Source organism: Monodelphis domestica, chromosome 4 (genome assembly GCF_027887165.1).
Source record: "Monodelphis domestica isolate mMonDom1 chromosome 4, mMonDom1.pri, whole genome shotgun sequence".
Taxonomy (NCBI): Eukaryota; Metazoa; Chordata; class Mammalia; order Didelphimorphia; family Didelphidae; genus Monodelphis; species Monodelphis domestica.
In genome coordinates, this window is record NC_077230.1 from 204608375 (window position 1) to 204752553 (window position 144179).

The following is a 144179-nucleotide window of genomic DNA, read 5'->3' on the forward strand; positions in this document are numbered from 1 at the left end:
TGTAAAATTCCATAAACTGTTTGGACAGAAAAGTTGTATTGATAATTTGGAAAACTCATATTGTGAATTTTGAAAATGTTATGCTTTCTTTGAATGTATCTTACCCATTGCCTATTATATAAACCTATTACTTTACTTTGAGAAAATCATTTACACTGTGGATCATGGCAAAGGTAAGAAGTAGTAGATCTCAACTTATGGGTATATATATACATACATACATACATACATACATACATATTTCTTTTGATTATTACTGTTGAAAGATATATAATTTTGATTTTTAGAACTTAAAAAAAAACTCTTACTTTCCTTCTTGGAAACCATCAATACTGTGTATTGATTCCAAAGCAAAAGAGTCTAGGCAATGGAGGTCAAGTGATTTGCTGAGGGTCATTCAGCTAGGAAGTATATGAGGCCAGATTTGAACCAAGAACCTCTCATCTCTAGGCCTGGCTATCAATCAACTGGGCTACCCAGCTGCCCCTGATTTTTAGAACATTTTTTATAATTGCATGTGCAATTTGAGTTTTCTGAAGCACATGTCATCAATATTACAATTGAATTTTTTATAATTTTACACTAGTGTAGGATTAGAATATCCATTTGGACTGAATGTTATTGCCTGCCCAACAGCCTTAGACTATTGAAGCTGCCATTGATATTTAACTATTATGGAACTTTGCTTCATAACTATGTCTGATTCAAGGAAATGGGATCAAAAAGGAACATGGACTTCACCTACATAGTGCCAAAGAAGCAAGAACTTAACCTGAATAGTTCCAAAAGAGCACACAGGTCAAAAAAGAAACCAATCCAAGTAGGATTGATGAAATTCTATGCCAATACAAAAGGATTTGAACTGCCTGTGAGATGCGAAGTTGTGGCACTTGACATATGTTAAAAGCAGTACTACTTGTACCACACTCCTTGTGAAATGCTTGCTATCAAGTACCTAACAATTGGCTATTCTGGCTCCTCTATCCCTAAGAAATGATGAAATATCAGACCATGGAATAAAAATCTAGTCCCTTTTCTCATCTTTCATGCTGTGGTGGTTGACTATGGTCCTGGCTACTAAGTGGGTAAGTATGTGATTCCTGCTTTGGACTTATAGGACATAAATTATTTTAATCAGGCCATCATTCAAGAATCTGTTGTGATTTTATTTTTCCTTATATAGGATTTTTTTCATATAATATTTGAATTCCTTTTATGTTTTTTGATGATTTTTTTGGCAATGATTCATATATCTCATACTTCATTTATGTATCCCTCTGTGATTTCAGTGTTTCTTTATATCCTCCTCAGGGGGTATGGGTTTTTAATTTATATGAAAAGTTTAAGTAATTATAAGGGCAAGAAATGTGCCACCTCCTAGAATCCAGAGACTGAACTCCTTATGGAAGATGCCATGTAGATGCCCATGGAGAATGCACACTATTCTGGGAGATCCTGAGCAAACTGGATATGCACAATTGAACATTTGGGGTGGGGGGTAAATTCATTTGTTTTGTTTAATTCACTTGTTTTGTTAAAAGTCATTTGTTTTACATGTACTTTGTTGTGCAAAATGGGACTGTCCCTGGTAAAAATTAAAAATTAATGTCCAATAATAAAAATATTATATTTTAAGATATTTATTAATGGTCATTAGAAGTGAAGGAATAAAAAGTAACAAAATAAAAACCATGTGCCCATGGCTTATCAGCCTATTCAAAACCCTGCTTACCACCACCATGGTGGCCGACAGGAAACAAAGAGGCCAGGACCAACAACTCTGTCTACATGACATACATAATGACAGGAAGTCAGTGGGCTCCCAGGAAATATAGTTTTTAGGATAACAGATTTCTAATTATACGTTTCCCCCCTGAGATCTAGGTGGAAGACTGGTTTCTCCAATGGATCTTGTAAACATATCCAACTTTTAAATTACAATAATTTGGGGATAATAGGGAAAAGAACAAAACCAATGATTGCTAGCCACATTGACAAAACACCAAATGGGGGCAGTCCCCTTTGGCATAAGAATATACATATAAAACAAATGCATTCAAGCCCACATAGTTCCAATCACCACATCCCAAAATTCACTCTGAATTGCCTGGTGCAGTGTGTGTTCTGTGGAGGCATCTTCATGGTGCCTTCTCCAAACAGTTCACTTTCTGAATTCAGAAACGTAACATGTTTCTTTTTTTTTTTTAAACATTATTTTATTTGGTCGTTTTCATACATTATTCACTGGAAACAAAGATCTTTTTCTTTTCCTCCCCTCCCCTCCCCCGCCCCTTTCCCTCTCCCATAGCCGACGCATGATTCCACTGGTTATCACATGTGTTCTTGACACAAACCCATTTCCCTGTTGTTGGAATTTGCATTATAGTGTTCATTTAGAGTCTCTCCTCAGTCTTATCTCCTCCAACCCTGTAGTCAAGCAGTTGCTTTTCATCCGTGTTTTTACTCCCACAGTTTATCCTCTGCTTGTGGGTAGTATTTTTTTTTTAGATCCCTGCAGATTGTTCAGGGATTGCATTGATACTAATGGAGAAGTCCATCACCTTCGATTGTACCACAATGTATCAGTCTCTGTGTATAATGTTTTCCTGGTTCTGCTCCTTTCACTCTGCATCACTTCCTGGAGGTTGTTCCAGTCTCCATGGAATTCCTCCACTTTATTATTCCTTTTTGCACAATAGTATTCCATCACCAACATATACCACAATTTGTTCAGCCATTCCCCAATTGAAGGGCATCCCCTCGTTTTCCAATTTTTGGCCACCACAAAGAGCGCAGCTATGAATATTCTTGTACAAGTCTTTTTGTCCATTATCTCTTTGGGGTACAAGCCCAGCAGTGCTATGGCTGGATCAAAGGGCAGACAGTCTTTTATCGCCCTTTGGACATAGTTCCAAATTGCCCTCCAGAATGGTTGGATCAATTCACAACTCCACCAGCAATGAATTAATGTCCCCACTTTGCCACATCCCCTCCAGCATTCATTACTTTGCATAGCTGTCATGGTAGCCAATCTGCTAGGTGTGAGGTGATACCTCAGAGTTGTTTTGATTTGCATCTCTCTGATTATAAGAGATGTAGAGCACTTTTTCATGTGCTTATTAATAGTTTTGATTTCTTTGGCTGAGAACTACCTGTTCACGTCCTTTGCCCATTTGTCAATTGGAGAATGGCTTGATTTTTTGTACAATTGATTTAGTTCTTTGTAAATTTGAGTAATTAAAGCTTTGTCAGAGGTTTTTATGAAGATTGTTTCCCAATTTGTTGCTACCCTTCTCATTTTGGTTACATTGGTTTTGTTTGTATAAAAACTTTTTAATTTGATGTAATCCAGATTATTTATTTTGCATTTTGTAACTCTTTCTAATTCTAGCTTGGTTTTGAAGTATTTCCCTTCCCAAAGGTCTGACATGTATACTATTCTGTGTTCGCCTAATTTTCTTATAGTTTCCTTCTTTATGTTCAAGTCATTCATCCATTTTGAATTTATCTTGGTGTAGGGTGTGAGGTGTTGATCTAAGCCTAATCTTTCCCACACTGTCCTCCAATTTTCCCAGCAGTTTTTATGAAATAGTGGATTTCTGTCCCAAAAGCTGGGATCTTTGGGTTTGTCATATACTGTCTTGGTGACGTTGCTTGCCCCCAGTCTATTCCACTGATCCTCCTTTCTGTCTCTTAGCCAGTACCAAATTGTTTTGATGACCGCTGCTTTGTAATATAGTCTGAGATCTGGGACTGCAAGACCCCCTTCCTTTGTATTTTTTTTTCATTATTTCCCTGGATATCCTTGATCTTTTGTTCTTCCAAATGAACTTTGTTATGTTTTTTTCTAAAAAAGTAAAAAAAAAATTTTGGAAGTTCCATGGGTATGGCACTAAATAAATAAATAAGTTTGGGTAGGATGGTCATTTTTATTATATTGGCTCGTCCTACCCATGAGCAGTTAATGTTCTTCCAATTGTTCAAGTCTAGTTTTAGTTGTGTGGAAAGTGTTTTGTAGTTGTGTTCATATAGATCCTGTGTTTGTCTCGGGAGATAGATTCCTAAGTATTTTATTTTGTCTTGGGTAATTTTGAATGGGATTTCTCTTTCTAGTTCTTGCTGCTGAGCTGTGTTGGAATTATATAGAAATGCTGATGACTTATGTGGGTTTATTTTGTATCCTGCAACTTTGCTAAAGTTGTTGATTATTTTGATTAGCTTTTTGGTTGAATCTCTAGGATTCTTTAAATAGACCATCATGTCATCTGCAAAGAGCGATAATTTGGTTTCCTCCTTGCCTATTTTGATGCCTTCAATTTCTTTTTCTTCTCTAATTGCTACTGCTAGTGTTTCTAATACAATGTCAAATAATAGAGGTGATAATGGGCATCCTTGTTTCACTCCTGATCTTAATGGGAATGGATTTAGTTTATCCCCATTGCAGATGATATTAGCTGATGGTTTTAGATATATACTGTTTATTATTTTTAGGAATGACCCTTCTATTCCTATGCTTTCTAGTGTTTTTAGTAGGAATGGGTGTTGTATTTTATCAAATGCTTTTTCTGCATCTATTGAGATAATCATGTGGTTCTTGTTGGTTTGCTTGTTGATGTGGTCAATTATGTGGATAGTTTTCCTAATGTTGAGCCAGCCCTGCATCCCTGGTATAAATCCTACTTGATCATGGTGGATGACCCTTCTAATCACTTGCTGGAGTCTTTTTGCTAGTATCCTATTTAAGATTTTTGCATCTATATTCATTAGGGAGATTGGTCTATAATTTTCTTTCTCTGTTTTTGGCCTGCCTGGTTTTGGAATCAGTACCATGCTTGTGTCATAAAAGGAGTTTGGTAGAACTCCCTCTTTGCTTATTATGTCAAATAGTTTGTATAGTATTGGGATTAACTGTTCTCTGAATGTTTGATAGAATTCGCTGGTGAATCCATCAGGCCCTGGGGATTTTTTCTTAGGAAGTTCTGTGATGGCCTGTTGGATTTCTTTTTCTGATATGAGATTATTTAAGAAAACTATTTCTTCTTCTGTTAGTCTAGGCAATTTATATTTTTGTAAATATTCTTCCATATAACCTAGGTTGGTATATTTATTGCCATATAGTTGGGCAAAGTAGTTTTTAATGATTGCCTTAATTTCCTCTTCATTGGAGGTGAGATCCCCCTTTTCATCCTTCATGCTATTAATTTGCCTTTCTTCTTTCTTTTTTTTTAATTAAATTAACCAGTACTTTGTCTATTTTGTCTGTTTATTCAAAGTACCAGCTTCTAGTCTTGTTTATTAGCTTAATAGTTCTGTCACTTTCTATTTTATTAATTTCTCCCGTAATTTTTAGGATCTCTAGTATGGTTTACTTCTGGGGGTTTTTAATTTGTTCATTCTCAAGTTTTTTGATTTGCATTTCCAATTCCTTGGTCTCTGTCCTCCCTAATTTGTTAATATATGCACTCAGGGATATGAATTTTCCTCTAAGTACTGCCTTGGCTACATCCCATAAGGTTTGAAAGGATGTCTCGCCATTGTCATTTTCTTCAACGAAATTATTAATTGTTTCTATGATTTCTTCACTAACTATCCAATTTTGGAGTATCATATTATTTAATTTCCAATTAATTTTTGATTTGGCTCTCCATGTACCCTTATCGATCAATATTTTTATTGCCTTGTGATCTGAAAAAGGCTGCATTTATTATTTCTGCTTTTCTGCATTTGAGTGCCATGTTTCTGTGACCAAGTGTATGATCTATTTTTGTGAATGTGCCATGTGGTGCTGAAAAGAAGGTGTATTCTTTTTTGCCCCTATTTATTTTTCTCCATATGTCTATTAACTCTAATTTTTCTAAGATTTCATTCACCTCTTTTACCTCTTTCTTGTTTATTTTTTGGTTTGATTTATCTAAATTTGATAGTGGTTGGTTCAAGTCTCCCACTAATATGGTTTTACTGTCTATTTCCTCCTTCAATTCTCCTAGTTTCTCTATTAAGAATTTGGATGCTATACCATTTGGTGCATACATGTTGATTATTGATATTTCCTCATTGTCTATACTTCCTTTTAGCAGAATATATTTACCTTCCCTATCCCTTTTGATCAGGTCTATTTGTACTTTGGCTTTGTCAGATATCATGATTGCAACTCCTGCCTTCTTTCTATCGGTTGAGGCCCAAAAGGTCTTACTCCAACCTTTAATTCTAAACTTGTGAGTGTCAACCTGTCTCATATGTGTTTCTTGAAGACAACATATGGTAGGGTTTTGGGTTCTAGTCCAATCTGCTATTTGTCTACGTTTTATGGGTGAGTTCATCCCATTCACGTTCAAAGTTATGATTGTTATTTGTGGATTTGCTGGCCTTTTGATATCTTCCCCTAGTTCTGACCTTTCTTCTTTAGCTTTCTTCTTTTGAACCAGTGATTTACTTTAGGTCAGTCCCCCTATTCCCCTCCCTTGAGATGCTTCCCTTTCTAGCCCCTCCCTTTTTATGCTCCCTTCCCCTCCCCCCTCTCCTTTCCTCCCTTTTTGTACTCCCTTCCCCCTCCCCCTCCTTGAGTTTCCTTTCTTTCTTGCCCTAATGGATAAGATAGAATTCAGGATCCCACTGGATCTAGATGTTCTTCCCTCTCAGATTTGATTTCACTGAGAGTAAGGTTTAAGTAATTCCACTTCACGCTCTCTTCCTCTCCTTCTCATATGAGAGTTCTTCCCCTCCCCTTCCCATGTGTATCTTTATATGGGAAAGATTATTCTATTGATTCCCCCCCTATTTCTTGAAGTTAATCTTAGTATTATCGCGGTTCCCCCCTCCCTTTTCCTTTCTTTGCCCCAACTTTCCCCAAATCTTCTTAATGCCCCAATCTTTCCCTATGCATGTTTCTTCTAACTACTCTTATGATGATACAATTTATGAGAGTTACACAAAACATTTTCCCCACATATTAATATATATAATTTGATGTAAATGTAGTCCTTATAGAAGAGAGTTTGACTTAAAGAAAAAGATAAGATTTATCTCCTTTTCACTTTCTTTAATATTTACCTTTTCATGTTTCTCTTGCTTTCTGTGCTTGGATATCGAACTTTCCACAGAGCTCTGGTCTTTTCTTAGCAAATGCTTGGAAATCTTCTATTTTGTTGAATGCCCATACTTTCCCCTGGAAGTATATAGTCAGTTTTGCTGGGTAGTTGATTCTTGGTTGGAGACCCAGCTCTCTTGCCTTTCTAAATATCGTGTTCCATGCTTTGTGGTCTCTTAGTGTGTTAGCCGCTAAGTCATGTGTGATCCTTATGGGAGCCCCCTTATATCTGAAGCTCTTCTTCTTGGCTTCTTGTAGGATTTTCTCCTTTACTTGGAAGCTCTTGAATTTGGCAATTACATTCCTAGGCGTTGTCTTTTGGGGATTTAGTATAGAGGGTGTTCTATGAACCCTTTCTATTTCTATTTTTGCCCCCTTGCTCCAGAACGTGGGGGCAATTTTCTTTTATAATCTCCTTAGAATAATATCGAGTTTGTTGTTTACTTCTGGTTTTTCTGGGAGACCGATAATTCGGAGATTTTCTCATCTCCCTCTGTTCTCCAGGTCTGTGACCTTCTCAGTGAGATATTTTATGTTTTCTTCTAATTCATTAATTATTTGGGTTTGCTTTATTGATTCTTGCTGTTTTATCATCTCACTTTCTTCGAGGTGCTTAATTCTGGTCGTTAGGGACTGGTTTTGCTTTTCAGCTTTGTCTGCCCTTCTATTGGATGCTTCGAGTTCTTTTTCCAATTGAGCAGTCTTATCTGTCAGACAGGTGATCTCTTTCTCCCATTTTTCTTTCCAGGTTTCCATCTTTTGGATAAGTTCCAGTTTGAGATCTTCCAGAGCTTGTTGATAGTTTCCATTTTGGGAGGCATGTTCTGATTTTTTTTGGATTTCCTCCTCATTCTCCTCTTTTCCTTGGGTACTTCCACCATAAAAGTTTTCATTAGTCACTTTTTTTCCCTTTCTTCCTGGAGGCTTGATTTTGGGCCATGTGAGCCATCCCTTTGGTGGTTTTATTCCCCTTTCCTTTTTGGTATGGGATCTGGGTTATATGGGTGGTTTTTCTGTGAATTTAGGTTGCTTCAGACTAGTTCTTCCCAGCCTCCGAGGTTTCTTAGAGTGCTGGGTTCCTGATCTCAGCCACACTGCCCAGGTGTTCAGCTCCGCCCAGATAATCAGTGAGTGATCTGCGCCTGGTGCTCAGCCCCACCAGGATGTTCAGCGCAGCCCGCCCCCAAGTACAGCTCCGTGCTGGATTCTCCAGGGAAACCTCCCTGAGACGCCTTATCCTGGCAGTCCCCAGATCCCAAGGACCCTGGAGTGCCCCCCCAGACAGAGACGCTCCCCACTCACTCGCTGTCCCGGTGAGCACTCAGGTAGCTCACTCTGGTTTAGTGGGGGAGGTGGGGTGGGGGAAGGGCGGCTCAGTTCACTTTTCTGTGCAAGCTTTTCCTTCTTATTTTAGTGTGGAAATGTTCAAGCCCCACATACCTTTGCCTCTGTGGGGTACTGGGGAGTCCTTCTGTTCCTCCAAAGGTGATTTTATGCTCCTTTGATGTAGTCTATTTCGTTTGGTGCCGGGGAGAGGAAGCGTGTGGCGTCTAGATTGCAGCCATGATTCAAGGTAACATGTTTCTTATCTTAAAATTACTCTCAAAAGGAATTTAAATTTTGCATTTTAGAATAATACATTCCCCCCTATGGAAGATGTTGAGAAATATAGGGATCACTTAGCGATGTATGACTGAGTTATGAGGTATTTGAATCAATTGTCAAGAGAAATAAAAAATATCAAAAGAAATCCAAATAAAAGAGAAAAAAAATTTCTGGATTAAATATAAAATATTGAAGTCTTATGTGTAAAAATTCTAAGTAAAGGAAAAATAAACCTATAACAGGTCCTAGAATCAGGGCCCAATTAAAGTGATTTATGCAGCTTATGCACTTACCCAATTAGTAGGAAAGTTTGCCACACTATGAAAGACAGAAAAGGGACTAGATTTTTGTGTGATAACAGTTCTTTGGTCTGATTTTTATATTCACTCTCAGAGATAGGGGGAGCCAGGATGATCACCAAACATTGGTACTTCTCTGGGTATGTATCAGACACAAGGAGTATGATACAAGGATGTCCTGCATTTAACACCTGCTAAACTGCTACAACCTCAAATCTCACACATGATCAAGACCTTGAGCTCTTTGCACAGAATGTCATCAATCCATGTAGGATTGGTTTGGTCTCTATGACTTTGTGCTCGATTAACACTATGCACGTAGTTTTGTGCTTCTTTGTCACTGTGCAACAGTTCTTTTTGTATTCCCTTCTCCTGGAATCAGACACAATCATTAAGCAAAGCTCCATAATTTTTAAACAACCAATGACATCATTTGTATAGTCTAAAGCTTCTTGGGTATGCATTGAAATTAGGGCAAATGTATTTTAAACTTATATTACTGCAAAATCAAAAAAGTTAAAGAAAAATCTTCTCACTACTGGTGATATGTGCTTCAAATACAAAAGGAGATGAAAAATAAAACTCAAATACTATATTACACTTGCAAGGAAAAAATAATCATAAAAAAGTTTTAAAATAAGAAATATATAGCTTACAATCAGTGACACACTATGTCAACCAAGGAAAGATAGAATACAAAGGTTTCTAAAGCAAAGAATGAGATCCATTTCTTTGTTAACTTGATCATGATCCATGGTGTGAGTGCAAATGATTTTTACAAAGTAATTTTTTTTTATAAAGAACAGTAGTACAGTAGGTAATGCACATTCAAGAAGTATCAAAATCCCCAAAGTTATAATAGCCCATTTAATGACAATAGCAAACAAACCCACTATCATATTTTTCATGAGTTACTGTATATTTTTAAAAACCTATGAAGTAATGGATTCTTGTCTATTTTTTCAGGTGTAGCAATCTTTAAACCTTGGCTCTGAGTTATTTTTAAAAAGTCTTATTAATGCTATCACTACAAAAATGGGGCAGATGAGTCTAGAAAAAAATAACAAACCTCTGTACTGTTGATTTTGGGTCTAAAAAGTCACCAAGAATCGAAATAATCCTGGTGGAAGGATAGAGTAAGCAGAAGAGTTACATATAAGAAATGCTACCTCTTGGGAGCCATCTAGGGGTACCAAGTCCTAGTAACAACTTCCCAACTCTCTGGTATGGGACTGTGATATGTCCCATCCATTTACATTTTTACAAATGCTGAGGTTGGGATATAATTGCACTTCATTTCAGTTGCTAAAATGGATACTTTTCTTCTTGTTACAAATAACTCAGAGGCAGGAAAGATGATCAGTAAGAGCTATTGAAAAAAAAATCTAAATATCAAATCTGAAGACCCCTTAAAATCAATTTGATATATTTAGCTCATTAAATTTTCCAAAGGTTGTTAAACATGTTGATGGAGTCCATTATAAAAATTAAATCTCTAATAAAAATATTATATTTTAAAAGATTTATTAATGATCACTAGAAATAAAGAAATAAATTCAAAATAAAAACCATGTGCCCATGGCTGATCAGCCAATCAAACACCTGCCTTACCACCACCAAGCTTAGGGACAGGAAGTACAAGACAGGAAGTAAAGAAGTGGGACCTTCTATGTCCCTGCCTAGTATACCCTATCTACAGGAAGTATGTAATGACAGGAATTCAGTGGGCTCCTGGGAAATGTAGTTCTTTTTTAGGGTAACAGATTTTCAATTATTCACCATCCATCATCTATGTGGCAATTAACAAAGGCAAAATGGAAGAAAAAGAAAAATGGAAGAAAAAGCTGTTTATGGGCTTTTACAGTGATACTTGTTCAGTAGTCATAGGGGAAAGGTAACAGAATATTTTTAATAGCTAAAACACAGTAGATTAAAATGATTCAGTGTAACAATCATATTGATCAGATTAATAGTAGTAGTCTCTTGGGTAGCTGAGAATGATGATCAAAGATACTTGTGTGTGAAATAGATTTAAGTGGAAAAGTCGGTGCACAGAGACAGTCCCACTCTCTTGGAGTTGGAAGGCTGGGTCCAGTGGCACAAAAAGTCATTATACCTGGAGACTTCCTCAGCTGCATTGGGTGGCCATGTTGTCCTTTGTGCTCCAACATGCCCTAAGCATTCCACAGTTCCTTGCTGTATCACCATCTCAGCCATTGAAACTTCTTGTTGTTTTCTTCCACCTGTTCCCCCGAAGCAGTCTTCACATGCTGGGTGAACAAAGCCCTGGTTCACCAGGGGTCGACGATGACCCGATGGCTATCCTCACAAGGTTTAGCCAGCCTGTTGAAGCCCTTGCCCGGGGTGTGGCCACTGCCGCATGTTAGCAGCTACTGGGAGTCACAAGTGAGAGCTGGGTGTCAGGTGGGGTCAGAGGCTGGAGAGCTGCCCTAGAAGGGCATGACAAGCCCTCCATACCAAGGTGCTACCCCTCCTGAACACCCCATACACCCCGATCAGATAAATATATGAACTTAAAACAACAAAATTAAATCTTAAAGCAGATAATCAGCAAAATATAATAAGATACAGAGACTTTTATAAAAAAAAATGGAGTCTGAAAAAGCTTAACAATTTCACCATCAGACTCTTTAAAGTTCCTTTCTCTATCCATTCAGATTCCTTTTGTCACATTTCTGGGATCTCCCATAGTGAGGAAGAATTCATCTCTGTGCATAGTGTGGAGGAATCCCAAATTGGATGAATCTTAGAGACTGGGTAGGCCCAAATGGCAAGGAGTTGTAGGGAAATGAATTTCTCCCCTGAATTTCTAGCAAAATAATTGAAAGTACCAGTGCACTCAGGAATGATAGGAAGAAAAAGCACCCTAAACCTGGAAGCTGTTTGAAATAGGTAATACACTGCTCTTTCATAGAGTGAGACATGCTTGCCATTTTACTTTCTGTTTGGAAGAGTAACTTTCTTTCCCCTTCCCTATGGCATAAAACACTAGGGACCAGCTTGCTTCCTCTGACACAAGGATTGGGAGTTAAGAGGCTAAGTGTTGCCTAAGGAAAACACACCCCAGTTTTTACTAGCTGCCCAGAGAGCTGCTCCAAGAACTCCCAGTTTGTGAGTTCTGAATAAATGGCAGGAGGTACCAGCAGTACCAAAAGGAACAGCAACATCAGCCAGTGCTGGGGCCCTGGGCTGGGGTCAGGGCTGTGGTTGCAGGAGCAGGAGACTGTCCCCTATAAAAATTAAAATTAATCTCAAATAATAAAAAAATTATATTTAAAGAGATTTATTAATGATCATTAGAAATAAAGGAATAAAAAGGTAACAAATATAACAAACAAACAAACATGTGCCCATGGCCAATCAGCCTGTTCAATAACCACCTACCACCACCATGGTTGCCAACAGGAAGCAAAGAGGCCAGGACCAGCAACTCCACTACATAATACGCTCTGTGTACAGGAAGTACATAATGACAGGATGTCAGTGGGTTCCCAGGAAATGTAGTTTTTAGGAGAACAGATTTCGAATTATACACCCCTAATTGGTTTTGTTCTTTTCCCTTTTATTTCATTATTCCTGGATTGTTGTATTTTCCCCTTATAAGAATATAGGTATCTTTAATCTGTTATGTTTGTCATGATGCATTGGGGAGACTGGTATCCCAAAGGATTACAGGGGGAATGTAGGTTTTAATGTGTTGTGGTGGGGAACTGCATCCACCAAAGTACCTCAGGGGCCCCTCCCTACTACTTCCTGGTGTGGGATTGGTCTTGAATTGAACCAACCCCATGCTAGGGAGGGGCCACACACCCCTACTTTGAGGCACAGGATTGGTCTCTATAAGGATTAATCCCATGCCTAGGTGGCAACTTTGAATCTAACTAAATTCAAGGTTAAGGGAGTTAGTTAATTTCAGCTGGGGGAAATTCTAGTTTTTCTTACTTTATTAAAGTCAATAATATAAAGAGTTTTTTATTTTAAATCATTTCAGATATTTATTATAATTTATTACATATTTATAAAAAATCATACAAACCATGCATATTATGTTATACATATGTTACATATCATTTTATACATAAAAATAAGAATAAATTGTAACTCAAAAATATTTTTTAAAAATTTACAAACATTTCAGAAATTAGGAAATTGTTATAAACAGGTTAAATCACACTATTTCATTCAACACATTTTAAACACCCTTTTTTTATAATGAGAGTTTGTTTTACATTCTTGAACTCAGGGAATTACCAGAAGGATGTTATATTTCCTTTCTACAAAGGAATTGCTGACAAAAATACAAAAAAAATGACTCAGATTTCTATGACATTTTCTAATTTTCAAACTTGTAATTCATAGCATGTCTAAAATGGATTTGACCTATAATCATTCTCTACCATTTCCTCCTTGCTTTCACCTTTATTCAGTTACATTTCTTTTTTTTAATAATATTTTATTTGATCATTTCCAAGCATTATTCATTAAAGACAAAGATCATTTTCTTCCCCCCACCCCCCATAGTCGACGTGTGATTCCACTGGGTATCACATGTTTTCTTGATTCCAACCCATTGCCATGTTGTTAGTATTTGCATTAGAGTGTTCGTTTAGAGTCTCTCCTCTGTCATGTCCCCTCAACCACTGTAGTCAGGCAGTTGCTTTTCCTTGGTGTTTCTACTCCCACAGTTTGTCCTCTGCTTATGGATAGTGTTTTTTCTCCTAGATCCCTGCAGATTTTTCAGGGACAGTACACCACCACTAATGGAGAAGTCCATTACGTTCAATTATACCACAGTTCATTAGTCTCTGTATACAGTGTTCTCCTGGTTCTGTTCCTCTCGCTCTGCATCACTTCCTGGAGGTCGTTCCAGTCTCCATGGAATTCCTCCACTTTATTATTCCTCTTTGCACAATAGTATTCCATCACCAACATATACCACAATTTGTTCAGCCATTCCCCAATTGATGGGCATCCTATCGTTTTCCAGTTTTTGGCCACCACAAAGAGCGTAGCTATGAATATTCTTGAACAAATCTTTTTCCCCATTATCTCTTCGGGGTACAAAGGGTAGACATTCTTTTATCACCCTTTGGGCATAGTTCCAAATTGCCCTCCAGAATGGTTGGATCAGTTCACAACTCCACCAGCAATGAATTAATACCCCTACTTTGCCCCATCCCCTCCAGCATTCATTACTTCCTTTGCTATCATGTTAGCCAGTCTACTAGGTGTTAGGTGATACCTCAGAGTTGTTTTGATTTGAATCTCTCTGATTATAAGAGATTTAGAACACTTCTTCATGTGCTTATTAATAGTTTTGATTTCTTTATCTGAAAACTGCCTATCCATGTCCCTTGCCCATTTATAAATTAGAGAATGGCTTGATATTTTGTACAATTGATTTATCTCTTTATAAATTTGAGTAATTAAACCTTTGTCAGAGGTTTCTATGAAGATTTTTTCCCAGTTTGTTGTTTCCCTTCTGATTTTAGTTACATTGGTTTTGTTTGTATAAAAGCTTTTTAATTTAATGTAGTCAAAATTATTTATTTTACATTTTGTGATTCTTTCTATGTCTTGCTTGGTTTTAAAGTCTTTCCCCTCCCAAAGGTCTGACATGAATACTATTTTGTGTTTACCCAATTTACTTATGGTTTCTTTCTTTATGTTTAAGTCATTCACCCATTTTGAATTTATCTTGGTGTAGGGTGTGAGGTATTGATCTAATCCTAATCTCTCCCACACTATCCTCCAATTTTCCCAGCAGTTTTTATGAAATAGTGGATTTTTGTCCCAAAAGCTGGGATCTTTGGGTTTATCGTATACTGTCTTGCTGAGGTCGCTTGCCCCCAGTCTATTCCACTGATCCTCCTTTCTGTCTCTTATCCAGTACATAATTGTTTTGATGACTGCTGCTTTGTAATATAGTTTGAGGTCTGGGACTGCAAGGCCCCCATTATTTGTGTTTTTTTTTTTCATTATTTCCCTGGATATCCTAGGTCATTTGTTCTTCCAAATGAACTTTGTTATGGTTTTTTCTAAATCAGTAAAGAAATTTTTTGGGAGTTCAATGGGTATGGCACTAAATAAATAAATAAGTTTGGGTAGGATGTTCATTTTTATTATATTGGGTTGTCCTATCCATGAGTAGTTAAATGTTTTTCCAATTGCTCAAGTCTAGTTTTAGTTGTGTGGAGAGTGTTTTGTAGTTGTGTTCATATAGTTCCTGTGTTTGTCTCGGGAGATAGATTGCTAAGTATTTTATTTTGTCTGAGGTGATTTTGAATGGGATTTCTCTTTCTAGTTTTTGCTGCTGAGCTGTGTTGGAGATATATAGAAATGCTGATGACTTATGTGGGTTTATTTTGTATCCTGCAACTTTGCTAAAGTTGTTGATTATTTCAATTAGCTTTTTGGTTGAATCTCTAGGATTCTTTAAGTAGACCATCATGTCATCTGCAAAGAGCAATAGCTTAGTCTCCTCCTTGCCTATTTTGATGCCTTCAATTTCTCTTTTTTCTCTAATTTCTACTGCTAGTGTTTCTAGTACAATGTCAAATAGTAGAGGTGATAATGGGCATCCTTGTTTCACTCCTGGTCTTATTGGGAATGCATCTAGTTTATCCCCATTGCAGATGATATTAGCTGATGGTTTTAGATATATACTGTTTATTATTTTTAGGAACGATCCTCCTATTCCTATGCTTTCTACTGTTTTTAATAGGAATGGATATTGTATTTTATCAAAGGCTTTTTCTGCATCTATTGAGATAATCATGTGGTTCTTGTTGGTTTGCTTGTTGATGTGGTCAATTATGTGGATGGTTTTCCTAATATTGAGCCAGCCCTGCATCCCTGGTATAAATCCTACTTGATTATGTTGGATGACCCTTCTGATCACTTGTTGGAATCTTTTTGCTAGTATCCTATTTAAGATTTTTGCATCTATATTCATTAGGGAGATTGGTCTATAATTTTCTTTCTCTGTTTTTGACCTGCCTGGTTTTGGAATCAGTACCATGTTTGTGTCATAAAAGGAGTTTGGTAGAACTCCCTCTTTGCTTATTATGTCAAATAGTTTGTATAGTATTGGGATTAACTGTTCTCTAAATGTTTGATAGAATTCACTTGTGAATCCGTTGGGCCCTGGGGATTTTTTCTTAGGGAGTTCTTTGATGGCCTGTTGGATTTCATTTTCTGATATGGGATTATTTAAGAATTCTATTTCTTCTTCTGTTAGTCTAGGAAGTTTGAATTTTTGTATATAGTCATCCATATCACCTAAATTGGTGTATTTATTGCCATATAATTGGGCAATGTAATTTTTAATGATTGCCTTAATTTCCTCTTCATCGGAGGTGATGTCCCACTTTTCATCTTTCATGCTGTTAATTTGCTTTTCTTCTTTCCTATTTTTATTTAGATTGACCAGTACTTTGTCTATTTTGTTTGTTTTTTCAAATTATCAGCTTCTTGTCTTATTTATTAAATTGGTAGTTCTATCACTTTCGATTTTATTAATTTCTCCCTTAATTTTTAGGATTTCTAGTTTGGTTTTCTGCTGGGGTTTTTTAATTTGATTGCTTTCGAGTTTTTTTATTTGCAATTCCAATTGATTGATCCCTGCTCTCCCTAGTTTGTTAATTTATGCACTCAGGGATATGAATTTACCTCTGATTACTGCTTTAGCTGCATCCCAAAAGGTTTGAAAGGATGTCTCACCATTGTCATTTTCCTCGAAATTTTTAATTGTTTCTATGATTTCTTCTCTAACTAAACGATTTTGTATTGTTTTAGTTTCCAATTAGTTTTTGATTTGTTTTTCCACGTACCATTACTGATTGTTATTTTTATTTCCTTGTGATCTGAAAAGGCTGCATTTATTGCTTCTGCTTTTCTCCATTTGTATGCCATGTTTCTGTGACCCAGTGTATGGTCAATCTTTGTGAATGTGCCATGTGGTGCTGAGAAGAAGGTGTATTCCTTTTTGTCCCTATTTATTTTTCTCCATATGTTTATTAATTCTAATTTTCTAAGATTTCATTCACTTCTTTTACCTCTTTCTTATTATTTTTTGATTTGATTTATCTAAATTTGATAATGGTTGGTTCAAGTCTCCCACTAACATGGTCAGTTACTTTTCTAACTGTATTATAACTAAGCTAGTTAAAAAAAAAAAACAATACAGGGCCCCTAGAAAAGTAAAAATTCTCTTTGAAAATATAGACCAGATTCTTAATGTAAAGGACAGTATCATTTATTATCTTAGTATTCTTAATGCCTAGCAGAAAACCTGACACACATACTTAACAAGCATTTAAATAATTATTGGTCTGTGTATACCTTTACATGTTCTTCAAGGCTATGTTGTTTTGTTTTGTTTTCAAAAATCATATTCACAGCTTCCAGAGCTCAACTACAAAAATAAAAGGTCAAACTTCAGCAGAGAATTCCTGTTCCCATGGAAACTGACAATGACTTAGCAAAATAAAGCAGATACTTGTAAATAATCACGTTTCCCAAAAGTCATTGGCTTCTCTTGATAAATGTAATGTTCTTACATTCTTCCCAGAGGGTGAATGCATTGATTCTCCTGGAACTAAAAATTTTCCAAGATGCTAATCATAAATCTGACTTCACGTGGTTAGGAAATATCTGTTTCTTTCTATACATATCTGCAAAATTTCTCCAAGGTAACCCATGTTAAAACAAAAACATTTTCAACAAATGGTTTCAACAAACTGGTTGATTGATAAGAGGGGAGAAAAAAGGTGTTAGTGAATAAAATTAATGAATGTTGTCTTGATTATTTCTCTTCAAGAATGAACTGAGATTGTCTCTGGAAACTAACGAGACATTATTTTCCTAAGTGATGAGTATTTTTATTTCTTTGTCAAGTGAGGAGTAATTGGCTTCGGGTTTTTTGTTTTTTTTCTGCAGTCTTCAGCCTTTTTCATTGAAGCACATAAGGGATTCTTAATAAAGTTGTATGAGTCTTAAAAAGACTTTGAAGACAAATGCATTAGCTCAATCATTCTTATTTCAATATTTCAAGGAAGCAAAATTTCTTTGATGCCAAGTGCTCCCTATATAAGAGCTGATTACAAGTAAATCCATCAATCACAGTCCTTTTGAATGAATGTAGCTAACATATCCTTCATCTAGGAGTCAAGCTTCTGGTGGTAATCTTCTTCAAACTTATTCATTAAGTATTTATAAGCACCTAATGTATAACAAACATTGTGTGAAACCCTGAGGATACAAAGAAGGGCAAAAGGCAGTCCTTTCCCTAAGGAGCTCACAAGATGTTATACTTATCTTGGATAAAAAGCATCTATTTTATACTAGTTGTGTATTCAGAGTCTTCCCAATTAGACCTACATTGCATAGAAATAATATTTAAGTTCAAACATATTATTCTTCTCCAGGCCACATACTGAGCTTTTTTCTGCCATTGTCCCACCAGATATTATCATAATTTCAGTTTTTCTTTTATTTATTATTTCTCTTTTGGAATATAAGCTCCTTGGAAGCAGAGATTATCCTTATTTGTAGTTATAATTGTATCACAGATGCTTAGTAAGTGCTTAGCACATAGTAGACATGATAAATGTCTCACCACTGACTGACAAAAACACCTTTTTTAATTTTGTCAATAAAGATCATAGGTAACAGTAGGTTTTATATTGTAAGAAAACATGGAAAATAATCCATTTTTATGTAGCAGTGGATATAAAAGATAATATTCTATTTTAAATATATTTTATACCAATAGTTCTAAGCCTTAATTTATCATTCACAGTCTGAAGAAAAGAACCATATGAAACATATATTATGAGTAGTGATTTGAAGTTCATCATAATGAGATATAACCTTCTTATAATAATATTGTAAAGTAAAGGAAAAATTTTGGTTATATGTCTGGGATATTTGGGGATACCTTAAAAAAACTTTTCTCATGTCAACTACAATAACATTTAGAAAACAAAATTGAAATCTCCCTTGCATAGGCTATAGGAGCCTAAAAATACCTCTTGACCAATCTGAAACATCTGAGTATGATATCGAATCTTCCTCATTCTTTTTCTCCTCTCCAGCTTACATCTTAAACTTATTCTTTCTTTCACATTATTTTATACACTGCCTCATCTATCAAGCCCTAGTTTTAAAAATCAGAAATAAAGTTAATAAAGAGATTGCCAGGGCATCAATATGGGAAGACAAAAAAAAGTTATTCAGACTATTCCATGAAAACTAGAGAATTCTTTCAGATGGAAAGACATAAGCATGAAAGACCAAAACCATTTTTCATATTCTCAATTGCTAAACAAAAATTTTAAGTGAAAACAGTTTTTTACTCATTTTGGAAAAGCTGGTTGATATCCTTCTCCAATTTTTCAGCCCTTCTTAAACTTTAGTGCCCAGAGATGAACACAATACTTCAGATAAGATCTGAGTGGGACAGAGTGGAACTAGAACATTTCTATTACTGGAATCTATGCTCCTTTATAATGTAGTTCAAGATTGCATCAACTGTTTTGGCTGCCACATCATACTACTGACTCATATTCAGATTGCAATTCACTAAGTCCAGAATCTTTTTTCAAAACAATTGCTATCTAAATGAATATTGCAGAGTAATCTACTTTTGAAACTATTTTTATGGACCCAAGTATAAAATCTTATATTTCTCTCTGTTGGATTTCACTTTTCTAGATTCAGCTTAATGATATAACCTCTATAATCCTTTTTAATCCTTACACTATCATGTAGTATCATGACATGAATGCTGGAGGGGACTGCTCTCTTTCCCCTCTCCACTGAACTTGGGGATATTTGTCTCACTACTTGCCCCTCTGCCCAGTAGTCCAATGGGGGTGCTTTCTCCCTACCCTGTCTGGAGTAAGGAAGCAGTTCACATGCAACATGAAGGTACAGTTTAGGCATGTAGTCTCTAAAAGTTTCACCATCACTGATGTAGTATATTAACTAACTCTCTCAGCTTTATTTTTTGTCTTATTACATTATCGAGCATGTCAATTACAATAATGAATAATAATGATGATAATGGACACCCTTACTTCACATCTGATCTTATTTGGAAGACTTCTATTTTATCTCCTTTTTAGATGCTTACTCTTCTTTTTGGATAGATAACACTTATTTATACCTATGCTTTCTAGATCTTATTTTTATTTAGTGCTATTTTTTCAAAAGTTGTTTTTCTGCATCTATTGATAAACTCAATAAGTTTTGTTGTCATTTATATAGTAAATTATGCTTAAATTTCTGGAATGAAACCTACATGGTCATTGTTTAGGGTCTTTGTGATATATTTGTTGTAACTTCTTTCCTTGTGTTTCATTTAAAATGTTGACATCATTTTTCTTGAGAGATATTGGTAAATCATTTCCTTTCTTTGTTTTTGCTTTCCTTGATTTATGTAGCAAACCAACAATTGTTTCATTAAAAGAATGTAGAAAGATTTTTTAATAATTTGAATGGTATTGGATATAGTTGTTTTTCAAAAGTTTAGAAAAATTTGCTAGTAAATCCTTTTGTTCCTAGGCTGAAAAAATATCTCACCTAAATTTTTGTTTGCTATACTATTCTAGAATTTGGATTGATTTATTGTTTTAAAGTTCTTTGGAAAAGAATTTTGGGAGAGTTTGACTAGAATTCTTCCCCTTTGTCCTTCTCCATCTTTTCTTCACCATCTTGGTCTGACCTTGCCACAGATTTATTTTAATGCTATAATCATGCAGCTACCCTTTTTCTACTGCTATTGTTCATGGTGATTAGAGGCCTATAGCATTCATTCCTGGGAAATTATAAGTGACTGGAAGTTCTACAAAATATTTAAAATATGTAGTTGTCTATCTTTCAAGACAGTGATAGTAATTATATTTATTCAAATTCATAATAATTTTGAATGAAATAAATATGCATCTAAATGATTGCAGAAATGGTAATTATGCTAATATAATAAAAATGATAATTCTACCTAAATTTATTTATATACTCAGTATAATTTATATCATATAAATGTTGTCTGCCATTATAAATGACTTTATATAAAATTAGAGAAAATAATAATGTAATTCAACTAGTGGAACAAAACTTCAAGAATCTTAATGGATATGATGAAAAAAAGAATAAGAAAGGAGATTTGGCATTATTAGCACTCACAATATGACAAGACCTGCTCAACAAATTACTCCTAGGTTGATAAACCAGGATGAGAGAAATAATTCTGGGATTATAGAAGGATCAAACTGACAGACTGATAGACAGAGTAGAGTCTTCTTGCTGATCAGTAACAAAATTTAATGATTTGGGGTACATACATACTTTATAGGGTAAATGATGTAGGCTAAGGGATTTTGTAGGGCAATGGTTAGTAATGATTTACAAGATAGAGATATAGATTACCTTAGTGGTTCTAAACAGAGTTTTCTATAGGTGATAATTCAATATGTCAATGTGTAATCATCTGAGTTCCTCATAGAATTCCTGCATCAGTAATTTTTTGGCAGGACATTTAGTATTTGAGGAGGAGTTTGATTGAGTTTTCATGCGGGGGGGGGGGGCAAACTATATGTCTGACTACTTTTAAACAATTGCTGTGATTTTACTGGGACCTACTCTCACTACTGGGGGCTAGAATAATATATTAAGAAATAATAGTCATCAAAACTCTTTTGTGCAGTTTAAAAAATTAAAAAGGTGATCTGTAAAAAAGGATAGGCATATCAGATCCATAAACAGATTTAAATAGCATAGTGCCAGTAAACTCAAGGACTGTGACTACTGAGTTAATGACTAACTATTCTAGAACAACTGGAAAGTAGTATTGAAGAAATTAGGTTAAGGTTAAGAATAGATATTGCAGAAATTGGGTAATTAGGTTAAGAATAACAACTTGTACCATATACCACAATAAGTTCTAAAATAATACACATAATAATAATATAATAATTAAGCATTTTGAGAAAGTAGTGGAGGAGAAGCAAACCATTCTTTCCAACAGTCCTCTCAAAACAACTGTGAAATAATGCCTAGGCTGAATTCTAGAGCTATCAAGTCAAAAAGAAGTAAGGGGAAATCAGTACAAGTCTGGGATATTAAGGTTAGGGGTGATACAGATTATGGAAATACTATCTATTAATCTTGGATATGGCAATAGCAAGAGCAGAGGCTGTTGGTACTTTCAAGTTACCTGGTAAGATAATATAGCAACTTTTCAGAAAGAGACTACAAGGTACCCTGGTGCTTAGGTCCAGAATGTTATATTTATTGGGAAAGGAAATGGGGAGGATATGAAACAAATGGAGGATAAAGGGAGGTTTATATGGGGGTAAGGAGTAGTTGAGGGGAGAGAGGGAATATTGCTCGGTGAAGCAAAGGAGAAAGATGCCCCCTGCTGAGAGGAAGCAACAGGGGTCCGATTAAGGACTGTTTGTCCTGGAATGACTGAACTGAAGTTCAGTTCCCTCTATGACCAGAAAAGATAGTCCACTTATCTGACTACAAATTCAAATTATATAAAGTTTAATAACCAGTTGGGATTGGAGTTTTTCCCTCGACTTCAGAGTTGAGGCCAGGCCCCTGAAGCTGGCGGAGGTTTTCTTCCATTTCTGTCTACTCTATATCAGTCCTACTTTGTCTAATTCAGAATCTTAGCAGTTGACAGAAAGCAAATAAGAACAGTTCTGACTTTCAGAAGAGATTGGGCCTGAATCTTCAGGCTGAACCAAGACTCTTCTTGCCACTCCAGACTGGTTGAACAAGCTCCACCTTCCTCCAACACCAGGAAGCAAGTCAAAAACCCCAGCAGGAAGGAAGTGCTAGTCACAAGACCCAACTGCCAATCCCAGTTGCCCATTCCCCCATCAACTGTCAGTCTTGTTTCCTTTCCACAAGAATCAGGAGATGTTTTGAAACTCCATCAGTTCTATCCTCTTCTGGGTCCCAGTTGCAAGACAGAGGGAAGTTCTTATAGTCACAAGGAAGCAAGAAATAATATGTCTTGCAGCTAGGGGCAGGAAACTCTCCAAAGATCAAAGAGTTGACCAAGACAGCAATGAATATGTCACTTCCCAGATTATACAACCTTGGAAATGCCAAAATTAGTTCTAAAAATCAGAAATGACTCCAAAAAAAGTGCAAAGACCCCCAAATGTTCAGAGTGTGCTCCCCAGCAAAAAAAAGAAAGGGAAAAAAAGCTAAATGAAATTAAACAAACAAACAAACAAAAAACAATATCCAGAGAATAAAATTAAATTTTAATATAAAGTTCAAAGTTTTAAAATGAGTTGAATTAAAAAAACCTAACCATAAAAAGATATTAGACTTATTTTTTTTTCAAAGTAAAATAAGAGTGGCACAAGAAAAATTGGAAAAAGATATGAGAATGATGCAAAAAAAAGGGGGCAGCTGGGTAGCTCAGTGGTTGAGAGACAGGCCTAGAGATGAAGAGGTCCTGGTTTCAAATTTGGCTTCAGAAACTTCCTAGATGTGTGACCCTGGGCCAGTTACTTAACCCCCATTGCTTAGCCCTTACCACTCTTCTGCCTTAGAACCAATACTTAGTATTGATTCTAAGGTGGAAGGTAAAAGTTAAAAAAACAAACAAACAAACAAAAAGAAATAAATTATCAGGTTGGTAAAAGAGGACCAAAAATGCTAAAAAAAAATTAAAAACCAAATTGTTCAAATGGAAAAGGAGTTACAGAACTCACCAAAGAAAATAATTCCTATTATACTAGAATTAAGCAAGACATCTATTTAAGATACTCTCGATAATATGTTTTTTTTTTCTGTTTCAGTTTTTTGCTTCCCTTTTAATCTTGGCAACATTTGTTTTATTTGTAAAAAAATTCAATTTGATGAATGTTACATTTATATTTACATTCATGATGAATGGAGTATCACTTTACATCTCTTTTTTCTGGACTTTGCATGTAATATATAAAAATGCTGATGATTTATGTGGGTTTATTTTATATCCCTCTACTTTGCTAAAATATTTGGTCGTTAGGATTTTCTATGTAGATCAGCATGTCATCTACCAAGAGAGATAGTTATATTACTCCTTTGCCCATTCTGATTCCTTCCATTTTTTTTCATTTCTTAATATTTCAATAATTTCCAATATTATGACAAATAATATTGCTGATAATGAGTATCCTTGATTCACTTCTGATTTTTTGGAAAACTTTCCTTATTTTTCCTATTTGCTAATTGTTTGAGATTGTTACTTTTTTTTATTATTTTAAGAAAACAATCCATTTATACCTATGTTTTCCATTGTTTTAAATAGGAATGAGTTTTGTATTTTGTCAAAGGTTTTTGCTTCACCTATTGCTATAATCATATAGTTTTATTACTTTTGTTATTAGTATAATCAATTATCTTGATAGTTTTCCTTTAGTAAACCATCCCTGAATTGCTGATATAAATCCTATTTACTCAAAATGTATAATATTTGTGACATATTGTTGTCTAAAAGGTAATATTTTATTTAGCGTTTTTGATTCCATAAGCATGAATGAAATTGGAGTATAATTTCTGTCTTTGTTTTAACTCTTCCTAGTTTAATTATCAGCATCATATTTGCTTCATAAAAGAAATTTGGTAAAATTTTTTCTTTTCTTGTTATTTCAAATAATTTATTTAATACTGGTAATTGTTAAAATGTTCAAGATAATTCCTTTTTTATTACATCTACTTTTTTCTTAGGAAGTTTAGTTATGTAATGTTAAATTTCTTTCTCTTAAATAGATATATTAAGATCTTCTATTTCCTCCTCTGATAGTCTAGTCCATTTATATTTATAAGTATTCTTTAATTTCTCTTACATTGTTAAATTTGCTTACATATAATTAAGGAAAATCATTCCTAGTGATTGCGTTAATTTCATCTTCATTGGCAATATATTGGTTCTTTTCATTTTCAGTGCTAGTGATTTAGTTTTTTCTTTCTTTTTTTATTATCTTAAATAATGGTTTATCCATTTTGTATATTTCTTCTTAAAACCAATTCTTAGAATTATTTATTAATTCAATGGGTTTCTAAATTCCATTTTATTGATCTCACCTTTAATTTTTTGAATCTCTAATTTGGTATTTAGTTGAGATTTGTTCTCATGCTATTCATTTTTGCTCTATTAGTATCTCTCATTTTAAGTGTATTCCTTGTAAACAACATATTGTTAGGTTTTGTTTTTTGATCTATTCTGTTTCTATTTCTGTTTTATGGGTAAATCCAATCCATTCACATTCAAAGTTATGATTATTGCATTTGTTCTGTGTTTCCTCTATTCCATTTTCCTTCTCTTTGCCCTTCTTATCCTCTCCTTTTGTTATATCCCTCCTTAGAAATTCAATTTCTTTTTTTCACTATTCCAATTCACACCCAATCTTAGAACTCCTCCCTTGTAATCTCCCCTTGCCCTCCAACTTCTATATCAACCCACCCTTTTAAGGTTTCCTCCTTCTTCCCTTCTCCCTTACCTTCTAGTTCTTATTCTTTCTGCCTTTCCAAAAGCTTCTTCCTTACTCCCCAACCATACCTTTCTATTTCTTTATATGAGTTTGATTCTAAAAATCCCTCCCTTTTCTTGTCCTAAGAGTTGCTCACTCATACCCTCTGTCTTACCCTCCTATTTCTTAATATGTACTCTTTTCTAAATAGTCCTCTATTTTCTTAACCCCCAGTTCACTTTTTTCTTAATCTGTCTTTTTTTTCTCTTTAGTTCATTAAGGGGAGTCTTAGTTCCTGACTTAGCCTATCCCTTTTCTGTCCTGTTTCTTTGTACATTAAGAAGACTTAAGATATTCTTCTATTGTTTATATTCTCTCTTTAATCCAGATCTGATGAAAGTATGTCTCTTCTACTGCCATCCCTCCATTTCTCCTCCTCCCCTTCTCTGTGACAGTTCTTCCACTCATTCCTTCTTTATATGAGATAATTGCTCCCTTTCACCTTTCTGCTTAATTTTGGTAGTTATTCTTCTCATTTACCTAGTTCAATTATTGTCTAATTTTTGGGTTCTTTTTATTTTACTTTGCATTAGATTGTATGTCTTTCCAAACTCAAAACATGAAGCATTCAGGCTTACCATAAAAAAAAAAAGACCTTCTAGCATTGATGGAAATGACACATTGTTATAAAAGAATATATCTAAGTTGTATATAACATTAGAAATTTTTTATTAGATTGCCTTTTATGTTGTTCAATTTATGTGTACTATTTCTCCTTGTCACTCCTTTTGTGATATTTCGATTGTGAAATGTTTTCTCACTTTTTGGCCTAAAGATTTACCTTGGAAACAAATGTTCAGATTATTAATTCATGATACTATTTCAAGATTTTTCTGTACTATGCCTGAGATAATGGACAATATTTATTTAATACAGTTTTCCTAGAGTGATTATTATTCAAAAACTTATTGGGTTTATTCTAAATTCACTGTGATATGCTCATATGTATGTCAGCAACTGTGTTTTTAAAGTGTTTATAGGAGAAGAGCACAGTACTTCAAAAGAGTAATAGTCAAGAAAACAGCATCATATGGATAGCATCTATCCCAAAGCTGTACATTTAAAGAGATGTTCAAAGATTTGCAGGTACAAAATCTGACCAAAATGCCACTTTACTTTGCATTTGAACAGCATAGTGCTTCAATGATTCTTTTAGGTATATAAAACAGTTGCAAAGATATCAATACTAACCATAAGACTGTAAAAAAAACATAACAGAACAATAAATCATTGTGTACATGCTTGAAGTTAGAGGTATAAAAAGTAGGAAAAAACATTTCCATTTCACCAAGTCAATATAAGGAATAATGAAACTAATTCATTTTAAAACTGCAAAGAACAAATAAAAAGATCCCTTATCCCAACTTGAATATAAAATTGAATGTAATTTATCTTTACACAATAATGTGCATTCTGAATGAAAAACTGCCCTAACAGCTTATGATTCATATATATATGCATATATATTTTTTATAACATGCAAATATATATGATCCAAGTATGATAGTTTTAGATATTAGTCTTAGTTTTTTACTTTAAAAAAAAACCAAGGCTTTGACAATGCCAAGTAATACTTTCATTTTGAAAACAAAATTTGCTCAAGGAAAAAAAAACAAATAATAATTATTCTAAGGTTGTTGGAGTAGGAGATACTTTCCATCAAATCTTAATTTGTGTAAATAGCCATTATATCATCTAAAGGAGAGAGCTCATAATCCATTTAGAAGAGGCTATCAATCTTTTATCTCTGCACTCTAGTCTTGATGATTGCATGAGAGCATCAGCATGCTAATCCTTTTGGACTCTTTTTTTTATGATTCTGTTCCCGATGTCAGGATATAGTATGCAAGATGAAAAAAGAAAATGCTGAAGTAAATAGAAACTCAATACCAATCTGTGTGAGACACGTCATAGCTGCTAAACACAAACTAAATAGTTTAAAGGGGAAAAGGAGCAGGAAATAGGGTCATGGACAGAGGTTGGAACTATGAGAAGATAGTAGAAATTAAGAGGAAAAGGAAGTCAAATGAGCCAGATGTTGAAAAATAGAAATGTTTTCTTTGAACAAAGGAAAAAAATACCCTTTGGAAATCTAAGTTTCATTTGAAATAAACAGAATCCATTTTTCCTCTAGAACATAGCCGTGAACTTATGGACCAGGAACTTTTACTCACAAATCTATTGCACACTATATATTTCTTTGCTCTTTGCTGTACAAGTTTATTTATTGGGGTAAAGTGTCATTGAATTCAAAAGTAGGAAGTAAATCTATTTTGTATTTCAAGAGACAAAGAAGAAATTAAAAAAAAAAAAAGATCTCCTAAGGAATTTAGATATGAGTTTAACAATTTGGCAAAATGAAGGATTCATGAGTATAAAACATTACATTAACTAGTCCATTTTGTTCTCTATTTCCAATTTTCAGTCCTTACCACCTTGTTACTTTCACACTGAACTTCACTTAGCAGATGCTGTACCACCTCCCTCTGGGGCAATTCTAAATCTAAATTAATTATGCTAATTAGCCCATGAAGTCTGACCTAATTAAATTTAACTACTTAATGCCTTTAATTCTCTACACTAACCTCAGGGAGGGCTTACCTTTTGGGTAAACTAGTAAGGAAAGATAAATACTCATCCTCAGTTTCCAGGCAATTTTTGTAGCTTCTAAGGGAACAAACAAACAAAACAGAAAAACAAAAGATATGTTCACCTATCTAGCAATTTTGCTTCTTGCAGCCATTGTTTTCCCAGACATTCCATGAAAATAGAATGAAAGAAAAAATGAAATCTCTGTCACCATCAATTATGTTCTCTCATGTTTTCTTCAGTCTTAACAAAATTTTAAAAAAATTTGCTAATCATGATGTATTATGGTTCCCCTATGTTAAATATGCTATCAGAATTTGTTCCAATTTTAATGTCTTCTGCAATCTCATTAAAAAACATATGCACAAATATTGTGTGAATTTTGAATGGAACTTTCTTAAAGAACTATTTTCGAGGGAATGAGAATGGGGAGAACATAAATATCAATCAAATTGATCAAATCAAATGAGTTTCACATTTTGTGGCACTTTGTTAGGTAAGTTATAACTGCTTCCAACAAAGTTCAGGAGGATTGGTTTAAAGAATCTAATTCAAGGTCACATTAAAAAGACTTCATTGAGAATAAAATCTTCAGCCAAAACTTTTGTAGAATCTTCTTTTAGAAATTCTATACTCTTACAAAGCTCAAGAAAAATAAAATACTTTATAACTAATTAAAAAACAAGCATTCCCTAACAGAGTCTCAAAACTGACAGTGGGACAAAGGGGCATATTGTAGAATAAAGCATGGTAGACCACCCTGCTATCAATATAGATATTGTTGATATAGACCAGAAATTTGAGTTTCTTTTCATCCATAACAGATCCTGTAGTGAATGTTTTCAAATCCCTTCTGAAGCTATTTAAATTCTCAACTTATAAACTTCTTGGGAGAGTAAATAGCTCTTTAAATGTGGACAAGAATTTTACTTCTCTTAAGATAATATAAGTTACTGCTCAGTCTGGATTCATTGCCTGTTTGGGTGATTAACCTATTAAAAGGGTTTGAAAAAGAGCAGTGAGAAAAGATAATAAAAAGTTAGAGAAGAGAATACATCTAGGAGGAGAGCAGTCAATTTTAAATGCTGCGGAGAGTTCAAGATGGATGGAAATGAAGAAATGGCTTTCAGATTTGACAATTAAAAGATTTTACATTACCAGGGTTGAAGTGCTACTCCAATTGATTATTCTAAGCATATATTTTTTTCACTTCAACAACAACAAACAACACTTTGATTCAGGGGAAAGTCCATTTTCATGCTATTTATTTCTGTATCTTCATTCTATTTTGTCTTTTCATGCTAAAAAGAAAGAATTTTTTTTTTTGCTTTATTTACTCTCCCACAGCATGGTAATTACCTATGTTAAATCCTTGATTGTTTTTGTTGACCCATTCTTGACCTTCTGTTATATCTCAAAAATAAAAAGACTAGAATTAAATAGATAATATTAAAGGTATAAGGGCCCCATTTTTTTAACAGAGAGAATACTGTTTTGTTTCCATTAGCTTTCCTATGGATACCTGTCATTCTGATGCATTTTATTACTTGCAATAGTATGCTTGTCTAATGTCTTCACCTTTCCTTGGTTGAGATTGATAACTCAGAGACATATATCATGGATTTTCTTCATTAGTTGAGGAATATGATTTCATTGGTGTGAGTGCTGTGGAAAGGAAACAAGATGGACAGTTTGTGGGGGAAGGGCCCAACTGGGAGAGGCATTTGGGTCTTGGGACTAGCACTCCCTTCCTGCCCTGTGCGTCTTGCGTCCTGGTGTTGGAGGAGAGAGGAGCTTGTTCAGCCCAGTCTGGAGTGGCATACTCTTCTTGGTTCAGCCCAAAGACACAGGCTTCTAAAGGTTAGAATTGTTCTTGTTTGCTTTCTGTGTACTGCTAAGATTCTGAATTAGAACGACGAGAGTAAACGGGAGTGGGACAAACTCTCCGCCAGCCTCTGGGGCCTGGCCTCAGGTCTGAAGCTGAGAAAAAACTCCTATCCCAACTGAGTTATTAAACTTTATGTTATTTGAATTCGCAGTCAGATAAGTGGACTATCTTTCTGGTCATAGAGGGAGCTGAAAATCAGTTCAGTCATTCATCAGACAAAACAGAGCTATTGGACCCCTGCTGTTTCCTCTCAGCAGGGGGCATCTCCCTCCCTTGCCTCACCAAGCTATATACCCTCTCTCCCCTCTCTCCTCCATACCCTAATACAAACCTCTCATTATCCCCCTTGTTTTCCAATTCCTATTCCTTTCCTAATAAATATTACAGTTTTTGGCAAGCCAGCTAGGTTTTCCAACCTATTTTGTCAAGAATTTGGAAAAAAAAAAGTCAGTTGGAGGTTTCAGAGAAGTCAGGCCTGCATACATTTCAAAAGCCTGTGTGACTGTGAAAAGTAACCATTTTGAGAGCAGTGTTGAGTGCAGCTAATCTGCCTAGTGATACCACGCCCAAAAGAAATCACTCTTCCTGAAGGGAGGAGGGGACTCTTAAAGGGCCAGACTTAAAAATTTTTTTCTGTTGCAAAAGGCTTTTCAAGATACAAGATGGCAAAGAAACTATTACTTGCCATGGATAATCTAGCTTGGATTGCATATTTCTTGTATATGTTTTACGACTTATTTTTTGTCACGATTCCGGATTATATTATTTTCTGCTTAACATCTATGAAACTTTGAAATGGCTGAATATAAGTATTTTCACTTGATTTCATTCATTCCCACATATGCTGGAGTATTATTCTTAATAACCAAATTATACTATGCCCTAAAAATAGGTGTGCATCTCATTTTTGGGAAAAAAGCAAAATATAATGAAATGGCTGTGACAATTTTAGCCATAAAATAGGAGATGATGCAACTAAAGGAAATGATGAAGCAACTGACTGAAGAGAAACAATGTGGCAAAGGTATTAACACACAACAAGACATACCTAAAATAACAATGTAGTTCAGCAAGAAAATACAGATGGGGCTGAAGGGGAAATACCAATATTGCCACTAAGAGATCAAACAAGCCTACAACCAGATAGTGGCATAATTCATATTAAAACACATAAACCATTTACAACAGCTGACCTTGAAAGTCTGAAAAGACGGATGCCTTCCTGGTTTTCAGAACCAATGAGATGTTGAAAAGAATTTAAAAGAGCAATTAGGCTTTATGATCCAGATTTCCAGGACACTGAAATTCTTCTCTCAGAATTATTTTCAAAAAGGAAAAATGACAATTCATTGATGAAACAAGAAAAAATCCAAATTTAACATCATGGCCAGAGGAGGGAGCAGACTTAGAGTTATCTAATAATGAAAATCTATGTTACCTAAGAAAGGCCAGAGAAGACTTATTAGAGGCAATGAAAAGTTTTTAAAAAAGACCAGATACTTGGGGAAAATTTGAGAAACTGAGACAGAAAAGTGGGGAACATCCATCAAAGTTCCTCGATAGAGTTATTGAAGTAGCAGAGGATGTGCTTGGTTTTGAAAATTTAACTGAACAAAATCTCCAACACATAAGGAGACAATTTGTGAAAGGCAGTAACACACCTATTAGATCATATTTTAAACTCCAGTGCCCAGATTGGGAAACACTAAGTCTGGAAGATTTAAGAAAAACTGCAACTTACATATTTTCAGGTCATAAAGAAATGCTAGAGGAAAAGGATGAAATGTAAAGATTAAAATTTAGGGGAGATGGGGAGACTGAGGCAGGTAGAAATTAGTTTCTCTCTGCAAGGAGTATTATATTTTTTAGAGGTTTATTAAAGGTTAAAGATTAAAGAATATACAAGTAAGAAACATGTGCCTAGGTCAGAGACCTAGACAAAATAACCTCACATCACGCAAGAGACTGCCTGCTCCAAAATGGAAGTCCAAAAAGAGCCAAGAGAGAGAGCCCCAAAAGCCTTTGAATCAGCTTAAATACCTTCTCGATCTCGGCCCAGGTGAGATTACAAGGCATTCTAGGGAAGTGGAGCAAAGGCTCGTGGGGATTGTAGTCCTGTATTCGAGTCTATTTTTTTACAGAAATAATAAAACAGCTTAAAGCCAAGCTCAAGGAGGCAAATAGCTCAAGTAAATATAAAGAAATTGAAGAAATAAAAAATCTAGCCACTCTGCAATCATACAAACAAACCCACAAGAAATTACACACAAAGTAATCAAAGGAGAAATTTACCCAGATGTTTCCTCTGTGGAAAAATGGGTCACATGGTTAGAGACTGTTATTTAAAGGCACAATTATTCCAAGCTAATAACAAACAGAGGTCTTAGAAAAGCAACGTAAAGTATAGCAGCAATAATACACAATCAAATGCAAAATGTTGTGATTGTAATTGCAAGAAATCATTGCAAGCACCAAATTTAGAAACCATGGAGAGATATATCCAACAAGGAGCAAAACCACGTTATTCGCAAGTAGTCTCAGGTGCTGCAAAACAAAGTCAATTATGAAGCCAGGTGTATGGGGTAACATTAAAAAGGAAAAATGGGAAAGGAAAAAGGGAAAATGAAAAAAGAGACTGCATGCAAATAGAACTTGGTGTTCCAAAAGCACAAAATAAAACTAAAGAACAGATAGAAGGAGAAATCCAATTAGATAATGATGTAACAGAGATTAAAGATGGGTATTATTGGTGTATTATATTCTGAAATTGTTGGTATTAGATTTTCTGATCCAACAAGCTTTGGATAATTGGGTTGATTCCATGTATGGCTTCTTTACTTAATTTGTATTGTGGTATCCTTGGTGGTGCCCCTTCTTTAACTTCTACTTTTACTGGTGTTGCTGACTTTAGAATCCCTACATCTGAAGAATGTGTAGCCCAAAGTCCTTCGGGTATATCACTTGGTATATCAAATACCGTACCTTCATTCTGAACTTGTTCATCATCCACTTGCCCCATGAACAGCAATGGATAATGCTTTAAAGAGTCTTTGGGTAGATGTAGAAAAAATTTCTTGGGTAGATGTAGAAAAAATTTCCCTGATTTATCACATTGAATAGTTGCTCCAATTTTACACAAAAAGTCTCTCCCAAGAAGGTTAATTAATGCAGGTTCCAATGAATGTGAGTTACAAAAGTGAGTTGGGGCTAGATTCTGGAGGATCTTAAATTCCCAATTGAGAATATATATTTTAGCCTGTAGGTAAAAGGGAACTACTAATATTTTTGATAAAGGGCTAATTAAATGATCAGAAAGATACTTTAGAAAGATGAATCTGAAAGAGAGGTGAGCTGAGCTTTGGAAAGGAAAAGACAAGGATGAAAGTCTGGTTGGAAAAGCATTGCCCTTTTCTGCTTCACATTGGAAATGATGAAAAACTTTACCAAGGATGAAAGGGTGGACGTGAGACATTTCTGAAGCTGTGTTCACTGAATTTGGAAACTAATTGATTAGATATTGCAGGTCAAGGAAGGAGGGGGTTGAAGGGTAAGAGAGGAGGATTCAAAGACGAATTACATTTAGTGCCACTGTATCAAGGAAGGTAATACCATTAACAGAAATATGGGGAAAGGCAAAAGAGCATGTTTTGAAGGAAAGATAATGAGTTGATCTGAGCTAATAAATGTTAAAATGCTGGCAAGACAACTAGTTGAAGATGTTAAGAATATGGTCATAATCTCAGACCTCAGAAAAAAGGATATAATTGGAAGAAGTATAATTTGGGGAATCATCCACAGAGGGATGATGCTGGAAGCTGTGTGAGTAAATGAAATCCCCATATCTAGATTTCCAATTTAGAAAAGCATTTAGAAGTAGTTGATCTGCTAACTATTCTTCTTGCTAGATGTAATGATAGCCAGTTAGGGTAGTTAAGTCATAATCATTTAGATGGGAAAAACTTACAACCACTTACAAGTTATGAATCCATTAAGCACAAGGAAAAATGATAAGCAAAGGAATTAGTTGCTCCATTGCTCTCAGAAATGATAATTAACTAAACTCTTCTTAAATATTTATTTTAATAGAATAGACATTTAGAGGAATTATATTTTTTAAACTCTTAAAATTATTCTTTACATTTTCATCCATCATTTCCATTCATCAGTGATTTGGTGTGTTCCTTCCTCCCTCTGAACATAATAGGATAGGGATTAATTAAATTATACATGAAATGTGATCAGTCTTCCAATGCATTTGGAAATTGTCCCATTTAAGGAATTTCTTACAAACAAGTTTTAAATGTCAGCTTCACACTGATATCAAAGAATTCCCAAAGATATTTGAATACAGTGTGACAATTTAGTATTTTGAAGCTCTAGGATTTTATTAGGTGGATGTTATTTATCTGAAGAGAAACATCAGATTTTTAGAGTACTTATAATTAATAATGTTATTTTTGTAATACTTGTAGGCATATGTAAAACTGCTCCCTATTCAAAATTATTTGTTGAAATACTGTAGACATTAAATAGAAATGAGACTTACCTACCTCCTCCCCAAACTCAAGTCCACAACAAACTAATAAAACAAAAAGGATAGAAACTATCACTCAGTCTTACAGATAAGTGAACTGAAGCTGGTATTCATTCTACTATACCACAAAGTCTCTCAGACACTATGCATTTCACAGAGTCACAGAATTTTTCATTCAAAATGAGTTTTGCCACAAATTATGTATTCACTTACACAGAATTAATTTTGTTTCAAATAATATCTTCAATTTGTAATAAAATCATTCAGTTTGTTTCAAAATTCAGTTCAGTCAAGCATACTTTTATTTAATTACCTACTCTGGGATCTGGTAAGAGGCTCAGTGAGTAGAATATAATACTTACAGTCAGGAAAAGACTGAGTTCAAATTCTGCATCAGGTAATTAGCAAATGAATGAACTCCTGAAAGCCTCAGTTCCCTCATCTATAAAATGAAAAATAAGAGCACTTATATGCATGGATTATGAAAATCAAATGAGATAATAAATATAGAGCATTTTATGAATGTTAATTTGATATGTAAAAACTTTTATTATGTGGTAGTCACTGTGCTAGGTGCGAGGACTATAAGATATGAAAAGTTGGAATGGGTGAACTAGAGAAATGTTTAATTGTATGATTTGATTTGGATACTTTATCTACTCTCAATATTTGTAATTTTGTGAAGCCCTAGGAATAAAATTTATTTTTAAATGTGAATTTAATGGTAGGAAATACTATCTCAGTGTCAGAATATTTGTTCAAAGCAGTACACAGTAACTGTATTTTTTCCCTTTCTGTACTTATTCTCAACCATAGTTAAAGTCGGTTTATTTTTAGACCACAAAGTAACCCACTGGCAAGTATTCAATGATGCTTAATGAGCAAACCTGAGATATCATGATAATGATGATGACAATGATAAATACAACAGCAGCAATAAAAACAATGGACATACATTTGAATTCTCCTTCACAAAAACCTTATGAGGAAGGTGATATGAATATTATTAACCTCTTTTTATAGATGAGGAAACTGAGGCTTGGAGAGTTTAAGAGCTTGTCCTTGGTTATTTAAATTTAAATGTTAAAATGTGGATGCTGATCTTTTGACTCGGATTCTATATTGTTCCCCCTCCCCCGATAACGTGAACTTCAGTATTTTTAAGTTTAATTAAAACCAAATTATTATAAATGAAATTAAGGTAACCAATCCTATGAAGAGCTAAGATTAGAATTAGTGTCAAGGGTAAGTTTAATTCATTTTTAAAAGCAACTAAAATTAATATTCTTCTATTCATGTCCTACTTAAGTTTTTTTCTCAATATAGTTTATAAGTATATAATTTTCTTCTGGTTAAATAATACTTTTACATTTTCAAACATTTAGCTTTTGATCACATACTTTCTCCCACTAGTCAAAAAAACCTTTCATACTCATCTTCATATTCAAATGAAACAAATTTCTATATTGTCTATATATCTCAAGCTATCTATTTCATTAGGCTATTCATAAATTCATATCAGTCAGTTTCCTCTTGGGAAGTGAGTAGTATTCTTCACTGGTTCTCTGGAAACATGAATAATTATCACATTGATAATTCTTTCAAAATTAATTATTTTTACAATATTATTATTATAGAATAAGTTGTTCTCTTAGTTCTGATGCTTTCTTACATGGGAAGGTAGGCACTGTATTGATAAAAAAAATCAAAAGTATGCATAAGAAAATATTTGAGAAGGAAGGTATTAGAGTGAGTATATAAGGGTCCAGGAAAAGGTGGGGAGACCCACTATATGCATTCAAACAGAGCAATTAGAGGAGGAGAAAGAAGAGACAAATGGAAGATAGATTTCTTTACTCTAATTTGCATCATATCTCAGAGATTCACCTCTGTGCCTTATCATTGTCTTTTACGACACAAGACAGTCCAATTCGATGAAATTAAGTGAACATTTGTTAAATGCTTGTGTTCAAGGCACAGATCTAGATTCACAAAAGTGAAGTAAGATTTTTTTTATAGCAAGGAATGTATATAATAACTGGGAAAATAAAAGAAAGGACTCTAGAAAAGTGTTATAAGTCTAAAGAAAAGGTTCAAAATATTGTGACAATTTGGGAAAGAAAAAAGGAATGTGAAATGAAGTAGATCTATCAAGTTTAATACAAAATTATATCATTCCTTTCTGGAGGGTGAGAGGTATGGGCTAAGCTGTCATCCATTTTTCAAGGCTATGGTTTCATGAGTGTCACTTCCCCAGTTTGGAATTTCTTCTAACAAAAGAGATATTAAAGTCATTTATAACTTAAACCTGGAAGGTTGCCCAGGTTGCTGAAAGGCTAATTTACTTGCTCATATTCATACAACTGATATGAGTAAGAGGTGGAACTTGAATTTGGATCTATATGACATTAAGGTCAACAGTCTATACGCTAATCAACTGATTAAGCACTTATTCAACATATGCTATCTGCCAAGTCACTTATTATAGGTGCTGGAGATAAATAACAAAGGCAAAAATGAAAGCCGTCTCTGCCTTCTGTGACTGGATACTGGTTATTCTGTAATGTCAGAAATATTCTACATCCTCACCTCCATCTGCAGACTTCTTTCGATTTAACACAAAATAGACTTTTCACTGGAGGCCTTTACCCTTCCTTCTGCTCCTATTATCTTCCTTCTGAGATAAGTACTAACAATAACACTGCTAATAATAATTTAATAAACATTAATTGAATACTTAATGTGTTGTATCAGGCACTGGGCTAAGCTTTAAGGATAAGAATAATAGGAAATAGAATAAGAAGAAATAAGAAAAATAGAGTTTCTGCTCTCAAAGAGCTTAAAATCTAATGGGGTAAAACCACATAAAAGAAAGCTAGAATGGGGAATGAGGGGGAGCAGATACCACAGCTTGTTTACCTGTAAGGGACATTATTGTCCATTGAGTTCAAACTCTGCAGCGCTGTAGATAAAATGTGAAAAGTTGCTGGAAAGATATTATTATTATTTATTATTAATATTAAAACCATGATTAGTATTTATGTAGTACCTATTTGTTTGGCAGTGATCTAACTATTTTACAAGTATAATGTGTATAGATGCAGAGATATTAAATTGAATGCTATGTGTGAGAAGCATTAAGAAAACTGGTTTGGCTGAACTATAATGTATGTATATGAAGGAGAGTAATGGGCAATAAGTCAGAAAAGGTAGATTAGTATAACAATTCTAAAATGCTAGTGGATTATATTGGTTCATAGAAGCACTAAGGAGTCATAGGATTTCATCAGTCAAGAAGAGGAGTAATATAGACTTAGGGAAATCATCCTGGCAACTGAACAGAGGCAAGTTTGGAAAGGGAAAGGAATTAAAGAAGGGAAATCTATTATGAGTCTAGGTGAGAAGTGATAAGGGATTTGAGGATGTAAATGTAAATGGAGCAAAGGGATGGGTGTAAGATATTATGGAGTAGGTCTTGCTATGAATATCCACTAACAATAAACAAATTATTCCTCTATGTCTGACCGAATCACTTATCTAACAGGGGATGGTTGACATCAATCTTGTGGTTACAGAGATATGTTTATTATTAACATTTTTTAATATATTGAGAACCACTGAGGACAATTAAATAAAATTGGCATAAAGTGGGGATGGTGGTTGAAGTCCTAGCAGTGTCACAATGGATGAAATCACATGTAATATAGGCCAGTAAGGGAGGTTACCCCCACCTACACTGGTGAATTGGGGAGAGGGAAAGGGATGAGGGGAGAAGAGATTGATCTTCCTCTCTCTTCCCCTTGATGAAGAGAATCTGAGTTTGTTTCCCTGAGGGACAGAGTATGTCTTCTCAGAGATTTGGTTTGGGAGGTAGAGGTTAAGGATTGGAAAAGAGGGCTTTGGAGAAATGGCCCACTCCCTCCCTTCTTGATCTCAGCTGTTGTTGTGAGGCAGGGTAGATTTTCCTGCCTCTGGATCCTCCCAAATACCCCAACTACCACTTTCCCTTTGAGATCTGGGTTTACTCCCCAACCCTAGTCTTGAGCTAATCCTCCTCCTTAGGGAGAGGTATGATTCTCTCCAAATCTTCAGTCCCCTTCTTTGGTGTCAGAAAGCAGGCAGACCTGGTCTATATAATAACACTTTAATAGAAAATCACCCAGAGAAAGGGAAATAGGAGGTTTGAGAAAGGAAAATGGGTAAAAGGAGTCCCTAAAGACTGACAGACTGACCCCCTTCAATTTCAGGGAATCCAGGCTCTAAGCCTTGACTCTCTTGTAGTCTGCTGCTGGTTGTCCCTATTCCTGAGCTAATTTGGTTATTGCTGGAGTTCAGGACAGATTGGGGGGGATAGAGAGGCAGAGAAAATCCTTGGGGAGGATTTCCTCAGTAGAAGGCTTCTTCTAAAGTCCAATCTATTGTGTTGAGGTGAGCAAAATATTTCCAGGGATTGCTAGGAAGCCATTGGTGACCAAAGGGAAACCTCCAACCTTTGAGATCCTCTTGTCAGGCTCTCAGCTGAAGGAGTCCGAGTTGAAGAAGCAATTTTTGAGTTCTCCTCAGCCTCTGTTCTCTTTGGCATCCTGGGTCAGTTTCTTTCTGCCCCTCCCCCACTTGGGCTACTTCTTGCTTCATGGATCTAATTTCTCTCTTTTGCCATTTCTTCTTTTTGCATATTCCTCTCTCTTACACACAGAAGACTCTAACTTCAAAACTTAGGCAAAAGTGTCAAAATAAAGCTATGTAAGGGTCAGAGTTTGAATGGAGAATCTTTAAAGGGATCTCATAGTCTGGAGATGGGATCATTGGATTATGAATTTAAAGGCAAACCTAAAACAAGGAGCTGGAGATATAAATACTATTGGTCAGAGTCAAAATGTAGTCTAAAATTGAGAGAGGCAATCCAAAAAGAAAAAGTGAAGAGTTGATTCCTGTGAATCTTAAAAACTGCTCAAACTCTACCTTAAAACATTTGGTTAAGGCTATTTCCCATTTTAAACAATGAAGGTACTTAGTAAGGAATGTATCAGGAACTTTAAAATTACTCCATGCATACTTAGGCATACTTTAGGGGAAGATAAAGTTGTAAAACTCCTTAGTGAACAATGAAGGTACTTAACTCATACTTATAGTGAGGCCAAAAGCCCTTAAGCTAGGTCTATTTTTAGATCTAATACAAAAGGGTGCTAAGTACCTGTGAAGGGCAAATTAATCACTAAAAGGTCAGGCAACTTGCAAGGGACAATCTTAGCAAAGAGGTGTGACATACTCAGATGCTTTAGTCTACCCAGAGTAGGTGGTAACAAGATGTGAATTAAGAATGGTCAGTCCTTTGGAAAACATCTACTGTGGTTGGTAGATGTGAAAATTTAGGGGAGGTGACATAGGAGAAAATTTTCTTTAAAAGGAGGTCAGGGGCCTCTGGACTTAGTTCATCTTAGGAAGCTGAATTGGAGTCTTTCGGTGGCTGAACTCAGTTGAGCTCAGGAGCTGAACTGGAGGGTCTCTCTGAACACTAGAGTTTTGCTTGGGACAATCTTGTGGTGAGTGATTAAGGACTGACTAGTCTCTCTTAAAGCTTATTATTTCTTCTTACTCTGTCTCTCTCCCTTTATTTAATTCTCCATAAAACCCAGCTAACTTGGGTATTTCATTTTGGGGAATTTTTCCCACGGTGACCACTTATTTTTTATATAAAATCAAGACACTAAAAATTATCTTTACAGTTTGGGCAATTCAAAGTCTTGAAATCATATTTTCTTGGTCACAGTTTATGGCAACCACTCTTTTGTCTGTAACAATCCCTAGAGGTTCAAGAGGGTAGATGATACTGAGAAAATATTTTTTCATTTTCTTTTTCATTATATTTCCTCCACTTACATGTGTTTACACATGTAGGTTACAGTTGTTTTCTGACATTTTTCAATTCAGGGTGTCTCTCTCCCTCCTGTTCTTTCCTCACCACAGGTTGACAGGAAACATGACAAAAGTTATACAAGTACTATCATGCAATACATGTTAATCATGTGAAAGAAGATATCATTTATACATGGAAAAATTTCATCAAGGAAATATGTTAAAAATTTTATGTTTCAATCTGCATTCAGACTGTCAGTTCCTTCTATGGATGTGGCTAGCCTTTTCAGTTATGGGTCCTTTAGAATTGTCTTGAATCTGTGCACAAGAAAGTATTTCACCATTTCTCAGCTACCTAGTCAAGAGGACTCTTGGGTTTAAGACAGTGGATCTAGCCACTTGTAAAACTGAAATACAGGGAAAGAGAACTACAAGGCACTAACCTAGACACTGATAAATAGGGTTACCAGAGTCAGAATAGAACAAGTAGTGATAATGTTAAATAAGACAATGAAGAACTGCTTTAATCACTGTACCCCAGGGAGGAATGTTCCCAAAGTCTAGATTCAGAGGCAACTTGAAGTCTGAATTAAGTCAGCTCAATTTCAGGGAATCAAGAGAGAGAGTTTATTTAGGGAGATGTGAAAGCCGGTATCAAATAGGATTTCATACACCTATTAGTTTTGTAGTGTAAGTCATAATATCAAATACAGGGTAGCTGGTGGATGGATACACACAAGTATGACACTGAATACAGACAAACTGATACAACTTAACATTGTAGATAATGCTATTTGTTATAAATCTAAATTCAAAATAGTACAGATTCACCAAAAATGCCATTTAAAAGAGCTTAGGTAATTCAGGAACTTATAATAAGAAGGTTCATGAGGTTCTAGTGTATATGTTCATTGTCTGTCATTCCAATGAAGTGCTTGAAACTAAAAATCATTATAATGGGTCATGAAAAGATAAATTAATTGAAATGAGTCTGTCAGATGTTTCCTCAATTCATATCATCATTGGTTCAATGGTATTTGTATACTTTAGATTTGTAAGAATAAGTCAAATCTGTTCTACTCTCTAAAAATTTTCCATTTCTATTTCATTTTAATAAGTACTGATTAACTACATCAACCTAAAATGAAATTAATACATGGATTATGATCCAAAAGATCATTTGTAAGTAAGTTGTTTTAGTTGATGTTTTTCCCTAAAGAAATATCTTTCTAAAACATGGTTAAAAATATATGAATTATCTCCTTGGTTAATTTTTGAAAGATTCCAGAAAATCACCATCACATTTGACAAATAAGAAAAATATATTCTGAGTTCAACCAAGTGATTATGCTTGTAACAGATCACTGCCGCTGACAATGCACTACTACTGAGCAGTGGTGGTGTTTTGAAGTTCTGAAGAAACACTCCAGGGTATTGAAGCATGTAGAGCTACAAACTCTGTTTAAAAAAAAAGAAAAAAGAAAAAAGAAAAACCTAGGGAAGCTTCACAGTTTCCCTGCCATCATCCTTCTTTCCTTTGGCCACAAGGTTTGATCTACCACCTTTGTTTTTGACTGTGACCATTGATTGTGTCTCTCCTAACTGGCCCAGCACAGAAAACAGCATATTTTCACAGCTTCTCCTCTAAACTCTCTGTCCTAAAACAAACACACAGGTTCTAATCCAAGTGTCAATAAATCCTGATAAATATTAACATTTGCAAGGTAACAATATCAATGAGAGTAACATGATGTCACTCAATAATACCAATATTTAATCAATTACCAAGCAATAGTACACAAAATTATCTAGTAGAAATAGTAACAAACATCAACCATAGTAGTGAGCAAATAACATACTAATAGTATTCACAATAATAATGGTTATGAGACAGGTGAATTCTTATTGGTGTTGCCAAATAACAACCATTAATATTGATTATCACTTGAGTACTACATAAAGGCCAAGATAAACAAGATTTGAAAAACAATCAATTAAAAAACAAGATATGGGGGAAAAAGCCAAATTAGGAGTGGAAACACACACACACACAAAACCATAGTATTCATGCCATTCATTTTTTTCTTAAAATAAATACTATTAGAATTAATTAAAATTTCAATTCTAGTTTAAAATAAATAATGACAGTAGAATATAATAACAAAATTCATTTAAAAATTCAAGATCAGAAATAAACTCTAATATTGTTATCAGAAATTCCTGAGCAATTTTTTTTAAAAATTCAAGCAAACATAAAAAGAAACAAACAAACAAAAAAACATCTGGTCCCAGGATACAGTTTCCATTTATACATATTGATTAATATTAGGCTCCTATCTATGGGACAGACTTATAAAAATATGACATTCTCAGCAATGATTCTTATGCATTATGTTAGAAGGCAAAACCTTTAAAAAATGGGATGGAAAGAGGAAGAAGGGAGTTGAAATTCAAGCCATGCATTGTCTTTTATGAGAAGCTGACTTGCACACTCAAGCCATGGGAAAAGAAACAACAGACAATGTAAGGAGAGTCCACCATGGATATTTATGTGATATGTTAAGTCCTTCAAGTATATTGTTTATTATTTAAATATATTTTATTTACTTTGTCGAGCATTTCCTAATTATATTTAACGAAATATTTAACATTTTTTTTTAATTGTGAGTTCCAAATTCTCATCTCCCTTCCTCTTGCACATCCTAGCACCTTCAGAAGGAAACAATTTTATATTATATTAGAGATGTGAAATCATACAAAAAAATTCCATATTAATGAAAAGAGACAGCAGACCAAAAAAATACAAAAAATAGAAAAAGAAAAAAATGTAAAAATATACTTTAGTCTACATTTACAGTTCATCAGTGCTCTCTCTAGACGTGGATAGCACTTTTCATAATGGATATTTTGGATTTGTTTTGGATCATTATCTTGATAAAAGAAGTTAAAGCTTTCATAGGTAATCATCCTTATAATACTGCTGCTACTATGTACAATGTTCTGCAGCTTCTGTTCACTTCAATTTGCATGACTTGGTAAATGTCTTTCCAAATTTTTCTGAAACCATCCCACTCATAATTTCATATAGCAAAATAGCATTATATCACAACCATATATCATAACTTGTTAGGCGCTTCCCCAATTGTTGAATATCCCCTCAATTTTTAATTTTGTCACCACAAAAAGAATTTTTCCAAATATTTTTGTACAATAAGTTTTTTTCTTTCGTGTGTGTGTGTGTGTGTGTGTGTGTGTGTGTGTGTGTGTGTGTGCTAGAGTCCCAGTATGGATATTTCTAGTTCAAATGGTATACATGGTTTATAGCCTTCTCAGTATATGTCCAAATTATTCTGAAGAATGATTCTGTTCACAACTCCACCAACAATGCATTATTGTCTCTATTTTTTCAAATCCTCTTTAGCATTGTCATTTTTCTTTATCAGTAGTGTTAGTCAACCTTATAAGTGTGATGTGGTATCTCGGGGGTTATTTCAATTTGACTCTCTAATTGGTGTTAATTTAGCGCATTTTTATGTGACTATTGCCAGCTTTAATATTATCTTCTGAAAACTGGCTGATCATAAATTGTGAGTATTTAACAAATTGGTAATGGCTTTTATTTTTATAAATTTTGCTCAGTCCACTGTGTTTGAGAACTGAGGCATTTATAAAAGAAAATTACTGTATAATTTTCACATTTTTTTTGTTTTACTTCTAATTAGTTTTGTTTGGGCAATATATTTTTAATGTAATGAAACCATAATGATTTCTTTTACTTTCCTTCATGACGATGGTTTCTATCTCTTGTTTGGTCATATCGTCCTCACAGTTATACATCTATAAGGTACATTTCTCATGCTATCTTATGTTATGATGTCATCCATTATTTCTAAATCATTTATCATTTTGACCCTATCTTGATATAGAGTGTAATGATTACTTTCTACCAAATTGTTTTCCAACTTTTCTACCAATTCGTTATAAAATTGTGAGTTCTTACTGTAACATTATAGGGAAAGATGGGTGGATATGAAGAACAGGGGATACAGAAGGTTTGTAGCAGGGAATGGAGGAGTTGAAGGGAGAAAAGGAGTATGGCTGCTGGTGAGGCAAAGGATAGAGATGCCTTCTGCTGAGAGGCTATTTTTGAACCAAATGGGGTGTCCAAGAAATGAGCCACTTATAATAGCCTGCAGGGATGTCTTCTGACTGGATTGTTGCCAAAGTTGCCCCAGAGCAGATACACATGGACTCTCCTGAGGGACAAGCCTTTTCCCAGAATTTGGTTTCCCATCAGGGGTCTGATAAGGGATGTTTGTAATTGGATGACTGAACTGAGGTTCAGCTCCCTCTATGCACCAGGAAAGATAGTTGACTTACCTGACTGCTATATTCAAATAAGATAAATTTTAATAACCAGTTTGGATTGGAGCAGTATCAGGGAAGAGGGAAGAGTGATGTCCCCAAATATGGTTGGAGTCCTTCTCAGCTTTGGAGCTGAGGCCAGGCCTCCCAGGCTGGTGGAGGGTTTCTTTTATTCATGTCTATGCTATATCCGAGCTAGTTTTCTTAATTTCAAAATCTTAGCAGTAGACAGCAAGCAACAAGAAAAGTTCTGACATTCAGAACTGGATGGGCCTGTATTTTTGGGCTGAAGAAAATAGAGGCACTTCTATCCAGACTGGGAAGGACCAGCTCCTCTCCCCACCCATGCCAGGAAGGAAGTCCTAGTCACAAGACCCACTGCCACTCCCAGTTGCTCCTTCCCCCACCAACTGTCAGTCTTGACAATTTCTTCTCTCTCTAATATTTCCATTGTTGCCTGTTTCAACACAGTGGCAGAAAGTCCAGAACATGTTCTAGTTTCCTTTCCACATTATACCCCAAACTAAGATTCTGGGGTTTATCAAATACTAGATTACAATGGTCCTTGAAAAATGTGTATTGTTTACCTAATCCATTCTACTGATTATCCACTCTATTTCCCAGCCAGAACCAGATTTTTCTGATAAAGACCATTTTTTATTTTAAAATCGGTGTGAAGAGACAATCAGACTCTCTTAGTTTATTTTTAAATGTAATCATTAGCAATCTTTAATTTAATCAAACCAAGAATTTGAAGTACCCCTATTTAGCACTTGGTAAGTCACTAGGTAAGAGAGCTCCCAGGTCACTTACTAGTTCACATCACCAAAGGCCACAAGCACTGCCTTGGGCACTGCTAGGCAAATTGCAAGACTGCAATTGGTTCCTGTAAAGAGGGGAAGAGACAGGAAGTGACATAGAAAAAGAGGGATAATAGGCCAAGCTCAAGGACTGATTATTTCATTCTGTGTTGGTGAGATGGGCTGAAGGGAGACTCTTGGAGACAGTCACTTTTTCCTGAACTCATCCTGGGCTGGAGCATTTTGTGCTGGCGAGGCTTGCTGGGTGAGTGACTCAGGCTGAAGAAAGAGTCTTGTGTTGGAGGATTTCTTGCTGAAGACACCACTGGAACTTCCACATGGAAATTTGGACTTGAGGGAGTCCTTGCAGGGTCTGAGTTGGACTTCACCAGATCAGCACTTGGACCTGTAGGCTAGACAAGGCTCTGTCTCCTTCATACATTTCCCACTTTCAGTCTCTCTACCTTGTTGTAAATAAAAGCTCCTAACAGTTTTTTCTGACTTAAGGGTTAATATTTTTTAAACAGTGACCACAATCTTACTTTTATAACTATCATGTTTAATCAAACCTAATTTTAAATCTTACATCTGGAAAAGCAAGGCTGACTTCCTTATTGACTGACAGATGAGCAATTAATATTTTTGCATCTGTTGGATGTCTTAATTTGTGTGAAATGTTTTGTAGTTGTTTTTATATAATCTCTAGATTTTTCTTGGCAAGTAGGCTCCCAAGTATTTTATACTTTAATTGATATTTCTTTTATCTTTTTCTGCTGATTTTTATTGCTAGAATATAGAAATTCCACTAATTTTTGTGGATATATTTTAAATTCTAAAACTTTACAGAAGTTAATTATTTCATCTATTTTTTACTTGCTTCTCTATGGTTTACTAAGTATGCCATTATATCATGGGCAAAAGTGAGAGTTTTATTTCTCTTTTAAATTAAAAACATTTTTATTACATATAATTTTTGGCAATAATTTTTTGACATTTTAGAATTCAAGTTTCTCCTTCCCTCCCCTCCTCATGCTGCTCAACATGATGAATAGACTAGCATAATTATATACATACTTTTGTGTAATATATATTTCTGAGTTGTTCATGTCATGATATAAGTCACATATAACACATATAATAGAAATCTCATAAAGGAAATAGAATGGGAAATACCATACTTTGATTTGTACTCAAATTCCACCAGTTCCATATTTGTCTGTGGATAGCATTTTCAGCATGAGTCTCTAGTTCTTGTCTTAGAGATTTGCTTTGCTGATAATTGTTTAGTCCTTCACACTTGATCATCATAAACTTTTTCTAGTACTGTCTTCATTGTTCTCCTTGTTCAGCTCACTTCACTTTGCATAAGTTCATATCTTTTCATCTTTTTCTGAAATCATCCTGTTCATCATATTCCATTAACAGCATATACCAAAATTTGTTCAACTGTTCTCCAATTGATGGATATGCACTCAATTTCCAATTCTTTGCCATCACAAAATGAACTGCTCAAAATATTTTTGTACAAACAGGTCCTTTCCATTTTTAAATTATCTCTTTGGTATACAGATATAGAATAGTATTATGGGATTAATGGGTAGGCCTAGTTTTATAGCCCCTTGGGCATACTTCCAAATTGCCCTCCAGAACCTTTGGATCAATTCACAGATGCAACAGTAATGTATTAGTGTCCCAATTTTGCCACATGTATGTCCTCAAACATTTACTAATTTATTTTGCTATCATTCTGGACATTCTGATAGGTGTGAGACTGTACCTCAGAGTTGTTTTAATTTTCATTTCTCTAATCAAGGGTAATTTAGAACATTTTTCATATGTTAGCAATAGCTTCAATTTATTCATCTGAAAACTGTTCACAACCTTCTACCATTTTCCTCTTGAGGAATTATTTATTTATATTCTCATAAATTTGACTTAGTTTTCTATAAATTTGACAAAATAGGCCTATGTCAAAGAAATTATCTATACATGTTTTTAACTTTTTTGTTTCCCTTCTAATCTTCGTTACATTGCTTTTGTTTAAATAAATCTTTAAATTTAATATAATTAAAATTATTCATTTTACATCTTGTAATGTGCTCTATTTCTTATTTGTTAATAAATTCTTCCCCTCTTCATAGAGATGACAGGTAAACTATTGTACGTTTCCCTAATTTACTTATTCTATCACCCTTTACACCTAAATCATATACTCATTTTAACCTTTTCTTGGTAAAGGATATAAGATATTCATCTATACCTAGTTCCTGCCATACAGTTATATAGTTTACCCATGAGTTTTTGTCAAAAAGTTAATTCTTTATCCAAAAGATAGGGTCTTTGGGTTTATCAGGCTCTAGTTTCCCAAGGTCATTTACCCCAATATATTGTTTATCTAATCAATTACACTGATCTACCATTCTATTTCTTAGCCAGTATCAGACTATTTTTATGATTACTGCTTTATAGTACAGTTTAAGATCTGGTAATATTAGGACTCTTTCCTTTCCATTTTATTTTCACTAATTCCCATTATATTATTTGTCATTTGTTATTCTTGATAAATAATGTTATGATTTTTTCTACTTCTATAAAAGAATTTTTGGTAATTTGGTATGGTACTGAATAAGTAAATTTAGATTGTATTGTCATTTTTATTATATTAGCTCAAACTATAAATGAGCAATTAATATTTTTTATAATTGTTTAGATGAGACTTTGTATGAAAAGTGGTTTGTAAATATGCTCATATGATTTCTGTGTTTGTATTGGCAAGTATATTCTGCATTTTTGTAATGTTTCTATGACCTAATACACTGTCAATTTTAGTGTAAGTGCCCTATACTACTGAAAGTAATATAGATTCCTTTCTAGTCCCATTCAATTTTCCCCAGAGATCTATTAAATATATTTTTCTAAAATTTCTTCATTTCTTTCTTGTTTATTTTTTGCTTTGATTTATCTAGATATATGAGAAGGAAAAGTTGAGCATAGTTTTTAGTATACTAAATCATTAGTATAATTTTACTATTTCCTCCTGAAGCTCATTCAATTTCTCTTTTAAAATGTAGAGGCTATAAAATTTGGTGCATATATGTTTAGTATTGGCAATACTTCATTGTCTATGGTACCTTTTACCAAGATGTAACTTTCTTTCTTATTTCTTTTAATTAGATCTATTTTGCTTTGACTTTGTTTGAGATCGTGATTACTACTCTTGCTGTTTTCATATCACCAGAAGTACAATACATTCTTCACTAGCTCTTTCTTTACCTTTCTCTGTGTCTCTGCCTCAAATGTGTTTCTTTAAAAACAAAAAAAGAAACCTATTTTAGAATATTGGTTCTCAATCTATTCTGCTATCTATTTCTGGGTTTTGGTAAATTAATCTTGTTTATATTCACAATTATGATAACCAACTGTGTATTCCACTCCATCTTATTTTCTCATTATGATCTCCTCTTTCCCTCTTTTAAATTTGATCCTCCTCACAAGTTTTTTTTTTCTTTTCATTATCCTTCTACTTCACCCTGTCTTCTGTTGGTCTCCCCTCCCTTTTCTTATTTCCCTCCTACTTCCTTTTAGGGTAAGATAGAATTCTATACTCAAACAAATGTAGTTGTTGTTCCCTCCTTGAGCCAGTTCTGATGAGAGTATGGTTTAAACATTGTCCATCATCTCCCTCATCCTTCCCTCCACTTTTTTCCCTCTTTAGGTGAGATAATTTACCACATTCTACCTTTTCCTTCCCTTTTCTCTTAGTGCAATACTCTTTTTTTACCACTTGATTTTTTTTACATATCACATGACCCTTATAAGCTTACTTCCACTTTCTCCGTTTATGAATACTGCTTCTAACTGTTATAATACTAAAAAATTTTTTTTTTCCTTTTAGGATATAACTAGTTGATTCTTATTGATCCCCTAAATTTTCTCTTTTTTATTTACCTTTTTAAGCTTCTATTGATTCTTGTATTAAGCTTCAAATTTTCTGTTTAAGTCTGATCTTTTCATGAGGTATTATATATATATAGTATATATTTTCATTAATTTAATTTAATTGTTCCTTGATTTCTCATGGAGACTCCCCTCATTATTCTCATTAGACTCCCCTCGCCATATTCTAATTTTTAATATATTTTTCTTCAGCGGTCTTTTGTACTTCTTTTTCCATTTGACAAAGTCTCCTTTTATAGGGAGTTATTTTCACTAAGGAATTTCTGTATCTCTTTTTTCTAATGGTTAATTCTATGTTTATGATGTCAATTTCTTTAGTATATTTTGTACCTCTTTTACCAGGTGGTAAATTATCTTTTTATAATTTTTTCCTTCATTTATTCAATTTTTAAAATTAATTTAGCCCTTCCAAGATCTTGTTTTGCTTCTGCCCAACAAAAAATTATTTGAAGCTTTGCTTCTGGTTATTTTGACTTCAATTTTCTTCATTTGAATTTATGACTTAATCTTTCCTGTAGTAATGATAGATTTTTATGGTCAGCTTCTTTTTTATGTTTTTTTCCCATCCCATTTCTTAATTTTGAATTTTATGTTAAAGTTAATCTCCATTCCCAGTTTGCAGATAGAGGTATACAATCTCAAGTTTGGGGCTATTCCCTTAGTCTATTTTTGGAAGTGTTTCTGGAAAATTGTAAGTTTTTAATGCTTCCAACATAATATAATCTGAGAAGAGGTATGTTCACTGCTCTCCTAATCTACATTTTTCTGATCCCTTGGAATTGAAATTAATATTGTTCCTTAGGTGCCTTCCTCCACTGGGATGAGAAATGATACAGTTGCTTAGTTTCCCTAATGCATTGTAACCAAAAATGATACTACCCCTAAAGGTTCCAGTTCCCTTTTGATGGAAAATTTTCTATGCCCTTAAATCAAGACTCAGAAATGGATATAGGAAATTGATTAGCCAAAAAGCAACTCATCCTATGTCTAGTTCTAACACATGGGTCTCTTACAGTCTCTTTCTGACCAGTTGCTAAATCCCCTTACTGTCTCTGTCTTGAGAGTTTCTAAAGCAGTTGCTGCTTTTGTTGCCACCACCTAGTCTCATCACAGGTGTTTTAACTTTGTGTAGTCTGGGCCAGCCTCCTTTCTTCTTTCACAGATCTCTTTCCAATCTTGGGCTAGAACAATGCCACATTCTGACCTTTTGTAAACTCTACCAATTCAGAATTTGATTTGAGTCATTATTTTAAAGTTGTTTGGAGGAGAATGTTGGCAGAACCCAACTGAGTACACTAATTACTTCAACATCTCCACTTTGCCTTCTTTCCTCCTGTGTTTTTGTTCTCAGTACACTCGTTACTAAAGGGAGCAGTCCCAATTACAAAACAAAATAACACAAACATAGTCACAGTCATTTGTCATTGTTTGTTCATTATGGTTTTGCAGCAAAGCAATATGAACAGAACGTTAAATAGCAACCACAGTTGAAGTACTGTCCTATTACTGCTGAAGTATATTTCTTTCCTCTTGTTCTTTCTCAATATTCTTCTTAATTCCACTGAATGAAACACTATAACAACGAAACAAAAATAATAACAAAACTCCACCAACAAGTCCTCATCTTCTGTTAGCTTTCTCTTTTGCCACACTGGAAAGAAATATAACTCCAAGGGTTTCTGTAGCAGGCAAAGCCTTGCCACAAGTTTCTAGTTATTTAGTTTAATTTAGTTTAGTTTAGTTTAATTTTCACCAGTTCTTCCGATTCCAATAATTACACTCCTTTCTCTGCCCTTCTCTGACCATCTTTCTTCTTTTTGAGGTCTTCCCATCAATGAATAGCCATTGTTTTTGTGATGAGGCAGTACATATATATATATGACTAATTTTTCAAAGGGTCCCAAGACATTAGACATAGAATTTCTGGATCGTTGATGGTGTGGCAAGGATAATGCTAAATAGCTCAATACAAATGTGTTTCAATGCAACTTTGTGCCCTCACAAAAGTGTAGTAATGAAATGTTAACATCAATTCCATTCCTGTGACGATAATCTAGAGAGAAAAAACTGAGAGATATTATGACTATAATTCAAGTTACACCAAACTGGCAAAAGTTTTCCTTCCCACACTGAACAATGAAACAAGGGATCTAACTGTATTGACATTTTATTATATGATGAAATCTTTTTAATGATATTTAAATTTAATTTAATAAAGATCATTTTATCTTTATCTGATGTCATCATATTTTGTCACTTACTCCACTAAGCTATGTAGTTGTTAATAATTTCTACAACATGTAATGTGTTTCAGGCAGGTAGGCAATAAGTACTTATCAAACATTGCTGTGCTTCAAATAGTGTGCCAGTCTTTTGGGAAATAAATGTAAGCAGAAAACATTAAATATAGACTCTGCCTTTAAGGAATTTATACACTAATAGTAGATAGAATCTATAAAAATGAGCTGAAAGTGGAGAAAAGCAAGATAAGGTACCCATGCAAGTAGCATGAACGTGAAGTCTGGAGAATCACAAGCACAGCTGGAAGGGAAATGAAACTTAGTCAACTTGTGCCATCTCCAAATCTGATGCTCACCACTGGGAGAAGGGTATCGGCATTACAGAGGGTTATTCGGAAATACAAAGGTAATTGGGTCATGGCAGCAAGTTCTATTAAGTCAGAAACAAAGACAAGAAAGGAAAAGATAAAATATTTATCTTTTTAAAAAATGTTAATGTATTCTTGGTTTGGTTTGATTTGTCTACATTTGTTTTTTTAATTCCCCAGGAAATATACATAAAAAAATTCTGAAATGTATCAACTTTTTTTTCTCATTAAGGGAAAACTGGAAGTGAATTAAATTATTTCATGGTCTACAAGGTAAACCTGTGTTTTGTTCTTCCTTTTGACACCTTGACTACCTCCAGAAAACTCAATAGAATTGGAGTACTTCAATGCTTAAAAGCTAATTGTTTGCAGTGTTTTACCTCATTACTTTGCTCTTCATTCAGTTTGCTAGTAATATGCATCTGAATGCAGAAATACTGTTTTGTTTATTGAATATTGTTGATGCTACATTTTAATAAAAATTAGATTATGACCTCCCTAAATTCATTTCTCCTGACATAATTCCTTTTTTACAATACTCTACTGATACTACTGTGATTTAATCCCATTTTAGTTAAAAGAAATTGCCCTCATAATCTTGACTATTTTAGATAGAAGAATATTATCTTTTTATCAGTTGAGTTTATCAATTTATTCAGATAAGTAATAATAATAATAATTTTCTATTAAAAAATTCATTCAGTGCTGTTCCTTGATGCTACATCTCCTGGAAGGCAATTTAAGATCTTTATATTTGTGGCATTTCCTAAATAACGTGGCAGAATTGTAAAGAGAACATTTTTCTAGGAATGTTAAAATATCCCTCCTTGGTCATGAATAAGATAGGATTTAAAACATACACTTGGGAAATGGTAATGTTGACAGTTATAGATTGCTCAGTTGAACGTAGGAGAAATAAAGGTCAAAGTTTAAATAAAGAAAAAAATATATGTAGGAAACAGAAGTTCACTGAAAGGCATGCATGACTAGCACACATTCTAATGACACAATTTTATTTTTAAATGTTCTTAATGAATATAACTTTTTATCATGCTATATACCTGTACATAGATCTAAATTCAGGTCATTTCTATACTTGATTTTAATGACTATCATAGCTGAAAAAAGACATGACATTTGGCTATGCTTACTACAGTATGACACTCATTTTGCAACCTAATCCACAAGCTATGGAAAAAGTATTTGTTAAAATTCAACAAGTATGAATTTCCATATTTCCTTTTGCCAGTCATTATTTCAAAATGATCCAAAAGAGTAAAGATAAAATTTAACTCTCCCCTTATTGTGAAGATTAAATTGTAACCCCTGACTATTTTTAGATTTAATCACCAAAAGTGTAAACACCCTACTCAAAGTTGAGTGGGAAGATCTGCCCATTTTTAGATTTAATCACCAAAGGTGTAAACACCCCATTCACACTTGAGTCGGGAAGGTCGGTGACCCACATGTGCTATAGTGGGTGACAAATCAGAATCATCTGACTGCCTCCTGGGAAGTCCTAAAGCAGGACTTCAACAGTGATTGGTAGACATAGAATTAGGGGAAGGCACAGGAAGTGATGCAAGAGAAAGTGTCTTTAAAAGGGAGTGATAATTTCCTGAATGCAGTTCTACTGACAGTTCTTCATTGTTTGGAGTGGAGGCTAGTGGAGAATCTGCTGACTAGACCCGAGACCCTGTTTCTGGTGAGGCTGCTCTAAAATCTCTTCTTTTCTACTGGCAAGTGGTGAGTGAAAAGCTGACTCTTAACTGTTGGATTTTCTGAAAACAACTAGCCTCAGGAGAAATTTACCTCTTGAGAGAGACTTCCCCAGGTTCTCAGCTTTGCTGAAGCCTAAGGACTAACTCTCCCTGCCTGGGTTGAGCCAGAGGCCAGGAGTAAATTACTTAATGTTTAAGCTAGATATTTTATCCTATCCTCTCTCTGATTTTCTTACTTCACTCTTTCCATATTTTGTAAATAAATTGTAAATAAAACTCTTTGGAATTAATATAAATTCCTGGCTACCTTATTTTAAATATAACCTAGTCCAACCTTTTTACATAAATAGCCCCTTTTCCCCCTTATAAGAGTTAATTTTTTTAGATTTGTGTTTTAATAAATATTATCAAAATATAATGGAACAGTTCATTTGGAATACTATTGAATAGTTTAGAAAATTTTGTTTCTTGGTTTTGGAATTTAAATAATAGTGTAGAAATTATAAATATTACTTTTTGAAGTAACTAGATTAATAAAAGGATAAAATGTTGGGTCTATATTCAGTTCAAATATAGACTCAGATATCAAAAAGCTATGTGATTTTGAGCAAAACACTTAACCTGTGTATAACTGTTTCCTCAACTGTAAAATGGGGATAAAAATATTATCTGCCTCATGAGATTGTTGTGAGGATCAAATAGGATGGATTTTGCAAAGTACTTTCTCTGCAAATTGTCAAATATTAAAAAGATAGGAAAAGACCATGTTGTTAGTGTTGAAAAATGATAGGAAATTATTGATGGAGCTGTGAAGTAATAAAATCATTCTGGAAAGTGATCTTTAATTCTACTAAAATGTGAGTTAAAAAATGTCTCTCAATGTAGACATTCATGGCTGAACATATGTGGAGGTCAAAGATAGAAATAAGTATTTAATACATGCATATGCCAACACATTTATAGTAGAAATTTTTAAATAAAAAGGAACTGGAAACAAAATGTACATGCATCAGTTTGAGAATGGTTAAGTGGGTCATACTATATTAATGCTTTGGGATATTAATGTTGTGGAAGAAAGAAATGCTAAAATGAATGCAATAAATGGACTTTGCAAGGTGATCTCATGAAGAGATGGGCTGGAACACTGACTGCCAGTGGGGAATACAGAATGGAACATTCCAGCTAAGAAAAGGAAGAGCATTTAGAGACTGCTGGGTCTTTTCTCTTTGACTTGAAGAGGGAAGGAGCAAAATCTTCATTGAGCTTACTTAGCTACAATCTAAATCCCTTCTTGATCAGAAAAAGATCCAGATCATTCATCTGTTTTACAATTGATGGGATAGGGACTTTTTCCCTTCAGGGAAGACAATAACCTATCCTTCAGAAGATTCCTTCAAGCCATATATCTGAGAGAATAAATACCATCCTCTTGAATCTACAAAGACATTAAGATAGTCTGAGACTTAGTCCCAGACTTGTGCCTCAAACCTCTGAAGACAAATAGGAGGGAGTTAGCTCAGGGACTTCCTCTCTCCTCATTTATATCCTAACCCCTTATCCAATAAATAGCTATTTTACTTTACTGAAGACTCAGACATCTTACATGTACTTAGAAGGGGGATTACAAATAACATCAACTAAAGAAGAGACTGAAAGGGGATTTTCTCTTACCCTTCAGCTCTAATCAGATCTGACTCCATAGTTCAAACAGCTCTGCCTGGGGGGAGGGAGAATTGGGGTTACCCTTTATCTGTTCCCTTTCTCTCAAATATTTGTCAAAACTATGGTTCCTTTTGATTCCCCACTAGTAAGTACAGTTTTGATACCCCAGATGGGACTCAAACTCACAATCCCTGGTTTAGGATTCTTATCAATAAGTAATAAGTATAATGACATCATGGAAATGTAGGAAATATATTGTCATGCAAAGCAAAGTAAATCAAGCCAGGAAAACATGCAAAATGATGACAATGAATATTATTCTTTATTAAGAATGCTGGCCCACTGTGGAGAAAGATGATTTGAGAAATTAAGGTAATACAAAATTTTAAAAAAGATTTATGGCCTTTATATCAAGGGAACAGATTGAGTATATATTTAATTGGTTTCTATTTTTAATAACTGATAATCATTGTACTATTGATGGCAATTTATTACAGAAAAAGGTTGGCAATTTTGAGTACTTGTATATTAAAAATAAATGCATCTTTAAATCATTAAAAAAGTATTTTACTGTCATACAAAACCCTTTTTCACATTAGACATTGTTGTAAGAACAAAGGCATACATAACCCAATCCCCAAAATAGAACCCAAAATACACTGATGTGAAAGATTACTCCAACAGTTCTTTCTCTGGAGATAGATAGAATTCCCAGTCATAAATCTTTTAGGAATTTCCCAGATCATTGCATTGCTTGGAGTAGCCAAATTTGTATACATAATTGTCATCCAGTCTTGCTTTATTTTGTGCAATGTTCTCCCAGTTCTGCATATTTCTCACTACATCAGTTCCCAGTGATCTTTCCAGCTTTTTCTAAAATTATCTTGCTTATCATTTCTTATAGCACAAAAGTTATCCATTACCAACACCTACCACAATTCATTCAGCCATTCACCAATTGATGGACATCCCCTCAATTTATAAATCTTTGCCACCACAAAAAGAGCAATTATAAATATTGTTGCACAACTGGGTCCTTTAATCTTTTTTATTATATCTTTGGGATATAGACCCACTATTGGCATTACCATATTAAAGTTTATGCACAGTTTTATAGCAATTTACATTTCCAAATTGTCCTCTGGAATGGTTGAATCAGTTTACAAATTCACCAAAAATGCATTAGTGTCCCAATTTTACCCCACATCCTCTAACATTTGTCACTTTTCTTTACTGTCAAAATAGTCAATCTGAAAAGTGTGGTGGTTCCTCAGCATTGTTTTAATTTGCATTTCCCCAATGAAGAGTGATTTAGAACAATTTTTATATGATTATTGATGACTTTGATTTCTATATCTGAAAATTGCTTGTTTATATCCTTTGACCATTTGTCAGTTGAGGAATGGCTTGTATTCTTATAAATTTGAGAAATTAGATCTTTATCAGAGACATTTGTTATAACATTTTTCCTGCTTTGTTGTTTCCCTTCTAATCTTGGTTAGATTGGGGGTTTTTTCATACAAAAGCTTTTTAAATTTAATATGATCAAAATTATTCATTTTACATCTTATAATACTCTATATCTCTTGTTTGGTTATAAATTCTTCCCTTCTTCAAAGATATGCCAGGTAAATTATTCTGTTACCCTATTTAGGGATTGTATCACTTTTTATATCTAAATCATATATCCATTTTGACCTTGCTTTTTTATAGGTTGTGAGATACTGGTCTTTGCCAAGCTTCTGCCATATTGTTTTCCAGTTTTCTGAGCATTTTTAGCTAAAGATGAGTTCTTATTCCAAAAGCTGCAATCTTTGAGTTTATCATATACTAGATTTCAAAGATAATCTACCCCTGTATATTGTGTATTTAATCTACCCCATCAATCTAGAAATTTATTCCTTAGGCAGTACCAGATTGTTTTGCTGATTGCTGTTTTATAGCACAATTTGAGATCTGGTAGTGCTATGCTTCCTTCCTTCACATTTTTTTCTCTTTAGTTCTTTGATATTCTTGACTTTTTGTTCTTCCAGATTAATTTTCGTTTTATTTCTTCTACTTCTAAAAATAATTACTTGGTTATAAATCTTTAAAGAATTATTTTACCATTTACTTTTTTATCAGTAGTACATGGTACTTTTATAAAAATTGACCATATATTCATACATGAAAATTTTGTAATTAAATTCATTTTTAGATCACAAGGCATTAAAAATTATCCTTAATGAGGGTTCATGGAATCACAGAATAAAAATTAATTGAAGACTAAATAATGAAATTTTAAATAACAAGTCATAGAAACAAATAGTTTTATTAAAGAAAATAATAACAATGAGACAATGTTCCAAAACTTATGGGATATAGCAAGAACAGTAATTAGAAGAAAATTTATACCTCTAAATGTTCATATCAATAAAATGGAGAAAGGAATTCAATTAAAAATTTAGAAAAAGAACAAATTAAAATTTCTAAATATTAAACTGAAAATCTGAAAAATTAAAGGTAATATTAACAAAATTAAATGCAAGATAACCATTGAATTAATCAATAAAATTATTAATTTGGTTTATGAAAAAATAAATCATTGAAAAATATGATATTTAAAAAGAAAAATCTCTAACACCAAAAACAGAACATTTTGCATTAAAGAAGTTGAAACCAAAACATTTAGTAAGAGTTATTTTTCTCTATCATATGGCAATGAACTTAATATTTTAAATGAAACATATGAATACTTGCAAAAATATACATTTCCTAGAGAGGAAGATGTAGAAGATTTTTAAAAAGCTACTTTAAGAAAATAAATTAATCAGGCTATTAAAACATTGCTAAGAAAAAAAACCATCAGAACCAGCAGCATTCAGAATTAAATTTTCCCAAACACTTAAAGATCATCTAATCCCATATTTAAAAAATTATTTTAAAAAATTTGTAAAGAAGGAATCTTACCTTTTTATGAAAAAATATGGTACAGATATGTAAACCAGGAAGAGCTAAAACAGAAATAAATTATATTTCTATTTTAATGAGTATATATTCAAAAATTATATACTTTACTCTAACTATATATAACAAAGAATATACATTATAACATAACATCATATATGCCAGGTATGCAGGTGTGGGTTAATAAAAGGAAAATTATTAACATAATTGATAACAACAAATGATGACAAAAATCATATGATTAATTCAGTAGATGCTGAAAAAGCTTTCAACTAAATACAACATTCATTCCTACTGAAAACATTTGAACTCTTAAGTACAAATGGATATCTGTAATGGAGATAAGTTTAAAATCTCTCCTAAAAGATCAGGAGTAAAAGAATGATGTCTGTTATCTCAAATATTATTAAAATTATACTAGAAATAGCAATGAGAAGAAAAAGAAATTGAGAGTGTGAAAAGGATGGCTTAGTGCAACTTTGCCTTACTTAAATCTAATTTATGCATGATTCAAAAGACATTACCCAGTGATATCATTTTGGTCCTCTTTGAGTATGAAGTATAACCAACCATTTCTACTGGGAAAGCAACACATAGCCAAATATGCATATATAGACTATATCTAAAATTAGTAGATCATTTTGGGAGAGGAGCTGTGAAAAGGGAGGGTTCAGGAAAAGCTTCATATTGAAGGTAATATTTGAGCTGCATCATGAAGGAACCAATTTCTAAGAGGCAAAGATGAGGAGGAAGTACATTCTAGATAAGAAAGCTTACAATACAAAGGTTACAAAAGTGGGAGATAGACTATGATTTGAAAAAGTGAGTTAATAAAGATTTATCAATTGCCTATTATTTGCAAACCATGGAGCTAAGCATTGGAGAAACAAAAAGAGACAAAAGACATTCCTTGTCTTCAAAGAGCTTACAATCTAAAGAGAGAGACAACAAGCAAACATTTATATATATATATATATATATATACATATATATATATGTATATATATATATATATACATATGTTCCTGTATATATGATATATATATATACATATGTTCATGTATATATGATATATATATACATATGTTCGTGTATATATGATATATATACATATGTATAATAAACAGGAATATATGTATATATGTGCATATATATATATACATATGAAATGATGAAAAGAGAAAAGACGCTAGAATTAAAAAGTACAGGTTTCCTGTAGAAGGTTAGATTTCACTTGATACTTAAAGCTAGCTATTAGATTAAAACTCTGTGGCTGGGAGTAAGATGTAAGAAGACTACAAAGGTGATGGGAGGAGAGAAGCAAGGGTTTCCAAACATGGGATTTTGAACCTATAGCCTTGAGGGTTCCACTAAAGTTTATTGAATAAAAAGGTGATAAGGTATTTCTTGTACCTAAAATTAATTACTTTGGGAGCTAAGTAGATCATGTATTAGAGCAATAAGACATTTGAGGTAGGGAGATCCATCACCAGCCAGATATTCAAATAGTCGATGCCCAAGTTGATGAGAGCATTTAACATGGATGGTGGCAGTACCAGGGGAAATAAAAGGATACATTTATGAAATATTGAAAAGGTGAAATTGTCAGACTTCCATATCAAATTGGATATGGGACTGAGTGATAGTGGGAAATGGAAGATGATATCTAGGTTACAAACCTGAGGAATTTTGAGGATGATGGTGCCTTCAACTGTAATAGGGAATTGAAGGTGGAGAAGAGAGTTTAAGAGGAAAGATGTTTTCTGGTTTTGACATATTGGGTTTAAGATGGCTCTAAAACATCAAGTTAGAGGTTTTTGAAAGGCAATTTGAAATGAGAGATTGAAGGTCAGCAGAGAGGTAAGGAAAAGATAGGTAGCTATAGAAATCAGGAATATAATGATAGTAATTAAATCCATGGGAAGTGATGAGATCACTAAATAAAATATTCCAGAGGGAGAAGAGTATCCAGAGAGGTCGTTGTGGGACACCTTTGGTTGGGAGCATGACTTAGGTGAGAATATAGGAAAGGAGACTCAGAAGGAGAACTAGGAGAAAGTGGTTCCATAATCATAGGGAGAATAGAATATTAAGAAGGGTGCAGAGAGGTCAAAATGAGGATTGAGAAAAGGTCATTGGATGTAGCAAATAGGATATTATTAGTAGCTTTCTCAAAAGTAGTTTCGGTTGAATAATAAAGTCAGAAGCCTCTGAAGGTCAGAATTGTAAGTGGTTAAGAAGAGAGAACAAGTGGAAGCTATTTTAGACAGCTTTTACAAGGAGTTTAGCCAAGAAATAAACAAGAAATACAGTTTGGCTGAACCATATAGTACAAGAAGATAGAGAAAATCTATAATAAATCCATAAAAGTAGATTAGGACAGCTAGGTGGTATAGTTTATAGATTGTCAGGCTTGGAGTCAAGAATACCGGAGTTCAAATCCAACCTCAGTCACTTACTAGCTGTATGAGCCTGGACAGGTCACTTAAACCTATTTGCCTTGGTTTTCTCAATCACAAAATGAGCCAGAGAAGGAAATGTCAAACTACTACAGTATCTTTGCCCAGAAAGTATCAAATGGAGTCATGAAGTTGGACATAACTGATTCAGCAGTAACAATAACAATGGTACATATGAACCAAGCTTTGGAGTACCAAATAGGAGAAGGCAGAGATTTTAGGAAGTTTATTGAGTGGAGGAAAGACATGGTAAAGGCATTCACTGTGGTAACTGTTTGAAGGATCGTTGATGAAGGGAGATATTTAAGGATAGTAAACCAATTAGAAGACTATTAAAGATTCCAGGTCCCTATTATGTGCCAAACATTCTATTAAGTGCTGGATATACTCCATGTGTGATGGCATCTTTCAAATATTTAGCAGTGTATTTTGTTATCAAATTGTGTTTCTTGGATTTCTTTTGTCAGTTCTTTGATTTTCCTAAAGTTATAACCATGTAACTCTGCTACTTAATAAACCCCATTAACTATTATCTTTAGTATAAAATATGAACCCCTTTGTTTATCCTACAATGCTGATAATGATATACTTCCAAAAATATCTTTTTAGCCTTACTTTCCTCTTTCTTATACACTGTGGTCTTGTCAAAATATTTTTATGTACTCTGTTACCATCTTCATCCCTTAGCACACTACTCATATCTTGACCACTATCATTCCTTGGGCTCTAGTGGAGTCAGCTCAAGACCCAGAACCCCAAAAACCCTGGGAATAACAATGCTTCCAGTCTACTGCTTTCAGTCATCAATTATCCTAGGAAGCATCCTCTGTGAAGATGTAGCCTGTCAACTGCTCCTGCAGGTACTACAGCCACAGTTATTGAAGACCAAGCAGAAAAAGTTATTACTTGAAAATTCCCTGGTCCCATTAAGTCATTTAACATCAGAAAATTGTATAATTTTATCAGTGGAAATAACATTAAAAATGTGACCATCTGCTTTGCTGCTGTACACCCAATACCTTTAGATTTTGCCAACTGATTTATAATTGATACCTCCCATATGTGTTGTTTCCCTGATTAATAATAATAATAATAATATTCCCAATTATTACTATAATTATTGAAATCTTTAAAGTTTATAAAAACATATTTCATCATTGGAATAACTGTGAGGTTAAATTATCATAATTTTAATATGGATAAGGAAACTGACTTTCAATAAATTGTCCATGGTTGTACAACTGGTAATTGTCTGAGAAAGAAGGGGAACTCAGGTTTCCATGAGAATAGCTCTAGTGTTATATTGACCGAATCATCTAGCTACTCTTAGATTTTGAGCTTTTTGAAAGCAGATATTGTCTTGATTTTCTATTTGTATCCCTTGTACTTTTTTTTAGTTATGAAAATTTGCTGGGGGCTGTCAAGCCACAATGTTTTGTCATGGTCACTTGTGGAAACCAGGAAGTCACAAAGTGGCTCCTTGGAAGGATGAAGACATCCACTTAGCCCTGCTCTGTGTGACTTCTCTCACTCACATCTCTTACTATTGGAATTGCTGTGATCACTGTTCAGTCCCTGGTTTCAGGAAAAATAATATGAAAGCAAAGTACTTGCAGGATTAATACTAATACTCCACACCAACCCCCCAGAATATCACCAAAAGATCACATTTATGAAATAAAACCTAAAAGACTCTTATGGGCTAACTTCTAACATAACTGTACCCCAATTCTCCACCCAATGTATAGGCCTGGAACAAGTTCTCCTAAGGCAGTATCAATCACCCTAGTGAGAGGTTGGTACATAATGCTTCAGTGACTTGAATTGCCAACTAAAATCCATCTGGAAACTCCCCATGAAACACTAAAAAATGATTAGTTTAATATTAAAACTGAATTGTGTTTCTATTACCCCTTTGATCCCTCAACTTGGCCACAGTGTTTGTTGATTGTCTTCTAGAACTTCTGATTAATTATCTATTTTATTAAATGTAACAAATGATTTTCTTTCATTGTCCACAAGTCCAAAGTACCTCACAGGTTAATGAAAAAACTGATCTCTAGCTATGCTGCCTGTGACAAAATCATTTATCTTTTGCAAAAGCTTTGTGTAGGTTGTCAGAATCAATAGTAACAATATATGCATGTAGAATGATCACAGAATGTTAATCAAATGATATTGTCTCACTTATCTAATTATCTGCATTTGAACATGTATGTTGAATAATGTAACTGTGTGCCAAGAAAGTATGTAATCATTGGGGTATAAAAATGAAGCCAACCCTGGGCCTAGTGGAGCAGTTCTGTGTAAAACCTGATCCAGGCTGAAACTCCCAACTTTCTCCCATCACTCATTATCTGCCAACACTGCCACACCCTGTCGAGGACCCTTGCAAAAATTCATTTTAAAATAATTTATTTTTTCAGATCACATGTTAATATACTTTAAAAAACCCAAACCTTCCTTCTTAGAATCAATACTGTGTATAGTTCCAAGGCAGAAGAGTGGTAAGAGCTAGGCAATGGAGTTTAAATGACTTGCTCAGGATCTCACAGCTACGAAGTGTCAGAGGTCAATATACTTTTTAATAGTTGTTTTCTGGCATATTATAATCCATGTTCTCTCCCTCCCTCCACTTATCCCCCCCAACCCCAAGACAACAGGTAATAAGATATAGATTATATGTGTGTTTTATTTCCATGTTCATCATGTTGTGAAATGCATATCACTTACACTAGAGAAAAATTCATTGAGGAAATAAAATAAAGAAATGTATGCTCCAATCAGTATCCAGATTACATCCTATCTCTAGTATTTAGCATTTTAATATGTAAGGTTTAATAAATGCTTCATTCATTCATGAATATTAGCCACTTCTTCACCTCCCCTTACTTAGAATGCATTCCATCCTTCAAACCTCTGCTCTTTCTATATGGAGCCTCTTCCTAGTGCTCTCCCTTTCATAATTCCCTTGCATTCATTTTGTATATTTTTGCATATATTTATTTAGATTTTATTTTGAGTTCTTCGATAAAATGTAAGGTCCTTGAAGGCAAGAACTATTTTGTTTTTGTCTGTGCCCATAGCACCTAACAGAGTGCTGAAATATAGTAGTAGGTGCCTAATAAATGCTTATTATTAGTTTGAACTGGATGGGGGGAAATAAAGGAGTGTATTAAAAATAAAAATCAAAAGGAATAACTTCTATACTTGTTTACACTATTAATCTAGAGATTTTCCATATCATTACTATGTGGAAAAATATACAACATATGTATATATATACATATATATACATATTTATATAAAGCAGCATATATACACATATATGCAATCAATCAGCTTATAAATTTATCTATCTATAAATATTCAGATTTGTTTTCAATTTCAAAGAAAGGCATGTCCAGCTCTTATTTCTTTCTTTTCTAATTTTTTTTTCTTTCCCTTTAAAATAGGAAACAACCCTGAAAAGGGAAAAAGAGGAAAAGAAAAGTACATCATGCTGAATTACAAAGGCATGAAATGTGGCTTCTATGTATACTGCTATCATTTTCACCATTATTTCAGATACTGCTGACAGTCCTGATTTCACATCTGTGCCCTGTATTCTTTGATATAACCTTCTAAAACACAGTCTCGTGTTCACTTTGGCTTAGGTTAGCAGAGAATATATCTGTCACATTTTAAACAAAAAGTCCACATACCTCAAATGAAATCTCAGTGGTTCTTCCTGTCTCGTTTAATTTCCTATATTCTTTTAATCTTTGCTGTTAATATCAGCTTATTGGCATGGACAGGCATGATGTTGAAAATAATTTTGAATTTAAGATCATGGTAGAAGGATAAATGAACTTCCAATCATACCTTCTCTCTTATTCTTTTAAATACCTTGAAGCATAATATGGTATGGACAACCCAAAAGACAGAAGTCCTTTTGTTGTGGTCTCCATTGTACTCAGATTTTTTCCTATTCTTATCTACTATATAATTTTGGTTCTTGTTCAGTCATTATTTTCAGTGGTGTCCAAGTTTGTTTGAGCCTATTTAGAGTTTTCTTGCCAAAGATACTGTAATAGTTTGTCATTTCCTTCTCCAGGTCATTTTTACCAATGATGAAATAGAGACAACCAGGGTTAAGTGACTCACCAAGGGTCATACAGTATTAATAAGTATCTGAGACTAGATTTGAACTCATCAAAATGAATCTTTCTGATTCCAGGTCTTCTGGTGCTCTAGCCACTGTGACACCTAGCTGCCCTTCTGTATGATATAGAACATATACAGTTCATTCTTAGAATAACTACCAACGTTGTCCATTAATAAGAATTAGTTGTTATTGTTGTTGTCATTGTTTGTGTACTCTTACCTTCTGTCTTTGACAGTATTGGTTCCAAGGCAGAAGAGCAGTAGGGGCTAGGTAATTGGGATTAAACGACAACTGTAAAGTTCAAGGTAATTGAAGAGGACTGAAGAGGTACTGGGAATAAGGAAGGGTTGGTAATAGAGAATGGAGGAAGTGAAAGGACAGAGAGACTCTGGAGGGCTGGAGAGGTAAAATGGAGGAATACCCTCTGTGGCTGAGAGACTATCTTTGAAATTCCCTCACACTCAGCCCACAAGAGAGGTAACCCTGTGAAAGGTTAATGATGATAGGACCAGTGTCCTTGCAAGAACTTCTGGGGACTAGTAGAGATTACTTACCAAGGCTTGACTAGTAGTTGAATTCCAGGAATTCCCCTTGTCTGGCAAACAGACTGTTATTGGCTCTCATTGTTTTGCCTAGGCTAATGGCTAGCTTAGCCACCAGCCTCTCATTCTTTGTTCTCCCTTCACTATGAATCTGACTGCGATTTTCTATTTCTCAAGTAGTTTAATAATTTTAGCAAATCAAAGAAGGGGAGAGGTTTGAGGGAAGAGGAGACTCCACTGGGTTTCTAGTTTTCTTCAGCTGAGTGAAGGTGGCACAGCTTCAACTTATTTATCTTCTTCTTAGCTAATCAATGTCTCTTTCTCCTACCTTAATAAGTGGCAAGTGTCCTTGGAAAGGTCAAGGGTGGAAAGATCTTCAGGATGACCCCCTGAAGTTAAGGAATCAGCTCCTTCTCAGCAGCTGTTGTTTGTTCTGCCTCTAATGAATGCTCTCAAACATACAGGAATCTTCTTTTTCTTTTGGATAAGGGAAATGGAGGCAAGGCTTTTCCACAGGTTGGGATCTAGAGCTCCAGGTCTTTGCTCCACACTCAACAGAGTTCAGAGGGCAAAGACCCTTCAGTTAGCAGTTTCTCCCACAATCCTCTTCTCTTACTCCAACTGTCATTCCCTCTCCCATCACATTCCAACCGATGTCTGTTCCATCTTAATGGGCAGAAATGCAAAAGCTTGATTCAGTTTTCATTTCCACAGGGTCACACAGCTAATAAGTTTCTGAGGCTAGAGTTGAACCCATGTCCTCCCATTTCCAGATCTAGCTCCCTGCACTGAGTCATCAATCTATACAACACTTAATTATTAATAGGCAATTAGTTATTTTAGAATTAGAAGAACCTATTCAAAAAAAGCCATAATTAAAAAATGAAAATGCTGTCAAATGTGACATTAGCCATGCAAATGGATTTATATACAGATTTAGAAGCTTTATTTGTAGGGTCTATTTTATTTTATTTTATTTTTTGGTACATGAAAGGGCAAAAGACAATAATTGCTCATTTCTCTAACAGCATGTACTATTTCACAGAATATTTCTTCTAGAACATCATTCCTTGAGCCATCAATTGTGATAGACTTATCAGTGATACAATAATCCAGGACAGTTCTGAAGGACTTATGACAAAGAATGCTCTCAACCTCCAGAGAAAGAACTGTTGGAGTCAGATTGAAGATGAAAACATACGATTTTTCAATTGTTTATTTGGGTTTATGTTTTGAGGTATGGATTTTATAAAATTACTCACAAAAGTGAACAATATGAAAATATGTTCTGCATGATAATACATGTACAACCCAGAGTGAATCACCTGCCAGCATTGGGAGGAGGAAGGGAAGAGAGCGAAGAAGATAAATTCAATCATATAACTTAGGAAAACATGCATGGAAATTTGTTATTACATGTAATTGGAAAAATAAAAATTTAAAAATATAATGTCATTCTCTAGACATACTACAAACTTTTGCTGCTTCCCCTCTCTATCTTCCCTTTTCCTTCTCTTTTGTCATTCTCTGACATTCTGAGCTCTGGGACCCTGCCCAGTGTTCTGTCTCCCTCCTTTGTGTTTTCTGTTGCACAGAGAAGGTCATGGAGAATAAGCAGGCATGAGTGGATTGTAACAAAGTACTAATCTCATTATCTTCCAGGCAAAATCCACCACTCTTCCGTGATCATGCTTCTACTCACTCAGATTGCAAACTAGGAGGCATATTCAACCCCTCCCTTTCTCTCACCCCATAATGAAATAGCCTCCCAATTGATTTCATTGTCTCAGGTTTCTTCTCTTTCCAACCCATCCTTCACATGGTTTAGACTACCAAACCATGCCTAGCACATAGCGGGTGCTTCAGTGCTTCAGAATGCTCATTGACTCTATTCGATATACTCCAATAATGCCTGTTGATACCAAGATCAAATTCATTTCAACTTTATCTTACTTTTCAGTTCCATTTTTGTAAAATAGGATCTACAGATATGATTGTATACATGTTTTGTATATATATGCACACACATACACACACACACACACACACACACATATAGTATACACATATAGGATATAAGCCAGTAAATCTGAATAAACTGGGTTGGATGATCAAACATTTTTGGAGGTTATTATGTAAAGAAAAATTTGGAAACAACTACTCTAAACTGTGCAACAGCTTCAAATTTCTCTTACTACTCCTGTCTTTTCTACAATCCAACTTCTTCATAACTACAAAATAGATATTAACAAAAAAAATTACAACATCACTCCCCCATTCAAAACTTTTCAGCAGTTCACTTTTACCTTTAATTTAAAATTTAAAAAAAGCACCAAACTGGCATTTAAATCCTTTAATATTATGACTTCCACTAGGGATATTCTGGTAAATGTTTAATAATTGACTCTTAAAAACCCCCCGACATATTTCTTCATTATTAACACATTCAACATCACTTTCTTAAAGCTAGGCAATTAACAAAGCAATAAGCCAAGCCCTGATTTGTAGTGGTTGTTATTTTCCAAAACATAAATGCTCACACTAGAAATTAAACAAGCTGCTCTTAGGAGTTAACAGTCAGTACATATTGGCTCCAGCAAAACCCTGGCTACCTGAAAGCTTTTCAGCCTTGTTTCATATTATTTTTTTCCATGTATTCTGTCTTCCAGTTAAATTGATCTACCCACTATTCTCCCATAAAACATTCTGCCTCCTCTTCTATCACTTTGCAGAGGTTGTTCCCCACATCTAGAATTCAATCCTTCCTCCTCAGCTTCACCTTTTAGAGTTTCTAGCATATTTTAAGCACAATTCAGGTTCCATATTCTAAATGAGGCCTATTTTGAGCTAGCCTGTGGTTTTCCCTCCCCTTCCCTCCCTTCCTCTCCCTCCATCTCTCTTCTTCTTTTCCTCTCTCTCTCTCTCTCTCTCATTCTCTCTCTCCTTTCCTCTTTCTCTTCCTCTTCCTCTCCCTCTCTTTCTCTCTCTCCCTCTATCTCCCTCCCTCCTCTCCCCCTTCTTCTCCCTCTCCCTCCCCTCTTTCTCTGTCTTTCTCTGACTCTGTCTTTGCCTTTCTGTCTGTCTGTTTCTTTCTCTTCCTCCCTCTTCCCTTCCTTCCTCTCTCTCTGTTTAAACTTATATGTGTATGTAATGTATTTCCTCTCCTCCACTCTCCAGCTAAATATTAGCTCCCTGGGTCAGGTTGTTCCAATTTTGTCCAAGCATTTCCAGAATCTAGCACAGTCACATGTATCTTTCAGAGAAAGGGAACTTAATAAGTGTTAAATTTTATAGGTAAGAAATTTAGGGAGCTCCCACATTTAAGAGAGGATGATGAGTCAACATTTTAGGAAACAGAGAAGTACAGTTCAGGATAAAGAAGAGCTATGAAAGTGCATTGCAGTAAGAGAGTAGTTTTAGGGTGGTTAGGGCCATTAAAAATGTGAACATGTGCAGAAAGATAAAGAAAAGGAAAGCAAAAAGATCACTGAATTTGTTGATAAAGAGGTCACTAATGACCTTGGACATAATTGTTTCAGTAGTTTGGAACCATTATACTTATAGGAGTAAAAATGAATAAATACTCTTAGTACTTAAAATATATAGGATTCTTAATACTAAATCAAAAGAGAGGGTAAAAAAAAGGTTCTTTCAGTCAAGTGAGCAGAGCAAAGAGAGATAGGCTCATACCTGCAGCACTTTACTGAAAGCACAAGCTCTGAATAAAAGAGCCCTGCAGTGTGAATCTTAGCCAAATTTATCTCCTAAGCATCTTTAAGTAAAATGAGAACATAATAATGCTGGGAATGTATCTCAGGTATTGCAAATTTTCCATCTGCACATAGTTAAAGAGTAAAAGAGGGGGCAGCTGGGTAGCTCAGTGGATTGAGAGCCAGGCCTAGAGATGGGAGGTCTTAGGTTCAAATCTGGCCTCAGACACTTCCCAACTATGTGACCCTGGGCAAGTCACTTAACCTCCATTGCCTAGCCCTTACCACTCTTCTGCCTTGGAACCAATACACAGTATTGACTCCAAGACCAAAGGTAAGGGTTTAAGGAAAAAAAAAAGAGTAAAAGAAAAATAAGGCAAGAAATATGCACATGTATGCAGCATCAAAGATGAAAAGGGGGACAGCACCTCCGATGAAGAGGAAATTAAGGCAATCATTAAAAATTACTTTGCCCAATTATATGGCAATAAATACACCAATTTAGGTGATATGGATGAATATATACAAAAATACAAACTGCCTAGACTAACAGAAGAAGAAATAGAATACTTAAATAATCCCATATCAGAAAATGAAATCCAACAAGCCATCAAAGAACTTTCTAAGAAAAAATCCCCAGGGCCTGATGGATTCACCAGTAAATTCTATCAAACATTCAGAGAACAGTTAATCCCAATACTATACAAACTATTTGACATAATAAGCAAAGAGGGAGTTCTACCAAACTCCTTTTACGACACAAACATGGTACTGATTCCAAAACCAGGCAGGTCAAAAACAGAGAAAGAAAACTGTAGACCAATCTCCCTAATGAATATAGATGCAAAAATCTTAAATACAATACTAGCAAAAAGACTCCAGCAAGTGATCAGAAGGATCATTCACCATGATCAAGTAGGATTCATACCAGGGATGCAGGGCTGGTTCAATAGTAGGAAAACCATCCACATAATTAACCACATCAACAAGCAATCCAACAAGAACCACATGATTATCTCAATAGATGCAGAAAAAGCATTTGATAAAATACAACACCCATTCCTATTAAAAACACTAGAAAGCATAGGAATAGAAGGGTCGTTCCTAAAAATAATAAACAGTATATATCTAAAACCATCTGCTAATATCATCTGCAATGGGGATAAACTAGACGCATTCCCAATAAGATCAGGAGTGAAACAAGGATTCCCATTATCACCCCTACTATTTGACATTGTACTAGAAACACTAGCAGTAGCAATTAGAGAAGAAAAATGAATTGAAGGCATCAAAATAGGCAAGGAGGAGACCAAATTATCGGTCTTTGCAGATGGCATGATGATCTACTTAAAGAATCCTAGAGATTCAACCAAAAAGCTAATTGAAATAATCAACAACTTTAGCAAAGTTGCAGGATAAAAAATAAACCCACATAAGTCATCAGCTTTTCTATATATCTCCAACACAGCTCAGCAGCAAGAACTAGACAGAGAAATCCCATTCAAAATCACCTTAGACAAAATAAAATACCTAGGAATCTACCTCCCGAGACAAACACAGGAACTATATGAACACAACTACAAAACACTCTCCACACAACTAAAACTAGACTTGAGCAATTGGAAAAACATTAACTGCTCATGGATAGGATGAGCCAATATAATAAAAATGACCATCCTACCCAAACTTATTTATCTATTTAGTGCCATACCCATTGAACTACCAAAATACTTCTTCACTGATTTAGAAAAAAACATAACAAAGTTCATTTGGAAGAACATAGGATCAAGGATATCCAGGGAAATAATGAAAAAAAAAACACATATGATGGGGGCCTTGCAGTCCCTGACCTTAAACTATATTACAAAGCAGCAGTCATCAAAACAATTTGGTACTGGCTAAGAAACAGAAAGGAAGATCAGTGGAATAGACTGGGGGAAAGCGACCTCAGCAAGACAGTATACAATAAACCCAAAGACCCCAGCTTTTGGGACAAAAATCCACTATTCGATAAAAACTGCTGGGAAAATTGGAAGACAGTGTGGGAGAGACTAGGAATAGATCAACACCTCACACTCTACACCAAGATAAATTCAAAATGGGTGAGTGACTTAAACATAAAGAAGGAAACCATAAGTAAATTGGGTAAACACAGAATAGTATACATGTCAGACCTTTGGGAGGGCAAAAACTTTAAAACCAAGCAAGACAGAAAGAATCACAAAATGTAAAATAAATAATTTTTACTACATCAAATTAAAAAGCTTTTGCACAAACAAAACCAATGTAACTAAAATCAGAAGGGAAACAACAAACTGGGAAAAATTCTTCATAGAAACCTCTGACAAAGGTTTAATTACTCAAATTTATAAAGAGCTAAATCAACTGTACAAAAAATCAAGCTATTCTCCAATTGATAAATGGGCAAGGGACATGGATAGGCAGTTCTCAGATAAAGAAATCAAAATTATTAATAAGCACATGCAGAAGTGTTCTAAATCTCTTATAATCAGAGAGATGCAAATCAAAACAACTCTGAGGTATCACCTCACACCTAGCAGATTGGCTAACATTACAGCAAAGGAAAGTAATGAATGCTGGAGGGGATGTGGCGAAGTAGGGACATTAATTCATTGCTGGTGGAGTTGTGAACTGATCCAACCATTCTGGAGGGCAATTTGGAACTATGCCCAAAGGGCGACAAAAGAATATCTACCCTTTGATCCAGCCATAGCACTGCTGGGTCTGTACCCCAAAGAGATAATGGACAAAAAGACTTGTACAAAAATATTCATAGCTGCGCTCTTTGTGGTGGCCAAAAACTGGAAAACGAAGGGATGCCCATCAAATGGGGAATGGCTGAGCAAATTGTGGTATATGTTGGTGATGGAATACTATTGTGCTAAAAGGAATAATAAAGTGGAGAAGTTCCATGGAGACTGGAACAACCTCCAGGAAGTGATGCAGAGCGAGAGGAGCAGAACCAGGAGAACATTGTACACAGAGACTAATACACTGTGGTATAATTGAACATAACGGACTTCTCCATTAGTGGCGGTGTAATGTCCCTGAACAATTTGCAGGGATCCAGGAGAAAAAAACACCATTCATAAGCAAAGGATAAACTATGGGAGTGGAAACACCAAGAAAAAGCAACTGCCTGAATACAGAGGTTGAGGGGACATGACAGAGGAGAGACTCTAAATGAACACTCTAATGCAAATATTATCAACATAGCAATGGGTTCAAATCAAGAAAACATGTAATGCCCAGTGGATTTACGCCTCGGCTATGAGGGGTGGGAGGGAGGAAAAGAAAATGATCTATATCTTTAATGAATAATGCTTGGAAATGATCAAATAAAATATTTTTTAAAAAATGGGGAAATCTCACAAATTTACATGGCTTAATAACACGTGGCCTGCCAACACTGAGATAGGAGAGCTTACCCTGCAAAGATGCATTTGCTTTGCTTTCAATTTAATTTTATGTTTCAACAAAGGATGTGAGCAGGCAAACACTAGACATTGTGTGTAAAGATGTTTTGTTTCATGTCAGAATTACAAGGCCGCTTTCCAATCTGAGACTCAAATTTCCACAAAAATTTCCAAAGTAAATCCAAATTTTTTTTTACATTGCATGCTGTTCCACTAATATGATCTTCAACTGAATATTCACTTTATTAATTCTCCATTTACTGATTCAGCAGTCTCCCAGTTTGTCGGTCATTGTTCTCCACTACTACTAACTTCAGATCAAGCATGAGAGATAAATAGCCACTAACAACTTCTCAATGTCCTGATCCATTTCCCCACCCCAAGAAAAAAAAAAATTACCTAGCCTGTGTCCCATATTGTTTTCTAAATCTCTCTTCATCACTATTTTGGGTACAGATATTGGTCATTACCTTGGTCTCCTTCATTTAAAGAGCTTGGCACTTCTCTCTTCTTTGTTTATCATTTAGGTTTAAGAACCTCTTTCCCAGCCTGATACCCCACAGAGAAAGCCTTCTGCTAGAGATGAGGTGACATTTCACGTAAAGACCCCTATGGTGTCCTTTAGCCCAATTTTCTAGCTCACTTCCCTTCCCTGACAGCAGGAGGGATGCTTATCCGCCACAGACAGGTAAGGTTCCTATCATATTGAAGAAATAGAGAAAGAAAACTACATTTCCTTATTTTTGTTGGTAGAGGTACAAATGCATTTCTCTTTGCAAGTTAAAATCTTCAGATGCTACATTAAAATATGATATTGAGGAGATGTATTCATGTTTCTGTGAGTACAAACATTTCTGCCAATAGGGTGCATGTTGAATTGCAGATAGAAAAGGTACCTAGCCTCTGTTCTCCACACCCTGAGGCTGAGTCCTGAGAAAGAACAGAAAATTCTCAGCCACAAATCCCCTTATTCTCAAATGTTCCTCATCCCAAACAGGCTTAAGCCCACAAGCAAGGAGGGTGTTTTTTGTTTTGTTTTATTTTTTTAATTTATTCAATTCTGTAGCAGTTCCTTATGTATCACACAGGGGTCCATGAGGATCCTGGGAAAGAATTTGATTTTTAATTTTATTGCATTCTTCACTACTCTCCTAGTACAGACTTTTCTTACTCTGCACATGGATGTTGTTAATAACCTTCTACCAGATCTTACAGCTTCTCCTCTTTCCTTTAATAATGTATTTTAGTGGTTAGATTTAGCTTTCTGATATACAGAATTCATCAATAATTACTTAATGACTTTAGTAGAGAAGTCATTGTCTAATAGGAAGTTGAAACAAAGGTAAATGAGGCAATGGAACCCAGCTGACATTTATGTCGTTCTCCAATACCATTTCATTTCTCAAATATATGGAGAAATACTGAGACAAATTTATACGAATACAAAACATTCCCCAATTGACAAATGGACAAAGGATATAAATGGGAAATTCTTAGGTGAAAACATTTTAAAACTATCTTAAGTTACATGAAAAAAATGCTTCAAATCACTATTAATTAGAGAAATGCACATTAAAACAACCCTGAGGTACTACCTCACAACTATTAGACTGGGTAATATGAAAAAAAAATGATAAGTGTTAGAGGGGATGTGGAAAAATTGGGACATTAATACATTGTTAGTGGAGCTGTGAACTGACACAACCATTCTGAATAGCAATTTGGACCCAGGTTTGAAAGGTCATAAAACTGTCTATACTGTTTGACTCAGCAATACCACTACTAGGTTTGTATCCCAAAGAGATCAAAGATGAGGGAAAAGGATCTACTCATACAAAAATATTTAAATATATTTTTTGTGGTACAAAGAACTGGAGACTGAAAAAAATGTCCACAATTTAGGGAATTGCTATGGTTGTGGTATATGATTATAATAGCATACTATTGTGCCATCACAAATAATGACCAAGATGATCATAAAAAATCTGGAAAAACTATATATATATATATATTTTTTTAATCCATAAACATAATATTCAGATTGTAGGTAAGTGGTTGTAACTGATTCCTACCAAAAGCTGGACATATATGAGCAAGTTGACTGTGAAATAAAGTCGATTCAAACTGGCTAGGTATCTAGAATTTATCAAACAAATAAACAGTAAAAATGTATTATGTGCCTATTATGTTTCAGACACTGAGCTAAGTCAGAGAAATTAAAAGGCAAAAGAGAGAGTTGGTGCCTTTAAGGAGCTTACAGTAATGGAAGAGACAACATGCAAACAAACATATGGGAAGTAAGTTTTATACAGAATAAATAGGAAATAAATGACAGCGGGCAGGCCTGAGAATTAAGAGGGGTTGAGAAATGCTTGCAGTAAAAGAAGAGATTTTAATTGGCACTCCAAGGAAGCCAGGGAAGGCAGTAGTTGAAGGAGAAGAGGGAGAGCATTCCAGGCTTGGAGAATAGCCAGAGAAAATTCCCCGAGACAAGAGATAGAGTACTGTTTTTATAAAATAGTCAGAAATCCAAAGACTTTTAAAATCATTTAATTTGATACCAATTTAAAAGTCTCTAAGAGTGTGCCTAGGAATCTGTGTTTGGTCTTATATTGGTGAATATTTTATTCAAGTCGTATAATGTAGCAGTCCACACCTATCTAGGGACAAGGGAAACAGAATGTAAAGATTGTCTTAGAAGAGAGCATGCTCAGTCTTGAGCATGCTCAGTCTTGTGCATGGCTAGGAAAGCCTCTGACCCTTGACCCCAGCTTACCCCAGGTTAGGTGGGAAAACAGGTTTCTTTGTGCTCACCTGGCTAAGAGAAACCACACCTATACCTTGTTGTTAACCAATGATAATCATCCCTATGTATTGCGTATATTTGCATATCAAAGAGATTAAATACCGGGCCACAGCAAGCTCTACCCCTCTCTCTTTCACTTGGATCTAAGCTCTCACTGATGCCTGTCCTTGCTGGAGCTTGGCCTCTTTGATTCCTTTCCTTATCTACCTCTCCCACCTGGGACCTGGCCTTTGGCCAGACACTTTCTTTTCTCTATCATATCTCTGACCTGTGTGGTATTAAATTTGGATCTTTGGACAGGTATAAGCCTTCTGAATAGTCCACTGATTGGTGTTTTTGCTGTGGCTCCTTGATAATTAATAAGGCCTGGATTTCTGACTCATTCCTGCCACCTCATATCTCTAACTTGACTCCACCATCCCCCTCGCGGCATCCAGAACTTCTATCCTTCCTCTATCTTCCTATCTTGAGGCTTCTCGCGGGTTCAAGGAAGCTTCATATAAGAACAAGGGTTACAGGCCCATCACGTATACAAATGAAACAAATAGGAAAGGAAAAAGTGCTAGATGACAGATTGAGAATGTAAGAAGTTCTCTCTGAGATAAAATACTAGATGAACCCAGTAAGGTGAGATTTGAGAAGAATAAATGTAAAGTCTTACTCTTAGGTTCAAAGAGTCAACTCCATAAACATAAAATGAAGGCTATATGGCTAGACAACAGTTCATAACAAAAAGTCCTAGAAATCGAAGTGGACTGCAATTGTAATGCCTCCAATGCATCCTCTGAGAACCCTTATCCCAACTCCTATTCTCACATACTTTCCAAATACAGTAGCCAAATAGTGTTTGGCTACATCTGCTTTTTAGCATCACATATCACTTTATATCATTAAAATATACACATAGGACAAGGATCAGCTCTTTATATGCCCTAGTACTCTGCAATGTACTCTATTTATTATAGGTATTTAATAAATGTTTATTGAATTGAATACTAAGCCCTCAGCAGTCTAAAATAAATCAGGCTGCTCTTTCATCAACTCTGCTTGACAACTTTGTTCTAAATGAAGAGTGGTGAAGATGGTAGGACTGTATAATTGGGTAATAAGCTTAAAATACCTATGACCTTGCCATTTTATCATGAAACATTATCAACATTCATGGAAAAAAAAAACTGAGCTAGATATTTTGTCTGATGAAAAGATAATTAGACCAAACATCCTACTATTTTCTTGCTCACTTTTATTTTTCATTTACAAATAATCATGTAGACTCTGTATTTGTGTATGTTCTCTGGTATTTACAAGCACATCTATATATGTATGTTCTTGTCATTTATGAGATGAACATTTTCCTTAGGGAACTTTGGAGTCTTCAGAGAAATGACAATAAAAAGACAATAGCCTAATAAATTCAACAGGGGGGACTTTTTTTTCCTCAAAGACATATGTTTACAGTAGGTTACTTTTTCTTCATTTTTCTTCCTGGGGAGAATATTAGATAAAGGAAGAAGAACATCTGCTTTTTTTTTTATCAATTAATGTGCTGGGAGAGAGAGACCTGCTTTTACCTGATAAAAACCTTAAATTCCTTATCTTACAAATACCAAATCTGCACTTAATAAGGAAGCATGCATATGACTCACAAAAGAGTGACAGCTCATGACAAGGTATTGTCAAACTTAAAATGAGTACAACTCTCTTCTTATTAGAGAACTGTATCTTAAAAAATAGACAGTCACTGGCAGAGCTAAAACTAGACTATCCATCTCTGACTCTGTCTAAATCTTCCTGAAAGACTCCGGCCTCAATCTAATCTACAGCTTGCATATAGACCTCTCCACTCATCACAATACAGAAAAAGCCAAGATGTTTGTCTAATAAATCATTTTTTTAATACCAGGCCTAGAGCACATTTGTAGAAATAGGTTATAAAATCTTGGCACTTCCAACTTTGCTGAAATTTGTCAGATAAATTCTCCTATTCAATCTTATCAAGCTTTCCATTTTTATTGTCACGTATCCAAATGCTTGCTCATAACTCAGGTTAGGCCTGTGTTGGGAAATTGTCAGTAATGAGACTAAGACAGTGGCAATAATGTGGCATTTGCCATATTATGTTCTTTAAAATAAGTTCCGGTAATACACCTATCAATCAATGAACATTAATTAAGTGCTAGGATCGAAAAAGAGGGAAAATACAGTCTCTGACCTCAAGATAACATGAGAACAGATACACACACACACACACACACACACACACACACACACACACAACAAGCTACTTTTAGGATGAATAGGAAATAATTGAAAGAGGGAAAGCACAGATTTAAGACTGTTTGGGGAAGGTTTCCTTTGATGGTGGGATTTTCATTATGACTTAAGGGAAGCCAGGGAGGTAATTGGAGAGCTGAGGAAGAGTGTTCCAGGCATGAGAGTCAGCCAGAGAAAAATGCCTGCAGCTCAGAAATGGGTCTTGTTAATGGAAGAGCCAGGAGGCTTTTGTCACTGGATCAAAGAATCTCTGTAAGGGAGTAAGATGTAATAAGACAGGAAAGATAGGAGAGAGCTATATTATAAAGGAATTTTAATGCCAAACAGAACATTTCATATTTGCTTCTGGAGGAAAATTTGCTTACAGGATTTTCCTGAGTGGGATGGGGTTTGGGAGAGGGGAGGGGTGTGTGCCATGATTGGACTTAGGTTCTAGGAAAATTACTTTAGTGGCTGAATGGATGACGGACTGGGGTGGGGCAGACTTTAGGCAGGCAGAGGCCCAAAACAGATATTTCAATAGTCCAGGAATGAGGTAATGAGTACCTGTGATAGATTGGTAGCAGTATTAGAGGAGAGGGGCCATATTTGAAGTTCAAAGGTGAAATCAACTATCCTTGAAAAAAATGTAGATGGGGAAAGGATAAGACATAGTGACAAATTCTAGAGGACTTCTCAGTGGCAAACCTGAAGGATTTTGGAGATTATGTTGCCATCTAGAGTTAGTAAGGATGATAGGGAGGATATTGGGTAGATTTAGGCTAGTTGGCCCTATTGAATATGATGTCTACTGAACATATAATTTGAGATGTCTAAAAGACAATTGGTGATATAAGACTGGAAGTCAATAGAGAGATCGGGGCAGCATAGGTAGAATAAGAATCATCAGCATAAAAATGGCAATTAAATGCCTGGGAGTTGATGAGATTACAAATGGGTAAAAGGAGAAGAGGATCTAGGGTATAACCTTCAAGGACATGGTTAGAAAATATGATCTGAAAGAGTATCCAAAAAAGGAGACAAAGAAGGAGTGGAGCAGAGAGTTAGGAGGAGAACCAGGAGAGAGCAGTGTCCCATAAACCTAAAGAGATAAGAATACCAAGGGAGAAAGGGTGATCAACAGTGTTAAAGGCTACAAAGAGGTAAAAAAGAATAAGGATTGACAGAAGTCAATTGAATTTGTCAATTTAGTAACTTTGGAAAGAGAAGTTTTAGTGGAAGTTTGTCAGAAGCCAGAATGCAAAAAATGTCAAAAGAGAGAAAGAAGAAAAATCCATTCTTAGATGACCTTTACTAATTTAGCTAGCTACAAAAATCAGAAGAGATATAGAAACATAGCTAGTAGGAATAGAAGGATCAAGTGAGCATTTTTTTTTCATCATAGGGAAGATATGGGCATGTTTGTAAGCAGTAAAAATGATCCACTAGATAGGGAAAGATTGAAATTAAGTGAGAGAATGAGGATGAAGGAGGGGGTATTCTCTTGGAGGAGAGAGAACAGAAAGGAATAGGATAGTAAGGCCACTTCATAATGTTAGTATGAAAGAGGAGAAAATGACAGAAGACATCTGAGCCATAAGGCATGAGGAAGAGGGGCAAAGGGAAAGTTCATAGTGAATGGCATTAGTATTTTCTATAAAATATGCAAGGTTCTCAGCTGAGAGAATGAAGGAGGAGGAGTCATAGGAGGGTTTGAGGAAAGATAAAAAGGTTGGGAAGAGTTGATGCAGAGAGTGGGATAGTGAGTTGTTAAGGGAGATATAATAGACTTGCCTTCAAGCAGTGAGGACCAATTGAAGTTATGTAATGAAATTTGTAGCAGATCTAGTCAGAATAGTTGTGTTTTTTCTCCATCTATTTTAGTACTTATGTGGGAATGAAGGTAACAAACAGTAGGTGTGATATAAGGCTGAAACTTGACAGGGCATAATCAGCAACATTATTAAGTGCCTAGGGATTCAAAAGAGGAAGACAGTATAAAATTGAACTGATTCACTAAGGATACAGGAAGAGAATAGAATGGCTAGTGCCAGGGAGGTGACTTGAGAGAGAATTGAGGAGTCAAGGGAAGGCATAGGGAGAGACAAAAGGCAAATACATAAAGCATGGATATGGGGTTTGTTGTTGTTGAATCATTTGGTCATTTAGTCTAGTCTGAATCTTTGTTACCATATTTGTGGTTTCTTGGCAAAGATACTTAGAGTAGTTTGCCATTTCTTTCTCCAGCTCATTTTACAAAGAGGAAACTAAAACAAAGTTCAGTGACTTACTTGGTATCACACAGTAAGTGTCTGAGGTCAGATTTGAAATCAAGATTAGTTTTCTTGAATTCAAGCTCAGTAATCTATGTACTATGCCACATAGCTGCTGGAGTATAATTTAAGTTCAAAACCACATTCACAGAATCAGGTAGCTTATTAATAACTCAAATGGCATGCTGCCTTCCAATTTCTAGATGAAGTTGAGGACTCTGCCAATTTAACAACTATATATGAGGCTCCACAAAATTTTACATGGGTTCTTCATGATGGGGTGAAGAAAACATAGATTTTCAATGTCTAGTAGGAGAGCAGAAGCTCTGATAAATAACCTCACACTGGAAAGGAGTCAGCTAGAGGTCCAATAAAAGACTGGGTTTGCTTTCTCAGGACTAGCCTAGCTAAGTAGGAAGGATGTCACTGATATGCTGGCTATTTTGTGATCAAGTATTTGACCATACAATCCATGAAACAAACAAATAAAAATGCAAAATAGCCTTCAGTCTTTTCTACGTGTGGGTGTGAAAAAGAGAGAGAGAAAGTGAGAGGGGTGGTTGAGAGTAGAGGGAAGGAAAGAAGGAAGAAGAGAGGGAGAGAAATGAAGGATCATTTAAGAAGTACTGGAGTTTCCTATAGGCTATATTGGAAAACCACCCTACTCTCATTCTTGCCTTTAATTTTGAGCCTAATCAATTCTTTCTCCATTTGTATCAAGATAGATAAAGACAGATAGCTATAGATAGATAAATATGCCTCTGTAGCTATCTATATAGATACTACTATTTATAATGACATAGATGACAGAGAAATATCTGAATATACCTATTGAAATAGAAATATTTATAAATATATATATGTAATTATATCTCTATATAACCATTTCTCCCATCTTTATACATATATCTATAGTTACAAATGGAAATGAGTTGAGCCTAACATTTGTAAACCTTAAAATTTCTTAGACTTATAAATGTTGGAAATTTCACCATTGGGAAATTTCATACTTGGAAAATTTCTTACTGATAGTCTATTGGAATGTGAACCCCATTGGCATGGGAGGTTCCTTCTCCTCCCTACTTAAGATTACTTTAGGACAGAAACCTTTTGCTGAACAATGGAAAGGGCTTTGACCTATGCTTAAGCATAGAACAGGAATTTCTTTGAGTCATGATTGATTTTAGAACTGATACAATAGAGGTACTTGGAATGACAGAACCAGGTCTTGGAAACTACAATCTCCACCTAACAGGATTTAGGAAGGGCTGCAGCAAAGATCAAGATTTAATTATTTGAGAATATGACCTTCAACAGACATGTGCAAAGCCACAGACCTCTGGGAAGTCCTGGGTTAAGCAAGAGCCACCATTGGCACAGGGAAGACATGGACAGTGATTGGTAGATGTGAGAACTGAGGGGAGGGAACTTGGATGGTTTCCTTAAAGATAGCAGGGTCTGAGGACTGGGAGGTGGTTGGAGAGTTTTTGCTCTGAGAGGTTGTGCTCTGAGAAGCTTGCTCTGAAGGAAGCTGGAGGTGGAGGCCCCTGAGACTGTTTCTCCATTTTGGTCACGTGAGTGATAGGGACTGATCTCTTTCCTTTGCCTCAGCTATCTAAGGGCTTGGGCCTTTTGGCCCAGCCTAAACAGAGTGGGTATTTAAGCCCTATTCCCTTCTCTCTCTCTCTCTCTCTCTCTCTCTCTCTCTCTCTCTCTCTCTCTCTCTCTCTCTCTCTCTCTCTCTAATACTTTTCTTCCTCCTGTTTGTAATTAAACTCCATAAAAGGTTGACTGCTGACTTGAGTTTTCATTTAGGAATTACATAGCTGAATTCCTTGGCGACCTTAAATTAATATATATCAGCCTTTTAAAGTGATTTCCTTGTCACACATTAAAGATTAGGGTGAGAGTGGACTGGGTTGCCTATGGTAAATTGCAATGACCCTCTAATCAAGTACCATCAATGAGATATCAGTATTCCATCAATGTAGGGATCAAACTACACTCCAGTATCTGAAGAATTAAAAAATCGAGTACTACTCAGAGGGCAATAAATAGATAAATACAAGGAACATATAAGAAATGGTTTTCCCTGGAGAAATGGAAGTATGAATTATGGGCTGTTCACTTGGCAAAACTGGTAGATAATCTCTGTCCTTCCCTCAAATTCCTGGGATATCAAGGAAAAGTAAGAGAATCTCCTAGTACATTAGGTAGACTTTGGTAAACTTGTAGGACATAGTTAAGACTTGCACAGGACAGGTAGGCATAAGTGGATTATGACCTATCACTGAAGTGAATACTCACAGATCAAAGACTCATTTGACTATTTAAGCATATATTCAGAAACAAATTAAATTAAATTCAGAAGCTCCCTGCAGTGAATAAGATATTTGCTTCTAAGTCAGGAAGAACTGAGGTCTAGTCCCATTTATATTTGCTGAGCTTGGGCTAGAGACAATTTCTTAGTTTCCCAGGCAACTCTTATCATAAAATTAGTCTCAAAACTATGTTTGTAGAGAGAATTTCCACACTTGGAGTTCCCATAACCAGTGAAATCGTATATCTTAGGTCCTCTCCTTAAAAAAAAAAGGACATTTAATCAAAATCCAATCAGAAATTGAACAATGAAAGTCAGAGGAGGTTTATGTCTGCTTAACAAAAAGCAAGACAAACACAAAAGTAAATTAATTGCTGGGATTTAAAATTTAGATAATCTTGTTTTCTAAGGAGAAAAATAAGAATCTGACAAACACCTTTGACAGAATTCCCAGGTGAGAAACTTATATATTTGAGGGAGGCAGCATGCATAAAGTCAACTCAAAAATTGTAAATGCACTCCTTAAGTTTTTGTCATAAGATGGATAGCACCTACCCCATCCCGTAAATTCACATTATTCTGGAATATCTAGAATTTTTATTAAAAATCTCAAATTTCCCAACCATGCTTTTCAGCTATGATGGATTTTGTTAAGAAAAATCCTAACTATAGATGTGAAAATGAACTTGAACTGAACTGAGGATTTGGGGGTGGGGGTTGGGGGGGAGGAATACTTGTTAAATCAACCACAATTGAAATTTGTTTTTGACAGAATAGATTAAAGGAATCCAACATTTGACTTAACAAAATAGAAAGTGTCAAAAATCTGAAATCACCATGGCAGTAATTAATTTGAATCTCACAATAGAATAGGTTTGGCTAATGTATGTGCCATGTGGTGTTTAAGCCAAGAGCAAAAGCAATATGTGGTACTCTGAGAATAATCACTGACTTAAGAAAGAAAAGAAATTTATTTCATGTTTTTCTTACTTCATTTACCTCAAATGTGCTTTTGGGAATAAAAGCCATATGGGGATACATTTTTATGGGCTTGTAGTAATTAAACATTTTTACATATAAATTAGTCATGCTTAAATCAAAGCAGAATACCTCTTTGTCACAATTTGTCAGTTACAGCCAGCCTTGTCTCTCTCCTGAGCTTCAGTCCCATATCAAAACTTGGCTTCGTATGCGATCCAGTGGAAAAAATTATTGGCACCTTAAACACAATATAGCCCCCAAATCAAAATTCATTTTCTCCCTCCCCCCAAATCTACCTACTTCTTCTATATACTTTTTGGTTTCTGGTAAGAGAACCACTATCCTTCCAGTCTCTCACGTTTAAAGTCCCTCATGATCAAATCAATGTTAAGGTTTGTCAAATATATGCCAACGGAGTACCTCTCACACTTGTACTCTTCTCATAATGTCTACCATCCTAGTTTGGGTCATAATTATCCCAAGTCTACACTATTTTAAGTCTTTAGGGTTTTTTTTTATTTTCCTTTTTGCCCCTCTCCAATACACCATCCTTCTAACTGCAAATATGATTGTCCTAAAGTATAAGACTGAATGAGAAACAGCAATGGTTTCTTGTTATTGTTTGGATAGAGGGGAGTGGATTGGGTTTGAGAGAGTAGAGAGATGTATGTCAGGAAATATTTTATAGAGGTGGCATCTGAGTTAATCCTATCAACAAGAAAGGGACATTTTAAAAAATAGATGTGCTGAAAATTGGTATAGTCATTGAGACATATTACCCTGAGGCAAATAGCTCACTTTTACATGCTTCATTTTATAGATGATAAAACTAAAATCCAAGAGTAAGTTACATCACAATATTAAAAATTAAAAATTCAGGACCTCTTTGTAATGTAGATTCAGATAAACTGCTGACCATATCTATATGTTTTTAAAATTTTTCTAATTATAATGGGGTGTTATTATTGACCCTAACATTATGAGAACCTCTCATATTTGTGTTTCTTCTTGCCAAATGGAAGCAAGAATAAAAATAAAAGCAAAACCTAGGACAAAAAGGCCCTTAACTTTCAAGGACCTCCTTTGCTCAGAATTGAACATATTTTATCTTCAAAATGCATTATGTTTTTTTAAAATAATTCAGCCCAGCAAATGATTTTTCAATTTTGGTTTCAATAAGGGTTGCCTTATAATTTGAAAAAATTAATCATCTGTAATAATTGTCATAAATATAATCAAAGTCCTTTGGCATGTTAATATTATATGTATATATGTAAATCTTCCAAAATGGTTTAATTTTGAAGATTCCCACAGTGTTTTGTAGGTATGTGTGAATGTACATTTCAACAAGTAGCCTACACACATCCTGAGAAAACATGACAGATAAGTTAATTATTTACACTATCTTTCAAGATTCCTTTGATGAAAAATGCAAATAATGTCATTACATTGTGTGTTCGTTTGCTTTAATAGTAGGGAAAAATGATCTCTTGCCTAGATCAACTGCTACTTTGTTTTAATGTTCTTGAATTCAATGTTACCTGTCTTTGGCCCTATCTTTAAGTGTATTATTTTGAAAGCCTTGAGAAATCCATATTGACCAGTACAATAATTTACCTAACATTCCTCAAATTTCTGGAATTCTACTTATGACCTTGAGGATATGTGTGTGTTTGGAAAGAAGAAAGAGCAGAAGAAATTTTACAGTTGGCTGAGAAAGAGTTATCATAAGCAATAAAGGAAGCCAATGGATCTGATGGAGATTGTGCTAGCAAGAGCGGAACAATGACCTGAGGATTTTAAAGTTGATAAGAACATAGTAATGAAGGTACAACCTGAACTGATGACCAAGCCAGAGCATACAAATGATAGAGTGACCCTTGCCCCTAATGTTCCCTTTAGAGCAAAGCTATTTTTCCTATTCCCTAGTTAATCCCTTTAACTCCAGATTTTTCCATTATTTCTTCCAGTTTCAACAGCAGGATTTGAACATTTTAATTTATTCATTTTTTAAGTTCATACATTTAACCAGTAATTTATTTAAAAAAATCTTTTTGGATCAAAATGTTTGTTGTGTTTACTGAATTCTGAGAGTGACAGACACTGAGATGAGAAACACAGACAGAAAGATGACGATAAGTAAAAAGAGACAAACAAGAATGAAAGATGGATAGACAGAGGGAGAGAAGAAGAGGAGGAGGAGGAGAAGGAAGACTTTTCTTTTTCCAAGATGGGAGACAAGTTTGCTCAATATATCTGGACTATGGCAGAATCATATAAATAAGATGAGTTGCAGCATCATTCCCCATAAAACCACTAAGATACAGAAAAACCTTGCAAAAATAAATTCTATAGAGTATCCCTGGATTTAACCTCCATGTATGAGAACACTGAAAGTATCACACTATGAGTAAAAGACCTCTGCTTTAATCTGAGGGCAGGCTTCTCAGAGACTTCAAAGCCAAGTCCCAGAGAGGGTGAGGAAGTGATAATTTATAGAACAAGTGGTAGCCTACCCCTCTTAGTATATGTAATTACCATAGTCCTACAGTTGATGCTTGAAGGTGCCAGAAGTTGACATCTAACAATTCTAAACTTCCTCATTACTCTATAAAAAAACAATGATCCTACCATTAAAACAAAATTTAATAAATTGATTTCATTGCATTATTCTTTGCAAGGCACTTTACTAGATTTGGGGAAAACAAAGAAAGGAAAAAAAATCACTCCTGAGACTCAAGGATCAGATATTCTGCTGGATTCAATCTATTTTGCAAAAGAAGTAATATATGAGTGAATATTCTTAGAATTTTGTTAATTTTTTTTGTATTTTATTTTCCCAATTATATGGAATAATATTTTTCAACATACATTTTCTGAAATTATATGACCCAAATTGTCTCCCTCTCTCCCCTATCCCCTCCCTAAGATGATAATCCATTTAACCTGGGTTGTCCATGTGTGATCATGCAAAACATTTCTATATTGGTCATAGCTGAGAGAAAATACTCAGGTAAAACCAAAACCCAAAAATAAAAACTAATAAAATAAAGTGAAAAAAATATGATTTGATCAACATTCAGACTCCAACAGTTCTTTCTCTGGTGGACAGCATTTTTTGTAATGAGTCTCAATTAATTAATTAATCTGGGAAGTTAAGCTGAGAATATCTATCTTTCACAGTTTATCATCCTACACTATTGCTGTATAGTGTACAATGTTTTCCTGGTTCTACTTACAACATTCTGCATCATTATTATAAGTCTTTCTAGTATTTTTTTTCTGAAATCATTCTGCTTATCACTTTTAATAGTACAAGAGCATTTCAAAACAATCATATGCCACAGTTTGTTCAACCATTCCCCAAATGATGGACATCCTCTCAGTTTCCAATTTACTGCCATCATGAAAGAGCTGCTTTTGGTATTTTTAAACAAATGAGTCCTTTCCTTTAACAAAAATTACTTTGGGATATAAATCTAATAGTGGTATTATTGGTTCAATAAGTATGCACAGTTTTATAACACAGTTTTTATTGTTGCATCATTTTATAACCTCACTAACATACATTAGTGTCCCAACTTCGCTGCAGATCTTCCAATATTTATTACTTCTTTCCTTTACTGTCAGATTAGTTGATCTGATAGACATGAGGTGGTATCAGAACTGCATTATTTACATTTTTCTAATCAAGAGTGATTTAGAGCAATTTTTCACATTACTGATAGCCATTATTTCTTCATCAATAACTGTCTGTAAATATCCTTTGAATATTTGTCAATTGGAGAATGACTTGAATTCTTATCAATAAGACTTAGTACTCTCTGTATTTGAGAAATTAGTCCCTTTATCAGAGAATTTAGCTATAGAACTCCCCCCCCAGTTTATTTCTGCATTTCTAATCTTGGTTACATTGATTTTGTTTGTACAAGATCTTTTTAATTTAATGTAACCAAAATAATCAATTTTACATTATAATTTTCTGTATTCCTTGTTTGGTGATAAATTCTCCTCTTATCTATAGATCTGACAGATAAACTGTTCCATGCTTCCCTATTTTGCTTATGGTATCATCCTTTATGTCTAAATCATATATCCATTTTGATCTTAGAGTGATCCCTCACCTATTGCAAGAGTTATGTTCCAGAGATCCCCGCAATAGGTGAAAATCTGCCAAGTAGTGGCATTACATTTATTTTGCTATTTATATATATTTTAAGGCTTTATAAACCCTTCCAACTCTCCTATAAACATTTTCAACACTTTTATTAATTTTTCCCACACTCTTATAAACACTCAGCCAATCAGAACCCATAATACAGAACAGAACACTGTGGGTTAGTCACCTTTCATTCCATCAGTCAATAATGTGTCAGACACAATCTCATGTTGGCAAACTTGCATAAGCGGTACTGGCGCACTGCATTTTCATTGTATATAGTAACTAAGTATTCATCCTCAAAATCCTGCAATATAGTGAAAATTCTGCGATACAGAATTAGATTTTTTTTTTAAACTGGTGATACAGTGAAGATGCTATAAGTGAACTGCAATATATGGAGGGAAGACTGTATCTTACTATAGGGTATGAAATATTTGTTTATAATTAGTTTCTACCATACTGTTTTCCAGTTTCCAAGTAGTTTTTGTGAAATAGTGAATTCTTGTCCACAAAGCCGGGATTTGGGCTTATTAAACATTATAGATTCCTATTGTCATTTACCAGTGTAACTTGTATTCCTAATCTATTTGATTTATCCACTATTTTATTCTTGGCCAGGACCAATTTCGTTGGATGATTAGCACATTGTAATAGAGTATGAAATTTGGTAATGCTAGACTATCTTCCTTCATATATTTTCCCATTGATTCCGTTAATATTCTTAAACTTTTGTTCTTCTGGGTGAAATTTGTTATTATTTTTTCCATCTCTATAAAATAATTTTGGTAGTTTGATTGGTATGACACTAGTCAAATAAATTAAATTATGTGTAATTATAATTTCTGTTATATTAGCTAGAACTATCCCATGAGCAATTAACATTTTTTCCAAATGTAGTGATATGACTTTATTTAAGTGAAGAGTGTTTTGTGATAGCATTCATATAATTCCTGTGTTTGCCTTGTCTAGTAGACTTCCTGGCATTTATATTGTCTAGAATTATATTAAATGTAATTCTTTTCCTATCTCTTTCAGTTGGACTTTGCTGGTAACATACAGTTAATGGTGATGATGTATGTCCGTTGATTTTGCATCCTGCAACTTTCCTAAAGTTATTATTTCAATTAATTTTTTAGTTCATTAACTTTAACTAAATATATTATCCTATCATCTGTTAAGAGTGATAATTTAGTTTTCTTATTGTCTACTTGAATTATTCCCATTACTTTTTTTCCTTCTCTTATTGTTAATGCTAACATTTATAGTACAATATTAAATAAGTGATAATAATGGGCATCCTTTCTTTACTGAAGATCTTATTGGGAATGACTAATTGATCTCATTATAGGTAATACTTGCTGATGATATTAGATAGATGCTACTTATTTCAAGGAAAGCTCCAATTATTATTATGTTCTGTATTTTAATAGGAATGGACATTTTCTTTTGGCAAAAAGCTTTTTTTCTGCATCAATTGAATTAATCATGTGATTTCTGTCAGTTTCTTAATGATATACTCGATTATGCTGATAATTTTCCTAATATTGAACAAGATCTGTATTCTTGATGTAAATCTGACCTAGTCACAATCAATGATATTTGTACTATATATTGCTATAGTCTCCTTCCTAGCATTTTATTTAAAAATTTGGCATCTATATTCATTAAGGAAATTGGCTTTCTTTCTCTGTTTTTGCTCTTAAAGGAATTTGGTGAAATTCCTTTTTGGTTTATTATTCCATATAGATTATATACTATTGAAATTAATTTTTCTTTAAATGTTTGGTAGAATTCACTTAAGAATCCATCTTACCTTGTAGATTTTTTCTTAGTAAATATTCATTTTGATAACATTCAATTTCTTTTTCTGAGATAGGATTATTTAAGTATTCTATTTTCTCTTTGATTAATCTGGGCAATTTATATTTTTGTAAGTATTCTTCCATTTTACTTAAATTGCCAAATTTATGGACAGATAATTAGTATAACCAGAAAATTAAAAATAATAATAATAATAGCTTAACCAATGCTTGGACTGTGATTTTTAAGAAAAAATTTAACAGCCTGATTTATTGTAAGAGTTTAGTGCCAGGTGAAGTCTTTGTATGTAATGAGTTTAAGAATTAAGTCCCAAGAAAAAGTCTTTGGATGTAATGAGATTAAGAATTTGTACCCAGGATAATGCCTGAGTTATAATTTAAAATGTATATATTGTTAAATTAATTTTAAACTTGTGTTATCATAATAATTAGTAAATTACTATATTAATTATGATTCATAGATGTGTTTTAAGCAAGCTAGCTCATAAAAAATTAAAGAAAGAGAAAGGTCACCTAGAGGTCACAGAAGTCTGTAGGTTGGGCAGGTCCTGGGACATGGTAGGTTTGTGGGAGTCCTTAGAGGTCAGGGAAAGATCTCAGTGGTTCTGAAATGGACTCAGAGACCTGCTAGCTTTGGAAATAGTCCCTGAAAGTATTGGTGGAATTGGGGACCAACAGGAAACTATAAAATTGTGTGTGATTTGCAAGATGAGGTCTTGGGTTTTAAATCTGGAAGAAACCTGCAGACCTCTGGAAGTGTGATTTCTCTGTCATGATAAGCCAAATCTTTGCCCAGAAGAGTCTCCAAATATTTTATTTTTACATTAGGCAAAATATCTCCTTATGATTGCTTTAATTTCCTCTTCATTGGTAGTAAATTCTTTTCCGTTTTGAAACTTGTAATTTTATTTTCTCCTTTTATTTTTTAAACCCTTACCTTCCTTCTTGGAGTCAATACTCTGTATTGGCTCCAAGGCAGAAGAGTGGTAAGGGCTAGGCAATGGGGATCAAGTGACTTGCCCAGGGTCACACAGCTGGGAAGTGTCTGAGGTCAGATTTGAACCTAGGATCTCCTGTCTCTAGACCTGACTCTCAATCCACTGTGCTACCCAGCTGCCCCCTCTCCTTTCATTTTTTAAACAAAATTAATCAATGGCATATCATTTTATTTTATTTTTCATAAAACCAAGTCCTAGTCTTATTTATTAGTTCAATGGTTTTCTTATTTGAATTTTAGTAATTTCCCCTATGAATTTCAGGATTTCTAATTCAGTTTTTAATTGGAGACTTTTAATTTGTTCTTTTTTCTAATTTTTAGTTGCATGTCCAATTTATTCATTTGTTTTTTTTTTCTATTTTACTGATGATATGGAGAGAGAAGATTTAGAGATATAGACTTTCTACTAAGTACTGCTTTGATAGCATCTGATAAATTTTGATATATCATCTCATTGTCATTATCATTAATGAAATTGATTATATAATTTGTTCTTTGATCCATCCCCATTTTAGAATTAGAATGTAGAAGTATATGAAACTTTTAGTTTCCACTTTTCATTTGTCTTTCTATGGCTTTTTTAAAATTATAATTTTAGTTGCATTGTGATCTGAAAAAGGATGCATTTATTATTTCTGCTTTTCTTCATTTGGTTGTGAAATTTTTGTGTCCTAATACATGACCAATTTTTGTGTAGGTGCCATGTACCACTGAGAAGAGGATATATTCTTTTCTATTCATATTCAATTGTCTCCAGAGACTATTAAATATAACTTTTCTAATATTCCATTCACCCCATCTCCTTTTTTGTTTATTTTGTATTAGATTTACTTAGTTCTAAGAGGGGGAGGTTATAGTCTCCCACTAGTATAGGTTTACTTCCTACTTTGTTCTGAATCTCATTTAATTTCACTTTTAAAAATTTAGAGGCTAGACCATTTGGTGCATATAAGTTTAATATTGATATTTCTTCATGGTCTATGGTACTTTTTATCAAGATATAATTACCTTCCTTATCTCTTTTAAGTAGCTCTATTTTTGCTTTAGCTTTGTCTGAGATCATGATTGCTACCTCTACTTTTTTTTAACTTTAGCTGATTCATAATGAATTGTGCTCAAGCCTTTAACCTTGTGTATATTACTGATTTAAATACGGTTCTTGAAAACAACATATTGTAGTCTTTTGGTTTTTAATCCAATGTACTATACTCATTTTTTATGAAAGTTCATCCTATTCACATTAATTTATAATTACCAAATGTGTAATCCTCTCAATTTTATTTCCTCTTTTTATTCTACACTTTCCCTCTTTCACTTTATTCCTATTCACAATTATTTTGCTTTTCATTAATCCCTCCCCAACTTCATCCTCCTTTCTATTACCTTGCTCTTTTTAAAATTCTCCTTCTACTTCCCTATAGTGTAAGATAGATTTCTATACCTGACTGATTGTGGTTGTTATTCCTTCTCTGAGCTAATTTAAATGAGCAAGTGTTAAGCATTGCTGTTCACCATCCGTATCCTCCTCTCCACTGTGATATTTTCATCTTCCCTCTTTAGGTGGAATAATTTGCCCCTTTCTATCTCTCCCTTTTCTCTCCTCTCAGTATAACCCTCTTTTTTCATCCCATGGCTTTCTTTAGAATATTATCCTAACCAACTTACTCACAAACCCTCTCTCTATGTATACTCCTTCTAACTGCCTTAATAAAGATAAATTATTTTTAAGAGATACAAGTATGTTCCTGTATATGAATGCAAACAGTTCCTCTTTATCAAATCCCTTAATTTTTTTCTTTATATGCTTTTATTGAGTTTTATATTTGAACATCAACTTTTCTGTTCAGACCTAGTATTTTCATAAAGAACTTTTAGAAATCTTCTATTTCACTAAATAGCCATTATTTTTTCTGAAAGAATATACTCAGTTTTGCTGAGTAGGTGAAATTTCATTGTAGACCTAGCTCCTTTGCCTTCTGAAATACCATATTTCAACCTAATGTAGAAACCACTAATCCCTGGGTAATATTGACTGTAGTTCCATGATATTTGAATTGTTTCTTTATAGATGCTTTTGGTATGTTTTCCTTGTTCTGGGTGCTCTAGAATTATAATGTTCCTGATAAATTTTATTTGGGAATTTCTTTCAGGAGGTGATTGATGGATTGTTTCGATTTCTGTTTTACCCTCTAATTTAAGAATATTAGGGAAGTTTTCTTTGATAATTTCTTGCAATATAATGTCTAGCGTTTTTTGTTTGTGTTTTTGTTTTTTGAACATGATTTTCAGATATTCTGATAATTCTTAAATTTTCTCTCCTGGTGCTGTTTTCTGTGTCAATTGTTTTCTCCAATTAGACATTTCATATTTCCTTTTATTTTTTAAAATTCTTTTAATTTTGTTTCATTATTTCTTTGGGTCTCAGGAAGTCATTAGTTTCCACTTGCCCAATATTATTTTTAAAGAATTATTTTCTTCAAGGAGATTTTGGAACCACTTGGTCCATTTGGCTAATGCTACTTTTTAAGGTGTTATTTTCTCCGATATTTTCTGTGTCTCCTCTTACAAGATAAGTTTCTTGTATCACTTTCATTCTTTTCCCCATATTTCCTGCTCTTCTATTTAATTTTTGAAATCAGTTTTGAGGTCTTCTAGGATATGAGATCAATTTTTATTTTTCCTTGAAGTTTTGCATGTAGTTGCTTTGATCTCATCATCCACTTCTGATTTTGTGTCTTACTCTATCTTGTCTCCATAAAAAATTTTCTATTCTTAGGTTTTTTTTAAATTGTCTGTTCATTTTTTCAGCTTTTTCTTGACTTTTATTTTATCATCAAGGTTTTATTTTTGTCTTTATGTTCTGTTAAATTTATGGTTGGACTGAATATTTAATTGGTCACCAGGGATTTAATTTCTAAATTCCAAAAATAAATTACTAAAGTCAAATAGAATTTATGGTAGTTTATTTTTACAATAGAGGGAGGATATTAAGGAAGAGATAAAGAGAAGGAAAGGGAAAGAGAGAGAAAGAGCTTTGGCTTCCTCTGACCCAGGTAAGAATTTCTAGGCCAAAAGGCCAAGGAAAGGAAGTTAGCCTTTACACTCACCACGTTGTCAGTTCAATCAGCAGATTCTTTTATCAGCCTCAACTCCAGCAGACTCCACCCCAAGTATGTCTCTTTCAAACTCCAGATGTCCCTCTTCACACCAAGTCTCTCTTCACTCCAAGTGTCTTCACTCCAAGTGACTTCCTTCAAGTGTCCCTTCCTTCCAAGTCCAAGTCTCTGTCTTCTGTGCATCTCTGTTTCTATTTTAAAGATCTTTTTATCTTGTGTCACTTCCCCTAAATTTTAAGTCTACCAATCACAGCTGATGCTCTACTCCAGGACTACCCACTCTTTCACACATGGGTCACAGACCTCCTACTCAATATATGAAATGGGTGTTCACACCTTTTTGTGGTTAAAATCCAAAATGGGTAGACATACATACTCAACTTTAAGTACTGTATTTACACTTTGGGCATTAAAATCTAAAAATAGACAGGGAATTACAATTTAATCTTCACAATCAAGGAAGAGCTAAGTGCCTTCATTGTTACATTCAAAGGAGAGCCAAATCTGATCTTCACAGTTCTCAGGGTGGAAGAGATACTCTCTTTAACTTCAGAATTTATCATTCTTCTACACTCAGAATTAGTTCTGTTTGCTCACAAGTTTCAGTTCTTCCAAGTTAGTATGATGGGCTATGGACTAAGAAATATTTGGATTCACAAATTCCAGCTTTTCTATATTATAGGTAATAAAAAATATAGATAAGGAAGTGCTATAACAAAGGAAGACAAAGAAGAGAAAACCTTGATCAGAAAACCAGAAGCTAAACCAACAAAAAACTTTTAAGAAGCTAAAAATGGATAAATAAAGCTCTCCATGATATTTTTAATATTCTTGGGAGGACATGAGAGGGTCAAAGTAGTAACTGCAAGTGATAGCCAATACAAAAACAAGAGTCAAAGTGATCTGATATACAACTGTGAATGTTCTGCTAAATTCTTACTTTCACAAGTCACCAGCTGACTCTGGATCTTCAGAGAACATGTCAGTGAAATGCAAAGTTGGGCAGGTTTTCTCAATCTACAAAGACTTCTGTTAGGGGTACATTGATGAAATGTCATTTTAACCAGCTTGCCTCCCAAAAGTTGCATGTTCAAAAAGGCGACTCTTGGATTATATTATAATTAATTTGGGTCTCTATCAACTTACTAAATCACAAAATTTTTGAGTTAGAAGGAACTCCAACGTCCATTTATTCTAAACCATGGCCATAACAAGAATCTTTACTGTGGTATATCTGACAAGTAATTATCCCAACTCTTGATATATATCTACATTGGGATTATTCCCTATAGTTTAGAGGAGAGAGCTGCTCTTTTGAGCAACTCAAATTAGTAAGAAACTTTCTTAAAAACAAATCTAAATTTGTGTTTTAGGAACATTCACCCAATTAATACCAGTTATAGGCACTGTTGTGGTCAAAGAAATCAAGTTTAATGCTACTTAAGTATAAAAGTCTTTCAAATTCTTGAACATAAGTAAAGTATCACTAGTTAGTATTTTCTTCTCCTGATTCAATTTGATTCAAATACATATATATGCATATATATATTCAAATTCAAATATATATATATACACTTTTCCAATTTTATTTAATATTGCTTTCTATCATATACTCTTTGACCAAGCCATGCTGACCTATTTGCTGACACTCAGATATAACATCTCATTTCCTATATCCTTTCCCTTTTACAAGTATCCTGTACTTGATAAAAACCCTCCTCATCTTCATTTCTTGGAATCCCCTTGTTTCTTTCAAAGCTCAGCTCAAATATTATCTTCTCCATCAAGCTTTTCCTCGTCCCAGAGCTGCTACTTCACCAAAATCACCTTGTATTTTTAACGATTTTTGTTAGGATGCATATGTATATGTGTTGAGTCTTCTAATAAAATATAAGCTCTTTGAGAGCAAATCATTTTTACCTGTTTATTATTGGTATTTAAATCCGCAATAACTTGCAAAATATCTGGCTTATAGTATGAAATTAAGGAATACTCATTGGTTGATTGATGGTAGATGACTATTAAAGGACTCCATCAGAGTCCTTTATATATATTTTTATGAGCCAGACTGTGAAATGCCTAACAAAAGAGTTAGTAGTTGTTAGTCTTAATAATGAGGGACTCGAATATGTTGAATAGGCAAGGAAAAGAGTTAAACCTCTGCTTTAGGAGTATCATCTTGGTTTCTGTATGAAGTATAAATTGCACAGTAGAGATAATTAAGGCATGGAGCCCCATAAGGAAAGAGTTACTATTGTAAAGTAAGGAGGAGAGACCTTGGAGTTGAGATGAGAAGCCAGGCTGATAGACAGATCAGCCTGAGTAGCAGCAGAGGATGGGCAAGAGAATCCTGGCAGTTCTGAAAGCTGGAGAGAACTCTGAAGCCAATGGTCAAGGACTTCCAGCCTGGGAAGAGGAGGAGAAGGAGCAGTTTCCAGAGGCTCTACTGGATTTCCCTACCAGTTGGAACCTGACTCCATTCAGAGACCCTCCATACCTCTGCTGAGATTCAACAGCCATCTGAATTCTCAAGAGGGATTTTGGTTGGACTCACTGGGGCCTGAGCCACCTAATCCATTCCCTTGGATCTCTCTCCATTACCTGTCCCTTGAACTGTACATTAGAATAGTGAGACCATTATGTGTAGGGGCAGGAAGCAGTTGGTGGGAAGGGAGGCCAAGGCCTCTAATCCTCCAACCTCCAGACTTTGAAAGCCAATCTTCAATGGAGGTAGACCATCACCCACTTACCCTTTCCCCCTTATTCCTCCACCATTACCTTTCCCATTAATGTCAATTATATTACAAATATTTAGATCTGGGTTTGGGCCTGTATTTAGATTATAAGACAAAGGATTGAGGTTAACTAGATTTCAAACTGAAATCCTGTCCCTTATACTCTCCACAGAGAAGGGGTTTGATTCTGAAGCCCTGTGGCTCAGAACAGCTGGCTAAGGAACACTGTCATCTTTCCTTACCAGGTGAGGCCATACATTAACCTCAAAGGGCTGCCAGCTAAAGTGTCTTTGGGAGGTGGGATTAAAAGGGGTCATCTTGCCTCACTGAGGCAGACTTAACTCAGGGATCCCAAACTCCACTGAGGGAGACATATTGCCACCTTAACTTAATCAACCTGTTTGTTTAAAAACCTGTCTCCTGCCCCCACTTCTCCCTTTCAACTTCTCACTGGAGTTACAGCCTTTGTATTTTAATAAAAATCCAAGATTTTTTATTTTTTTTTGTTCAAGAAAGATCTTCAAGGAAGAAGCTTGCTAACTCCTAAATCCAGAGAATGAACTGTTACAGAAAGATGCCAGAAAACCCACACTACATCAAGAAGATCCAGAATGAACTTTGGGTTTGGTTGATTGAACTGAAGTTTGATTGAACATTTATCGTAAATGCACAATTTTATGACAAGGGGACTACCCCTATTTTGGCTTTCTGTCAATGCGCCTAGCAAAACATTAGTTTTGCTTTCTTTCTTTTCTATTCCTTCCTCACTACTGTAATTTCCTCTTAGAAAACTGAATATTGTATACATCTGTAGTTAGAAGTGTGTTTAGGACTACAAGATGATTATGTTAAATGATCAATGGGCAGACTAGTCTCCCAATGATCATCAGGGGGAATTGTGAATCTTAAAACTGCTCAGACTCTACTACAGAAGATTTGATTAAGCTATTCCCCATTTTCTACAATGGAGGTACTTGGTCAGGAATGTATTGAGAACTTTAAAATTACTCCACCCTGCTCAGACAGTGCCTTATGGAAAGATAAAGTTGTAAACTCCTGACTGGACAGTGAAACATCCCTAACTCATGCTTATAGTGAAGCAAAAACCCTAAACTAGGTGGTCTATTTTTAGATCTAATACAAAAGGGTGTTAAGTACCTATAAAGGTTAAATTAATCACTAAAAGGTCAAGCAACTTACAGAAGGCAAGCTTAACAAAAGAGGTGTGAAGTTTTAGTCTAACCAGAGAAGGTGATAACCAAAGAAGATAGGAACTGAGAATGGGTAGTCCTGGGGAAAAGCATCTACTGTGATTGGTAGATGTGAAAGTTGGGGGGGGGGTGACATAAGAGAAAAATCTCTTTAAAAGGAAGCAAAGGAACAAGTTCAGGGGAATTGAATTCAGTTGCAATTTAAGTTCAGTTTGGAAGCTGAATTGGAGGAGGTCAGGAGTTCAGAGGAAGGTCTCTGAACTCAGTTCAGGAGTTGAGGATTTCAGTGAAGGAATAGAGCTTGCTTGGGATGATCTTTTGGTGAGTGATAAAGACTTACTAATCTCCCTTAAGGCTCAGGCCTAGAGATGGAAATGGCAAAAATCTTCATTTGCTTTGGCAAGAAATTAAGAAAGAGAAGTGGAGAAAGCACCTATAATATGAACCTAAGTGACTAGAAGGATAGTCTTACCCTTGTCAGAAATAGGAAAATCAGAAAGAGGGATGAGTTTAAGAAAAGGAAAATGAATCTTGTTTTGGAAATGTTATGTATAAGATGTCTACTGGATATCGAAATGGTGATGTACACCAGTTAGCTCTAGAGAGATAGAAAAGATCTAAAGATGACTCTAAGTCATTTGCATAGAGATCCATGAATCCATGAAAACTGCTACTATCAGAGACAAATCATGTAAATAGAGAAATGACCCAAGACTTCTGTCCTTTGGGTTATATTCATGCAAAGGAGTAATTTTACCTTCTGTATGGTTGTCTTCCTATCTAAAAATAGGGTAGGGAGGATATATTAGATGACTCCTAAACTTCCCTCTTATTCCAAATATGTGATATTATAACCTACCTAAAATCATCACCACAAAGTTTGAACTTTATTTGTCCCTAAAGCTTCTTAGAAGAATAATTGATAATCTATACGTTGTTGTTCAGTCATTTCAGTTATGTCTAACTTTTATTTTTTATTAATTTTGAATATTTTTCAGATTATTATGCTGAACAATTTTAATATTCATTTTCTGATATTTTGCCATCCATGTTCTCTCCCTAATTGCCACCCCTCCATCCTCCCTGAGAAAGTAAGTAATATGATATAATTTGTACATGTGTTGTCATACAGTATGTATTTCTATGTTTTTCATGCTGTGAAGCAAGGAACATCATTTACAAGAGAGAAAAATTCATGGAGAAAATAAAGTGAAAAATGGTACACATCAATCTGCATTTTGATGCTGTCAGTTCCTTCTTTGGTAGTGGATGATATTTTTCATCATAAATTCCTTGATGTTTTCCTGGATTTTTACATTGTTGATAATGATTCAGTCATTCACAGAAGATTATGATACATTACTGTTGTAACTGTGCACAACATTCTCTTGGTTATGCTTGTATAATTGACAATCTCTTACTCTTAAAAACGAACTGCATTTCCCAGGAGCCCACTGACTTCCCATCATTACATACTTCCTATAGACAAGGGATAAATATTGAGTGGCTGTCCTGCCTGCTCTCTTTGGCATGATGACATTGAGCTTGGTGATGGTGGTAAGCTCAGCACAGACATTTTAAATGGATTAATCAACCATGGTCCCATGGTCTTTATTTTGTATCCTCTTTATTCCTTAATTTCTAATGATCATTAATAAATCTCCTAAAAATATTTTTTTTTATTATTGAGATGTAATTTTAACTTTTGCATTTGATGGTTAACTCCTGCCAAGGCTTTTTGCCCACACCACCCACCCACCAAACCCTTGTGGAAGAGAGAGGAATTGGGAAGCATACAAAAGGCAGAAGCAGTGGCTGAGTGGTGACCTGTCAGTCAAATGAGAGGTTCTGATTTGGAATGTTACCAGGAAACAGTGCAAAGCCAATGGCTGACTGAACTCTGGGTCTTCTGTTGCTTTGTATCAGGGAAGATGGAAGACAGAAAGGAGTGGTGGTCCCTGGTGACTTTGAAGGCAGAAGAAAGAAGGACAATAGTCCAGATGTCTTTCTGACTTGCTTTGTTGATGAAATACATTTCTCTCAATTTGAACTGTATCCAAATATCCTCCAAACTTGCGGCTCTCTGTAGTGTTAGGGAAATCCCCAACCCTCTTACCTCCATTCTCTATCTTTTCCTGTCTTCCCCAAATAAACCCTTACTTAAGTTAAAAGAAGATAAAGAATATTTCTTTTGAAACATCGTTAACTCACTGTGAGTGATTTAAAAGATGAAGAAGAAAAGGGGGAGGGAAGCAGAAGAAGCTGAAGTGGGAGGAAATGGGAGGAAGGGATGTATAGAGGGAGGAGGGAAAGAGAAGAAATAAGATAATTGCCTGATCTGTTAGTTATCAATTAATAACCAAATATAGTCCCTTATTATTTATTACACCCTGAACTCTCTACCAGAGCTGCTGCCTTTTCCCTACTTTTTACCTGTTCACTCTCCCTACAGACAAGGCTATTTTTAGCCAGGGGACTCTTGGCAAAGAGGAGATGAGTCACTTCTCTAGCCCATTGCTTGAGCCCATGTTCCTCTGGCATTGCTGATCTTGCTGCCAATCCAGCCTCCTGGGTTGAACCAGCCATCAGTTCCTGACATTCTTGATCCCAATTGCTCCTCCTCCTGCTCCTGTTCTGGCCCCAGCCCCAGCCCTGGGCCCCAACCCTGGAAGCTGCCCCTGTTGCTAATCCTTTTGGTGCTACTGATTGCTACCACCAAGAAGCTGGGAGTCCTTGGAGCCACCCTCTGGGCAGCTGGTAAAAAGACCTGGGTCTGCTTTCCTTTGGCAATAATTAACCTCAATGTGGCAGGGGACCTTAGTGGGAGAAGGGAAGAAGGAACTGACTCTTACAAACAGGAAGTAAATCACAAGCATGGCGCATTCTATTTCAAACAGCTTCAAATTTTAGGGTGTTTTTTGTTTCTACCATTCATGAGGGCACTGGTCCTTTCAAATATCTTGCCTGAGATTCAGGGGAGAAATTCATCTATCTACAACCCTTTGCATTTGTGCCTGCTCAGTCTCTAAGATTCATCCAGTTTGAGATTACTCAAACCCATGTTCTCCCTTGCTATGGGAAATACCACAGTTCTGACAAAAGGAATCTGAACGGGTAGAGCAAGGAACTTTGAAGAGCCTGGAGGTGAAAGTTTTAAGCCTTTTTAGACTACATTGTTTTATGAAAGTCTCTGTATTTTATTGTATTTTGCTTATTGTCTGCTTTAAGATTGAATTTTGTTGTTTTAAGTTCATATATTAATGTATTCAGTACTATTTTGCCACAATGAATCAGTTTAATCTACTGTGTTTTCACTACTGATATATTCTGTTACTTTACCCCTATAACTATACTGAACAAATATTATTGAATAAGGCCATATAAAAACAGCCTTTTCTTTCATTTTGGCTTATAAACAGTTGATAGATGGACTCCGTCAACCTGGTTAACAAACTTTGGTAAATTTAATGAGCTAAATATCTCAAATGAAGGGGTCTTTAGACATGATTCAATTTTTTTTTTCTTCAACAACTCTGATCATTTTGCCTGCCTCTGAGTTATTTGTAACAAGCAGTAAAGGGTCTATTTTAGTAGCTGAAGTGAAGTACAATTATAATCCCCACCTCCCGCATTTGTAAAAATGTGAATGGATAAGACATAATAGTCTTATACCAAAGGAGCTAGGAAATTGATCCCAGGGCATGATACCCCTGGATGGCTCCCAAGAGGGAGCATCTCTCATTTGTAACTCTTCAGTTTAATTTACTTCCACCAAAACAAACTAGATTTCTTAGTAATGTTCTAGACTCAAATAAGTTTTACTTTGTTTAAAAATATCTCAACCAAGGTTGAAAGATTTACTACACCTGAAAAACCTGTGACAAGTGTCCATTAGCTTTAAATATCATACAGCAGATTCATGTAAAATAATGATGGTGGATTTGTTTGCTATTATCATTAAATAGGCTATTTTGGGAGAATTTTGATAGTTTTGGGATGTACATTATTTGTTGTACCACTGTTCTTTAATAAAAAAAAAAACAAAACTTTTAATAGATCATGGCCAAGTTTGAAAAGGAAATGAATCTCATTTTTTTGGTGAGAAACCTTTGTATTCTATCTTCCCTTAGCTGACACAGTGTATCAATGATTATAAGCTTTCTCTCTGTAAAGATTAAAATTTAGGGGAGATGGGGAGACTGAGGCAGGTAGAAATTAGTTTCTCTCTGCAAGGATTATTATATTTTTTAGAGGTTTATTAAAGTTAAGGATTAAAAGAAAATACAGGATAAGAAAAAACACGTGTCTAGGCCAGAGGCCTAGACCTCACCTACATTATGGAAAGAGCTGTGTCTGCTCCAAAACGGAAGTCCAAAAAGCCAAGAGCCTTCAAAAGCCTTTGCTTAAATATCTTCTCGATCTCGGCCCAGGTGAGATTACAAGGCATTCTGGGGAAGTGGAGCAAAGGCTCGTGGGGATTGTAGTCCTGTATTCGAGTCTATTTTTTACATTCCCCCCCTTTGATCATTTGCAAAAAATTAATTTTTTTCCAAAGGATCATGAAAACATAATCAATTTAAAGATTACAATAATTGAGGATAAGAGAAAGAAAAGAATAAAACCAAGAATTACTGGACGCATTGACAGAAAGCCAGTTAGGGGGCAGTCCCCTTTGGCATGAAAGTATGCATGCAAATAAATGTTCATTAACCACACCCAAAGTTCATTTTGTGCAGTTCGTGGTCTGGAGGCTTCTTCATGATGGCTTCTCCAACAGTTCAGTTTCTGAATTCAGGGAAGTAGCATCTTCTTTACCTAAAATTCTTCTCAAAAGGAATTTAAACTTTGCAATTTAAATAATGATATTTTTTTTTACATTCCCCCCGTTAAGAGGGTGATATAAAAATTCAGAATCAGTTAGGGATGCATGGCTGAGGTATGAGGTATATGAATCAATTGGCAAGAGATATTAAAAAGACATCAGAAAATCCAAAAGAAAAGAAAAATTTCTGGATGAAAATATAGACTATCAAAGTCTTATATGTAAAAATTCCAAGTAGAAGAAAAATAAATCTATAACAGGTCGTTCAATCAGGGCCCAATCAAAATGATCTAAGTAATGATGCATTTACCCAGTCATTGCCAGGACTACAGAAAGGTACCACACTATGAGAGGCAGAAAAGGGGACCAGATTATAGAAGCCAAGTAGGAGCCAAGGTTTTGGGGATACTCATCTGTGAGTATCTTCAGAGTGAGTGTAGATACAAGGAAAGCCTATGTCTTAACACATGTTAAACATAGTAACCTCGAGTCTTCACACTAGGTTCAAGACATTTGTATTGGCTTAGAAGTGCATCAATCCATCCTAGATTGGCCTTTCTTTGGCCCTATGAAATGGCTCTTGTGTGTATCTCTTGTCCTGGAATCAGACAGAATCATTAAGCAAAGTCCCATAATTTATTTAAATCATTAGTGGCATCATTTTTATAGTCACAAGCTTTTTAGGGCATGTATTAGCAAATGTATCTTAAACTTGTAGCACTGAAAATCAAAAGGTTAAAGAAAATCTTAATACTGGTGACATGTGCTTCAAATATAAAAAGGAGAGAAAAAATAATAAAAAAAACTGAAAAAGTATATTGCACATGCAAGAAAAATATAATAATAAAAGAGCTTTTAAAAATTCAAAAATATAGCTTATAATCATTGACACTGTGTCAGCTAAGAAAATATAAAATACAAGGCTTTCTCACCAAAAATGAGATCCATTTCCTCTTAATATCTGGCCATGATCACTGTGAGTAGAAGGCAAATGAATTGAACAAGGTTAACAATTTTTCATTTTTTTTAAAAATACAGTAGGTACAAATATGTAGATATCAAAATCCCCAAAATTTTCAATAGCCCAATTAATACAATAGCAAACAAACACACTTTCATATTTCACATAAGTTGCTGTATGACATTTTTAAAACCTATGAATTGATGGACATTTGTCACAATTTTTACAAACAGCAATCCTTCAACCTTGGTATTTAAACATATTTTTTTTAAACAAAGTAAAACTCATCTAGGGTTAAGAACATAATCAAGAAATCTAGATATCATTCTGGTGCAAATAAAGTAGTGAGCTGAAGAGTATAAATAAAGGGATGCTCCTTTTGGAGGCTTTTTAAGGGTACAAATGCCCTGAAATTAACTGCCCAACTTCCATTCACATGTGGGAAGGTTGGGGTTTATAAAATACATTTCACTTCAGCTACTGTAATGGGCCTTACCTTGTGGTAGGGGCAGGCAAAAATAACCAGATTGTTAAAAAAAATTCCAAAAATCATATTTAAAAAACCCTTAAAATCAAATCATTTGAGGTATTTAGCACATTAAATTTTCCAAAGGTTGTTAATACAATTATAACCAGTTCTGAAGTCCATCTATCCTCAGCAAAATAAAAAGAAAAGCTGTTTTTTCATATATGGGCTTATTCACAATAATATTTGTTCAACACAGTTATAGGGGAAAAACAACAGAATTTTAAAACTCAGTACATTCAAAATAAATTCAATCAACCTTCAGTTCAAGCAGAATAATATTGAATCCAGTAATATATGAACTTAAAATCACAAAGTTAAACCTTAAACAAAAAATGCAATAGAATACAGAGATGTTTATAAACCATTGGAGTCTGAAATGCCTTAGAATATAGCCTTTAGTCTCTTCAAAGTTCCTTGGGGTTTTTTTTTGTTTGTTTGTTTTTAATTATCCATTTAAATGTCTATTGTCCGAAGGTAGAGTAGTAAAGGCTAGGCTATGGGGTTCAAGGGATCCGTCCAGGGCCCCATAGCTGGGAAGCGTTGGAGGCCAGATTTTAACTAGAGACCTCCCTTCTCTGGGCCTGGCTTCCAGTTCGCTGGGCCACCCATTTTCCTCCCCAAATTTAAAGTTGAATCTTTGGGCTGAGTCTGCTCCCAGACAGGCAGGCAAAATCAATAAAATCGCCAGAAGAGTCAAAAATCCTTTTAAACAGCCCATTGCTTTTTAGGTTTCTTTTTGAAAAGTCTGTTTCTTCTCTCTAGTCTTTTCTGTCTTTCCCCTCTCTGATACCCCTGTGGCCAATACCCCCATCCACGTGGAGGCTTAGCCTAAGGGAAAATTTCCCGGTCTCCTTTCCCTCTGGTCTCTCCCCTCCGCCCACGTGGCCAATACTGTTACCAGCTGGTCGCAATGAGTCCTGAGCGATCTGCTCCAAGGATCTGGGTGATGAGCCGGCTGGGGTCACGCTCTTGGGTCTGGGGCGCAGAAATAGGCAGGCAGCGGGCCGGTGAGAGGCCAGGAGCTGGAGCGGCTGCGGGGGTGGGCAAGGCCGGGACCAGGTACCAGGTGAGGACAATCAGGGCTGCAGGTTGCAGGCAGGAAGCGGCGGGGCAGGTCCCGAGCCTGTAGCAGCTTTGCGAGGGTAGAAAACCTTGGCCAGAGAGATATGGCTCAAAAAAAAATTTTTTTTTTCTAGGTACTAGATATTAAAACTGAATTTAAGATCAGAAAAGAAATCAGAAGACTGAAAGTTCTTTTTTCCATTAGGTCGCCAACTGTAAAGATTAAAATTTAGGGGAGATGGGGAGACTGAGGCAGGTAGAAATTAGTTTCTCTCTGCAAGGATTATTATATTTTTTAGAGGTTTATTAAAGTTAAGGATTAAAAGAAAATACAGGATAAGAAAAAACACGTGTCTAGGCCAGAGGCCTAGACCTCACCTACATTATGGAAAGAGCTGTGTCTGCTCCAAAACGGAAGTCCAAAAAGCCAAGAGCCTTCAAAAGCCTTTGCTTAAATATCTTCTCGATCTCGGCCCAGGTGAGATTACAAGGCATTCTGGGGAAGTGGAGCAAAGGCTCGTGGGGATTGTAGTCCTGTATTCGAGTCTATTTTTTACATCTCTCTCTCTCTCTCTCTCTCTCTCTCTCTCTCTCTCTCTCCATATATATATATATATATATATATATATATATATGTATGTATACATATATATATATATAATTTGATTTTTAAAACTCTTTTATTATTGTTTTTGCTTGCATGTGCAAATATACTATTTAATTTTTATTTTTTCTCTCCTTTTTTTATTTGAAGCACATCACCAGTATTGAGGTTTTCTTTAACTTTTTTGATTTTGCAGTAAAATAAGTTAAAATATATATTTGCTATAATATTGATACATATCCAAAAGTTTTAGACTATGGAAACCTGCCATTTATTGATAAATAATTATGGGACTTTGCTTAATAATTCTGTCTGATGGCCAGGAGAAGGAAATACAAAAAGAGCCATTGCACAGTGCCAAAGAAGCACAAAGCTACTTGCATAGTGCCAATCAAGCACAAGGTCAAAGAGACCAAACCAATCCTACATGGCTTGATGACATTCTGTGCAATCAAGGACTTGATCATGTGTGAGACTCCAGGTTACAGCTGTGTAACATGTGTTAAATGCAGGACTTCCTTGAACCACACATTCTATATCAAATACATGACATCTATTACTCTGGCTTCATTCTGGCTCCCATTTACTCCTATAACCTAGTCCTTTTTCTCTCTTATAGTATGGCAGTTTCCTGTAGTCTTGGCTGCAAATGGGCAAGTGAAATATTACTGCATTTTGTCCTACAGACTTGTGGGATAGAAATTACTTTAATTGGTCCCTAATGCAAGACCCTATTAGAAATTCATTAAATTGAACCTAAAATACAAGGGCCTATCTTGAATTTATTCTTGTATGCTCAAAATTTTATGTACATAGATTTTTTATATTTTGATTCTGATTTTGAATTTTTTTCTTTCTCCCCCAAAATTTGCTTTTTCTTCCATTTGTTTTTTTCTTTTGATAATTGGTTCAAGTACCTCATAAATCAGCCATGCATCCCTAAGTGATCACTGTGTTTTTCAACACCCTCTTCATGGGGGGATGTATTATTGTTCTAAAATGCAAAGTTAAAATTATTTTGATAGTAATTTTAATGTAAAGAAACATGATACCTCTCCAAATTCAAAAAGTGAACTATTTGGAGAAGGCACCAATGTAAAAATGGATTGGAATCCAGGACTTCAATCCCCACAAGCCTTTGCTCCACTTCCCCAGAATGCCTTGTAATCTCATCTGGGCTGAGATCGAGAAGGGATTTAACCTGATTGCAAAGGCTTTGGGGCTCTCTTTTGGACTTCCGTTTTGGAGCAGAGGAGTCTCTTCCATGATGTGAGATTATCTTGTCTAGGCCTCTCTGGCCTAGGCACATTTTTCTTATCCTGTATTTTCTTTAATCCTTAACTTTTAATAAACCTCTAAAAATATAATACTCCTTGCAGAGAGAAACTAATTTCTACCTGCCTCAGTCTCCCCTAAATTTTAACTGTTACAGTTTGGCGATCACAAAGGGATAACGAAATATCTCAGTCTTCTGATTTAATCTTTAATAGCTAGTGCCTAGAATTTTTTTTTGATCCACATTTCTCTGGCCGAGGTTATTTTTTAACCTCACAAAGCTGCTGCTCATTCCAGCTGTTAGATAGCTCCCCCACCCGGCTCAGCCGGCTGGCCACTTCTCTGTTCCTGCCTGCAGTCCCCGATCCAATCCAGACCTGTTGCATTTGCTGCCCACCTGGCTCCTGGCTGCTTCGTTCTGCCTGCCTGTTTCTCCTGCTGCTGCTCCTGACCTTTCTCTCACTCACCTGGCCCACCTGATTCAACCAAGATTGCAATCACCTGGTGCCCACTCTCCCAGCCCTGCCTGCCTGTTTCTTTGCCCCAGACCCACGAGCGTGACCCCAGCCGGGTCATCACCCAGATCCTGAGCTGGTAACAAAAGGGGGGGTATTGGCTCCACGTGGGTGGCCTGGGCGACTGGGGCAGGAGGAGGGATCATAGCAGGGGAGAGAGAAAGGGAGAGAGAAGAAACAGACTTTTCAAACAGAAACTTAAAAATAAATGGGCTATTTAAAAGAATACCTTTTGACTGTTCTGGTAATTTCACTGATTTCACCTGCGTGCCAGAAGAAAGATTCAGCCCAAAGATTCAACTTTGGGGAGGCAAATGGGTGGCTCAGCGAACTGAGAGCCAGGCCTACAGACATGTGGTCCTGGGTTAAAATCTGGCCTCAGATACTTCCCAGCTGTGGGGCCCTGAGCAGATCCCTTAACCCCCATTGCCTAGCCCTTACTACTCTGCCTTTGGACAACAGACATTTAAATGGATAATTAATAAAAAGAAAACAAAGACAAAAAATACCCCCCCCAAGAACTTTGAAGAGACTAGAGGCTATATTTTAAGGCATTTTAGACTCCAATGATTATAAAAATCTCTATTCTATAGCATTTTTCCTTATTCTTTTGTTTAAGATATAACTTTGTGATTTTAAGTTCATATATTACTGGAATCAATATTATTCTGTTACACTTAAGGTTGATTGAATTTATTTTGAATGTACTGAGTTTTAAAAATTCAGTTGTTTTCCCCCTATAACTGTGCTGAACAAATATTATTGAATAAGCCCATATATGAAAAATCAGCTTTTTTCTATTTTGCCGAGGATAGATGGGCTTCAGAACTGGTTACAATTGCTATAACAACCTTGGAAAATTTAATATGCTAAATATCTCAATGATTTTAAGGGTTTTTTAAATATGATTTTTGTAATTTTTTTAAACAATCTCTGGTCATTTCTGCCAGCCCCTACCACGAGGTAAGGCCCATTACAGTAGCTGAAGTGAAATTTATTTATAACCCCCAACCTTCCCGCATTTCTAAATATGTGAATGGAAGTTGGGGCAGTTAATCTCAGGGCATTTGTATCCCTAAAAAGCCTCCTCCCCAAAAAAAGGAGTACCCCTTTATTTATACTCTTCAGCTCACTATTTTACTTCCACCAGAATGATATATAGATTTCTTGATTATGTTCTTAACCCAAGATGAGTTTTACCTTGTTTAAATATATATATATATATATATATATACATATATATATATATATATGTTTATTACCAAGGTTGAAAGATTTGCTACGTTTGTAAAAACTGTGACAAATATCCATCAATTCATAGGCTTTAAAAAATGCCATACAGCAACTTATGTGAAATATGAAAGTGTGTTTGTTTGCTATTGTAATTAATTGGGCTATTGAGAATTTTGGGGATATTGATATCTACATATTTGTACTACTGTATTTTTAAAAAATGAAAAAAAATTTACCTTGCTCAATTCATTTGCTTTCTACTCACAGTGATCATGGCCAGATGCAAAGAGGAAATGGATCTCATTTTTGGTGAGAAAGCCTTGTATTTTATATTTTCTTAGCTGACACAGAGTGTCAATGATTATAAGCTATATTTTGAATTTTTAAAGCTCTTTTATTATTATATTTTTCTTGCATGTGCAATATACTATTTCAGTATTTTTTTAGTTTTTTCTCTCCTTTTATATTTGAAGCACATGTCACTGGTATTAAGATTTTCTTTAACTTTTTGATTTTGCAGTACTACAAGTTTAAGATACATTTGCTAATGCATGCCCTAAAAAGCTTGTGACTATAAAAATGATGCCACTGATTATTTTAAAAAAATTATGGGACTTTGCTTAATGATTCTGTCTGATTCCAGGACAAGATATACACACAAGAGCCATTGCACAGAGCCAAAAAAAAGCCAATCCAGGATGGATTGATGCACTTCTAGGCCAATATAAAGGTTTTGAACCTAGTGTGAGACTTGGGGTTGCGACACTTGACTTAAGTTAAGATATAGGCCTTCCTTGTGTCCACACTCACTCTGAAAATACTCACAGACGAGTATCCCCAAAACCTTGGCTCCTGTAATCTGGTCCCCTTTTCTGCCTCTCATAGTGTGTTACCTTTCTGTAGTCCTGGCTACTGACTGGGTAAATGCATCATTGCTTCTATCATTTTGATTGGGCCCTGATTCAAGGACCTGTTGTAGATTTATTTTTCTTTTACTTAGAATTTTTTCACATAAGACTTTGATAGTCTATATTTTCTCCCAGAGTTTTTTCTTTTTTTCTTTGGATTTTTCTGATATCTTTTTAATTTCTCTTGCCAATTGATTCATATACCCCATACCTCAGCCATGCATCCCTAAGTGATCCTGTTTTTTTAATCACCCTCTTAACGGGGGGAATGTAAAAAATATCATTATTTAAATTGCAAAGTTTAAATTCCGTTTGAGAAGAATTTTAGGTAAAGAAGATGCTACCTCTCTGAATCCAGAACTGAACTGTTGGAGAAGCCAACATGAAGAAGCCTCCAGACCACAAGTTGCACAAAATTGAACTTTGGGTGTGGTTGATTGAACATTTATTTGTATGTATACTTTCATGCCAAAAGGGGACTGCCCCCTAACTGGCTTTTTGTCAATTCGTCCAGCAGTTATTGGTTTTGTTCTTCTTTTTTCTCTTATCCTCAAATTACTGTAATGTTTAAGTTGATTATATTCTCATGATCCTTTTTGGGGAAACTTCACCCCCCCAACAACTATCAAATGGGGGAATGTAAAAATGGATTGGAATCCAGGACTTCAATCCCCACAAGCCTTTGCTCTACTTCCCCAGAATGCCTTGTAATTTCACCTGGGCTGAGATCGAGAAGGGATTTAACCTGATTGCAAAGGCTTTGGGGCTCTCTTTTGGACTTCCATTTTGGAGCAGATGAGTCTCTTCCATGATGTGAGATTATCTTGTCTAGGCCTCTCTGGTCTAGGCACATTTTTCTTATCCTGTATTTTCTTTAATCCTTAACTTTTAATAAACCTCTAAAAAAATATAATACTCCTTGCAGAGAGAAACTAATTTCTACCTGCCTCAATCTCCCCTAAATTTTAACTGTTACACCATGAAGATACCTCCACAAACCACATGCTGTACCAGAAGATCCAGAGTGAACTTTGGGATGTGGTGATTTTAACTGTGTGGGGTTGAATGCATTTGTTTTGTATGTATACTCTTATGCCTAAGGGGACTGCCCCCTAACTGGCTTTTTGTCAATGCACCTAGCAATCATGAGTTTATTCTTTTTTTTTTATCCCCAAATTATTGTAATTTAAAAGTTGGTTATATTTACAAGATCCGTTGGAGAGACTAGTTTTCCAAGGATCTCAGGGTGGTATGTATAATTGAAAATCTGTTACCCTAAAAAAAGAACTACATTTCCCCATGGCCCACTGACTTCCTGTCCTTATGTACTTCTTGTGGACAGGGGATAAATATTGAGTGGGCAGTCTTGAACCACTTTCTTTGGCATGATGACATTGAGCTTGGTGGCAGTGGTAAGCTCAACACAGGGATTTTAAATGGGTTGATCAGCCATGGGCATGTGGTCTTTATTTTGTATCCTCTTTATTCCTTGATTTCTAATCATTAATAAATCCCTTAAATTAAAAAAAAATTATTATTGAGATTTCATTTTAATTTTACATGCTTACTTCACTCTGCATTACTTCAAATAAGTCTTGCCAAGTATTTTTGTCTATTTTGACTCTTCATGAACCCATTTAGAAATTTTTTGGCAAAGATACCAGAGTGGTTTGTCACTTCCTTCTCCAGTTCATTTTACAGATGAGGAACTAAGGCAAAAAAGGTTAAGAGATTTGCCTAAAGTCAGAAAGCTAGCAAGTTTCTAAGGTTGGTTTTGAATTTAGGTCTTCCCTACTCTAAACTCAGTGTATCCATTTTGACATGTAGCTGCTTTGATAATCTTTATGAAAAGTGATCTACATGCTGGTAAAGTTTGATATTCAAAGAAACTTCAAAAATTTTTTATATAAAGTCTTTTTAAAACAGTGAGCAAGTGCTTTTCCCCTCCTAAAGAGTAAGTTGAAATATTTTAAATTGAGTTTTCTAAAAGAGAGCCAATTTGAAATGAAATCCCCAGACTGATGTGTCAATCAAATAACTCCTTGTGAGTAAAACTGGACAAGGTGTATTTATGGAATTCAAGAAAAGATGCATAAGTCCTTCTTTTCTGGAACCCAATAGACAAAACTCTCATAACCCAAACCAAAGTCCAGATTATCCATTTTACACTTGGATTCTCTACTGTTGGCTTCCACTTCTCTGTAGTCTTTTTTTACTATAATTTAAAGGAACAAAAATATAGAATTCTTTGGATAGAAAACATGAGTGGAGCCCTTTAATTGGGGGTTATTTTATGGGTAAGTTGGAATTTGTTTTAAAAAGTGCATTTTGTTCTCTCAGGAGGAATGGATGTGGATTTTACAGATGTGAAAATTTGTGGTTCCACTTACATCTGTATTGGTTTTCTCTGTTGGCCTTTTATGTCATAGTTCTGAAGCCAATGAATGCTGCCTTTGATGAGCTTTGAAATAACTAAAATGAATTATACTAAAAGAATTTCAGTGGGTAGAGCTGTGCATTTTTTGATGAGGGCAGGGATAGGGACAAAAGGGATAGAGTATAAATATGAGAACTATGTATAGAAGGAGAGACCTATCTTTCAGGAAAAAAAGAGTACATCCTTGCAAATAGATTGGACATAAGTTTCCATGTAGTGACAATTATTTTCTGGCTTTCGTTTAGGAAACACTATTGCTGTCTTTTTGCTATTTATAGAAGTAGCTTTAAAAAGCTATATGAGAAATGGCCAGTTAAGCAGTTCTATTTGAGGAGTTATTAATAGAGAGGTGCCAACAAACAAAAATCTCTTTTTTCCTCTCTGGTCAGCAGGAAGAAACATGGGCCAGAATCATCCTGATGCTCTTCCAAGAATCTAGAGGTGTTTTTACCAAGATATGAGAGTAGTTCTGTCCAAGCACATGTTAACTATGTTTATAAACTTTAGTAAGACTGATGGAACTTTCAGTTCCAGCAACCATAAGAGCATGTAGGGACACAGCAAACATCATGTTCCCTTTATCCTCAGACCCCAGGCAAACATTCAAAACAATAAACATTTGATGATTAGTTGGTTAAAATAAATCAATATATCTTATTCTATATTGATCAAGATAGCAGATCAATCCTATAAATAGTAAGAGTCAAGTCATCCTTAGTAGACATGTAGAAATGGAGTGGGAAGTGGGGTATGCCACTATGTTGCTGGGGAACTATGTGGCACAGTAAATAGAGCTCCAAATTGGGCAAAATTCCAGGGTAGGATTACACTGAAAATTCCCCTTTTCTTTATGAGAGAGAATTTACATATCTGTATGAGGACAAATGCATGCTGTGTGTCCTTTGCTTTTGCTATGAGGAAACCATTGAATAGTTTTCTTCCCTGCCTGGTTACTCATATCTTATGTCCAAAGCAATCTTTTTTTTTTATTCTTTTTTTCAATTACATATAGAACCAATTTTTGGCAATGGCTAATCTGATATTTCTCAATTCATATTTTCATCTTCTTCCCTCCCCATTCCTTAGATAGTAAAGAGTCTGATATATATTATACCAATGTTACCATGCAATATGTATTTTTTTATTTCTCAAGTTATGAAAAAGGACTCATTATCACACACACACACACACACACACACAAAACTAATGAGAAATAAAATGGAAAGTGACATGATTTGATCTATAATCAGACTCTTACAGTTCCTTCTTTGGCCATGGATAGCATTTTTCCTCATGAGTCCCTTGGACATTTTTCCTCCAGAGCACTCTTAAGATCTCTCTGAGACAGATCTTATACCTATGGATATGAGTTGGAAAGGATCATGGGAAATAATAGATAATTTTGATTACATGAAATCAAAAAAGATTTTGTACAAACAAAACCAATATAGATAAAACTAGAAATGGGGTGGGTGTAGGATTTCTGTGTGTTTCTCTGATAAAAGACCCATTTTTTCAACTATTTAAGGAAGTGAGTCAAATTCATTGAAAACATATAAATAAGCAAACAAATAAATAAGATCCATTCCTCAATTGACACAAGATAAAAGTTATTAAGAGAGCAAGTAGGAGGCTCAGTGGATAGAGCAAGGAATTGAGACGGGAGGTCTTGGGTTCAAATATAGCCTCAGATACTTTCTAGCTGTGTGATCTTGGTCAAGTCACTTAACCACCATTTCCTAGCCTTTACTGCTATTCTTCATTAGAACCAATACATAATATTGATTCTAAGAGGGAGGTAATGGTTTTTTTAAAAAAGGATATGAACATGTAATTTTCAAAAGATGAAATCAAAGCTGTCCATAGCCACATAAAAATTATCTAAATGACTATTGATTAAAGAAATGCAAATAGAAAACAATTCTAATATTCCACCTCATATCTCAATTTGTCTAACATAACATAAAAGGAAAATGATAAATGCCTGGTTGGATATGGAAAAATACAGATACTGATGTGTTCCTAATGGAAATGAGAATTAATTCAGCCATTACCAAATACAATTTCAAGGTCTACTCAATGGGCTATAAAACTGCATATAACCTCTAACATGGCAATAAAATACTGTATTCCAATGAGATCAAAGAAACAAAAGGACATATTTGTACAAATATAATTATAGCAGTTTTGTTTTGTTTTGTGGTGGTAAAGAATTGAACTTAGAGAGAGAGACCAGTGAGCTGAAGAATGGCTGAATAAGTTGTGGTATATGATTGTGATGGAAAAGTATTATGCTCTTAGAAATTATGCTCTTAGAAAACTGATATGGTTTTAGAAAATTTAGGAAGACATATAAGCAAAACCAAAAGAACATTTTACACAGTAATGATGTTATTATAAGGATGATCAACTGTCAAAGACTTAACTACTCTAATGAAGACAATGATTAAGACAATTCCAAAAGACCCATTATGAAAAGTGTTGTCCATCTACAGAGAGAGAGAGAGAGAGAGAGAGAGAGAGAGAGAGAGAGAGAGAGAGAGAGAGAGAGATGTGATGAACTGAGGGCAGAATGAAAACTTTATTTCATTTTCTTTTTCTTTTTGTACCATGGCTAATATGGAAAGATGCTTGGCATGCCTTCACCTGTAAAACTGATATTCTATTACTTGCCTTCTCAACAAGTAGGGAAAGAGTAAGAGGGAAAGAGAAAATTGGGAACTCAAAATTATTTTAAAATGGAATGCTAAAAATAAACAAATAAATGACAGTATAGATATAGAAAAGACCTCTCCTTGAGTAAGTATAAAGGGAAAATAAAGCCAGCATTTTGGGAAAGATCTTCCCATGATTGTCTAGTCTTGCCAATTATCCAGTCAATTTCTTGGATGTCTGTGAAACAACCTCTTGGAAAATACCAGTGTGCATATTTTTAATCATCATTTCTTCACTTCATAAGCAAACACATATTAATATGCAAACTTATCGAGTGTATTGGGAAGCCCTACAGGGCAACTATCAATATATAAAGTGCTTTATATATTACTAACTGATATAAAAATATCATACAGTACAGTTACTGTGGTTCTTCTTCATCCTAACACCAATGGAATCTACACTGTAAAAACTGATCTAGGAATTATCTTGATCAATTCAAAACTTCCTCGGGAAGGTTGTTTACACTTGGGCTATTTCCACTAATGTTGCTTTGCAAATAACTTGTTAAACTTTGACCACAATTCTGCCATAATTATTGTAAATTTTAGATGTTTGCTTGCACATTGAGGTCATTGTTGGCATTAGTTTTTTTTTTTAAACATAAGCTCATTATTCCTTACTGTGCTTTTAAATAGCCATTCCTAACACTTCCTCTCATGGTGCTTTGAGTATTAAAAAAATAAACAAAAGTCATAGCACTGAATTTAAAAGGATAATTTAATTAATTGACTTCAGTTTATATTAATTGTTTGATGTCTCCTTGGAGCTCTATATGTTATACATGTAATCCTGTTAGATAATCAGTATTTTAGTGATAAATTTTAAGGAATAATTCCAATTATTATTTGATTGAATAGTTGTGTATGAGAATCAGTAATCAATAAGCATACTGTGAGTAAAATAACAAAGAAAATCCCCTGTCTTGTCTTGGCAAGATCCGAGGGCATCCTGGAATATATTCAGACTTTCCTCAAGCCTAGAGATTCATGATATCTCAGTTAGACACAGAATAACCTTGACTGTTACCATATTTGCAGCAGAGGATAAATAATATGCCCTCATAAGAAAATAAGGGAAAACTTTACCCTTTTGAAACCTTTTAGATGAAATTCGAATTGTCCCTCCACCCAAATAAGAAATATTCAGCTGACCCTCCACCCTCTCTTCTGGAGTTAGTTTGTGTAATCTGACTCTTTTGGGTGAATAAAAATACTTGTCATTCTTGCATCTTAGTGTCTTATATAATACTAGGCATTCTTTGACCCTAACTTTGTCATTTATAGCTTTTATGATAAAGTCAATTTTCACTCAGAAATTTCCCTTAAACACCTCTGCAATTATTTTATCTGCTCTCTGACTTAAGCTAAATCTACTTTGATGGTATAAATTTCTTGTGTTATTGTTTAGTTGTTTCAATTTTGTCAAATTTTATGACTCCATTCTTGGCAGAGATATGGGAACAGTTTGGCATTTCCTTCTTCCACTTATTTCAAAGATGAGGAAATTGAGGCAAATAGATTAGAGGGACTTAGTCACAGGAGCTAGGAGATTTGAACTAAGGAAATGAATCTTATTGACTGCAAATACATAAAATTCTATTGACCGCCTCTAAGCTGTTCATGCTACAAGCCAAAATTGAGCAATCACTAATTTTTCTCTGCACAAAAGGGAACTACTTCATCCTTTCTCTACAAAGTTAGAAAAGAATGAAAGAATGGACAAACTACAGGTGTCCTACATTTACCAAGATTTGGCTGGGATTCTTTTTCAAACAATGAAAGAGTTCTTGTTTAATAGACAACTCTCTTTCCTAATTTCTAGGCCCTGAAATCCAGCTTTTCCTATAAATTAATTTTGGTAGAAATCAATTTCTATTAAATTCATTAAGAGTGATAGCTTCCACCCCTTCAACATTCTTTTTAAAGGGATTATGTCCTTTTCTCAGAGGGTACAGTTTAAAACACATTCACTTAGTTCCTACTATGGATCATTGTACTAGAGGTAGGAGTGGATTAAGATAGAACCTTTGCCTTTAAGGAGCTTAAAATCTAATTGAGTTAAGGAATGCACCTAGAAAAACAAATGAAAATCTTTTATGTTTCTATGAATCTCTGATCCTGCCAATGTGAATATTTCTCCATTGGCACAGATTACCTTATACCTCATATATAGAACATATATGACTGGAATACATTCTTTAAAGCGTTTCATTTCTCCAAATCTAAAGAACTTCCAGGGTCTTTTTGTAATATTGAACAGTTTTCTGCTGACTGTGCTCTTAATGTTGGGTATTATGTCTCTGTTGTTCCATAATGGGAGATTCATCTCAGATCCAGCTGATTTTTTAATCTGTAAAAGTAATTTCATGCTCATCTAATTCACTATCCACAACTCATTGGAGATGTTGTGGTTAATAAGTCTCTTCCCTAAAAAAAGAACTACAGATATGTCAGCCATCCTTTTAGTCATCTCCGAGGTTTTAGCTATAGACTTTAATGAAAGTGTCTACCCTAGGGAAAGGAAGAAGGGACGAAGACCATAGTTCCTGCCAGCTGGAAAGGGGTTCATCAAATTTTGTCAGCTCTTTTAATCAATGGTTTTCAAGAACTGTCCTTCAAAGCAGCAAGTTGGCCCAGTGGATATGGTCCACAGAATCACAAAGAGTCATATACAAGTAAATAGACAACAAACTCAAAATAATGAGTTGGCTCTTATGATGAGCAAAGCAAAAAAAAAAAGTCACAAAATAAAAAGGGAAAAATTAGGAAACTACTTTAAGCTGAAAGGAACTTATAAATTAAAAACCAATATCAATATTAAATTTATATGCCCCAATGTCTTAGGATCTAAACTCCTAATGGAAAAAATTAACAGAACCATAAAAGGAGGTAGATAACAATGCAAGAGTAGCAGGAATTTTCAAACTTCTTTCAGTTTTAGAACAGAAAGGTAATACAACAGAAACATAAACACCAGGTTAAGTATAAAATAGAGAAAATTTCTGAAAAAAACTAAGTCTAAAAGAATTATAGCATCTTCTAAATGAGACTGATAAAGCATGTATATATTTCTCAGTACTTTAAGGAACACTTAAAAGAAACTTACCATGTATTAAGTCATAATCATAAAAAGGAAGAAAAAAATTTGAACACATCTTTTACAGTGAATAATGTAATAAAATGTTAATCAGTTCATAGAGTGTAAGCAAAAGACACAAATAATTAACAAATAATAGAAATAATTACTAATATATCAAAGAAAATGATCAAACAATATACCAAAATTTCTGAGATACAGCTAAAGGAGTACAATGAAGAAAAAGCATATCCTTAACATTAGCCAGTCACACCAGTCCCAAAGCCCCTTTGTATGGGACTTTCTCATCATTGTCAGGCAATGAATGTCCTGCCTTATATGAGGGTTGGATGAAGTTGTCAAAAGCTCATATCTCTTTAGTCTTATTTGAGTTCTCTTGAGCCTCGAATATTTTGGGGTTACTTCTGGCTCCCAATTTGAGAGTGAAAGTGGAAGAGGACAGCTTCACCTCAGGTTACTGAAAGGAAAGACTGGAAGGATATGGAAGTAGCTGACAACTTCCAACTGTTTCCTATTCCGAAGTAGCTACACTAGAGAACTTTGGGAACTTCCTTAAGTGACATTTAGAACTCTCTATTGGTCTAACCAAATTACCTCAAGTCCAGTGGGAAAGTTCCTTCACTCCTCATTGTTTGGTATATATTCTTTTATGTATTCTTTATCTTGATTACTCTTTTGCTGTTGATTTGGATAGACAAGTTTCTCTTAATAAGTGCTATGTATGTTTCTTGTGAAAATAGCATGTGATGAGAAAGGAGTTAAGACTCAGATATAAAGATTGGAATCCTTCTAAACACCACCATCCCAAATTGAAGAGGAATCAAATGCTATTTTGAACTTGATCATATCTCCTCGTAGTATCCTAGTAGTGTAGTATCTTTAGTAGAGTATTTAAAGCAATAGTTGGTTATAATTGAAAGTCTAATTCTCTCTCTCTTTCTCTGGGAAGAGCAGTGTGGCCTCTGGCCCCAACTTCCTGCTTCTTCAGTTGACAGAAATTAAAATCTCTCTTGAAATAGAGATGTCTATTATTTTACCCTTTGAGTCACAAAGAAAAATTCCTATGTTGCATATAGGAGACAGCCTTTACCACACTTAGGACATCATTAACAAAATAGTAAAAGAGATTTGCTAACTGAATTTGAATTTTTAAAAATTTGAAAGTGAGATCACAATACATAGAGTTTGAAGGGCCCAACATTCAGGCATGACAACCAAGGACTGATAATGATATATGCCTCTCATTTCTCATCAGTGATGTAATAGACAAAAAGTAAGAAATGATTTACATATTTTCAGGAATGAATAATGTGTTGATTTACTTTGCTAGACTATTTGATTCAAGGGAAGATCTTATGAGGGGAATGTTGGGAAATGGCAGTGTTTACAAAAAAATGAAATAACATGGTTAAAAACATCTAAAATGAAAGGTCTGATAAGAGGGTTTACTGTTTTAATTTTAGGGTTTTTTTGTTTAAGTGTTGTTCTTCTTCTTTAAGTATTTATCAAGACACATTTTTCAGTCCTTTGTGGAGGAAGAAATAACTGTATTCTTGATTCTGTACTTAGTACATTGAATACCTTTCTTTTAAATTAAAAAAAATTTTTAAATATTTTCCATGTTTACATATTTCATTTTCTTTCTCTCTCCTTTTCCTTCCCCTTTCCCAGCTCCAATAAGCACTTCCACTGGGTTATACAAATGTCATCACTTTTACCTATTTCCATATTATTCATTTTTGCAATAGAACAATCTTTTAAAACCAAACCCCCAAATAATCTATTTCCTTTCACTCTGTTCTTCCTCACACATATTTTGCTTTTTATCACCTCCCCACACTTTCCCCTACCTTCAATTACCTCTTCTTTCCCTTGTTTTATTCCCCTTTTACTTCTCTGTAGGGTAAGATTGAATTCTATACCCCACTGAGTAGGGTAAGATAGAATTCTATAGCCCACTGAGTATACTTGTTTTTCCCTCTCTGAGCCAGTTATGATGAGAGTAAAGGTTAAGCATTGCCCTTCACCACCCTTATCCTCCCCTCTCTATAACTTTTCTAATATAGATTTCATTTATCCCTCTTGGGAAGACTCTGAGATGATATGAGGAAATCGAATGTTTAAAATATTTTCCCCAACACTCTAGAATGGAGATTTACTGAGACAGAGGTACCAAAAAAGTGGGATTCCTTTCTATGGGGTCTTGTCACTCTGGACATAGAGCAGTTATCATTTGAATAGCACATTAAAGAGTAGCTAGGATTTCTATATGCTGAGATGGAATAGAAGGGCATTGTCATCTTATGCAGTGGCATTGATATGGATGGAAAGCTTAAGTTTTACCATAAATATATTTGAGGAATATGATTAATATCATTTGGCAGGAAAGTAAGTATTATTGTGAGCTAAGGACAAAAAAGTAAAAGACAACTGGCCAGGTAAGCACAATTAGATATTCATTGGAATAGATAGATGGCTCAGGGAATCAGTGTTGAAGACCAGAGGCCATGGACTCAGATCTGATCTCACATACTTCCTAGCTCTGTGACCCTCAGCCAATCACTTAAACCCCATTCTGCCATGGAACCAATACTTAGTATTAATTCTAAGACAGAAGATGAGGGGTTAAAAACCAAAGATAGGTATGGAGTGGGGAAATGGGTGTCTAACTGGTTTTAATGAAATGTAAGAAGGGTTTCTTTGATTCCACTGTCTGGTGGTCAGGTCTGTTGTGTCACAATCACCAGGATTCTCTCACAACCTGACTAGGTTTAGAGAGTCCCTACTCTCCTGAGATTATGATGTTCTCCTCATTTTCTAGGGACCAGTGATTAGTGACTCAGTTCCATTTACCACTTATCATCAGATTAGCTATTACCAAGGAATATTTACTTCATAGATTCAATAAGAACAAACACACAAAACATTTTCTCCTTAAATCTCAGGGGTATAATTCCCTCTGTGTCACCTATGGGAAGGGGAGAAGGATTAGATTTATAGCTTAATTTCATTACTATGTACCTTTAGTCCAACCAGATTCAATTCCTGAATTCAACTGTACTAGAACCCCAAATCTTACTTCTCATAGATTCTTCATTGGCTGGCTGCCACCATCCAGCCTGGAGTCTTTATCTCCCAGGAGCAGATTAACTTCCCTGAACCTTCAACTGAAAAGAAAAAAATATATAATATAATACAAAATAAGGCCAAGACCCCAAGCCCTCTTCTAAGTGCCACAAGACCTAAGAGAAAATACAGGAAGGAGTTGGCCAGTAGGCCCTCCCTTCTCACTACATAGTGTAATGTTATCATCCATTGTGAGTAAATAGGCACAAATATGGAAAAGAGGAAAAAACTGTGCTTTCTTAAGTATTTTGTAAAATGCAGTCATTCTGCCTACATCTATAATAGGGGGGAAAAACCAATTCCTAAGGACATGGTAAGCCAAGGTAGGATGTTCATACATATGATGATTCTCCTGTCTCCCTGAAAGGTTCCAAGAATCTATAGCATGGATGAGACCATGTTAGATAATCTGAGATGTGCCAAAACCTATAACACAAATAATTGCATTTATGTTTTTAAATGGTTGATGTTCATTCATATAATATTTCAACTTGCTTACCCAACATCAAACCATCAGTTAAATGCTAGAATAAAGTTCATAAAGCTAGAAGGCAGAACTATGATATAAAAGAGAATTAATGAGGTACACTATGTCCCAAAGCACCCACATACCTTGTAGATTAATCATGATACCAATTGTTGCTATTATTAAAGAATCAATTCTGGAGTTTGTCTATCTCATCCCAAAGAGCTATATAAAATTGACAGCTCTCCTAAGAAACAGGAGTCCTTGAAAAGTTACCTAAGGAGAAATTTTTAAAAATCTATATGAGAAATGGCAAGGTGAGTAATCTAATTTTAGCAGGTAAACATATCAGTGTTAGTGATTGATTACTTAATGGATGATTGAGTACAGAAATACTGTATCCACACACCTCAAAATGTAATACACTGGGAGGCCTGGTTTGCTCCCATTAATGCTAGGGATCTGTAGGTTCTCTGTGGAACCTCTCGAGCATATTCAGGTCTATAATGGAGGGGACATCCCACATTTCCTATTGGTAACTGCATTTGAGTGGATGCAATGACCTCTAACTGAGAAATTTCAATAGATTTTTGTGACTATATGTATATCTCGGGAAAAAAATGAAGGCAGGTTTTTTTGTTTGTTTTGTTTTATTTTTCTGATAGAAACAGTTTCTCCATCCCAATAAATATCCTCATTTATCTAAAGGGGGGGGATATCAAATTCTTAAAAGGGACATTTAGTAAATGAATGCTAAATGATTGATTATTATGATGCTTGAGAAACTATGAAATATTAGTCCAAAATAAAGTGTCCTGACCAATTCCTTACATTAAATACTATGTTCAATTTAAATCAATTCACCAAGCACTTATGAGGAAATAAAGTTAAGCTTGGAGAAGACCAAGAACAAAATGAAAATAGTTCTTGTTCTCAAAATCTTACATTATACACTAGAGTAATAATAGGTCAGAGAAGACTAAATACAAATTTTATACAAAATAAGAACCTGTTATTGAAGGAGAGGAGACAGAGCATTAGTAACTGAGGTCAAGAAAGGTCTCAAGTAGGAAGTGACATTTGAGTAAAGCACTTAATGTTGGCTAGAGTATCAGTGAGACAGAGGTGAGGAGTAAAGCTATTTCATGCTTGAAAGGTAACCCATACAAATACACATTTTAAAAAATGTAGAGGCCTTTTTAAAGAAAATAATTCTAGGATAAGTAAATTAATCAGAATGTGAAGCATTCAGTTTATTATCTCCTTTATTATTATTATTATCTCCTCAACCCTGCATGGTGTAATAGCCAGCCCTCAAAACAAATTTGAGTTATATGAGGGAAGAGACTCAAAATTGAAATTATTCTACTTTTAGTTCTCTATGGGGAAGCTTTGATCAGTGAGAAAATAAATGATTATCATGGCTGATATTGAAAGGCAATATTAGATGCAGTATAAAAATACATTTATTTACTAGGAAAAATCCAGAAGAAATTAATTTTGCTAACTGTTCAAATGATATCATTTTATTAGACAATGCTTAATAGAAAATTATTACTGGAATTCATTTCATTTAAAGATACAAGATGAAAGATCAGGGACCCATCTCAATTAATGGATACTCTGCTGCATGCCTAATTGATCTGGGGAGGATCAAGAAGGTCTTCAAGGGTCCTGTTTCAATTTCATTCTTTTTGAAGGGGGAGAAGAGAATGACATTAAGAAATTATTTATATCTTTTCCTTTTATGGTTACATTATTTTCCAAAATATTTTCCTTCTTTCTCTTTCAAAGAACCATGACTATAGTCGAAATTTTGAATTAATCAAATAGTTCAGAAAAGCCAAAAAAAATCAATTCTGACATTACATACAAGATTCTTTAATCAAAGATTTTTCACCTTTACAATTTTCACCTTTACAAAGGGAGAAAAATGTCTTCTTGTGGTCAAGCTTGATTATTAATACTTCCCTGCCTTTCATTTTAACTGTTATATTTATTTCCATTTTACATTGTTCTAGTCATTTTATTTATTGTTTTTCTAGTTCTGTTCACTCTGTTTTGCATCAGTTTAATTAAGTTTTCACATACTTATCTGTGTACGATATAATGATCATTTGTTACAGCACAATAAAATCTCATTATATGTATATCTATTAAACCATTCCCCAAATGATAGACATTTTGTCTTTCCAGTTTGTATGAATTCATTCTGTCAGGATTGAACCAAATCTTTAATATATTCTTTAGAGAGGAATATATTTCTGTTAAGTTATTTAAATAATCAATTTAACATTTTCAATTACCAAAGGTCTCAGCTTTTGGATAGTTCTATTTTTTCCCCTCAAATAAATTCCCCTCATTGAAGTTTCCACTCACTCTTTATTCTTAGTTGTGTCCTCTAACCAAACAAAAACTTTAGAAAAGGTAATAAACAAATCGCAAGACCAGACAATGTCAGCATTGGAAGAGGCCTTAGAGGTAAATACTCTTGCATGTATCTAAACAGGAATCTTCTCTATCACATCACTTAGCTTTTATTTGAAGATATGAATTTATTGATGTTACTATCTTCAGAGGGAGCCCTGACGCTGCAAAATCTGCTCCTTAATTCTAGTTCTTTCTTCTGAATCAAAGCAATAGACATATAGTCTTTTTTCTATATGAAAATCCTTCAAATACTTAAAAAGAGCAATCCCAAACCTTCTCTTCTCTAGGATAGTCATCTATAATTTCATCATCTCAGTCTTTTCACCATGCAAGTTGCCATTTTCTAGATATGGTTAACTTGAGACTGTTGATCTGAAAAAGTGACATAAAAAACTGAGCATCCATCAGACTTTAAATGTGATTTGACAAAAGGAACATAAAGATCAATTACTTCTATAATTTTAAACATTGTTTTTAATGATAGTGCAGACTGAAGGAGAAGATGATAAAGGATGGAATCAGGATTCTGTATGTGTGTGTGTGTGTGTTTACCTTTGCCTTTACGAAAAGAAACTTTTTTTGTTGAGAAATGGCCAGAAGAGGAGATTAGAGAGGTAATAATCTTACCTATGTGAGATGAGGAAGGAATAAGAGGGAGTCATTAAATGGCCTCAGTTTTTTTTTTCATTAATGTATGCAGAAGTTCTCAGTTGAAATGGGAAGAGCAGTGCCTTGTGATGTTTGATCAAATTCAAACAAAATTTGGAATGCTGAAAGGAACGTCAAATTCATTGAGAAGGCAGAAAAGGATTCCCTTGCTGGAATGGGAGGGTTGGTTAAGATTATGTAAATGGATAAATTTATCATGGATTCTTCATTTTTCTCTAGGTCTTTCAGGATTATGTGAATAGGAGTAAAGATGGAAGATAATAGAAATCATCTAAGGCTGCAATTTAAGAAGAAATAGCCGGCAAAAGAATAAAGAACTTGATGTGAATCCAATCAGGGATTAGATAGATCAAATTGTATTTACATATATTATATATTATATATATATGTATATATATATATATATATATATATGAAGCCTAAAGAAGATAGGACATAAAACAATACTTGTTCTCTAGCTGCCTCATAAAATAGATTTTGCCTTGATAAAGAGAAATAGTAATTCAAATTGGCTATCTCTGTTATGCATCTGAACATTCTAAATCACATACTTCAGTATGCTGGGTGTTCCAAAATCCATGGACAAATCCAAGGAAAGGAAATGTGTTCCAGGAAAGCATATTATTAAGTATTATTATTAAGTATTATTAAGTATACAAATGACTGAGTTTTTAGGCCCTCTTTGAAATTAGTTCACAGTAAGGGTGGTAGTGCTGAAATACATATAATTGTGTCTGTAGGTCAATGATTTCACCAAAATATTGTGTAATCATAAAGCTAGATAGGACTACTTGGCATGACTAATGAAGTCTGTCTCACTGAAAATCCTTCTGTGTTTTCTACTGGTAGGAGAACAATGTAGGCAAGACCTAGTGAATCAGAATGAACTCAATTTAGTTATATCTATTTCTGTTGCATATATGTCAATTCAGGATGTGAGGTGTCTTTGTGGTGATCAGTTGTTTTTGCTTTTTAAAGAAACACTTAAGATTATGTTTATTTGAAAAACTCAATGTAACAGATGCTGTAGTCTAATGAATTGCAAAGACGTTATGAATAGCCATCTGTACCCCATAAAACACCCATTTTTGTATAATGATATTATGGTATTCCATATGGTATCATAGGAGTGGGGCAGCTGGTCAATGAAACATTCACCCTTTTCATATATTTGTTGTAATTAAGCAAACAATGAGGAGTCTTAATGTCAATATGTCAACTTTAAGCTAATCGTTATTACAAATGTCATTACCCTAATTATTAAATATTTTTACAAGATGTACAAAAATTGGAAAACATTTCCACATTTCTCTTTCTAGACTGCCAAACAATTTCTCCCATTGGTCTTTTTATAATAATTGGTTTCCAAGATTTTTACTGACTAGATATTCTCTCAAACATGATACTCTCTCAAACAAAAGTTAGAATGCCATAGTGAATAGAAAGCTGATCTTAGATTCAGGAAAATCTGGGTTCAAGACTAATCTATGACAAAAAAAAATCACTATCTGACTATGGTCAAATTACACAGCTTTTTTATTATCAAAATCAATTCTTTAAGACATTATGCTGAAGAACAACTACCAATTTGCATTATTTGAAAGAGCTTATAGAGCTATGGCATTAGGGAATTCTCTACACTATTAGATTCACAGATATGGGCATATACATTCACACATATTCATACACACATAGACAAATCAAAACTATAAGGCAGTCATCTTTACTTCATATATTTATAAAAATAGCCTGGACACTTTTTTTAAAAGGTAAAAGTCAATGGACATGATTTGTTTTATGAGCAAAGAAACATATTTTTAGAACTATATGTTATATACTAGAGTTAGATAGTGGTACAATGAATGTTTAAAAATTCAAAAGCTTTACAAAGTAACAACCAACCACTAGATATTGCCATCAAGACACAATGTTCATAGTTAGCTTAGGGGAACATGTCTACCTCAGTAACAACTTTGATAAGTAATTCATAACTTGGTTTCTTTACAGAATTACAAACTTCTTATATCCTCCCATTCACACAACCTACAATCTTGTCACATTGATCTGTCACTGTTTCTCATACATGACATTCTTTCTCCTCTCATCTCCATGTCTTTCCATTGGCTATTCTCTATTTCTTTAATAATCTCCTTCCTACCTTCCAACCATATTATCTCTGGATTTCTTTAGGACTGAGCTAAAAAAAAAAAACAACCTCCAAGCCTTTCCTAGTATCCCTTGCTAACTGTGCCAACTACTATAAAGATACCTTGTATATGCTATTTATTTTAATTACTGCTTTTTATATGTCTTTCCTATTAACATGTGAGATCCTTGAGGTCAAGAACTACTCTTTTTTTTTTTTGCTTTTCCTTTATGTCTATTGCATTGAACACAGTGCTTGATATATTTGGCAATAATTAGTAAATGCTTTTTTCTTTGAATAATTGAATTCAATATCAACAGGAAATGAACCAAAAAGATGGAAAGTTGTGTCTATAGAATTATGATTTATGAGTAAGTAATAATGGAGATGCACTCATGAGCAGAAATGCCCAACACCAAATGATTCCTACCCTGGTCTTACATTTTGATTCACCATCACCATTACCACCACCACGTAAAAATTAAATTGAGTTTTAACTCAATATGAGAGTTATAAAAGTGGTGACCATTTATTATTAGCCTCGACTACTGGGTAAACATGGCTGCAATCTAGATGCGAATCACTTCCTCTCCCCAGCACCTAACGAAATAGACTACCTCAAAAGAGCATGAAAATCATTCTTGGAAGAACGGAGGGACTCTCCAGTACGCCACAGTAACGAAGGTATATGGGGAGTGAACATTTCCATACTGTAAGAAGGAGGAAAAGCTTGCACAAAAATGTGAACTGAGCTGCCCTCCCCCCCCCCACTTCCCCCACGGAACCAGAGTAGGGGCACAGAGTGCTTACCAGGGACAGTGAGTAAGTGAGGAAATTCTCTGTCGGGGGGTGGGGGGGCACACCAGGGTCCTTGGGATCTAAGGAGGACTGCTAGGTAAATACATATCAGGGCGGTTTCACTGGAGAACCCTGTGCACTGGAGAACTTGCAGTCCATGGGGGCCCCTGCAAAATGTGAACAGTGTGGAGTCTTGAGACACTGTAGAAACTGCCTAAGGCCAAAGCTCCACTCCTCACTCTAGTGGGGGAGGGGGGAAACACCAGGGTCCGTGGAAACTGACAGGGACTACCAGAGATCTACCCCTCAGAGCAGTTTTACAGGAGATTCCTGCACACTGGAGAGAAGAGCATGGGAGTGGGCATGCTAACAAACCGCGGAGGCTGGGAAGAACTAGTCTGAGGCAACTTAAATCCACAGAAAACCCGCCCACATCACCCAGACCTCTGACAAAAAAGCAAAGGGAAAACCACCAAAGGGATGGCTCACATTGCCCAAGAACAACCCTCCAAGAAGAAAGGGAAAAAAGTGACTATTGATAACTTTTATGGAAGGAAAACCCAGGGGACAGAAGAGAAAGAGGATGAAATTGAAACAAAATCAAAACATGCCCCAAAATTGGAAATTATCCACAACCTCTGGAAGAACTCAAAATGGAGCTTATCCAAAAGATGGAAACCTTCTGGCAAGAAAAATGGGAAAACATTCAGAAAGAGGTCAGCAGCCTGACAGACAAGACCTCACAATTGGAGAAAGAGATGGAGGCCACAAACAGAAGGGCAGAACAAACTTAAAAGCAAAACCAGTCCTTAAAGACCAGAATTAAGCAAATGGAAGACTATGATCTTGCAAAACAGCAAGAATTAATAAATCAAAGTAAAAAAAAATTAATGAATTAGAAGAAAACATAAAATATCTCATTGACAAGGTGACATACCAGGAAAACAGAGGAAGGAGAGACAACTTGAGAATCATTGGTCTACTTGAAAACCAGAGATAAACAAAAATATCGATGCCATACTATAAACAATCATTGAAGAAAATTGCCCTAATGTTCTTGAGCAAGGGGGCAAAATAAAAATAGAAAGGATTCATAAAACACCCTCTATACTAAATCCCCAAAAGATAACCCCCAGGAAAGTAATTACCAAATTCAAGTGATTCCAATTAAGGAGAAAATCTTACAAGAAGCCAAGAAGAGGAACTTCAGATATAGAGGAGCTCCCATAAGGATCACACATGACTTAGCAGCGAACACACTAAGAGACCACAAAGCATGGAACACGATATTCAGAAAGGCAAGAGAAATTGGTCTCCAAAAATTAGCTACCCATCATAACCAACTATATACTTCCAGGGGAAAGTATGGGCATTCAACACAATAGAAGATTTCCAAGTATTTGCAAAGAAAAGACCAGAACACAGTGGAATGTTTGACATCCAAACACAAAGAGCAAGAGAAACATGAAAAGGTAAATATGAAAGAAAGGGAAAAGGAGAAAATTATTATCTTTTTCTTTTATTCAAACTCTCTTCTATAAGGATTACATTTATATTAAATTATATATATATATATATATATCAATATGTGGGAAAATGTAATTTTTAACTCTCAAAAATTGTATGCATCATTGGAGTAGTTAGAAGAATTATGCATGGGGAAAGATTGGGACATCAAGACAATATGTAGAAAGGGGGGTAGAAAAAGGGAGGGGGGAATCATTGATGATACAAAGATATACTTTAAGAAATAGAAAAAAACAAAATAGAATAATCTTTCTCACACAAAAATACACATGGGAACGTGGGGGAAGAATTCTCCTATAAAGAGAGGAAGAGAGTGCGAATTGGTATTAGTTAAACTTTACTCTTAGTGAAATCAACTCTGAGACAAAAGAACACCTAGATCCATTGGGATCTTGAATTCTATCTTATCCAACAGGGTAAGAGAGAAGGGGAAATTAAGGAGGGGGTCGGGGGAGGGAGTATAATAAGGGAGGGAAGGAGAGGGGGGAGGGCAAGGGAACAAAAAGGGAGGGGCTAGAAAGGGAAGAATATCAAGGAAGAAGACTAGGGGGACTGATCTAAAGTAAATCACTGGTTTAAAAGGTTATAGCTAAAGGAGAAAGGTCAGAATTAGGGGAGGATATCAAAATGCCAGGGAATCCACAAGTGACAATCATAACTTTGAACATGAATGGGATGAGCTCACCCATAAAATGTAGACAAATAGCAGAATGGATTAGAATCCAAAACCCTACCATATGTTGTCTTCAAGAAACACACATGAGGCAGCTTGATACTCATAAGGTCAGAATTAAAGGATGGAGTAAGACCTTTTGGGCCTCAACTGATAGAAAGAAGGCAGGAGTTGCAATCATGATATCTGACAAAGCCAAAGCAAAAATAGACCTGATTAAAAGGGGGAAGGGAAGGTAAATATATTCTGTTAAAAGGGAGTATAGACAATGAGGAAATATCATTAATCAACATGTATGCACCAAATGGTATAGCACCCAAATTTCTAATGGAGGAACTAGGAAAATTGAAGGAGGAAATAGACAGTCAAGCCATATTAGTGGGAGACCTGAACCTACCACTATCAAATTTAGATAAATGAAGTCAAAAAATAAATAAGAAAGAGGTAAAATATGTGAATTAAATCTTAGAAAGAATAGAGTTAATAGACATATGGAGAAAAATAAATAGGGACAAAAAGAATACACCTTCTCAGTACCACATGGAACATTCACAAAGATTGATTGTACACTAAGTCACAGAAACATGGCATAAAAAAGCAGAAATAATAAATACAACCTTTTCAGATCACAAGTCAATAAAAATAATAATCGGTAAGGGTACAGGGAGAGCCAAATCAAAAATGAATTGGAAATTAAGTAATATGATACTCCAAAATTGGTTAGAGAACAAATCATAGAAACAATTAATAATTTCACTGAAGAAAATGACAATGGTGAGACACCCTTCCAAACTTTATGGGATGCAGCTAAAGCAGTACTCAGGGGAAATTCATATCCCTGAGTGCATATATTAACAAATTAGGGAGGGCAGAGATCAATGAATTGGACATTCAAATAAAAAAAAAACTTGAAAGTGAACAAATTAAAACCACAAGAAGAAAACCAAACTAGAGATCCTAAAAATTAAGGGAGCAATTAATAAAATTGAAAGTCATACAACTATTGAACTGATAAATAAGACTAGAAGCTGGTACTTTGAAAAAAGAAACAAAATAGACAAAGTACTGGTCAATCCAATTAAAAAAAGGAAAGAAGAAAAGCAAATTAACAGCATCAAAGATGAAAAGGGGGACCTTACCTCCAATGAAGAAGAAATTAAGGCAATCATTAAAAACTACTTTGCCCAATTATATGGCAATAAATATAACAACCTAGGTGATATGGATGAATATTTACAAAAATATAAATTGACTAGACTAACAGAAGAAGAAATAGAATTCTTAAATAATCCCATATCAGAAAAAGAAATCCAACAGGCCATCAAAGAACTCCCTAAGAAAAAATCCCCAGGACCTGATGGATTCACAAGTGAATTCTATCAAACATTCAAAGAACAGCTAATCCCAATACTATACAAACTATTCGACATAATGAGCAAAGAGGGACTTCTACCAAATTCCTTTTATGACACAATATGGTACTGATTCCAAAGCCAGGCAGGTCAAATACAGAGAAAGAAAACTATAGACCAATATCCCTAATGAATATAGATGCAAAAATCGTAAATAGGATACTAGCAAAAAGACTCCAGCAAGTGATCAGGAGAGTCATTCACTATGATCAAGTAGGATTTATACCAGGAATGGAATGCTGGTTCAATATTAGGAAAACCATTCACATAATTGACCATATCAACAAGTAAACCAACAAAAATCACATGATTATCTCAATAGAGGCAGAAAAAGCCTTTGATAAAATACAACTCCCATTCCTATTGAAAACACTAGAAAGTATAGGAATAGAAGGGCCTTTCCTAAAAATAATAAACAGTATATATCTAAAACCATCAGCAAACAGCATCTGCAATGGGGATAAACTAGACGCATTCCCAATAAGATCAGGAGTGAAACAAGGATGCCCATTATCACCTCTACTATTTAACATTGAACTAGAAACACTAGCAGTAGCAATTAGAGGAGAAAAATAAATTGAAGGCATTAAAATAGGCAAGGAGGAGACCAAGTTATTGCTCTTTGTGGATGATATGATGGTCTACTTAAAGAAACCTAGAGAATCAACCAAAAAGCTAGTCGAAATAATCAACAACTTTAGCAAAGTTGCAGGATACAAAATAAACCCACATAAGTCATCAGCATTTCTCTGTATTTCCAACACAGCTCAGCAGCAAGAATTAGAAAGGGAAATCCCATTCAAAATCACCTTATACAAAATAAAATACTTAGGAATCTATCTCCCGAGACAAACACAGGAACTATATGAACATAACTACAAAACACTCTCCATACAACTAAAACTAGACTTGAGAGATTGAAAAAACATTAACTGCTCATGGGTAGGATGAGCCAATATAATAAAAATGACCATCCTACCCAAACTTATTTATCTATTTATTGCTATACCCATTGAACTTCCAATAATTTTTTATTGATTTAGAAAAAACCATAACAAAGTTCATTTGGAAGAACAAAGGATCAAGCATATCCAGGGAAATAATGAAAAAAAAAATATAAAGGAAGGTGGCCTTCAAGTCCCAGATCTCAAACTATACTATAAAGCAGTGGTCATCAAACAATTTGGTACTGGCTAAGACAGAAAAGAGGATCAATGGAAATAGACTTTGGGTAAGTGACCTCAGCAAGACAGTCTATGACAAACCCAAAGACCCCGGCTTCTGGGACAAAAACCCACTATTTGACAAAAACTGCTGTGAAAACTGGAAGACAGTATGGGAGAGACTAGGTTTGGATCAACACCTCACACCCTACATCAAGATAAACTCAGAATGGGTGAATGATTTGAACATAAAGAAGGAACCTCTAAGTAAATGAGGTGAACATAGAATAGTATACATGTCAGAACTGTGGGAAGGGAAAGACTTTAAAAGCAAGCAAGACATAGAAAGAGTCACAAAATGTAAAATAAATAATTTTGATTACATCAAATTAAAAAAGTTTTTGCATAAACAAAACCAAGGCAACCAAAATTAGAAGGGAAACAACAATTTGGGAAACAATTTTCATAACAAAAACCTCTGACAAAGGCCTAAGTACTCAAATTTGTAAAGAGCTAAATCAATTGTACAAAAAATCAAGCCATTCTCCAATTGATAAATGGGCTAAGGACATGAATAGGCAGTTTTCAGTTAAAGAAAGCAAAACTATTAATAAACACATGAAAAGGTGCTCTAAAACTCTTATAATCAGAGAGATGCAAAATAAAACAACTCTGAGGTATCACCTCATACCTAGCAGATTGACTAACATGACAGCAAAGGAAAGTAATGAATGCTGGAGGGGATGTGGCAAAGTCAGGACATTAATGTATTGCTGGTGGAGTTGTGAATTGATCCAACCGTTCTGGAGTGCCATTTGGAACTATGCCCAAAGTGTGATAAAAGACTGTCTGCCCTTTGATTCAGCCATAACACTGCTGGCTTTGTACCCCAAAGAGATAATAAGGAAAAAGACATGTACAAAAAGATTCATAGTGGCGCTCTTTGTGGTGGCCAATAATTGGAAAATGAGGGAATGCCCTTCAGTTGGGGAATGGCTGAACAAATTGTGGTATATGTTGGTGATGGAATACTATTGTACTAAAAGGAATAATAAAGTGGAGGAATTCCATGGAGACTGGAACAACCTCCAGGAAGTGATGCAGAGCGAGAGGAGCAGAACCAGGAAAACATTGTAGACAGAGACTGAAACACTGGGTACGATTGAACGTAATGGACTTTTCCATTAGTGTCAATACAATGTCTCTGAACATTCTGCAGGGATCTAGGAGAAAAAACACAATCCACGAGCAGAGGTCAAATTATGGGAATAAGAACACTGAAGAAATGCAACGGCTTGACTACAGGGGTGGAGGGAACATGATTGAGGAGAGACTCTAAATGAACACTCTAGTGCAAATACCAACAACATGGAAATGGGTTCAAATCAAGGGCACATGTGATACCCAGTGGAATTGTGAGTCGGCTATGAGAGGGGTGGTGGCAGGGGGGGAGGAAAAGGAAATGATCTTTGTTTCCAAGGAATAATGTTTGAAAATGACCAAATAAAATAATGTTTAAAAAAAATAAAATATTAGCCTCTAAGTCAAAATTACTGTAAGCAGTTTTTATTTGCAACAATGTTGTAATAGTGAAAGTGGGAAATATAGGGAGACAAAGCCTGGTCTTACCTACCAGCTCTAAGTGCTGCTCTTGTGAAATCTAGCTCAGCTCCTGGCAGGGACTTCCCCAAGTCCTAATCTTCACTTGGATTTCCTGGTAGTCCTCAGCCAGAAGTCCCAATCTTGTGTGCAGCTAGAGTTCCACCAACACAGAATGACTCCAAGGAAAAGCATATCTCTTCAGCTCTACTAACTGACACAGAATCCAAGGGAAGAGTCTCCAAAAACCAAGGAAGGAAAAGCCCCCAGACCATGTAGGTCTTTTCTTTTATACTCCTTTCCCCATGTCACTTCCCTGTCTCTCCCCCTCGTTATAGAAACCAATTGCAGTTTCACAATTCCCCTAGCACTGCCCAAGGCGGGACAGTGCTTGTGGCCTTTGGAAGCATGAACCAGTGAGTGACTTGGGAGCTCTCTTACCTAATGGTTAGCTAGCTATGAAGTAGGGGTGCTTTAAGTTCTTGATTTGATTAGCTAAAAATAGACAAAGGGAGAGTTAATTCTATCTTCACACCACCAACAACCATAACAACCTCACTGCAGGACTGCATCATAAATGAATTTTTTTTTTCTGATCAAGTTTCTCAAATGTCTTAGAAGCAGTTTATCTTAGAGAAAAATACACTGGAGGAGTTATATCACAAAGATGTCAGACATTAGCTATATCACCTAACATTTGGATTTTACAAGACACAAATGACTAAATTGCCAGCCAGAACCTCCACAAGACCAGTAGAGGATTTCTCTATTTGGATGAATATGGAATATCAGTCATTGAGTATATTTGTGCTCATTAATATGTGTGGCCAATATGAATATATATATATATATATATATAGGAATGAATAAAGTGTGTCATATAAAGTCCATAAATGAATACAAGGATTAGAAGAAGGTATAAGGATGATGGAGAGAAAGAGGGAATGGGGTTCAGAGAGTGAATAGATCCTTCTTCTCCACCCTGCCTTCTGAGGGGAGATAGCCAAATCCTGTCTCTTTGAAAGGGGAGTATGTCTCCCCAGAGAATATTTTCTGGGAGATGAAAGACAGGAGACTGGAGAGGGAAGCCTTAGTGAAATAAAAGATGCCCCCCCCCCCCTTAGATCCAATCTATCCTTGAGAGGCAAGATGAATTCTTATGCCTCTGCTTCCTCTCAAGGACATCAGTTGTCAGTCCCTTTCAGGATTGTAGGGCTACTGCACTGCCAAGAAGAGATGCCAATTCCTTGGGTCAGGCAATCTTGAATCCCTGAGATCTAGAGGCCAACCCCCTGTTTCGGGAGAGTTGTGACCCTCCCCAAATCTTCAATCACCCTAAATATGTTGTTAGAGATTGACCTAGATCTAAATCTTGAATAACAGGTGATTTATTGGAGTTCATGCAGACAAGGGGTGGCAAGGATATCAGGTAGGAAAGTGGATAAACAGTGAAACCCTGTCCTTACCCCTTCTAGCAGATTGGCCCTCCAAATTCTAGGGTTTCAAGGCTGAGAAGCCTTGATCCCTCTTTCTTGCTAATTGCCTTTTAGTCTCTCCTCTTAAGCTAACTAAACTTGAATATAGGTGTCAGGGGACAGGTAAGGGAGAGAGAGACAGAGAAAGAAATCCTTGGAAAGGATCTATGGATGACTCTCTTCAGAAAGTCCTAATCCACAGTTCCACTGAGGACTTTAGACTGCTGTCACGAAGAGTTTGAATAGAGGTATTCAGGGGTTCAGAAAGGATAGTAGATCTTCCAAGATATGGGTTTCTCCTGAGCTTCTGGAGATCCACCTCTCTCCTCTCCTTCCCCCAATCCAGAAGTGACTAGTCAGTTGGGTCTCTAAGCCTCCGTTTCTTCCTTAAAACTCTCACTTTCTTCTTTCCCTTCCTTTCAAGAGATGATCTCTTGTCCTTGTAAAAATCTCTCTTCTCTTATCTTACAAAATGAATATTTTCTTCAATGCTTATCCCAAATGAGAACTGGTCTTGGAATTTCCTGTGTTTGCTACTTGTAATTGCTTTTAAGGCAGAAAATATTTTGAGAATCAGCTTCAGTATATTTTTAATTTTTCCTTCTCATTTGCTATACTAGAATAAAAGTAAAGTAGCATACTAAGTGTTTTTGATAAAAATTATTCTAACCTCTTTGAAGTCTTGAAAAAATGCAGAAGAATGAAAACATTGTCCTGTTACAAACTAATTTCCAGCTGTCTAGTATAAGACAATACCTAATGTTTTGTAAGCCAAACTCTCCTGTCAAGTAATTTTTCAAGTATGTCAGTATATCAAAGCATTAGGGATCTGTGATTCTATCAGCATGAGTGCTTCCTCCTCTAAGAATTTCCAAATTGATTTTTATAAATAGGCAGAGATGTTTCCTAAATTGCCAAACTTGTAAATGTTAAACCTATATTGATTAAATGATTCTAGGGTTAGTTTATTCTCAAGAGATGCATTCATTTCTAAGCTAAGAGGAACTACTCTGACTTATCAATATTAAAAACTTTCATTCTATAATATCTAGTACTGTTAGTTACCAGAAAAAGCCAGATGGGACAGAGAATAAATAGAGTGCTCGGTCTGGAGTCACTAAAGCCTGAGTTCAAATCTATATTCACACTTACTCCCTGTGTGACCTTAACCTTTGCCACAGTTTCCTCAACAATAAAATGAAAATCATAGCAGCATCTCTCTCACAGAGTTGTGAGGACCAAATTAGAAGATTTATAAAGTGCTTAGCACAGTGCTTGGCACAGAGTAGAGAACATACATATTTAAGTCCTCCCCTTCCTTTTTAAACAATCAATAAATGTTATTTGAATGACTAAAAGTAAACTTATATTCAAAATACTAAAGGGACATAGGAATATCATGAAGTATATATTTTACAAACAGAATCTACTTAAATTAAGAATTTTATATGTGCAGCTCTCTGACATCCAACTTTCTCTGCAATCCTTTCTTTTTATTATGTTGTCAATACTTTATTCTAATCATCTTTGTGGCCTGTTACATCTCATCCCTGAGGAAGAAAGATTAGAGTAGGCCCATGTCCATAGAAAAATGTCTGCTCTGTCCCCAGACCTTCAGAGTTTTCATAGCTATGGCAAGGTTTGCCTTGGTTTTAAAAATAAATAAATAAAACTATTGAGTATCCTTATATCACTGGAAGTAACATTTTCTGTGTCTTCTAAGTAAAATTCTACCATAAGCTAAAAATCAAGAGAAATAGGAGAAAAATCAAGAGGGAAAAATGAGGGAGAGAAAAGGGTGGAATAAGAAAAAAATATTAGACTCATGAAACTTTACATAAAATGAACTTTATTTGTCACAGAATGGCCTAGAAAAAAAAATCCTGTATTGAGAAGCAGACTACTTGGGTTTGAATCTTGCTTATGCCACTCAAGACCTAATACTTTGGTTAACTATCTAAACTTCTGCCGCCCTCAGTTCATCATCTATAAAATGAGATTATGACTAGATGACCTCTAACTTCACTTCTAGTTCTAAATCTATGACCTTATACTCTTATTTTAACTACTCTTACTGCAGTATTTTTATAATGGATTAATAAGATAGTTGAAATTATTTTGACTAACACATGAAAATAAACTGCAAGCACATGGAAAAAAAATCAGCTTGACCCAAGAAACTGGGACATCTGTTTTTGTTTAGTTTCTGGCGCAGTGTTTGAGGAGAAACAAAATAGATGATTTATATTTTCTCCTGGTGTATTACAGAGAATTCTTGAACAAAAAAATGGATTCCCACCTTTTTTAGAAAATCTACTTGACAGAAGGAAAAAAAAATATTTGTCCTCATCATATTCAAATGCTATACTTTCCCCCATACAAATGAGTTATTCTTTGTGATTATCTTTGAGTGTCAATTTATGATTGGGAAGACTGAAGCAGATAACCTTATATATCAATGGGACAACTAAATTATAAATCTCCTGCAGTAAGTTTTCAAAGTAGGAGAAAATTCATCTAGAGTTTAGCTCTCTTTGTACTTGGAGATAAAATGGACCACAAGAGTGGAGAGGACAAGTTCCAAATATTTATCAAATTAAATTCATTTTATAAAAGAACTTAAACTGGGCCCAACTGAAAGAATAGTGGCTCCAGAATAAGAACATCTTTGTTCAAATCCCACTCATATTTACTAGCTATGTGAACTTAGGCAATCAGTGACCTCAGTGGGCTGCAGTGTCTCATAAAAGGATGGAGTTAGATCTATGATCTCATATTGCATACCCCAATTCTCATAAAGTATATTCAAAATATGAAGCATTTGTCCTAATACAAATTTCCCCTATTACTTTTATTCTTTCTCTCACTTTTTTAAACTCTTACCTTCAGTCTGGGAATCAATTATGTATATATAGCTAGAAAGTATATGAGGACAGATTTGAACACAGGCCCTCCCATTTCTTGGTCCACTGAGTCACCTAGATGCCCCCTTGTATTCTATCTTAAAATATTCTTTTATCCTCAACACAATCTGTATTTCTTATACAGATTGTCACAGTTTTCCTTTTCCTTTTTTTATATTCCTTTTTTTTCTGGCCATTCTAAGCTCACCTAATTAAATACTACTTTTTATACATATAATTATATCCCCCAAAATAATCACAAATGTAAAATTTATCTGCCCCTGGGCAGTCCTAAGCAAAGCTTTAGTTGTAATTGGTACACATCAAATGAAGTCACAGGAAGTGACAAAAAGAAACAGTCTTTAAAAATGCCAAGAAACTTCCTGTGGGAGTTTCTTCCATCTTTGGTCTTTGACCTGATTTTGGAGGAGCTGGGTTTGAGATCTCAGACTACTTCCCTTTGGACTGACACACGGTGAGTTAAAAAGGCTGACTCTGTTTCTGAATTTTCTGAAGAGACTAGCCTCAGGAGAGACCTACCTCTTGAGAGAGGCTCTCTGCATCAGCAGGTCCTTAGCTCAAGGCTGAGCCCCTTCGGCTAATGAGATCTGCCTGGGTTAAGACAGGGCCAGGGCAAAATACTTAGTGTGTAGGATAGATACCTTACCCTATTTTCTCTATGATTTTCTTACTTTCACTCTTTCTATATTTTACAAATAAATTATTAAAATAAATCTCTTTGGAATTAATTAAATTCCTGGCAACCTGATTCTTAAATAATCCAGTCCAAACTTTTATAAAATTTCTACCCCTTACAGCTTCCATGCCTGTAGCATCTTTCATATCTCTGCATATGTGAAAAGAGACTCCTAATTCATAGAGAGAATGCTGGTGCATAATGTAGACCTGTAGATGGAGAAAACCTTGTGCAAGAGTTTGGGAGAGAAAGACATGCATGGTATTAAACCCATTTTTTTATACCTACTAAAAGGAAAAAGTAAGTATGAAATCACTTTGAAACCTATAGATATAAAGGGATGGCTGTATCCTTACCATATCTCTATTCAAAATTTGCTTCCATTGAGACTTTAAAACATTTATCTTTGGGTGAGATCAGGTCCCATCTCTTGGTTTAACTTGATATTTCATCTTATTCCCAGAGAGAAACTTTTGTGTTTTCAAGTATTTACCAGTATATTCTAATGTATAGAATGTATTCAATTTCTGTACATTATTTCACTTTGATAAGTAAATTTGTTGTTTTATTTATTACTTGTTATGGTCTTTGGTATAACAAACATTCAATGGGAAGAGGCCAAGCTATTGGGTATAAGCATGTGGTTCCTTTTTCTTTTAAGTGATTGTAGAAGTGACTTTTGTTTTCTATTTCTAAAAAAATCATTCCTCAAGATCATCAATGGTTGACATGGAGAAGAGAAGGACATACATGTAGATATCATTCTAAACCAGTTCCCTTCTAGAGGCTGGGGAATAGAGCTCCAGCTGACATGCTGACAGTGGTCTCAAAACTTTTCTGAGCTTCCTGCCTTTCTTCATAAGACAAAACTACAATTTTAAATATATTTATAATAAATATAAATAATATCATATATTAAATAAATATAAGTATATAAATATAATTATATAAATATAAGAATATAATTATATATTTCCACATCTCCTATGAGTTATAAATTTACATATTAAGACAAATTATGTAAACATATATATTTTGCATGTACACATACACTTTTAAACTCAGGAAATAAAGGATTTTTTAAAAATAAATAAGAGCTCAATGAACATGTATTATACTTACCTACTAGCAGGTTGGTACAATAAATTTATTCTGCCATTGAAAGCTTTTTATATCTTTTAATGTGCTTTGAAACAAACTCCTAATATTCAATGCCAAGAGAACATAGTGTGATGATTAGAAGCAGAAATTTTAAAAAGGTTATTTATTTTTCATGTCTTAAAGTTTGAAGAGTTCAAATTATCCCAGGATTAATTTGTATTAGCCATGGAATTGAGGATTTAGAAAGAATGAAGTTAAGGGGTCCAATTAATAACATAAACAAAAAAAGGAATTAAAAAATCAATGCCTAGTAGTATAAAAAAACAACAACCAGAAAACATCTGTTTTCTTTTTATCTACTTGGCAAATATTTATATTCATTTTTCATAATAGCCTCCTGAAATTTGTTTTTAAAACTACCCTGCTTCATTCTCACTTTTATCTATGAAGGCTCCTAATCAATCAATATTAAAATGAGGTTTAAAGGACAAAAGTGACAGTTATAGACATAGCAATAGTCATAAGGAACAGAAAATATCTTATGGACATCAAAGTTGATGATGGGTGAATGTGGAACTATTAGTAGTGAGAGAACTCTTAATTAGTATTGCTCATGGTTAAAACAGGATGTCCTAGTGATAAAGAGCTGACCTCAGAATCAAAAGACAAACATCCAAATCCAGCCTCTGTTACATAGAATTTATGTCAATCTTGTGCCATTCCTTTGGCTTGTCAATGCCTGCCAGTCAATCTCTATGACTATAAATTGCAGAGCAGACAGAAATGTGCTTTGGTACAGGGAGCTTCCCTTTTGCAGAGTATCCTACACTAATGAAATCAGAGGTCCAGGCTATTGCTTTCTTTGTGTCCATCTCAGTTATTCCATCTCTATGTGAGCTAGAGAGAGCACCGGGGTAGACCAGGAAAGACAGGAATGCAGGCAAGCAGGGCTGGGCCTGCAGGGGTGGGCAGGTGAGCTGGAATCGGGTCAAACAGCAAACCAGTCTCGAGCGGATGGCTGCAGGCAGGCAGGGAGAAGTGGTTCAGTGGGAGGGAAGGACTCAAGAAAGTCCAAAGAGGATGGCTGCTGGCAGGAGCTGATCAAGATGGTTTTCTAAAAAAGCATCTTGGAGAAACATGGCTTAAAAAATCATTATCTAGGCTAAAAAATTTGAGAAGTTCTCATCCAATCTAGTGGTCACCAACTGTAAGATTAAAATTTTGGGGAAATTGAGGCAGATAGAAATTAGTTTCTCTCTTCAAGGAGTATTATTTTTATGAGGTTTATTAAAAGTCAAGGGTTAAAGAAAATATAAGCAAGAGAAGCACATGCTAGGTGGGCCATGAGGCCCACCCAAATTTCACTCACATCATGAAACGCGTCTGTTTGCCAGCAGAGCCAGGAAGAGAAGCGAGAGCCATGGGCAGAGACCCTCTAAATAATGATTTTGCTCTTGGCCCAGGTGAGAACCCAGTGAGATTACAAAGCACTCTGGGGTAGTAGAGCAAGGATTTCTGGGGATTGAAGTCCTGGATTCAAGTCTATTTTTACAGCCAATAGCAGAGAACCTCCCACCCATCCCTTGAAGTCCCAAGCCCTTGACCAGCTCACAGAGAGCCATTAAGACTTGGCCCTTTCAAGAGTTCTGGGCCTATAGCCCCACAGCAAGATAGCTCATAGTGTTGAGTCCTATAAGCCATCAGCCCAGGAGACAGAATCAGAAGTTTTCAGAACTTCTAGTCCATAGGTTAAAAAAAGACTGAGAAAATGAGCAAACAGAAAAAGAAATACCTAAGCATAGAAAATTTCTATGGTGACAAAGTGCAAGGCACAGATTTAGTAGGGGCCAATGAAATCAAAGCAAACATAAGCAAAACTTCAAAGAAAAATAGGAATTGGTCTGAGGTTGTGGAAGACCTCAAAAAGGAATTCAAAAATCAAATGAGAAAGGTGGAATAAAAATGAGGAAAAGGAATTAAAGTTTGAATTGGAAACAAAGTAGATGTCCATCATGTGGGAAATAGATAAATTACGGTATATGAATATGATGGAATATTACTGTGCAGTAAGAAATGATATAAGTGAGGAATGCAGAGAAATGTGGCAAAATCTACATGGATTGATGAAAGAGGAAGTAGAGCCAAAGAAACAATATACACTGAAAAAAACAACATCATAAATGGAAGGAACAATCACATAGCAACAAATCAAAAATAAATATAACAAAATTATAAAAATCAAATGGCAGGTAAATGATGAATTATGAGAAAATCACCCTCACCCATCTACCCTTTTTTAGAACTGGAAAGGCAAAAAGTGTTATACTTTGCACTTTGGATTTTTTGCATTTTTTCCAATATATCATTCAGTTATGCTATTTTTTTCCTCTAGAAATATCATCCTTCCCAGGGAGAGGAGAAAGGAGGACAAATTGGACATTATGGTGATAATTAAAAAATAATAAATAAATAAGTAACAAATATTTTAAAAAAGAAATTAAAGTAATGCAGAAAGAAAATAATAGCTTAAAAAGCAAAATGTGTCAAGTGGGAAAAGAGGCACAAAAATTCATTGAAGAGTTAAAAAAAAAACAAACAGAATTGAGCTGCTGAAAAAGAGGTAAAAATTTCCAATGAAGAAAAGCGTTCCAGGAAATGTAAAATTGACCAACTAGAAAAAGGGATAAGAATTACTCCACAACTTCTGTATTAGATATCTATCTAGGTCATGTTGCCTCTCTTTCAAGGCCCTATTTATTTTTCTTTAATGATACCTATTACTCACACAAAAAAAGGAAAAACTTACAATAAGTCAATTTGGGAGAAGCATATAATTTCCTAATAGAAATGGGTAGGCATTATGAAGATTAAGTTTAACTCTCCCCTGATTGTGAAAATGAAATTAATTAACTCTCCCTTGATTGTGAAAATTAAATTACCCCCCCTGCCCATTTTTAGATTTAATCACCAAAGATGTAAATACCCCACTCACACTTGAATGGGGGAGGTCTGTGACCCATGTGTGCAATAGTGAGTGATGAATCAGAATTAAATTGACTTACCCTGGGCAGTCCTAAAGCAAAGCTTCAACTGTAATTGGTAGATATACATTTAGGGGAAGGTACAGGGAGTGACGCAAAAGAAAGTGTCTTTGAAAGGGAGTTCCAACTTCCTGAATACACTTTTTACTTGGAGTTCTACTTGGGGTTGAACTTCCTGTGAGAGGAGTTCTTCATTCTTTGGAGTTGAGACTAGAGAAGAATCTGCTGACTGGAACTGAGACCCTGTTCCAGGTGAGGTTGTTCTTAAATCTCTTCCTTTTGACTGACATGTGGTGAGTGAAAAGACTGACTCCTTTCCTGGATATTTTCTGGAAAAAAAAACTAGCCTCAGGAGAGACCTACCTCTTGAAAGAGACTTCCTCAGGTCCTCGGCTACAAAGGCTGAGACCAGTCTGGTTAAGGACTAAACTTCCCTGCCCAGGTTGAGCCAGGGTCTGGGAGTAAATTACTGAGTGCTTAGGCTAGATATCTTACCCCATCCTCTCTCTGATTTTCTTACTTCACTCTTTCTATATTTTGGAAATACATTGTAAATAAATCGCTTTGGGATAAATTAAATTCCTGGGGACACTATTTTAATTATAATCCAGTCTCATCTTTTTATATAATTAACCTCTTTGTTCCCCTTACAGCATCTAGGTTGCACAGTAGAGATAGTGCTAGACATGAAATCAGGAGCATCCTGAGTTCCAGTTTGGCCTCAGATACCTTCTAGCCATATGACCTCAGGCATGTTACTTCACCTATCTCAGAGTCAGTTTTCTTATCTGTAAAATTGGAACAATAATAGCATCTACCTCACAGTTTTGTTGTGAGGATCAAATGAAATACTAAATGAAAAGCACTTTTGAGATTTTAAAGAAATATATACATACTAGCTATTATATGGGATGAAAAGATTCTAAATATGTTTTGAAGTAGGGCACCATCCAAAATTACCTCAAAAAAAATCAATTAATTCCTATAAAGCCAATATAAATAGATGGACAGACAGACAGACAGATAGATAGATAGATAGATAGATAGATAGATAGATAGATAGATAGATAGATAGATAGTGTGGAAAGGAAACAAGACAGACAGTTGGTGGGGGAAGGGGCAACTGGTATTTGGAAACTTTGTGACCTTTCTTATAAAGCTCTAGGAGGAGTTTTTTACTGCTCTGGTAACAAACTTTAGCAGATGGAGATGCAAGAAGAATATCATCCACATAGTGCACGATTTTGCTTTCCTTGAATCAGATGTTCTTTAAATCTTGTTGCAAGATTTGGCAAAATGATGTTGGGCTATCACAGAATCCCATTGGTAATCTTCCCCATGT

General features: G+C 35.0%; 1 long non-coding RNA gene across 1 annotated transcript; it reads left to right on the forward strand.

The window, feature by feature from the left end:
- The first annotated feature begins 39365 nt into the window (after positions 1-39365).
- Positions 39366-97522, forward strand: LOC130453735 (uncharacterized). The gene is made up of 3 exons (XR_008911265.1): positions 39366-40110; positions 96413-96485; positions 96757-97522. It is a non-coding gene; the product is annotated as an uncharacterized LOC130453735 (long non-coding RNA).
- Positions 97523-144179: the final 46657 nt, after the last annotated feature.